Source organism: Rhineura floridana, chromosome 12, assembly GCF_030035675.1.
Source record: "Rhineura floridana isolate rRhiFlo1 chromosome 12, rRhiFlo1.hap2, whole genome shotgun sequence".
Classification (NCBI taxonomy): Eukaryota; Metazoa; Chordata; class Lepidosauria; order Squamata; family Rhineuridae; genus Rhineura; species Rhineura floridana.
This window is the reverse complement of record NC_084491.1, coordinates 16,878,732-17,022,910: the sequence shown is the minus strand read 5'-3', so window position 1 is coordinate 17,022,910 and position 144,179 is coordinate 16,878,732. Positions and strand designations below refer to the sequence as shown.

Genomic DNA, 144,179 nt, shown 5'->3' with positions numbered 1-144,179 from the left:
GGAAGTGGACCTTTAGTGTAATGGCACCGACCCTTTGGAATTCCCTCCCCTTAAATATTAGACAGGCACCATCTCTGTTACCATTTTGGCACCTACTGAAGACCTCCTCTTTCAACAAGTCTTTTACATAGAGACCTTATCCCAGACTGTGTCTGTGTTGGAATTGCTTTTTAAAAAAAAATTAAATCTTTTTTTTAAAAAATGTTTTTAAAGATGGTTTGTTTTAATATGTTTTTAAAGAAGTTGTGTTGCAATATATTTTAAAGTCTGTTTTTAAGATTTTCTTCAAAAAGAAAAAATGGTGGGTAAGCCTTTAATAGCCCTGCCAGCACAATTCACTGCAAATAAATCAACCACTTTGCTGATTGACAGAATAAATGAATCCATACAGCTTCATAAAGGCGCTTTGGGTCTCTTCTTTGATGCAAAACTGTCTAAAGTTGTAAAGAAGCCTGAAAAAGTGATGAATTTTCCTTTCCCCATTATTATATATGGCATTATTTAGCAATCAAAACAGTCCATCATTTTAACAGAGGCATGGCATGCTTTCCATATTAAACTGCTGAATAATCTGTGCAACGTGGAAGTGATTGAGAGTTAATTTTGTTGCCCTACACAGACTTCAGTCGGTATGAAAGAGAATTTGGGCATGTTTAACTGCATACCTTCTCAGAAAATGTGGCTTGGTAGTCAAATGAAAATGTTAGAAAGATTTTGTTTTTATATTTAAAACATCTCATCTATTACGGGCACTTACATATGCTTCATAATCTGGATATGTTTAGCCTGGAGGAAAAAAGATTAAGGAGAGACATGATAGGTGCTTTCTAATATTTGGAAATGGAGTAGACTTGTTCTCTGAGGCTCCAGAGGGCAGGTCTAGAGCCATTTGGTGAAAATTCCAGGGAAACAGATTTCAGCTGAACATCAGGTGAAACATCCTAAGGACAAGAGCTGTTTGATGGTGGAAAAAAATGCCTTGGGAGGTGGTTTTTTTCTCATTCACTGGAGCTTAGGGATGGAGAACGGCCTTCTGGAAGGCACATGCCAGTGGTAGGTGGGGCCAAAGCCAAAAGTTAGCAGAGAAATGCATGCACATTTTTGTTTGCACAGAAGGCTTGTTTCTACACATACTCACAAAACCCTCTTTATCCCTCAGCCTGGCTAGCAAGAGTCATTTTCTCAAGGACACACTCCAGGAAGACAAAAACAATTGAGGGAGGGTATGAAGTAGTGCTAGTCAACAGTGTGACCTAATGCGAAGGTGTGTAGCTGAGGAAGGTGTGTAGCCTGGAGATAATCCTGAGGCTAAGGGCCTGACAGAGAGTCCTGAAGTTCCCACCCATGTCACAAAGTTATTTAAGCAAAGGCTGGATGACCATCCATTTGGGATGCTGTAGTTGCATCCTATACTGCAAATCCTGCATGGAACAGGTTGTTGGGTTAGATGACCTCCAAGATGACCTCCAAGATCCTTCATCAAGGAGAAGGTTGGATAAGATTATTCTTTCAGTTCTCTGTTTCCGTGCTGAAGTATGTTTGGTAATTTGATAACATATTGTAGGATGGTGTGTGTATATTTCTAATAAGTGTCAGAGCTGACTTCCTAATGTAATGAGCTAGAAGTTGTACCAGGGGGTCAGAGCTGAAGAACTAAGCCAGGAGTCAAGACCAAGAAAGACACCAGAGCCAGACAACACAGGAAGTCCTTTATCATCCTGCCTGTTTACAAGTACCCAATCACCATGCAAGCTGCGTGTAGGAATGGGATGTTTGCCTGTGCCTGTTCAAAAGCATTTCATCAACCCAACAGGCCAGTAGCTATTTGAGTTCATTCTTTGTCCGCTAGCTGCTGCTTTTACCAATCCGTTTTCCCCACACAAAAATATATTAATACAGATATTTTTATCTGTAATTTATTGATAATGTTAATGTCAATACTTTGAAAGGAAATATTGATAAATGAAAGAAAATATCAATAAAACTATCATTCTTAATATTGATATTTTAAAGGCATTTTCAAAAATAGCTATAGATAATCATTACATGAAAATTTGATCCACAATGATAGAGAATAAGCAAATTAATGGAAAATTTGGTCCAATACCAAATTGGGTAGAATTCTGGAACATCACTAGCTCGATGGGGGCAGTTCAGAGTCTGAGAATATGCCACTGCCCAGGAAGTGGCTCTAAACTGCAATTTTGGTAACTCACCACAGGGAGCAGCAGGTACGCTCTTTTAGGCCTTGTGGCCTCTGATAGCACCAGAATGAGGAAACTTGGGGAACTCTTCCCAGGCCAGCCCCTCTCCTCAAGCTATATCCTTACTGTCCCTGCTTCCCACCCAAAGTGGTTTTGCCTGGCTGAAATGTGTCTTTGAATTCTGATCATGCCCCTGGCTATGCCTGGAGAATGCATACAGAATTCCCCCAGCTAATTTTAAAGTCATGCTGGCAAAACCACTCTCTTAAAGTATGTGGAGCTGAGGTCATGTAGACCTTTGTGGGTCATTACCAGCAGCTACAGTCACCAAGAAGCTACAGCTATGGGAACATAGGAAGCTGCCTTACACCAAATGGGACCATTGGTCCGTTTAGCTCAATGTTATCTTCAATAAGGATGGGAATCTGTTGCCCTCCAGATGTTGTTGGTACCAAAACACCTGGAGAACCTCAATTTTTTATCCCTAGTCTACACTGTTTGACAAATGATTTCTCACCAGAGCTGTATGGGAAAATATCTCTGGAAGCCATCTCGATGTAACAAGGGGGTTTAGGATGATGAGCTCAATTCCCCTGTCCCATGCTCCTATCTCACATCCTTTTGGCATGCTTTCTCATCCTGCCTATGTAGAATACAATAGCACATAAGTCAGGGAAGCTCTGTTTATGTATGTTTGTGTATGATAAGGTAAGGAGAGGCCCTTAATTGGCCAAAATAGACAGTGGATGCCAATAGCTCATTAGTGAAGATGTGTTTTCACACACTGTTAAGGGTTGGGAACTTGGCCTTCAAGGCAGGTGCAATGAATCATTCTGGACACTGACCAACAGGATGGATAAACAAAGACAGAATTATGAGACCCAAATTAAAAAAAATCCCAACAGGTATTGCTAATTAGAGTCACAGGGGCAAACCTGCACGCAGGTCCAGGAATTATTTTAGGGTATAAATAAGGCTTCCTAACTTCTGGTCAGGGAACTTCAGCACAGACCTAGACCGGTGAGGTGCTGTGTACTTGCTGGCCAGCTGGGATCTCTCTGTTGTTATTATCCTGCGCTCCCAATAACAGAAGTGAGAACTTAAGATAAAACTGTGCTCAGTAGTTGCTTTTATGTTTAGTGTATTGCCTGCTTTGGAAGCACCAGCTGCTTTCAAATATAAGCTATAAATCTTTTCCACTGGTATGTTCATCGCCTTTGAAATCCCTCCCCCCGAACCTCTTGCCTTTGGCAAAACAAGAGCTTTCTCAGCCTTACCTGGAAATCCCAGGGATTGAACTTGACATTAGCACACAAAGCATATCCATCCCTACCATTGAGTAGGGATGGATGGATCTGTCACTTTTGGTTTCTCACTTAGTCATTTTCCCCACCTTTCGTTCAGTTCCCCACATTTTTGTGGCAAATTGTATTTTTTTTAAAAAAAATCCACATGAAAATGCATCAGTATTTTAGTGTGAATTTCTTCTAATAGACACATTTTTGTATGCAGTTTTGACTAACACACACATTTTGCAAGCAATTTCTCCTCGTAATATATTTTTGTAAACATTGCAAAACTGCATCACAACATTCAGACAAGTATATATTTCAAAGGATGCCTTTGTTTTGGCTCTCGTATTCTTTCAGAATGTGCCAATTAAGTAGTTTTGCCTTTAAATGCAAACTGAATCAAATTTATCCCGTCTAACAATCAGTTACATTTTTCCTGAAGTAAGGATGTGTGCTTCAAACTAACATATTTCAAATCAAGTCCACTTAACAAACTCCCATCGTACTCAAGGGTATTTACATGGAATTGTTTTATTATGGTAAAAATATGTGTGAAGAATGAATTTGGATCCCATAAGTGATCTGGCAGGTTTTTAGCTAGTAACTGATTGCAGGCAACTTCTGGAAAACATTCATTGAATTGAAGGTCTAGTTTGAAAAATGAATGACAGTTCTAGGAAGAGCATTGTTGCTATTTTTACTTCTGGGATACTCCTTAGTCCTTGATAAGAGCAATAATACAGAGTTAAAGAAAGTGGGTTGTCTTTAACTAACTTTTACTCAGAATACACCCAGGTATGGCTGGGAAAGCTCTGGTCTGAAATCTTTTCTCAAACAGTGTAGACCACCCATGGTTATTTAATTAATTTAATTATTTAATTAAATGGGCCTACTGTGAGTAACATGAGTTGATTGATACAACCCAGTATTACTTCTGATTGTCTAAGAGCATATATACCCCAAATTGCTTAACTATGATTAATTGGTCCCGAACATCCTAGCCTAACAGGGTCAATTCACACTACTGTGCCTCTTCCTTCTTCTGCGTGTCATGGATTTCCATGGTCATGATGAAGGACAACAAAACCATTTGGCACGAGCATAAGACAGTTCTACTCATAGCCATTTAATACTAATCTGGACAGTTTGCAGGAGCAAGCAGAATGCAGCTATGGATGTGTGGATACCCTAGGAGGAATGCCTCCTTGAAGTCCACTTCATTAAAGCAGCTAGGGATCTGCAAATCTGTCCATTTTGGTTTCTCTGTTTCTCCTTTTTTCCAGTTTCAAGTTCAGTTCTCCACATTTTCACAAGAGTTTGCCATTTATTTATTTATTTTAAAATGACCTCATGAAAATTCCTCAGCATTTTAGTCCAAATATCTCCTAACATGCACATTTTTGTATGCAATTATCAGTTTTCCCTAACATACACCTAAGAAAAGCCTGCTGAATCAGGCCAATGGCCCATCTAGTCCAGCATCCTGTTCTCACAGTTGCCAACCAGCTGCCCATGGGAAAACCCTCAAGCAGAACCTGAGCGCAAAGAGCACTCTCCCCTCCTGCAGTTTTCAGCAACTGGTGTTTGTCTGTCCTGAATCTTCCAAAGTTCCGCCCATGAATTCTAATGTTATAAGAGGGGGAGAAAAACTTTATCCATGTTTTTGCAAGCATTTCCCCCCTAATATTATGCATGTTTATATGGTCCTTTCACTCATATATTCATTTTTATGCACCCTTGACATGCATATTTGTACATGTTACTTGGCTGGTGGACGGCATTGCAAAATTTGGAGCAGTGTGTGAATTTCGAAGGATGGCAGTTCTCACGTTGTTTCAGGAGGTGTGGATGAGTTAGGTTCACCTTTAAATGTGAACTGAACTGAATTTCTCCCCATCCCTATCAGCAGCATAATATATTGCTACCAAAAATCCATATATATACACCTGACTGCAACCAGAAGTGTAGCCGCAAATTCAGAAGTGAGGGGTCCCTTCATAACAGTCATACCACGCCCTCTCATAGCCACGCCACCTTTCCACTTTCCCTCACCTCTCTTGCTCTCCTTGTCATCTCCGAGTCCACACTCCACTACAACAGATGTCTCCCTAGGAGCCAATCAGCATGAAAGGGGAACCTGTGTGATAGTTGTTAGAAGAGTCTGACTTCAGTGAGCATGAAAGGACAAGGACTTTTCTCTGTGGCCAACACACTCCGCTTTTCATGGTGTATATTGTATATTGTATATTGTATACAATATGCTTGTATATTGGGACCTGGCTGAGACTCTGTTCCCCCCCCCAAAAAAATATGAACGGGTCTATGACCCTCCATGACCTCGGATGACTACACCCCTAGTCCTAATTGTGCTTGTTTACTGAATTAAATTGGACTTACTCCCAGGTAAGTGGGTTTAGAGATTGCAGCCTTGGTTGGGGAAGTTGCACAAATAGCTGAAGATGCGTTGTTGAGCAAATTACTGCCTCTTTACACTCCTCCAGATTAGGGCCATTGCCATCAAACCCAATTATGCAATTACTTTTGTGATCTAATAGAGGAAATATTTCCACTTTGTAAGTCTCTTGGGGAAAATTCTCTGAAGCGCGACAGGAGCAAAAAAGCAACCACTCTGTATTGTAACACCAAAGATCTTTATGTATCAAAATATGTTGCCTTTGTAAATTTAATGAGCATTTCCTCTTCCTGCTGGCATTTTAAGAGGAGTATTCAAATGCCACTTAGTTGGAAAAACATGTTTTGTGTTCTGTTTGTCATGAAATAATCATGTGTAATTATTAAAATGCACTAACTATGCACAGGCCTTGGCAGAGAAAAAGAAAAGGGCCAATCGGAGCAAGATTAGAAGTAAGCAGCCAGTTTTTGAAACAAACTAAAAAAGCATACATCACAGAGGAGCGGGGTGAGGGGAAAAAGAGAAATTGGTCACTAAAATCCCATATTGCTCTGAGAAAGTTGCAATGATTTGCTTTGAAGGATTAGCTCAAGTTTGTCTCCAAGCCCCTGCAGCTAAAAAGTCTTCCATGCAGATATGGATAAACAGAATTCTCTCTTGAAGCAAAACCACTGCAGAAAAGAAAGCAAGGTTTTTGTCTGAACAATAAAACAGAATTGAGTAAAAAAAAAAAATCACAACCCTGTAGCTCTAAGAGTTTGGAATTAAATTTCGTCTTTGCGGTATTTGCATCTGTGCTTTGAATTTGTCGCATGCAAGCAATTGATATATACAGTGGTGGCTGGTACTCATTGGTCCATTGGTAGGGCAGAAGACAGGAAGCCCAGCTCAGGTGGAGCCAGAGCCAATGACAGCCAGAGCCAACTAATTCTAGTTTTGTCCCCATCCTCCACCCTGCTGAGTTCTACAAGGCAGCGCTGAGACTAAGGAGAAGGACGTTGACAGGCAGGGCCACCCCTGGTCTGACTGTAAGTAAGGAGGCAGGCAGATGGGGGCTCGCTGAAGGCAGGCTGAGGTTGGTGGGGCAGTAGCCTATTTGCCCTAGTGGACCAGCCTCCAATGATATAGAATAACTAGAAACAAAGGCACAGTGCAGTCAAGGGTACGGTTGTTTCACTAAAATCATTGGGACTTAACTTTTGAGTAGACTTATATAGGATTGTGCTGTTCCTGGTGGGCAGGAAAGATATGTCCCAATGAACTCAGCTGGACTTAGGAATGCACTGAGCATCCTACTGATGTCTGGAGGCAGAGATGGGCGGGATGTGGGGAACAAACAGAGGCTGAATCCTGATGTCGGAAATGGGTCGGTGGTTCCCATATCCAAGAATTAAGTGTACAACTTGTACTGGGAGGGGTTGTACTCCTCCTGAAGAAACAGGTCTGTAGTCTGGTGGTACTACTGTATTCCAACTTTTTGTTAGAGTCCCAAGTGGCAAATTAGTACAGTGGCAAATTCAGAAGTACAGGATCCCTTCATAATAGTCACAGCCATGTCTTCTGACCAGGTTTGAATACTGCTTTCTGCTTCACTATCATTGCCACCATTTGACTGTCCTTTCTCACTGTCAGAGATATTGCTTGAATTACTCGATCCAGTCCTACACATTTATCTACTGCTGCTACCAAGCTGCTTGGTGATATAGATGGGATGCTACCATCAGGATTCACTGTTTCTTCTTCTGTAGTTACAGAATTTTCACTCTCCACAACTTGGCTTTTTTTTTTTTAATAATAATTTTTATTCAAATTTTTCAAAAGACAAACAAAACAAAGTCAAAAAACATAACAATACAACAAAAAAAATAAAAATAAAATAGTTGACTTCCGATTTGTCGCAGATCAGCTATAAGTATATAATATACATCAAACCTGTCCCTTAATATATACATACAGGATCACTTTTCTCCATAGGCTATCTTAGTTAATCGTCAAATCCCAGTATCATCATTTTATTTTGATCTTTCAACAAAAAGTCTAAGAGAGGCTTCCATTCCTTAAGAAATGTATCTGTCGATTTTTCTCTAAGTAAACATGTCAATTTATCCATCTCTACTAAGTCCATTAATTTCAATAGCCATTCTTCCGTTGTTGGTGTTGATTCCATTTTCCACTTTTGTGCATATAATAATCTTGCTGCCGTAATCATATATAATATTATTCTTCCATATTTCTTTTCTATTTGTTTATCCATAAAACCCAATAAAAAAAATTCTGGTTTTGACTGAATATTTATCTTTAGAATTTTTTGCATCATCCTACCTATCTGTGCCCAAAATGATTTTGCCTGTTTACACAGCCACCACATATGATAAAATGATCCTTCTTGTTGTTTACATTTCCAACAAACATTAGAAACATTACTATACATTTTTGACAACTTTTCTGGAGTCATGTACCAACGGTACATCATTTTATAGAAATTTTCTTTAAGATTATAGCATAATGTAAATCTCAAGCCTTTTTTCCACATATTTTCCCATTGATCCATTTGTATGTTATAACCAAAAATTTTTGCCCACTTTACCATACACTCTTTTACTTGTTCTTCTTCCATATCCATTGTTTGGGATACAAGTAAGGCATTTATGAGGGGATATTTTATTAAATGTAACTCTGAATTAAAAAAAAGAAACAACAGAAAATGCAATTAATTTTGGAAGAAATAAAACAAAAAGAGGAAGAATTGAAAAAGAATCCAACTAAAGTTTCTATTGTAAATCAAATTAAAATGTTACAGAATCAAGTATCAATGCTGACAGTTAGAGAAATTGAAAGGAAACTAAATTTTGCTAAACAAAGGACTTTTGAATTTGCAAATAAACCGGGGAAATTGTTAGCATATAAATTAAGAAAAGAACATCAAAAAAATATTATTTTAAAGATACAAGAAGGAGATGAGATGCTGACAGATAATGTAAAAATCAAAAAGATTTTTCATCAATATTATTCAACATTGTACAAGTGTCAGGAAATCCCATCTGAAAAAATAGAATATATATCTAAACAGAATTTGCCTAAAATTACAGACTTTCAGAGACAAGCTATTAATGGCCCTATCACGTCAAGAGAGATATCTGAAGCTATAAACAAAATTAAATCAGGACAGGCGCCAGGACCAGATGGATTATCTGCAATGTACTATAAATGTTTGGAGGAAGAACTCTTGCTACCTTTACAGTATACAATGAATTCTATTTTGCTAGAGGGAAAGATACCGGATAGTTGGAAAAATGCTAACATAACATTAATACCTAAAGAGGAGCAAGATTTAACTAAAACAAAAAATTATCGGCCGATATCTCTATTGAATAATGACTATAAAATTTTTACAATGATCTTGGCAGAAAGAATGAAAATAATATTGCAACAATTTATCCAGGAAGATCAATCGGGGGTTTTACCTAAAAGACAATTACGTGACAACGTCAGGAATGTCTTGAATGTGTTGGAATATTTAGAACAACGAAATGATAAACAAGCAGCTTTGATTTTCTTAGATGCTGAGAAAGCATTTGATAATTTGAATTGGAAATTTATGTTTCAGGTTTTGGAGCAAATGGACTTTGGAGACAATTTTATAAAATGGATTAGATCGATTTATACATCTCAGAAGGCTCAGATAATTGTTAATGGAGATTTAACGGATTCATGTGAAATACAAAAGGGTACAAGACAGGGATGTCCATTATCTCCTCTTCTATTTATTCTGGTCTTAGAAGTGCTGCTTAGAGATATAAGGCAAGATAAAAGGATTTCGGGATTAAAGATAAAAAAAGAAGAATATAAACTGAGAGCATTTGCTGATGATTTGATAATTGTATTAGAAAACCCTTTGGAAGGAATTAATGTATTGATGGACAAATTAAAAGAATTTGGACCGTTAGCAGGATTTAAGATCAACAATCAAAAAACAAAGATGTTGGTGAAAAATTTAACTTTAAGAGAACAGAAAGAGTTAATGGACAAGACAGATTTTACAATAGAGAAAAAGTTGAAATATTTAGGTATCATTATGACAAATAAAAATTCAAAGTTGTTTCATAATAATTATGAAAAATTATGGACAGAGATTAAGAAAGATCTGCTAAAATGGGATAAACTACAATTGTCATTAATGGGTAGAATATCTGTGATAAAAATGAATGTATTACCGAGAATGATGTTTTTGTTTCAAACAATACCTGTAATATCCTCTGATTTACCTTTTAAACAATGGCAAAAAGATATCTCTAAATTTGTATGGCAAGGAAAAAAACCAAGAGTTAAATTTAAATTACTACAAGACGCCAAAGAAAGAGGAGGACTGGGATTACCAAATCTGAGACTTTATTTTGCTGCCTGCTGTTTAGTCTGGATAAAGGAATGGATTTTATTGAGGAATAAAAGACTATTGGATTTGGAGGGCCACAACCTGAAGTGGGGATGGCATGGATATCTATGGTATGACAAAGTAAAAGTAAATGTAGACTTTAATAATCATTTTATAAGACGTCCTCTGTTGAAAATATGGAATAGATATAAACCAAGGTTCTATTCGAAAATACCATTATGTGTCTCAAGTCAAGAAGCGTTTTACAGAAGAGAAATGGCTGGAAAAGAGAAATGGTTAACTTATCAAGAACTATTAGAAAATGTACATGGAGAATATACAATGAAAGAGAGAGAACAACTGACAAAGGAAGGATATAGTTCTCAATGGTTTGCCTATTTACAATTGTTAGAAAGATATAAAATGGACAAGAAAATGTATGGGTTTGAAATAAGTAAATCTGATTTTGAAATAGGTTTGTGTACAAATGATGAAAATACAATTGCGAAAATGTATAAACTCTTACTGAAAACAACTTGGCTTTTTGAAGTTGGAATTAATAGGGACTCATTTCACTCTGATTGGCTCCAATCAGCAGGAAACCGCAGGGAAACAAGTTAGGGGGCTCTTCTCAGTGGATAACACACTCCCCTTTCATGCTGATTGGCTCATAGGACACTGGAGATATAGGGACCCTGACAAGACCTGGTTCCCAAAAAAGTAAGGGGTCTAGGATCCCCTGAATGACTACACCCCTGCAAGTGGCTTCTGTGGTTAGCAGTGTTTATGCCCACCTGAGGCTGATTCAACAGCTCCAGCCATTCCTGGACCGGAATAGCCTGGCCTCAGTTGTCATTGCTCTGGTGACTTCCTGTCTGGACAGACTACTGTAAATGTGCTGTATGCGGGGCAGCCCTTGAATATGATGCAGAGGCTGCAGCTAGTGCACAATGTGACTGCTAGGCTGGTAAGCAGGGCGGCCCAATGGGACCATGTTTCTCCGGTCCTGAAAGTGCTGTACTGGCTGCCAGTGAGCTACTGGGTCCAATTCAAGGTGTTAGTACTAGCATATACAACCCTAAATGGTTGGGACCCAAGTAACTAAAAGAGTAGTATCAACTATGTCAGACCCTATGATCAGCAGACGAGGCCTTGTTGGTGTTGTTACCAAGCACTGTCCAGTTGGTACTCACCCGTGACAGGGCCTTTTCAGTGGTGGATTCCCGTTTGTGGAATGCCCTACCCAGTGAGGTGCATCTATCTCCATCACTATTAACTGTAAAAGACTTGTCCCCCTGGGGTCATTTGTCCTCAGTTCCCCAAGGGGGGTCCTTGCTTCCAAGAACAGTCCCGCTTTCCTGGGTCTCTGCTTCTCAGGCAAAACTCTCCCTCTTCCAGGAGTAATTATTCCTAGTAGTGCCGCCACCACCCTTCCTCCCGGTTCCTTTCTCTGAGGGAAGGGACCTCAGAGACCAATGTGAATTCCAAGGGATTAACCCTCAATAATAAAATGTAATAGGTAACATCCAGCGCCCAAGGACTAGATTTAAAACCCTTAGTTCCAATCCAATACACACCATTTATACAAAGATAATTTATTTAAGAGTGAATGAGTTGGTATTCACAATAGAGAGCAGTGGTTTGTTTCCTTTAAGCTAAACGCCCTCAGACGGGTTACATCAGGTACATTGGCATGACAAAAGGGGAGAGGTTCAATACAGACAAAGGAATACAACAAAAGTCTTATCTAAGCTAAGATCCTATACTTACTGCAGAGTTGCCCTGGTTCCTCGAAAGGCTTCCTCTGTCATACTTCAGTGAGTCCCGGTAGATGGAAAATAGGGAACTGAACTTGGAAGATTATCTTTCCTTTTTTATGGGGTTTAACCGTCAACAAGGAGGGGGGAAAGCAAATAGTCATATCCCGCCCCTGCAGGGGATCTACTCCTTTGAAGTCTTTGAAGATAAGGGAGCTAGACAGCATCACCCAGGGGTCCTGATCTACAACACCCCCTCTTCCTGACTTTTAATCCCAGGAAGCTGATAAGGGATAACAGCTAGGGATCAGTTGCATCCCTTTGCAAAGCTGCAAATTGTCTGTCTGACACAGAGCTTCAGGTCTTCCCCAGTAGGGAGTCCTATGGAAGCACCGGCTCCCAGAATTCTCTCTGGCTGACCTATTTCAGCTTGACCAAAGTTAGCTATTCTTGACATTAACCTTTAGGGTGAATTTGAAAACATTCATGTTTACCCAAGCATCTGATGACTATTCTTGGCAACCTGAAGATCACTGATAATAGAAGGCTTTTAGATGTGTTTTACAATATTTTTGATTGTGGTTTGGAATGTGTTTAATTGTAATTGTGGTTTGGAATGGTTTTAACTGTTTTTAGTATGTTTTTTTTCTTTTTCTTGTAAAATTTTATGTTTGCCACCCTGGGCTCCTAATGTGTTAAGGATGGAGAAGCGTTAGCCGGTACTGGTGGAAGAACAATTGGGATGGGGAGCAGCACAAGGTGGGTTGGGTGATTTACCCCAATTCTTCTCACAGAAATTGAAAGCACCATTTGCTAATGCAAGCAGATATACTTAATTTCTCCCATCCTTGCAATCCCTCATTCCCGCCTCACAGCTATGTTTGCAAGGAGAAAAGTAATCCATATGGCCTGATTGATGGACTGAACTATGTATCCAGTGGTGCAGTTAGGACCTTGAGGATGAAGTGCAGGGACCCAGAGCCAGAACGGGCCCAAACGACCACTCAGACAATGGCTGGTGGTGGAGGCAGTGACAAACAGCTCCATAACAGCACCTGGCCCTTTATAAGCATACACAGGGGCTGACACTGGTCACCACTGCATCCTTATTTTTAAAAACATAATAGTTGGGAGGAGGGCAGCTGGCCAGGTGTGTACATGGCTATAGATGCTGGTATCATCATCATCATTGCTATTTACTTTTCAAATATAGTATCTTTTTCTACAACAAAATGCTACTTATTCCTAAGTACATGTGTTTAGCACCAGGACAGCCAAGGCAAGATTAGTTTTCTTTTTATAGTCATGATGATGCTCTGATTTAAATGAAATGTAGAAGCGGTAGTAAAGCATGGAATAGTGGGTAGGTGGGTGGGTTGGGGAATGCATGTTACTACTGCGCTTGCAGTTGAAGTAAAACACATAAGAACATAACAAGAGCCCTGCTGGATCAGGCCAGTGGCCCATGTGGTCAACCATCCTGCTCTCACAGTGGCCAAACAGATGCCCATGGGAAGCCTGGAAGCAGGACCTGAGTGCAAGAGTACTCTCTCCTCTTGCCATTTCCGGCAACTGGTAGTATTCAGAAACATACTGCCTCTGTCAGTAGAGGCACAATATAGCCATCATAGATTATACTATATAGCAAGTGGATTGGACTGTGAAAGACCAACCCAAATTGTGTTTGCATTTTGACCAATTTGTAGGGCAGTCCAATATCTCAGAGAGGAGGTCAGGTCTCCTGCTCCCCTGGTGCATTCACTATAGCTGCCCAATTTCCCTGCTTTTTAAAGTTTGATAGAAATATCTGTGGGCTACAGGTACATTCTTAAACGGCAAGCTATTTTTGCCTATTAGTGAACAGTAGCCATGGATAGCGTTAACCCCCACGAATTCATCCAATTCTCTTTTAAAGCCATCCACATTGGTGACCATCACTGCCCCCTCTGGGAGAAAATCCCATAGTTTAACTGCACTGTATGCTCTATTTGAAGAAATACTTTCTTTTGTCTGTCCTGAATCTTCCAGCATTCAGCTTCATTGGATGTCCACAAGTTCTAGTGTTATGAGAGAGGGAGGAATTTTTTTCTCTATGCTATGCATAATTTTAGACACTTCTATCATATCACTCACCTTTTCTCTAAACTAAAAAAAAGCCCCAAATGTTGCAACCTTTCCTCATTTGGGGAGTTGTTCCATCCCCCTAGATCATTCTGGTTGTCCTCTTCTGAACCTGGCCGCTTAAAGCAGGGATTTACAAGATCATTAAGACCAAGTTCTGAAACTACCCAGCTGCATCTTGATGCATCTTCCAAAGGTTAAACAAAGAAAGAAAGAATAAAAGCGTTGAAGTGATCTGTCAGGGACAGGTATCAGGGATGGTAAACAAGAGCAACTGGAGAATATGGAACTGGGGACACAAAACTTATTTTGATTTCATAATCTTTATAACTATAATAGCTTCCCTACATGAATCCTGGGCATTGTGGGTTGGTGAAGGTGCTGAAAATTCTGTTACAGATTCCTCCCCCCTCCCCCATCACAGTCTTTGGGGATTTCGATGCCCATTGATAATATTTTTATTCCACCAGCCCTTCCCCAAAGAATAATCCTTAATTTTGAAACAGTATAATGTTATTGTAATAGGGTGTTCCTATTAAACACTATGTACACAAACAGAAATCAATACAATACTCAAATAAAACCCTATTAATCTGAGTATTGTATTGATTTCTGTTGTGTACATAGCTTTCAGGTTCATTTGAATATCAAGCGATTAAGACTTTTCTCAATAAATAAATACTAGAAAGCCTGTTTAAGTCTATCTATAGCAGGTGTAGCCAACATGGTGTTCTCTCGATGTTGCTGGGCTACAACTCCCAACATCCCAGACCTTGAGCCATGCTACCTGGCGCTGCTGAGAGTTGCAGTCTAACATCTGGAAGGCATCATATTGGCTTCTGCTGATCTACAGGCTTACACAGTCTGGTTCACTTACCGCAATCAAGGGAAATGGAGGTAGAATTCCACGCTGTAACATCGAGCAACCCAGAATGCAGACACCTTGGTGTTGTGTGCTAACTTAAATTCTGACAGTCAGACTTTTCTTCCAGTTTGGTTCCCTACTGCCATTGCAAATGTCATTAAATCAGAAGAGGTTTCACTAAGGGCTATTTGTGGAAAGAGGCAATGAGTCATCCAGTCCCAAACTGATGAATCAAATTTTAAACACACGCACACATGTTATGCATTGCTGAAATGTCATCATGCACTCCATTGTACCTATAATTTTAACTAAGGAATTATTATTTTAAACTGATAGATGAAATAGAGGGCAATGTGATATTTCAGTCAAGCACAATTTTTTTTTTAATCGTGACTTTTGATTATTTAGTTTGAGACCAGATGAATCATTGCTTCTTTCCATAAAGAGCTTAAAGCACTTCATATACATTATCTCAGAAATCCTTTCAACAACCCTTTGGAACATATGAAACTATTTTATACCAACTCTATCTAGTTCACTATTGTCTACACTAGGGGTGGGGAAGAAATTCAATTCAGTTCACATTTACAGCTGAATCTATCCAGTTTGAACTTTCCAAAACAATATGAGAACTGAAAGCCAGCCATCCTTCAAAATTTTCACCAATCCAAATTTTAGGATGCAGTTCTCCAACTAATCAGTGTTTGCAAAAATGCATAAATTAGAGGAATTCATGGAAATCACCTAAAATACATTATATTAGGAGAAATATCTTGCAAAGATGCGTACATTTAGTTAAAATGGCATACAAAATGTGTTCATTAGCAGAAATGCACACTAAAATGCTGAAGATTTTCATGGGGATTTTTGAGATAAAATAATCGCAAATTGCTGCAGAAATGTGGAGAACTGAATTTAAGATTGGAAAAAATTAGAAACCGAGAGAACTGAAATTGACAGATCCTTCCCTCCCTAGTCTAGACTGACTGGTGTTAGCTCCCCACCAGATAGGGGACATTCCCAGTTATACCTGGAGATGCCAGAGTCTGGACCTTCTACATACAAAGCTTGTGCCCTACCACTGAGCTAAAACCCTTCTCCCAAAAGTAGGCCAATATTATTATCTTGATATTGAAGATGGGGAAACTAGTGAGTTTATCATCTAGATAAAACTTGAACCAGGGGTTCTAGAATTTCAGTTATTGAGGTTTTTGGATGAGAACAGCCTGCTTCTTGTATGCTCAATCTTCTTGGCTCATCACTTCAAACAGGAAGGAGTTGACTAGTGCAGCTAGGGATAGGTGAGAAATTCGATCCAGTTTGCATGTCAAGCAGAATCTATTAAAATTTGCACTTTCCGCAACCGAAACACAGCCATTCTTTGAAAACTGCACTTGTTCGAATTTGTGATGCAGGTTGCCAACTAAACGATGTTTGCAAAAATGCGTATGTAAGGGAAAGTGTGCATAAAAATGAACATAGGAGTGAAAACAACATACAAAAATGCATTATGTGACATGAAATTGCTTGCAAAAATATGTACATTAGACAAAACTGCCTACAAAAATGTGTTTATTAGGAGAAAGTTGCACTAAAATGCTGGAGAATTTTAATGAGGGCTTTTTTTAAAAAAATTGCAAATTGCTGCAGAAATATGGAGAACTGAATTAAGTTTGGAAAAATGAGAAACTGAGAGAACCGTAACTGACAGAAATTCCCATCCCTAAGTGCAGCCGAGAAATCCTCCTCACCATTGCAAGCATAGTCTTTGGGCTGCAGAGGTGGGGAGGTGTCTTCTGAACTATTGCAGGTTTGCTTTGAAATTCTTAAAACATTCAGGGGGTGGGAGATTTACTTGTGCAGAAGTTCACAGCAGAGGCTTCTCTTCCTTCTTCTTCCTCTTCCTCTTCTTCCTCCTCCTCTTTTCATCTTTCCTTCTTCATTCCTTTGCCAGCACATCCTGAAAGAAGACTCATGCAACAGAGTAATGGTGGAAAGGTCATATTTGTTTAAATATAACAATAACCAAATTATGTAAGTGGGTCTGAATTAACATGTATAAGGGGAGCCTCCCTCCACTCTCCAAACAGCCATATTTCGTGGCTCCCTGGCCAAGGGTTGGGAGAAAATCCTCCCTGTTTGCTAAGTGAGCCTGGGTATTTGAACCCAATACATGTACCCAGGCCCGGTTGTGCAGCGTTCACCAAGGTCTACATGCAAGGCATAAAGGGCAGCTCCAAGGACCCGCATCTCCCAAGCCAAACACTATGAAAGGCAACCCAAGAGTGCCTTTCATCCGATGATGCCTTAGGGTTCCTGTCAATTAAATTGCCTTACCTGCCTGCACTGGATGCCAAACAGCCCAAATAAGTGTATACATCAAGAGTAAACCAAAGTGTGCAGTAGGCAAAGAAGAGGTCTCCCAAGGGCCGATCAGGGGCTCCTCCCAAAATTTCTAGTCAGCCCCCGGAAAGGTTGACTAGTAAAAAACCCACACTGTGAAGGAAGGAAGGGTGGGCACTGTAAAAGAGGAAGAGGAAGTGGAGGGGGCGGTACAGACTTTAATAGCTGCTTGATGGCCTCCTTCCTATTGGGCACTCCAGCCCATGACATCCCCAAGGCCTTCTCCTGTGGGAGACCAGCTGAAGCTTTCTATCCAAAAGGTTATGTGGCAAATTCCCCTCCCCTCCAAAGAGCGGGATAGGCATTCCCTATCTTGAAGCATTTTTCTCATCACAAGAAAGTAGCAGCAGAAGCACCCCTTCTCTACTCCAGGGCCATGTCACCTCACGATGCCTCTGAGGAAAGCATCCTTCCAGCCACATTGTTAGGGGGAAAGATATGGCTATGCCAATAGGGCAGTGGGGTCAGCCAAGTGTTTTCTCCCAGCAATACCTCTGGAAATGGAATTGGACACAATGCTTCCTTGGAGGCATTGAGTGAAGATACAGCCCAGGAACATGGGAAGCGCCCTCACCCTGAGCCAGATCTTTGGTCCATCTAGCTCGGTATTGTGTTGATTGGCTTTAGAGGCAGGGAGTTTTTCCTTGCCCTACCTGAAGACGCCAGGGATCGAACCTGGGACCTTCTGCATGCAAAGCAGATGCTCTAATACTGAGCCACAGCCCTTTTGGGGATATGGGGAAATGGTCCTGGGTTAGAGGTGGATTAAAGGTGCTGCTTTCCTGAGGTGGAAAAACAACAAAAAGAAGACAGACAGACAGAAAGACAGACGATGCCACTCCGGGTGCAAACAGCTACAACATTCAATCCCCCTCTCTCCAAAGGTCTTTTAAAAATTCCCTGCTCTGCTCACCTGTAGTTTGTGGGGCCTTTTTCACAAACACTCCACTCCTGCAAATGTACCAAAAAAAAGTTTCTTTGGGAACTTTTAGCACAGTCTTAGTTGGCTAGCTGGGTCCAAAAAGTCAAAAATGCTTCTCTTCAGAATGGGGCAGCCATGTGGCCACTCCTTAACAAACTCTCTTTGGATGTGGATGATTTTTTAATTTTTTTAAAATTATTTTGTTATAAAGAAAATAAGAATTTCAAAAAATACAACACAAGAAAAAAGCCCTCGTCAATATGGATGACCATAGGACAATGTAAATGATACAAATAACGCAGGGAAGTGGTTAAACAATGCAAAAAAGAAAAAAAATCATTCATCAACAGCACAATATTGTGCATGATAGACATCTCATACAACATTACACGAAATACAGCTTACAATAAAACAATATATTTTTATACTGGAGACTACATGACTTATTTTTTTCCCACCTACAGATAGACGTGCAGTCGGTGAGTGCTTAAGGATTCCAAAGTCTGACATATTGTGTAGGAGCAGTTCTGCCATTATCTTTGGTGTATGTAAAAGTAATAAAGTTAAAGCATTCTCCTATAAAGCAGTCCTGTTTCAATTATCCCCTCATCATCTTCAGTTTATAGGTAATCTTCTCGGCCAATGATAGTTGCCATACTTTGTGGTACCCAGATTCAGTGCTAGCCACTTGCAGGTTTTTCCAATATGGATCCAGATTATTTTTGGAAATATCAGCTGCTCACTCAGATTCCTTTCCTGGGCAAAGGAGTGAGTGGTGACCTTGCAATTCTAGGGACTCTTGGGTGAGACATTGTCAAGATCCAGTTAAGTCAAGATTCAGGTTTGGGCTTATTTATTTCTTCTTTATTAGGTTTTTCACTTTTTTTTACAATAAACTGGTTCAGTCCCTTCTGTCCTTCTGCCTCACTTCCCTCTCTCTCACACCCCTTCCCCTTCCACCGTTCCCTCCCCCTTCTAACAATACTCTTTTCATTTATGCTGTGCAATCGTTTGTCACATTATATTGCTCAGCTTTGCATGTTCAAGTGAAAATTAGGATTGGCAATCATCTATGCGGCATCCAGTGTCTAGTTTAGCAGATACTGGGTTGAGGTTTAAGACACAAACACCCTTGAGGTGCTGCTTGAAATAATATAAATGGGGGGGGGGAGAAAAGAAGCAACTTGCCAGACTCTAGTGATGCGTGGGTCTGTCAGTTTTGGTTTCTCTCCATTTCTCATTTTCCAGTCTTAAAATAAGTTTTTCACATTTCCATAACAGATGTCAATTTAAAAAGAAAAGTCCCCATGAGAAAGCAATTTCCCCTAATGTAATGCACTTCTGTCTTTTTTAAACTAATACATGCATTTTCTGCAGTTACTCTAATATATGCAATTCCTTGGCTGGACAATGGACTGCAGAATTTGGAGAAGTGTGAATTTTGAGGATGGTTGTGTTCCAGTCCATGCATTGTTTCTGAAAGTGCCAATTAGGAAGAACCATAGACTAGTAGAGTTTGAAGGGCCTTATAAGGCCATTGAGTCTAGCCTCTTGCTCAATGCAGGAATCCAGCTTAAAGCATACCCGACAGGTGGCTGTCCAGCTGCCTCTTGAATACCTTCAGTGTGGAGAGTCCACCACCTCCCAAGGTAACAGTTAGGGAGTTTTTCCTGATGTTCAGCTGAAATCTGGCTTCCTGTAACTTAAGCCCATTATTCCATGTCCAGCACTCAGGGATGATCGAGAAGAGATCTTGGCCCTCCTCTGTGTGATAACCTTTCAAGTACTTGAAGAGTGTTATCATGTCACCCCTCAGTCTTCTCTTCTGAAAACTCAACATGCCCAGTTCTTTCAGTCTCTCCTCATTGGGCTTTGTTTCCAGTCCCCTGATCATCCTCGTTGCCCTTCTCTGAACCTGTTCCATGTAGGCTCACCTTTAAATGTGAACTGAATTGAATTTTCCCCCCATGCCTACAAGAGTTACCACATGTCCTTAAAGAAGGTGCTGTCAGAAGTACCACAATAGTAAGTTCTCCATTGACAAAGATTAACCCTGCAACAGCCTTGCAAATTCTTTAGGGCACAGACCCAAAGTATGTCCAGAAGTGTGCACCAAAGCTTCTTAGTGTGTGAGCTTCTTATTTAAAGGTAGTGGCTTGCACATTGATTCCTTTGGGGACTTCTCTGCTTTAAAAGGGTTTAAAGAAGATATATAGTCAGTAACTAAAGGAAAGCCATATTTCTTGACAAGCTCCTATAAATTGGCCATGCTGTACAACTTTTCATATGTCCTTTTTAAATACTATATAGCATAATGTTCCTGATACAAAGCTGTTCCCCCAAAGGTAGTGTGGGTAAAATTGAGTTTTGAGCTTGCTTTTAAAAAAAATAAAAATGGCCAGTGCACCTCTTCAGATTAGAAGTGTTCTATGTATTTCTTTACTTGCCTTCAATAGTTTAGCAAAACAGGCAGCCAACACTTGCTATTTAGACACAACAAGGAGATTGAAGCTTTAAAGGGATGACAAGAAAATACCTATATGTTGTCCGGCAAGAGAAATTCTGAGTGGCACGAAGCCATGAAGTCACAACTCTAGAATAATGTACCTTGCCACCATGAGGATGGTAAAAGATGTATTAATCTGAAACTGAAGGCACAGCCAATCTGCAGCTAAAGTCAGGAGAGTTCCTTCCCAGGAAAAGAAAGTTGTCCTTGTGCATCTTTAATACAATTAACAAACTGGTTGTGTTGAGGATAGACGAGATATGTACTGCAGATAGAGGAAACAATAGTACTGAGGACAGCAATGCACATGCAATACATATACAGAAAAACATATAATGTTATTCCTACTCAGAGTAGACTCACTGAAGTTAATTGATATGGCTAACTTAAGTTCATTATTTTCAATGGGCCTCCTCTTAGTTGGATACACCATAGAGTCTGTATAAATCTATATACAGATAGAGCCAGTACAGGTTTGAGTGTTGGACTAAGGCCTTGGTGGACCAGGATTCAAATCCCCACTTAGTCAGGAAGTTCACTGGGTGCCCTTGGGCCAGTCACTACCTCTCAGCCTAACCTACCTCACAGGGTTATTGTGAGGACAAAATGGGGAGGGCAGGAACCATGTATGTCACTTGGAGGGAAGCAGGAAAGGTGGGATATAAATGTAATAATAAATAAATGTGCACACTTGCACACTGTGGGTGTTATTGTTACATACTCATTACTTCCACAAGTCATGAGACGTTTCAGAGGATCCGCTCCCAGAGTTTAGCTTCTTTTGTAGAGAAGGCGTCACTGGCATTTTTTTAAAAAAACAGTGTTTTCATTAGAAATATTCAGTTAGAACATAGCTCAGGCTTCCAAATGTTGCTGGCCTACAGCTCCCATCATCCTTGACTATTGGCCAATGTTAGCTGAAGCTCATGGGAATTGTAGTCCAAAACATCTTGAAAAATGAATAAGAATTGGGCGTTTGGCCCTGAGTAGTGTTTTCACAAGCCCTCCACCCCCACTCTTGTTTCAGGGTTAGGAGCATAGGGAGCTGTTTTACACTGAGCCAAATCCACTGGTCCATCTAACTCAGTACTGCCTACACTGACTAGCAGCAGCTGTCCAGGATTTCAGTGAACATTCCCAGCCCTACCTCGAGAAGTCAGGGATTGAACCTGGGACCTTCGGCATATAAGGCAGATGCTCTCCCTGCTGTTTCCCGCAAAACAAGGAGCACAAATCCATGATGTTGCCAGGGAGCCAATTACGGACATGTCTCTTCATGATCTGGATCCCAGTCAATCTGAAAACACATCAAAATGCTCTGACTGTTCTCATTTTGTCTCTCATGCAACAATAATTCTATTTCATCCATATGTTGGCTTTAGGGAAGATATTGGAAATAACCTTCTAAAATGCTGTTAAGTGGGCACTTTCAGCCTATCTTTCCCATGAGGACTCCAGGGGATTAAACATCAGCTTGCAAGGAAGGACAGATGTATCCGGACAGAGCACTATGTCATAAAAATGCATACCAGCATTTAATGCCAGTGGTCCCATACAGTGGAATGCTCTTCCAGCAGATATTCAGCAGCAGGCATCCTCGCTTTTAACTTTCACGTGTCTCTTGGAGACTTTTTTATGCCGATGGGCCTTTGCAGCTGTTCAATTTAACTTGAGTTATAATTTGTCTTGTTTTCATAGTATTTTTTATTGTTGTACACTGCCTTGATATCATATGATACACTAGTGTAAAAATACTTTTCTAAAACAAATAAATACCAGGTTTCATTAGCCTTCTGCCATTGTTTAGAATCTGTATATAATGAATGCAAATCAGGATCACCTTTATTTAGAAGTGAATCCCACTCTGTTCAGTGATGCTTACACCCAGGTAGCTTCACACAGGATTGCAACACAGTTTAAGGGCCTCACAGCAGCTCTCCTAAGGGCCAAGCTAGGTGTGATATTAATTGCATCTTTGCACCTAACATTAGAATTTGAAAGCGTTTTTGTAATGCAGATTGCATCAGTTGGGTGGGTGGGGGCTGATAGGTAATGGGAACAGAGCAGGCATGGAGAGTGAATGTAATCCTTTTTTCCCCAGTTGCAGTTCTAAGGAATGTTGCTCCTCTGAAGCTGTTATTTGCTTTGGAGATAAATCCCTCATTGATGGGAGAGGGGGAATCCTCCCAGAGGAGCTAGAATTACTCAAGACTATAACAGGGGAGGAACAGGTTAAATCCCCTCCCTATATCTGTTCAGGTTCCATCAATTATCAACCCCCACCCCTCAAAAAAAAAGCTTGATGCAGTTTTCATTTTAAAAACACCTGAAACTTGAATGCAAAGATGCACTTAGCATCATATCCAGTTTGGTTTGGTTTTTTAAGAGAGAAACCATGGAAACTCATTGACAGTTTACTAGCACATTTACAAGACAAATTATTGAAGAGCAAATAGGAACACAGGAAACTTTGGCAAAGGAAATGCAAGTGGACAAAACAGAAGCAAAAGAAAATTCAAAGCAATATAAAGACAAACAAAACAATTCTTCAAATATGTCAGAAGCAGGAAATCAGCTGTGGAAGTGGTCGGGCCCTTAGGAACACAGCAAGCTGCCTTATACTGAGTCAGACTCACCACTGCCTGCCCTGACTGGCAGCAGTTCCCCAGGATTTGAGGCAGAGATTTCTGCCAGCCCTGGCTAGAGATTATTATCATCATTATTTATTAAATTTATATCCCACCCTTTCTCCCAGTAGTGGATCGAACCTGGGACCTTCTGCATGCAAAGCAGATGCTATACCACTGAGCAACAGCCCCTTCTCATAAATGCCATGCTTTGGAAAAGAGACTTCATACCTGGATCTGTGGGTGGCTGGGCAAACTGGACACAGGATATGGACAATTATCTTTTTAAAAAAGAGAGAAAAAGAGAAACCATCAATGCTACCCAGTAAGCCACCTCCTGAAACACTTCCAAAGAAAAAAAGAAAAAGCCATTCCTGTAGCTATCACAGGGGTGATATTTGTTCCAACCCATTGAAGGAGAAAGTCTTGGGGGACCTGATCCCAATAGGAAGGGATGGGAGAGGAAACCATGGGGCCAGTTTGGCCCAATCAGCAGGGAGGGGTGGCATGGGCTTTATAGAGACAATGCCACCCCCAGCACTTCCTTTCTCATCACCATTTGCACCATCCTGCCCTCCCAACCTTGTGGTTTTGCCAGTCGCCTCTGGGGACTGTGCAGGGATCTTTGGGGAGCATCTCAGTTGAGACACTTTCTGTCCTATTTAATCTTCCCTTAATTTTGATTGGAGCCAGTGTGGTGTAGTGGTTAGAGTGTTGGACTATGACCTGGGAGACTGGGGTTCGAATCCCCACACAGCCATGAAAGCTCACTGGGTTATCTTGGGCCAGTCACTGCCTCTCAGCCTCAGAGGAAGGCAATGGTAAACCACCTCTGAATACTGCTTACCATGAAAACCCTATTCTTCGGGTCACCATAAGTCGGGATTGACTTGAAGGCAGTCCATTTCCATTTCATGGTAGGCTAGGTTTTGATTTGGCTCTTTTGTTATTTGCAGTTGGCATTTAGTGTGGGCAGGTAACTGGGTACCAGTAGGTACCCAAAAGCATGTTTGGGTGGAAGGTACTTCTGTAACCGCTTCCTACTGCCAACCAGCTTGGGAGTCTCCTTGGTTTGGTGCCCTCAGTGCAGTGTGTGTGAGGAGGACACTGGTCAAGTCATACATGCCCAGTTTGACCCATTTAGGGGAGATGTAAATATTTGCCTTCCAGATATTTGGGCTCCTGCTGGGAGGAAGGGCAGGATATAAATCAAATAATAAATAAAATAAAATAAATCACACTCTTTAGGGTGATTGAGCACATCTGGGGTGGTTTTGCCCTTGGCAGCTGGCAGGAGGTTTTACTCACTGCCTGCCTGCACTTGTTAGCTAAGAAGGATGCAGATTAAGGATGGGAGGATCTGCCAATTTTGGTCCTTTCAGTTTCTCAGTTCTTAAATTCAGTCCTCCACATTTCTGCAGCAATTTGCCATTTTAAAAAATCATCATGAAAATTCTTCAGCATTTACCTGTGAATTTCTCCTAAAACACATTTTTGTAAGCGATTTCTGCTAACATTATGATTATGACTATGATTTACTGAACTGATATTGCACCCTTTCCTCCCGAAGGAACCAGGGCGGCAAACACAAACAAAACCGTTTTCAGCAACAAGAAGAAAGACATATTAAAAGCACTTGAAAACATTCCAAAGTACAAAGAAAAATACTCCAAAACACAATCTAAAATATTGTAAAACACAGTCTAAAATATTATATAACACAGTCTACAATATTTTAAAACACAGCTAAAAATATTGTTTCATCAGTGATCGTCAGGATGCCAGGAACAGCCTTCTTCAGATATCAAATACCTGGGTAAACAGGGATGTTTTAAATTCCTCCTGAAAGTTAATAGTGATGGAGACAGATGCCCCTCGCTGGGAAGGGTATTCCACATACAGAGAATCATGACTGAAAAGGGTCTGTCATGGGCTGTTGCCAACTCAGCAGCACTCGGTGGCGACATCACCAACAGAGCCTTGCCTGCAGATTGATAATGCATGTTTGTGTTATTTTCACTAATATATTCAGTTTTATCCATACTTTCCCCTTAATATGTGTATTTTTTGTAAACATTGGTTGGAGAACTGCACTGCAAAATATGGATAAGTGTGAATTTTGAAAGATGACTGTATTTTGGTTCTCATATTGTTTTGGAAAGTGCACGTTTGATCGATTCAGACTTGGGGGAATGTCTGGGGTGGTGACCAAATATGCTCACCCTGTGTTTGGCAACCTGTAATAGTGCAAGGTCTGATCCCGGAGAGGAGTGTTAACCAATAGACAAGAGTGTCCCTGCTTCCATTCATGAAAAGAATGACAAATGGGGGGGGTTAAATCAAGGGCTACATTCAGTAGTGGTGCCATCAGAGTATGATTTGGGAGCAGAAGTCCAGAATTCCACTCTATAGAGCAGGGATGGCTAACGTGCAATACAATAAATATTTATTGTTTGTAGCCACAGGCCAAACATAAAGCATGGGTAAATGTCATCTCCACTTAAGATAAAATCAGAATTAACTTCTTGGGGTTGCTCTTCACTTTAGCGTGCTCCAAGCAGCGAGCCACCTTTGCAAGCCACTGACGTTTGGTTCAAAATTCTCACTTGGATTTTCTTTGCTGCAGTTGCAAACAGTGTAACTTGTTAGGATATATGCTCGTATTCATCAGATAAAATATGGATCCCTATGTAGCTAACCTGATCTCTGTGTGGCTAACCTGAGGCCCTCCAGATTTATTTATTTATTTATTTATTTATTTATTTATTATTTCAATTTATATACCGCCCTTAGCAAAATAGCTCTCAGGGCGGTGAACAAACAAGATAAAATACAATATATCATAATAAAAATACAAAAACATATACAAACAAACAACAAAAAGCACAGCAAAAACAAAATAAATACTACAAAAATTAAAAATACAGATTAAAAGATTAAAAAGATTAAGAAGATTAAAATGCCTGGGAGCATAAAAAGGTTATAAAAAGATGTTATTGGACTACAACTACCATTGTCTCTACTGGGATGGGGTTGATGAAAATTGGAACCCTACAACATGTGAAGGGCCACAGGTTAGAATGCTGCAGAATGAGCAGGAGGGCCCCCAAGCACAATAGGCCACTTATTACACAACTGAAGTGATATGCATTACCATCTGAACAGCCCTGCTCCAATAACACCATTAAATAAATAGTCTAAAATTACCTAATTACACCACTGTTCTCAGATTTACTCTGCCACTTATCAGTAGGTTGATGTATCTGAGGCCAGCTGTAAATGTATGAACCATCTGTTTGATTGTGTTTTTTAAAAACCTTTGGTCTTAATTTTTATTTACTTGTGGTCTAATTTTACTGCTATTGTGTTGGATGTTGTAATTTGCCCTGGGATCATTCACTCAGGAAGGGCAGGCTAGAAATGGAAACAATAAATAAATAAATGCATAAGGAACTTTGGCCAATGTGCAACCCTGCGGATTGCTTGTGCATGGTGCCTTCAGCGTCACACTGAAAGGGAATGTTATGCCAAATTGAAAAGTGATTTAGATTCACAGCTGCACTTAAGCAATGTTCGGAAAGATCTGCTTCGACATTCTTACCAGAAGCCAAAGCCTTGCAAGGTCAGAAATGTAGCTGATAAAGTGGTGTAGTCAAGCATGGCCAGGCTGTGCACACATCTAGAGCCAACGCATGAAGACTGGGGGAGATCAAGGCCAATGAGGGAAGGATGCTGGATGAATTCATTCTTTTCGTCCCTATACAAAACTGAAGTCACAACTGTTTACACAGCTGTAAACCCAGACCATTAGTGGCAGTTCCTATTGTTCTTGGGCCCTTCATGGTATTTTACTGTTGATTTTATTGTTTATTTATTTATTTATTACATTTATACCCCACCTTTCTTTTCATTATTGAAACTCAAGGCGGCCTACATATGGTTTCCAGGCAGTCTCCCATCCAGGCACTGACCAGACCTGACCCTGCTTAGCTTCAGCAGGGAGCTGGCCTTATGTGCCTTCAGACCATAGCCTGGGGCTGTGTAAGTAAAATTGTTGACTTTTTATTGGATATTGTTTATGTCTTCATTAAGGTGTGAACCATTTTGGTAATTGTTTCTCATAAAGAATTTGTTTCATCAATAAATACTAAATAAATAAATAATGTCATGTTGGGACCAGGGGTGATATTCAATGCTAGTCCAATTCAAAGTAGACCCATTGAAGTTAATGAGGTTACTCTGAGTAGGACTTAGTTGAATTCAATCCCAGGTTACCTAAAAACAGCCTTCACCTGTATAGATCTGAAAGATCACTTAGATAATCTGGGGGGAAATTTACTCATGGCACAACACCCTACAGAATATCACAGGGTGGTGACCCCCAAAATGTGCATTTTCTGCCATTGCTCTTGAACTGTAGAATGCCCTTCCCTTTGCTGTATGTCAAGCATCACCTGTTTGTGAAGCATTGTCTATGTATGAGCTGTTTTGGATGACTTGTGAAGACATCTCTTTTTGCCCAGGTTTTCCCTGGCCCATAAAATTGGACTCTCTGCTTTCTGAATTCCTGTTTACGTGTTCCTAATTGCACCTTTTTCATAATGCTGTATTATGATGTTATTTTTGTATACCACCTGGAGATTTTAAAATGTTAAGTGGTTTAGAAATGCTTTTAAATAAATAAATGTGTGGGTCAAAATTTAGCTATCCAAGATTTCATGCTTCCCCAGATTATGTACCTAAGTACTACCTTGAGAGGAACTACACATTTAAATATATATATTGAGAGGAAATGCACATTTAAACATGTGTATTATGAGGAAATATGTATCTTCAAAGATGTATTTTGAGAGCATTTTTTAAAAAACAACAACAGAGATTAATATGGAAAGAGAATGGAACTGTAAGTACTGAAACATACAAAAATGAAACAGGCAAGAAATTGACAGATTTAGCCACTCCTGGTGTAATATGTGAGGGATGGGTTTCAATGTGGGGGACTCCAGAAGTCAACGTGTGGAGCCTTACCTCTTGCACTGCCCAGTGGAGACTGGTGGCTTTGATGTCAGTGGAGCAATGAATCCACTCTGGGTTTTAATCTGAACATTCAAGTAGCTGTTCAAGGTTATGAACCTATTTTGGGAAAAGGTTTGAGCACCTTGGGCTGCTGCTTGAAAGTTCAGACTAAAATGCGGAAAAGATTCACTGCCCCACTGACACTACCAGTGTTCTGTTCAACAGCAAGCATGGCAGATTGAGCTCTAGGTTTTGAGGGTGCCATCTAGGCTGCAGTTGCAACCTGCTTTCCATCAGCTGACCCCAAGAATCTATCTCTGCAAAAGCCCAAGAGTAAGAGCCTGCTGCTCAGATTGAACAACTTTTCCCTCTTGTGAGGACACAGCCTTAAGGTCTTGCTCTTTTTTCCTCTGACTCCTGCTCTCCCTGCTCTCTATGAGTCTGCCTCTGTGATCTCAGGGTGAACACACAGCACAATTCACTACATGTTGACATTACTGCATCCCATGTGGCCTTACCCCAACTAGCCCTTCAGGTGATTACCCAACTGGACCAATCTGCCTGTGATTACTCAGAATAATTTATACTAGAGGGATTACGTTAGTAATGCAGTTATTTCATTTATGAGAGCTCAATATGTTTGCCGTTGCAAGCAGCAGCAAATCTGTCAACAACTCTTTTCAAATTAGGGATGCTTCCGAAAATTGAATTGCTGAAGGCTCAACTCTGCTGTAAGATGTATTCTTTTACTCTGTGGTAGCTTGTTCTCTGCTGATTTAAAATCAAAGCTGGTCTTTGTTGTCCTGTGGTTTAAAGAAAAACTAGAAAAGCCTCAGTCTTCCAACAGTAGGTTACCAATAGTTCAGAATAAGTGTAACATTTGAGTTGGCAGGCTATGTGGGGTCTAAGTGTTCATGTACATGGGTGCATGCATTTAAATGCAGTGGAGGCTGGTGGCTTTGATATCAGTGGGGCTGTGAATCTGCTCTGGGTTTTAGCCCAAACTTTCAGGGAGCTGTCCAAGATGAAAGCACATTGGACACTCCTTGAGATTTCAGGCTAAAACCCAGAGCAGATTCACTGCCCCACTGACATTAAAGCCCCCAGCCCCCACTGCTTTGCATGCTTGTGTAAAACAGAATAAAGATGATCCTGCTCTCATGCTGCTTGATGCTGAGCACCAGGGGCTAAAACCCGAAGAAAATGACTTGCATTGACAGAATTTTAATACGGCATCCCCAAAAGGCAAAACTAGGATTAGTGATTAGCTAGGAACGGTTGCTATATAATTGGAAGCATCCCTGGTCAAGAGTAGTATGACATTGCCAGGATTCATATTTCCTTCTTAGAGATATGAAGCAAGTCCCAAATCCCAAAGTTATCCTTCAGTTGGGATTGCAAGTCAAGCCAGAGAAGAATGTAAGTCCTCCCTCCCTGCAGCTCCACCCCATCCCAAACTTCTCTCCCACATCCCTCCCAATCCATCTACTTTGATCTCACCGTCCATGCTAGGAAATATTGCCATGCTGGGAAGGTTAATGCTGAATCAGGCAACCTTGAATTCCAAGATATTTGCATTGGAGGGACCAAAACAGCCTCCTACCTCATGTGGAGGCTCCTCCATTCTTGCAGACATATCAGACTCTAACAATGCTGCACTCCTGAGTTTCTAAAGTGTCATACCCTCATGCCTCAAAATCTTTCCCTTGTGATAATTGCCTCCATCACCAGAGCTGCCTTCCCATACCTGTGTTTGTCAGTGAAACATTGCAAGTATCATTAATCTCCATGAAATGAAGTCATTACTTAACAGAGGGCACTCATCAGCTCCTTTGAGCCTGATCATGCTGAAAAATAAAAATAAAACCTCAGCTATTCCATTTAAGGACAGACAAGTGAGGCAAGGATCGTCCTCTCCCATTCGACTTCCACACTCCTCTTTGCAACCTGCTGTGCAGGCAGCCACTGGCGCCCCCCTCCCATGGAGCTCTGACCACAGGGGGTCCCCATTTCCTTTCTCCTAGCCCCAGCTGCATGCAGGAAGAATGGGACATTAGGGAGGATGTCTGCCTGGATGGTAATTAACTTCTCAGAAGAGAGATGACGGGCAAGGAGACCTGCCAGGAGACCATGTGCTCTTGGCCTGTCAAGAGTCTTTCCCGATAATCCCAGGGGCCGGAAGGCTGGCAGTGGGTTACTCACCAATGAGACAAATGTACTGTGTGCATAAAGGAACACTCCTTTATAAGGAAACATTAATGTTTCAGGGCTGGGTCCAGGATAGGGATGGAAAGATCTGTCTGTTTCGGTTCTCTCTGTTTCTCATTTTTCCAAAGCTAAATTCAGTTCTCTACATTTCTACAGCGATCTGCAATTTTTTTAAAAAAAAAATCCTCATGAAAATTCTCCACCATTTTAGTGTGAATTTCTCCAAATAAACACATTTTTGTAGGCAGTTTTGACAAAGGTACACATTTTTGCAAGCCATTTCTCATCATTTCATGCCTTTTTGCATATTATTTTCACCCATGTATTCATTTTTATGCACACTGTCCCCTAATATATGCATTTTTGTAGATGTTGTTTAGTTGGCAAACTGCATCCCAACATTCTAATAAATATCATTTGGAAGGATGGCTGTGTTTCGGTTCTCATATTGTTTCTGAAAGTGCAAATTTGATAAATTCTGCTTGAAATGTGAAACTGAATCAAAATTCTCACCCATCCCTAGTCCAGGGCAGATCCAGAGGCCAGCACTTGCTCAGATGAAGCTTTGCAATCACACGCTTAAAACAATGTCCGTAAAACTCATGTCCTAAAATGGGTGTGGCCCTTCAGATATTGTTGTTGATTATGTTACTAGTCTCTCTTCCTCGCACACATGACAGCTCTGGACACATAACACCACTGTCTTTTCAGGATTCAGTCTCAGTGTATTGGCCCACATCCAGCCCATCACTGCCTCCAAGCACTAGTCCAACACTTTAACTTCTTCTCCTGATTCAGATAGATTTGAGAGACAGAGCTGGGTGTCATCTGCATATTGATGGCACCTCACTCCAAATCTCCCGATGACAGCTTCCAGTGGCTTCATATAGATGTTAAATGGCATGGGGGAACAAGATGGAACCCTGCAGAACATTACAGGACAATTCCCATGGTGCTGAACAGTAGCCTCCCATAGCTGATGTCATCAGCCAGGGTGACCAAGGTGGCTTCACTGGCTGGAAGCCAGACTTGAATGGATCCAAATGATCATACTTGAACCTGGACCACCACCGCTATCCAATGGAAGATAGGTGGGGACTCCGCCTCCCATCAGCCCTAGCAAGCATGGCCAATGGGAGTTGTAGCAATGTCTGCAAGGTCAAAGATTCCCTAAACCTCTGCTAAAGAAGGAAAATAGACACTTCATATAGAGAATATGTATAGACCATTGCTCATGCAAAATCCTGGAGAGGTGTACAACAAATGAGAGAAAACAATACAGAATGATAATTTTTTTTAAAAAAAACTGGCTCATCTTAAAAGCCAAAACTTTTCTCAGCCGAAGAGCCTCATTCCCTTCTGGGCAACCTTCCAGGAGTCATATGCCAGTGGGGTGGGGGCAGGGCGATAAGTGATAGTGGGCGGAGCAACACACATTCATGTTGCCTTTGTGCAGTAGGCGAGTTTCTACGCACACTCACTCACACACCACTCTATCCGCCACTCAAACCAGAGGGCTGCAGCAGGGCTGGCTCTACCATGAGGCAGAGTGGACCAGCTGCCTGAGGTGGTAGCTGCTAAGGGATGGTGAGAGGACATGGTCGGGGGGGGTGTACCGTGCAATTAGTCCTGAATTCTCTAAGCTAGCTTGCTACCTTCAAGGGTAGTGGAAGATGTTACAGTAAGATTCAACTGCCAGTCTGGTCAGCTGAATGTATGGATTGAGGGGAGGTGCCATTTTGTCCTTTGCATTAGGAAACAGAATGCCCTGGTCAGCAAAGCCAGAAAGGGGGGAAATTGGGGAGGAGAGAGAGAGAGAGAGAGAGAGAGAGTATGCCATCTCAGGGAATGATGCTGTTTGTTCCTGTTCCCAATAGAAGGGACACTGTTTTTTTTAAAAAATGAAAATGGGAAAGGATGGAGGGATACAAGAGCAGTTCTCTGCTTAGTGTGCTTCTGAATGCCAGTTGCTGGAAACCGCAGAAGGGAGTGTGCTGCAGCGCTCTGGTCCTGCTTGCAGGCTTCTCACAGGCATCTGACTAGCCACAGTGAGAACACGATGCTGGATTAAATGGGTCTCTGGCCTGATCCAGAAGGACTCTTTTTTATGTGCTTAGGTTCTCTCAGTTCCACCAAACAGGGCACTGAATCAGGAATATTAACCACCTTCCGTTTCCCACTCTTTCCCGCCTTAGGACTGCATCCTGGGAATATAAGAAGAGCCTGCTGGATGAGGCCAATGGCCCATCTAGTCCACCATCCTGCCTTCACAGTGTCCAGCCAGATGCCCATTTATTTATTTATTTATTTATTTATTTATTTATTTCATTAAACTTATAGACCGCCCCATAGCCGAAGCTCTCTGGGCGGTTCACAAGAACAAGAAAACATCAAAAATACAATAAACATGTAACAATATAAAACACATTAAAAATTTTAAATGTTAAAAAGATTAAAACAATGTCAGCGCATACTAAACATATTAAAATGCCTGGGCAAAGAGGAAAGTTTTAACCTGGCGCGGAAAAGATAGTAACGTTGGCGCCAGGCGTATTTCCTCTGGGAGGTCGTTCCACAGTTCGGGGGCCACCACAGAAAAAGCCCTTTTCCGCATTGCCACCCTCTGAGCTTCCCTATACGTAGGAACTCGGAGGAGGGTCTTTGATGATGAGCGTAGTGTATGGGCAGGTTCATATCGGGGAAGGCATTCCAACAGGTATTGTGGTCCTGTGCCGTGTAGGGCTTTGTAGGTTAAAACCAGCACTTTGAACCGGGCCCGGAAACAAATAGGCAGCCAGTGCAGGCGGGCCAGAATCGGTGTTATATGGTCGGACCGTCTGGTCCCCGTTAATAGTCTGACCGCTGCATTCTGCACAAGCTGCAGTTTCCGGACCGTCTTCAGAGGCAGCCCCACGTAGAGTGCATTGAAGTAATCTAATTTCGAGGTTACCAGCGCATGAACTACTGAAGCGAAGTTCTCTCTGTCCAGATAGGGGTGTAGCTGGGCCACCAGCCGAAGTTAGCAAAAAGCACCCCGAGCCACCGAGGCTATCTGAGCCTCAAGTGACAGGGATGGGTCTAAAAGGACTCCCAAGCTATGAACCTGTTCATTCAGGGGGAGTGTAACTCCATCCAGAACAGGTCGAACATCCACCATTCTGTCAGGAGAACCACCCACCAGCAGCATCTCAGTCTTGTCTGGATTAAGCCTCAGTTTGTTAGCTCTCATCCGGTCCATTGTCGCAGCTAGACATCGGTTCAGCACGTCGACAGACTCACCTGAAAAAGATGAAAAGGAGAAATAGAGCTGCGTGTCATCAGCGTACTGATGGCAACGCACTCAAAAACTCCTGATGACTGCACCTAGCAGCTTCATATAGATATTAAAAAGCATGGGGGACAGAACTGACCCCTGCGGGACTCCATACTGGAGGTCCCAGGGTGTCGAGCAGTGCTCCCCAAGTACTACCCTCTGGAGACAACCCACCAAGTAGGAGCGGAACCACTGCCAGACAGTACCCATGGGCCAGGGGCGTCACTACCAGGGTGAGGAGGGTGTGGCCTGCACCCGGGTGTCACCATGAGGGGGGTGACACCCAGAGCTGCCCTGCCCCACGCCATTGCCCGGCAAGGCTGCTCCAGCTTCTCGGAGGTGGGCAGGCAGGCAAGCAAGGTGTGCCGGTGTTCCCAGGCCTTCTCCGGCTGGGTGCCCCTCCGGCGTGCGCCCTCCCAGGGGCATGGACGGGGTGGCTGGCGCCGAGTGTGCATGTGTGTGTGCATGCACGCAAGCCCAGCCACCTCGTCCATGCCCCTGGGAGGGCACGCACCGGAGGTCCACACCCCCCCGCACTCCCGCTAGTGACACCGCTGCCATGGGAAGCCCACAATCAGGACCTAAGTACAAGAGCACTGTCCCCTCCTGCAGCTTTCAGTAACTGGTATTCGGAAGAATAATGCAACAGACAGTGGAGGCTGAACACAGCCATCCCAGATAATTGCCACTGATAGTCTTATCCTCCAAAATAAAATAAAATAACATAAATCAGTTTGAGAGAAAACATATAGAAATTCATATTTTGAGAGGAAAGCCATTTAGAAATATGCATTTAAATATTATTTAGATATGTGTTTTCATGCACATTTTTTATCTTAAAAATAGATTGCAGAATAAATTGCAGAAATGGGGCAAAATGAACTTATTGGAACACACAGGAAAATGTGGCCATCTCTCAAACTGAATAGTGACCGTTAATGGTAGCTACACAAGGGACCCAGAAAACATCCACACTGACATTTGTCAAACAAGTTCATGGCCAGAGGTTGACAGAAATTAGTTGCATCAATAATTACAGATGATTATCTCAAGTGTTTGTCTTGCTTTCTACCCTCTCAGATGTAACATTTGCTACAAACTGCACATTGTGTACATGCAACCCAGAGATTCCCCCACCTACCCAACCATGCAATCTGAAAGATCATCACTCGATACATTTCAGAACATTCAAATTAAAAACACTGGCTCAGATCTTGACCCTCATGGGAAATCATTGTGCGAAATGTTTGCAGGGAAAAAAACCCTCTTTCTTCAACTACTTCTTACTTGTCTGGATTTTGTTATACAGCATGCTCAGTATTCAGGACAGGGTTTGCTTGAGTCTCTCAAAGATCTTTCATCAAAAAGAAAAACAAAAGAAATCCCAGATTTCTGTGGTTCACTAAAGAAGTCAATAGTGTGACATGGATGTCAATGAATGCAACACAGCTGTAAGTAGGAAGTGTTTGAGAATCTTATTTATTTCTTTAGCCTCGTAATATTTCTTCCAAAGGATCAGGGCAGAACTACATATTGCTCTGCCACTGCATGTCAAAAAGTGCCTAGGACCACCTTCAGGAGGAGAGACCACTTCTACATTAATAGCCTTCACTCCTGGTGGGCTTACCTGAAGATGACGGGAATAACATTCAAATGCCACTCAGCAGTCCCCAGTGCAGGTCTAAGAGTCTCCATTTTAATTTCCCACATTACTCTGGATTAGGGTTGCCAGGTTCATGGCCTGAGACTGATCCTGTATCTTTAGGAGAAGAGAAAGTCAGCCAAGTGCAGATGTTCTTGCAACACTGTAATGGGGAAAACCACCAGGTGGAAGTCTCCCTTCCCCCTGCACAACTTTTAAAGATACAAAAGACCTCTTGGTTGCCAGGCCCGGCCTCCAAGAGGTCTTCTGTATCTTTAAAAGTTGTGCAGGGGAAATGAAAATGTCCAGACCTAGATTTTCCAATGTCAGTAGACCTAATTATACCTGTGAGGTGATTATTCACATGCGGGAGAACGAACATCAGGGAAGTTGAAAATGTTCCACCGCCCCTTTGAACGCCCCCTTCCACTCAGTGTTTATCTACGAATATTGTCTCATGGAATGTCGCGGGTTGGGCTTCTAAATTTGCTGACTCTTCCTTCTATGATTTCTGCCAGCAATTTCAAATTCTCTGCATCCAGGAAACATGGGTAATTTCATCTTCTTTCCCCTCTCTGCCTGGTTATATTACTTTTACTCTACCAGCAGCGAATCCTGTGGGGAGAGGTAGGCCCCGAGCTGGCCTGGCGATGCTAATTAAGGTGGACTACAACCCCGCTATTCTCCAGCCGGAGTTGGTCAGCAATATACTAATCTTGCAGATTACTTGGCCCTCTGGCTGTAAAATCTTTTTAATTAATGTTTACTGCCCCCCTGCTAACTCTAAATATGCATGTTTGTCATTTTGGTCAGATATAGATAGGGTTTTTGATTTTTTATATCAAGCTAATTCTGACTCTTTAATTATAATGGTTGGGGATATGAATGCTAGGATCGGCCCAAACAACTCCATAATTGGTGGTAAACTTGGACTGACCCTAGAAGATCTGACAGCCCTTCCGGACAGAGACGATTCGGGCATGAATATTGCAGGTCACTCGCTCTTTGAGATTATCTTCAAATACCATTTAGTTATATGTAACGGCACACCTAATAATCCATCCTCGGATTATTACACGTATATTGGTCCGAATGGAAAAAGCGTTATAGAGTATATGATACTCTCTCACCCTTGCTATGCCTTCTGTGAATCATTCGCAGTCTTGGCTAGAACTGAGAGTGATCATATGCCCATCCGTGCCTGCTTTACGCTTCCGATGGACTATAATTCGATTCCTGTGGCGCTAATGGAGACACTCTCGCAGCAGGGCGTTAGAGGGATTCATTGGAACGGCACTATTTAAACGTCCACAAATTTATTGTTATCCTCCCCCAGACTACAGGTGTTGAGAGGTCAACTCCTGGCTGTGGACAATCCTTTGGATCACTATTCCTTAATAACATCAGAGATAAAACCGTTGATGAGTAAATGTTATGTCCCTAGGCCAAAAAAATCTGGCTGGTATGATAATCACTGTGCCAGAATAAAATGATCTCTCACAAGAGCAATAAGGAAGCTCAGGAGAGTTGACTCCCTAGCAAACTTTAACTCCTACATCTCTGCTCGAAGAGAATATAAAAATCTTCTACGAAGAAAAAAAGAATGGTATATCCGACAGCAATGGCTGGACCTCGGTCTGGCATCTCAAGAAAAGAATGCAGATAGATTTTGGGCTCTAGTGTCTAAAGGGACTAGGGGGAATTACTTTCCCCTTGATAATCAAATTACCTCCTCTCAATGGTGCTCCTATTTTAATGCCCTCTACGACCGCCACCTTTGCTTGCCACAGGTTTATCCCTCTCTTGTTGGTGAATCTTTCACCCTCTCCCATTTTCCGGAGTGGGAACCCGTTACTCCCCAAGAAATTTCCACTCTGATTTCGTCCTTACCCATAAAGAAAGCTCCAGGTGAGGACATGCTCCCTGCACAGTTATTTAGAGCAAATCCTCACTGGTGGGCACCAGTTCTCGCCAAAATGTTCACCTTCATAAACCATCGAGGTGAAGTTCCTCCTGGGTGGGGAGTCAGCATAATTGTACCAATCCACAAAAAGGGATCCAAGGCTGACCCAAAAAACTTTCAACCAATCAGCCTATTGGCCAAACTGTATGCCAAGTATCTGCTATGCAGGCTTGAAGATTGGGCTGCCAAAAATGCAATTATTGCAGAGGAACAGGCGGGTTTTACAAAAGGGAAGTCAGCAATAGATCATTGCTTTATCCTATCCCATTTAATTCAAAAATACGCTGGAAGGGGAAACAAGGAATTATTTGTCACAGTTGTGGACTTCACGTCTGCATTTGACCTTATCGATAGAGATCGATTATGGTTCAAACTCTCCTTGACTAACATACATAGAAGACTTCTTTGCTTACTACGTATACTACATACGAACACCTCACTTAGGGTTAGAGTTGGCGCTAGTGGCTGTCTATCGGAGTCAGTTCCAACAACTAAAGGCATAAGGCAGGGCTGCCTTTTGGCACCCTTTCTTTTTAATTTCTATGTTAATGATATCGTGCAAGACTTGAGTGGCCCACAGTTCTTTCCTGTTTCCATCTTGGGCACTAAACTCTCAGTTTTACTTTATGCCAATGATTTGGCCTTGGTAGCCGTCACCTTGGTTGGAATGAGGAGGCTACTAAGAGCTTTGGGATAATTTTGCAACAAAGAACATCTCTTAATTAACTATTCAAAAACCAATGTAGTGGTATTCGGAAAGAGAAGGAAATTCCATAGCTGGAAATTGAACAACCAGGTTATTGCCCAATGCCACCATGCTAAATACTTAGGTGTTAACTTTATGGCCAACCAATCTTGGAAATCTCACCTGCAGGCAGTGAAATTAAAAGCATCCCCCTCGGTTCACTCTCTTCTTCGTTTTTTTAGGTTTAATGGGGGCAGTTTAGTTTCCCCTATAATTGAGGTTTTCCGGGAAAAAGTGATCCCTCAGCTCCTCTATAGAGCCCAAATTTGGGGGCATGACAACTTTGCCGTTCTTGAGATAATACAGAATTCCTTTTTGCGCTCCATCCTTGCCCTCCCAAGAGGCGCGCCTGCCCCGCTTTTAAGGATGGAAACTGGGCTCCCGTCAACAGAATCCCTTGTGCATGTGGCCCTTGCCAGTTACTGGCTAAAACTCTCATCCTTGAATGATGCCCGCCTTATTAAGAAATGCTTTCTGAAGGAGCTACAGAGCCCCTCTTCTAACACTTGGGCTATGCGCGCTAAATTAATGCTGTCCTCATATGGGATAAACACAGAAATTTTGCCCTCCTGTAAGTAAGTAAGTAAGATTTCTTTATAAGGACAGAATTCTGTTCTACTCAAGAAGGAAGGATGTGTTTGCTTCCACTCAGTCAGCCTTTTCCCGGTGGTATCCCTTAGTTAAAACATCTTTTGGGTTTGAACAATATTTCGTCTATCTGACCTCCACTGCTTTAAGAAAGGCCTTTATGTCCTTACGCTTTCAAACTATGCCCTCCACTTTTTTGGAGGGGAGATACGCAAAACGCCCTATTCATCAAAGACTCTGTATTTGTGAATTTCCTGAAGTGGAGGGCATCGCACACTATTTACTACTATGTGCACTGTATACCGAGCCTAGAAGGATATTCCTTGCTGCCATTTTATACTCCTGGAGATACAGACCACCTTTGGAGCAAATGTGTGCTCTTCTTGCTGCCTCCGATCCATGGGTAACACTTCAAGTGGCAAAATTTGCCTTGGTGGCAGGGAAATTGAAAGCTGGTCATTTAGCAACTGTAGGTATGCGTCCAGAGCCCACCCCTGACTAGTCTATTTTAACTATAAGCCCCTTGGCTTGTTTTTCTTTTAATGTATTTTAGGTATTGTGTGTGATCTCTTGTAATAGGAGTCTTTTATTAATTTATATGGTTTTATTTGCCTTTTCCTATTTGATTGGTTGTACTATATTGTGATGGCCACTGGCTACAAACAATAAATTTACCTACCTACCATTACAGAGTTGCAAGAACACCTGCACTTGGCTGACTTTCTCTTCTCCTAAAGATACAGGATCAGTCTCAGGGCATGGACCTGGCAACCCTGCTCTGGATCTATGTCTCTTCAGGGGTAGTGTGGTCATGAGCTCCACTTTACAGAGAAGAGTCTTCTATTTGACAGGCTGTCTGATCCAAGTGTAGTTTAAAGACAAATGGTTATATTCAATGCTAGTCCTGCTCAGAAAAGACCCACTGAAATTAGTAGACATGACTAACTTAGATTCATTCATTTCAGTGAGTCTATTCTGAGTAAAATTTAGGCTACAATCCAATGCACACTTACCTGGAAGTAAGTCCCATTGAATCCAATGGAGCTTACTTCTAAGTAGACATGTATTGGATTGCAGCATTAGCTGAATACAAGCCCAAGAACTGTATGAAGGCACAGCAGGGGCCTTGAAGTTGCCCATCAATTAGCATATGACAGCAGACTCACCTGATCATAGTCTTCTCAATTAACTTGAGATGTATTGTACATTTATTTGTTATAGTAATTATTTCTAATTTTGCATGTATACATTTGTAGTAGCATATGGCAGAGTGGTCCATAGTCTGTGGACCACCAGTGGTCCACAAGCTTCATTCAGGTGGTCCGTAGCATGTCTGTGGATTTGTGGTTGAAGACAGGAGACAGCACATGCATCACACCGAATATTCATATTGATTTTAAATTATATTTTTATTGCTTCTTTTATTTTTCATATTGTATTTTATTGTATTGAAATTTGAATTTTACAGAATTCAAATTGTAATACAGTAAAATACAGTATGTAAGAAATGAAAGAAGCAACAAAAAAAAACAGAGGTGGACTGTTGAACCACTCTGGAAATTGTAGCTCTGTGAGAGGTCTAGGGGTCTCCTAACAACTCTCAGTACCCTTCACAAACTGCATTTCCAGGATTCTTTGGGGGAAGCCATGAGTGCTAAAAGTGGAATAAATGCATGATGTGGATGTGGCCCTAGTCACTGTAGCTAAATGAAGTGGACTCTAATCCACAAAAGCTTATGCCAGTTGTGGGGAACCTGTGGCCCTCCAGATGATGTTGGAACCCAACTCCCATTGTCATTATTATTTACTGTTTATTGAATATATATCCTGCCCTTCCTCCTGAGAGAGCCTTGAGCTTATTTTCTACCCATAGGCCATAATGTCTGGCAGGCTCAGTGCCAGGAGGTGGCCTGGTTTGGCACTGACCCAAGGGCCCAGGAGCTCACAGGGTCCCTCACCACCAGGCCTGCTCACCTCCTCCCATCCTTATTGCTTTGGGGGCCCACCAGTGCCACTACCTCCTCCTCCTCAGTGTGTGCTTTTCCCTTCAATGGCTGGAGGCTTTGGGTGCTCCACCGTGAGGTATCCCACAGCCACTGCCATCAGAAGCATATCGGGCCCTGCCCCCTCAGAAGCAACCTCAGTGCAGGAAACTTCACCTCATGGACACTACCGTGGCTATGGTGTCCACAAGGAGAAGTTTCCCATGCCATGGACCCCTGACGTGCTTCTGCTGGTGGCGGCTGCAGAAGAGCTCACAGCACAGCACTCAGAGTCTCCAGCCGCTAAAGGGAAGGGTGGGCACTGAGGAGGAGGTGGTGGTAGCTGTGCCTGTGGCTACCTGCAGCAACACAGATGGGCAGCGGGAGGAGGTGAGCAGGCCCAGGGCTGGTGGTGGTGAAGGGCCCACAGTGCCTGAGGGCCCTCAGAAACCTGGAACCAGCCCTGATGTCTGGGACTGATAGGAGCTGGGGTCCATCCGCCTCTGGAGGGCCTAGGGCTCCATATGCCTGGCTTATTCCATGAGGAATTTGCTTGCCTTTTTGATGACACAAGACTGGTATTTGCGTGTGTTTTAGTTACTAACGTGGATCATTTATCTACAAAGCTGATCATGATTGTGAAAAAGGAGAGAATCTTGGATAGATGGATGATATTCAAAGCACTACCATTTTTAGGGGAGGGAGCAACAGCTGCCCCTGTGTTTCTTCTTCTTCTTCTTCTTCTTCTTCTTCTTCTTCTTCTTCTTCTTCTTCCTAATCAGGTAATCAATACAAATTCTTCTTCTTCTTCTTCGCAGTTTTCCTACTCCAAAAAGAAGCTCTCGTCCTTTAAATTGAAATGTCAAAAAAATTAAAGTGTATTATCTTCAATCAACCAAGCTCTTTGCTGGGGGGCATTAGTGCTCCAGGTAGGAAGGGATGGTGCACCCACTAGCCCCACTGTAGGTAAGGCCCTGAATTGCACATGTGATTGGCATCCCGTTTGTCACATGACACCAGTGAATGTGCACAGCAGTGATGAGAGTAGCGAAAGTCACATATATCTCCAGTTTGTTTTGTTGAAGGTGCTTCCAGACTGTTGCTATTTTCAAGTGGGATTCAATCACATAACTGGCAAATTCAGGCTGCACAATTACAGTTGATTGGGAGGTCTTGCCCAAGAAATTTGCTTCCCCCAAAGATCAGACTTTTGGGCGATAAGGAATATGATGGAGAAATGCATTTGAAGGTGTCAGATAACATTTGCTTGATGCAACGTTGTCCAAGCTCCTCACAAATAGATCAGGATGATTTCTTGCTAAACAGTCATCTTAACTTCCCTGCAAACAAATCAGGATGAATTCTCTACATACTACCAGGTCATCAGAAGTCACCCTAAGACATGTGCTTTGTCCAGAGAAGAAAGATCTAGTCCGTTTTCTCAGTGGAAACAGACACATTTTGCAATAGCTTGCCACTCCTTGAACATTTCCCCCCACATTCTTCTTTTTTTTCATTTAAATGTTTTTATTTTATTTTTGTATTGCAGGAACTTAGTGTGAATATACTACTAAAGGAAAAAAAACCCTAATGATTCCCCAAGAATCTTGCAATAATATTGTTTGCCCAGTTTGGTTTCCAGAGACAGCTCAACAGACAAATCTGATGAGTGGCATTTGCAGTGAATAGCTGATCCTTGGTGTTCCTGCTTCTAATAGAAACGTATGAGGGAGAGAAGGGCAGGGGCAGAGGGAGAGAGAAAGAGAGGAAGGGAGGGAGTCAGCAAAAAGAAATGTTGACAACCATCAGATGTGCCCTTTCTTATGCTGCAATACGGTAACAGGCAGAAGATTACGGTAACATTGAACGGGATACTACAGCCAGCTGCATCAGCTCAGCAGCAGTAAAGTTGCAGTCTCTCCTTGACAGTGTAAAGCGGAATATTTTTCAGCTGAGAAGGGGGGGTGTCATGAAGCTGGCACTCAGCCCTTCTCAGCCATTGGGACAGAGAGGAATTGGTGTAATTGTGAGTCATCAAAATACTCCCCCCCCCAAAAAGGGGGAGATGAGAGTGGCTGATGGGTTTTATTTTGTCTTATTTTATTTCCAGGCAGAGTGTCCCACTGTGCCGTACAGATGACTGTCTGTGCTTGTTTTCTCTCATATGCTCTGCAACAGGAGGTCTGCAGCGTTCCTGCTTGAAGTAGGTAAGTGAAGAGAGAAACTGAGACAGCTGCTCAAGAAGAGGGTCTGATCTAGAGATATGTGCTCTCTGTTTCCATCATCTAGCTGGTCCCCCTCCCCTTTTCTTCCCCCATCCCACCACAAGTACTTGCTGGGTAACGCTGATACAATTTGTTTTTCTGTTTGGGGTTTGTCTTCTTTCACCTCTTTGCAATGTTCTCATTTTAATTTCTTACTCTCAGATAAGCATTGGGAAAAGAAGTGGTGCACAGAAAATGCTTGGAAATGTTCTAATATATATATATATATATATATATATATATATATATATATATATAGTCATTTATTTGCTTAGACGTGCCCTTTCCTAGGAATTACTGTGTTTTCTACCCCCTGTGTGTGTCTATGTAATAAACCTAATGCTCCAATGTTCCCACTTGTTATGAAACATTGGGTGGTATTCAATGCCAGTCCTACTCAAACTGGACAAATTAAAGTTAATAGATACAAATAACTTAGGTTCCTCCGTTTCAATAAGTCTACTCTGAGTAGGACTTAGATGAATATAACCCATCTATATTATGGGTCATATTCAACTATCTTCCACTCAGAGCTGACCCACTGAAATTAAGTTAGCCATGTGTCTTAATTTCAAAGGGTTTACTCTACGTAGAACTAGCACTGGACACAACTCTATCGGATTGAAAATGTGTTCATTTTTTCATCATCATTTCTCCCTTGATAGGTTTTTTTACACCATTAACTTGAACATCTTAGAACTTACCATTTTTTCTTCCTTCCTTTTAAAAAAGGATACAGCTTCAGAGCAGTCCGAGATACTAGTTTGTGTTCAAATCTAAATCTAGAAAAATTCTAAAGCTAGAAACTGTGAAACTACTACCTTAGGGAAATTTCAGCAAGGTTCCTCTCTCCTGGTAACCAGATTTTGTGAGGAAGAGGAAATAAACGAAGAGTCTTTGTAGTACCTTCAAAGGTAACAGATCTGTTGTGTCTAGGACCTGTTTTATCAGATGCTTGAATTGTAAGGATGGAGGATTTGTCCATTTCAGTTCTCTCAGTTTCTGGTGGTTTTTTTTAAAATTAAGTTCAGTTCTTCCATTTTTGCAGCAATCTGGGATTTTTTAAAAAAAAAATCCTTATAAAAATATGCCAATTTAATGTGAATAAACACATTTTTGTACAGAGTTTTGATTAATGTACACATTTTTGCAAACATTTTTCCTAATATAATGCATTTTTGCTATTTTCATGAATATATGCACTTTTATGCACATTTCCCCCTAATATATGCATTTTTGTAAACACTGGTTGGAGAACTGCATCGCAAAATTTGGAGAAGTGTAAATTTTGAAGAATGGCTGTGTTTTAGTTTTCATATCGTTTCAAAAAGTGCAGATTTTATAGATTCAGCTTTACATGAGAACTGAACTTCTCCCCCATCCGTACTGAATAGTTTCCTCAGGCGGGCGCAATATATATGCCTGTGTGGATGTGCATACATGTACACACCCATTTATAGGGAAAAATGTAAATAGTAGGGACAAAAGGGCAGGAAATGTAATAGTAGATCTGTTGCATTGTTATGCAAAGCTCTAATGTATACAAGATATACATTATAATGTATACGTGCAGTGCCCAGTTGCAACCAGCAGTAACTAGCAATAACACAACCCGAGCTTTGCCAAATTAATTTAATCCCTCCTGTGGTAGAGAAATCTCTGGCCTTAATTAACTCCTCAACAAATAGAATCTGTGAGGTTCAAGGTATCACTTCCAAAGATACAAGTAAATGTTGTGTATTGGGCAAATGGACCACCACAAGTTACAGGAGGCATAATTACCAGGTCATTGTCCGGTGGGATACCCATCATTGTAAATCCTACACGGATTGGGTCCAACTCTTCTGTGATTTATTTTCTCTGCAGTAGTTTAATCTTGGTAGCAGCCTTTTGGGAAAGGCATAGTTCAGTGGCTGAGCACACTGTATGCAGTGCAGAAGGGCCTAACTTCAGTCCTTAGAACCTGTAAGTAAGGCTGGAAAGATGCTTGTCCAAAGTGTCAGAGAACCACTGCCAGTCAGTGTAAAGTATACGATACTGAGTTAGATGAACCAATGTGATATAAGACAGCTTCCTATGACCCTATACTTTTTCTAAGCACAGGCTTATTTCACTAGAGAAGAGCCAGAGCTTCATGACAGAGCATATCCTTTGTGTGTATATGGCCTCAGTTCAGTCCCTGACATCTCCACGTACTAGAGATTTCAGGGAGCAAGACTAGGAAAGGTCTTTGCCTGAGATTCTGGAGAGATGCTGCCATCTGTAATGGGCAATATGGGGTCAGAGAGTTGTCTGGCCCAAGAGTGACTCTGGATACTCTTAAGTGGGGGAAGAAATAGTAAGTTGCCCTTCCTGTGCCTGTGCTTTCTTGTTGGGGACAGCCAAAGCTGAGGGTTGTATCCAACTAAATCCTACTCAGAGTAGACCCATTGAAATTAATGCGCCAAAGTTAGCCATGCTCATTAATTTCAATGGGTCTACACTGAGTAGGATTAGCATTGAATGCAACTCAGAGTCTGTGGATATGTCAGCCCACCCTACTTGGAGAAGTTCACATTCTGTTTCCATACTTGGAGAGTACACATCTCCCATGGTGGGTTAACGCACAGAATGAAAACCACTTGTTTCAAACTTCTAAAAACACTTTTTCTATAAGCTGTTTATAACATCCGTTGCTTTCATTTTTTAGAAGAAGGGTATGGGGGCTCTCATATTCCCCAAAGTCATTTGTGAGATCTTTGAACCCCAACCCAGCCTAAATCATAAGCATACAGAAAGCTGCTTTACACCAGGGCTGTGTACACATTGTACATTTAAAGAACATTTAAAGCACATGTCTTTCCCCAAAGAATCCTGGGAACTGTAGTTTGTTAAGGATGCTGGGAACTGCAGCTCTGTGAAGGGAAAACTACAGTCCCCAGGATTCTTTGGGGGAAGCCATGTGTTTTAAATGTGCTTTAAATGTCTGGTGTGAATACAATCAGACTATCTGTCCATCCAGCCCGTTATTTTCCTGTGATTGGCAGTTGTCTCAAGCAGAGTTGGTTTTGTCCACTTCCTGCTCCCTGGTCATTTTAACTGGGGCTGTGACCTTCTGCATATGCTGAACTACTTAGCCATGGTGCTTTCTCTTTATGTGCAAGGGCTGGTTGTGGTCACTCAGTACTGAGGGAAAGCCTTACTACACATGCTGAAGGTATTCTACATGTAACCTAGAGCTATGATTGACAGGTGAACCCTTGTTGGTGGTGATATCATCAGCAACTGCCCGGTTGGTGTTGACTCATGACACGGCCTTTTCAGTGGTGGCTCCCCATTTGTGGAATGCTCTCCCAAGTGTCTATCTCCCTCAGTATTGACTTTCAGGAGGAATTTAAAAACATTCCTGTTTACCCAGGCATTTGATGGCTGAAAGATGCTGTTCCTAGCAACCTAGAGATAACTGGATGGAAGGATTTTTTTTTAATCTGTAACTGTTTTTAGAATGTTTTTTATCTGAAATTATTTTTAGATTGCTTTGTTGCTGTTAAAATGTTGTGTTCCTGTGTTGCTGCCCTGGGCTCCTTCGCGAGGAAGGGCAGGATATAAATCAAGTAAATAAATAATAAAATAAAAATATCCAAGTATTGATAGTGAGATGATCCCTAGCATAAATCAAACTGTCTTGCCTGTGCCAAAGATGGCTGCAAAGTGTCTATTAATGCATGAAAAAAAATCCGTAGAGCCTAGCCATAGCATATTCATATCTGAGGCTTCAATCACTGTGGAATCTCTCACACACTCTGTTTATGTGTACATGGGATATTTGCTAATGTGTAATTCTAGTTGCCAAACTTGTGTTATGAACCATGTTGAGTTTCTAGTGTGAAAATGTCCAACAGATGGAATAGGAACACACACACACACACACTTCTTTTGAAATATGTGACATTGTCCTTCTTACTTACGACTACAGGGTAATGATTGGCAAAACCATCAAACAACAATATTCTTCTTGCCAGAGGTTCAGCAAGCAGTAATCACCGGCCTCCATGGGGTTGAGAAACAGCACATATTGAGCAAGTGGTGTGCTAGTAAACAGCAGTTAGTACCCCAGGTGATAAGGAAGAAGTCAGTCAAGTTGATTCCTAGGTCCCAGAAAAACCTTTGCAATCAGAACACTGCTGCAGCAAGTAGCCATGGCTTTTGTAATATGTTTGTCTTTTTGTCTTATTTAGGAGGCAGCCCATCTGTCCTGCAAGGAGCACTGATGCAGAGGTACCTTTCTCAAGTCACTTTAGGGTCTGTGACCGATATTGGTTAATAAGCTTGCATTCTTGGGGCAGTTGGCACAACACCAAGGTTCCACAAACTTTACTCCCATCTCAGGATCATGACGCATGTCAGAGGTGATAACAAAGACAGAACATAGTAACATCCTGGTGGTCTTCCATTATTCCATCTATAAACTCATTTGAAAAGTCAAGTATGATAAGCACACAAATGAATGGGAACAAAGAGCATGCTGCTGCCATCCACGTACCATCTTCCCAATGAGACATATTTCAGTGAACACACTTTGGATATTGATGGCCTTTCCACAAACCCAGACATTTTCCTACACTACAGACTCAAACGTTTTTTCATCGCTTAGTAGCAGAACGCATTCTGTTACTTGATGGCTCTTCCTTTAACAACCCAACAAAAACTTGGAAGGAGATCTTAGACTCATTGGGTTATACTGTATCATCAAGCAGCCAGCAAGGTACGGAGAACATCAGAGAGAGCATCCTAAAGAGAGTCTTTATAATTGCTGTGGCTATTTTTTTTTTTAAGTTGGCCTTAAATGGAACTGATACCGAGGAAGAAATGTGGATTTTCAGATGTGTTTCCCAGTCTGGGGTTTCCTTCCTGGTTCTGTGTTTATAAAGCAAAAACCATATTTCCAGCTAATTTTTATCAACAATGGGGAAATAAAGCTCCTTGCAACACTACCAAATATTTGCTCTTGGCTCTTTCAAAGAAAGGGCAGAGTGAATCACAAGCACGCTGGATGAACATTAACCAGTATTGATAATGGGCTTGAACTCCGAGAACATCTCTGCCTCTGATTGCTTGAACTGCACCCAGACTGTGGAGGAAGTAAACATTTTAAAGGCCATATTATTAGGAGTTATCTTGGGGGGGCTGATTGTTTTCGGTGTCCTGGGCAACATTCTGGTTATCCTTTCAGTAGCCTGCCACAAGCACCTGCAGAGCGTAACCCACTATTACATTATCAACTTAGCTGTGGCTGACCTCCTGTTGACTTCTGTTGTCCTTCCTTTCTCTGCTATTTTTGAGATTTGTGGGTACTGGATCTTTGGGAGGATCTTCTGCAACATCTGGGCAGCTGTTGATGTTCTATGCTGTACAGCTTCCATCATGAGCCTTTGTATCATCTCTATAGACCGATACATTGGGGTGAGCTACCCACTGAGATATCTAGCCATAGTGACAGAAAAGAGGGGTCTCCTAGCTCTGCTGTGTGTCTGGGTACTGTCCCTTGTTATATCTATAGGGCCCCTCTTTGGCTGGAAACAGCCAGCTCCAGAAGATGAAAAAATCTGTCAGATCAACACTGACCCTGGTTATGTCTTGTTCTCTGCTCTTGGCTCCTTCTACCTCCCCTTGGTCATCATACTGGTGATGTACTGCCGGGTGTATGTGGTGGCCAAAAGGGAAAGCAAAGGCCTGTCTTGTGGCCTGAAGACTGAGAAGTCCCATTCAGAGGAAGTGACTCTCCGCATCCATCGCAAAAACACCCCGGAAACCACCAGATCGACACCCAGCACCAAGCACAAATCCCATTTTTCTGTGAGGCTCTTGAAGTTCTCCAGGGAAAAGAAAGCAGCTAAGAGCCTGGGAATAGTCGTGGGATGTTTCATACTCTGCTGGCTCCCTTTCTTTTTAATCATGCCCATTGGTAAGTCAAGCAAATGCCCTTGGTCATGGAGAGAGTGAGGTTGTGTGGCCATGGTGCTTAGTTACATAAATGTCCATGATTCTGGATCTGATCCCCAGATGGTTACGAATAAGGGCTTTGGTGCTCCTGTCACTCTATATTGCTTACCAGCTTTTGGAATAAGTAGGGAAGAAATTCATGGCTATCAATGGCTACAAGAGAGGATGGCAATGTTCTCCCTCCACTGTTGGAGGCTGCATGCCTCTGAATACCAGTTGCTGGGAATCACAAGTGGGGAGAGTGCTGTTGCACTCAAGTCCTACTTGCAGGCTCCCCATAGTGGTTGGTCACTATGGGATGCTGGATAGATGGGCCTTTGTCTTGATGCAGTAGGGCTCTTCTGGTGTTCTTAAGGTTAGGATCAAACCAGACATAACAGCAGCAGTGGCATCTGTTTTGTCACGTGTCTTCCTCATTCACATCTAAACTGGGCTAAGTTGGTTCAGATTTAAAAGGGATGAACAGCAGAGGGGAACTGACCTCTCTCCCCCTGTCCCTGTGGTCCTTTGTCTCTGTCTCTCTTCACTCCAAGCATCCAGTAACAGAGATGGACAAAAATGGCAAAATGAGGCTTTGGGCAACTAATCATGGGGAACCAAGGGAAGGGGATGGTTCCATTCCACTCAGTCTTGGGCCCTTTTTGATGTTAAAATAGACCTCACAGCTTATTTGACACATTAACAGCATGGGTATATCATTAAACATGCATAGCTTCCTGTCATCATTGTGCCTAGTTTGGCCCACAGAACAAAGGATGTGATTCTGTGCATATTTGTATGGGAATAAACCCCATAGAATTTTTTGAAGATGCATAGGACCAGGCTGCAGAGTATTAATTCTAGGTCAATGTATGTGTTTCAGTAAGACTAACCTGGCATAATGCATTGGAGACAATCCTCTCTGTTGTTTTCAAAAGTCCATCATTCCCTGTGCAGAACTTACATCTAACTCGGCATCTAGTTTTGGTGCCTATGGAGGAGTGAACTTTCTTGATTCCAGAAGAATTATTGATAATCAGTGGCTTAGCAGTGAGATAAGTCATCTGTTTAATATACAATCTTTGTATGTCGAATGCTCAGATCAATAAGTTGGCTTTAGGCTTGTTCCTAAATGCATGTGCATTGACTTGTTTGTTCAACACTTGATGCTTACAGCTGAATGTATGAATGAACTCCATTGAAACATTGGGCTGGAGGTTAAGGTGGGAATGGAATGATATTAAACCTGTGATTTGAGATCTCTGAAAGCTGATTTACTCGACGCTGCAAGCCATAAGCATACATGTGTAAACCAATTCGGCCTGACCTTTACTTAATGGCCCCAATGATCCTTCCATCAGTTTTCCATCACCTCCATGAACAGTTTATTGGCAATGTTGGTGGGGAGTGTATACCTCCTCTGAGTTCAACTCCTGTTCCAAAACAGGAATTGCTCCTGCACTCATTGATCTATGGAGTGGGGCTAGAGAACTATGTCTATAATCAGGGCTGAATAAGAGGAATTTCTTCTGTCTTGCTTTTGCCACTCAAATGTGCAGTCAAGACACTCTCTAATACATAGATCAGCCCTTGCTGTTATCAGAGTACACAGGTTTTAAAATTGGGAAGTTAGTTTAGAGTGCAAAAACAGATGTACTATGACTGAATTATCAGTAAAAGTTGGAGATGCCATATTTTCAGAATATGAGGTGTCCTCCTGAGTCCTGAATCTACTGGAGGTAAATGTATTTTCAAATACTGTATTTCATATATAGTTTAAAAAGGAGTATCTGTGAAGCTAGCTGGGTTTCTAATGAACACCACTCTGTATAGATGGAAGCAACTATATATATGCAGCAATATGGTCCTAACTATGTTTACTTTATATCCTGGGAAAACAGTAGGTATATTGAAAAGGTCATCTTGTACTGTTCTCATTACGTAGTACAATCATTACAATTTTAGGAAATTCAGTAAGCGAATAAAATGGAGTCTCTCTCTCTCTCTCTCTCTCTCTCTTTCTCAAATAATTTTTTAGTATGCTAAATTTAATCCAGCTGAATAAAATACAGATTTCCACAAACTAATTGTTGGCCAAGAACTATATACAGTCCTTTCTCCTATTTAGGGAATAGTTTGAATGAAGAATTGCTTACTAATCCCGGATATTAGATTAGTTCTAGTTTAAACAGAGCACTAGAATTGCCAGCAAGCTAAATTCTTAGGTGTGGCCAAGTGATTTGGGCTTTTTTTGTTTGGGGGGGAGGATTAAACAGCTTTCAAATGCTGGAATGCTGTTCTGAACTGTATTAATGCCTAGACTGATTTAACAAGGCTACTTGTAAGTGGCCAGACTCAATTCACATTAAAGCAAGGTTAATCTACACCCTTTCACACCACACTTCTTATTTTTTTGTTGATTTTATTAATTATTAATGGCATTGAGATCCTTGGTCTGGGATAATTGGAAGGGAGGAAGGGCAAAGGGGAAGGGTCGCTATAGTTTTATGAGAAAGAGTTGAGGATGGGAAAGGTTTGATTCAATTTGGACCAAATATTTTGGAACACAAGTTCTTTTAGTGTGACATTCAAGTAACAAACTGAGAACAACAAGAAAGAGGGTTTTGAAATAAGTTCCATACCATAACAATCCCTGTGGTTTTTTCTTACTTGGTTAACTTGTCTTCATCAGATTTCATCTCCTGAATATGGCAAGACAGACATAATTAAAAGCTAGGTAGGTACAGTTCCTTTGTGAGTAATTGATTTCATTATTTTCAGCTGAGAGGATAACAAGCATTTTCCAAATTATTGTTTTAATTAATATTTTGTTGTGTGGCATCCCTAAGGCATTCATTCAGGGGCTGCCTGTCTGTTCATTTATAGCTTCCTCATCTGTGTATGAGAAACATCTCTGAAAAAACATATAACACTATTAAATTGGATGGTTACTCATTTTCTTTACATACAAAAGTGCAATTAATTTAATCTTAAAACTTATTTTATGCATACATTTCACCCAATAGCAGATGAACCGGCCCCAGAGAGTTTTGCAGTATCTTAATAACCACAAAGTGGGATAATATGTTCATCCAACAACATGAGATAGGGATTTTTAAAATCTTTTTGTAATATAGGAAAGCAGCTCCTAACTGGATAAGCTGGTTAGGGATTGGGGGGAAATCTGATTGAGGTTGCATTTAAAGAATAACCTACTAAATTTGCACTTTCTGAAAAAAAATATGTGAACCGAAGTATAGCCATCCTTCAAAATTCACACCTGTCTGAATTTTGCAATGCAGTTCTCCAGCCAAGTAATGTGTACAAAAATGCATATACCAAAGTGTGCATAAAAATGCATATATTAGTGAAAATAGCATACCAAAATGCATTGGACTATGGAAAACGGCTTTGCAAAAATGTGTATATTAGACAAAATTGCGCACAAACATATTTATATTAGGAAAAATCACACTAAAATGCTGATGCATTTTCATGAGGACTTTTTTTTTAAAGCAAACTGATGTGGAGAACTGAACTTAAGTTGTAAAAATGTGAATCTGAAAGAAACCACATTGACTGATTTGCCCATCACTAGCTATGGTTAATTTTCTTTAAGTGATTATTTCTGTGTCATTCAAGGTAAATAAAAAATATAAATTTATGAGAAAAATGATGCTAATCAAGCTATCAGCTTGAGAAGCTTATTAACACAGATCAACAAATTGTCCTTTTTTTCACCTGTTTGCACTGTAATCCTATGCATGCTTACTTAGAAGTAATTGACCCAATGTTCTATGAGGCTTACTCCCTGCTAAGTATGTTTAGGATTGCAGCCTTAGCACTGCATAGAAACATACACTCCTAAAGACTAATTTCAGAATATTTATTTCTCAAGTTTTACAGGTGCTCACTTTTAATGCTTTTACTGTCAAATATTTATCAACAAACCTTTACAAATGAATGGGCACAATTCTTGTGGGCATTTTCATGTGTGAGCCTCATTGAAATGGATAGGAAGTGTTCAGGATTGTGATGGTGGTCTTGTCCAAAACAGGAACATAGGAATCTGTCTTCCACTGAATCAGGCCATTGGCCCATCTAGCTCAGTACTTACTATTATTATTATTATTATTATTATTATTATTATTATTATTATTATTATTATTATTATTATTATTATCTTTATTTATACCCTGCCATTTTTCCAAAACTGGAACTACACCAAGGAGTTCCCAAACTGTGATACACAGACCACCAGTGGTCCACAAACTTCATGCAGGTGGTTCGTGGCACATCTTTAGATTTGTGGTTGAAGTTGGGAGCTAGCACAACCGTCACATTAAATGTTTATATTGTTTTTAATTGTATTTTTGATGTGTCTTTTATTTCTCATAGGGCATTGTATTCTGTGGAATTCAACCTGTAATACAATAAAATACAACTTGCAAGAAATAAAAGAAGCAACAAAAATACAATTAAAAAGCATACAGCATTGAGTACACGACATGATAATTGCTAAAAAAAAAAGGCAGAAACATCTTTAAGTGGTCTGCCAAGACCCTCAGCCATTTTCACGTGGTTCATGGGGACTGACTGGCACAGGCTCTCCATGATTTCAATAACAATTCACTCCTCACTCTACCTGGGGATGCCAGGGATTGAACCTGAGACCTTCGGCATTCAAAGCAGATGCTCTACCCACTGAGTTACCGCCCTTAACATGCCCGAGCTTCTATTACTTTCAGTGAGAGATTGTACAAAACAGATCTCAACGACCAATTATTTTTATTGACCATTTGGTAAACTTTTAAATTAAATTTAAATTAACACAGAAATTAAATTAACATTAATAAAAAAATCATCTCTTTAGATTCTATAGTACAGACGTTATCTAAACTGCAAGATAACACCCAATCACATTAATAAATCCCATATACAGCTCAAGATGCAATTCTAAATAATTCATAGTTGAGTTCAGATAAAGATACATGCATATATACATATATAATTTATATCAATTCCAACATGCTGTGTGTGTGTGTGTGTGTAAGAGACAGAGAGAGAGAGAGAGAGAGATTCCTTTAATGTCATACACACACATATACTTATACCATGTTGGAACTGATATAAACGGAAAAACTGTGTCTATTAATAAGTCTCTTTTCATTCACATGGTTCCTTCCAGACCTCTTTATAATACAATATCTTATTCATTAGTATCCTATAATATATCTGTAAACTGACTTGATGCTTGACAATGATGTTTGGTATATAACTATAAGAATTTCCAGTGGTTTCTGTTAACTCAGTTGTTGTTTTTCTAGAATGAAACCTAGCTTTCAATTAGCTATTTTCATTTAAATGTTCAAGAAAGCTTCCATAGAGAACAATTTAGCTATTGAATCCAAAAAGCCATAATGACATTTCGTTCTCCCTTTAAAGCAATCAGTGGGTTCTAACAAATGGCTTGAGGACAAGGTTTGCTATGCTCTGCAGAAGGTAAAGTCCAGGACAGACTAGCTCTCAATGCCCTGGGTGTCATGATGTTGGAATGCTGGTTGCCAAGAAGCCACAAACATACCCAAAAAGGATTACAGAGAGAGGGAGAGAGAGATATAACATCCCCCCCCCCATCTGCTCACATGGAACCTGCAAGCAGATGGTTGCCATAGAGTCCTTGGGCTGAAGAGGCTTAAGAAATATTCCTCATTTTGAAACTGACCTCACATCTTTAATCCCTTATAAGGACAGTTGCCCATGGTTTGTGTCCATCTCTTTCCACAACTCCTGTTTTTTTTTAGCATCACACCATTAGTCTTTTCAGAGTCTGTCCCTTTCGTAATGAAGAACCATCATGCTAACACAGTGAAATCTACCTCATTAGAAATCACTGGTACATGTTGATCCAACCAACAAGCTCGTGGCATGGTGCTCCATCACTCCTGCTTGCAGGCTTCTCATTAAACAGAGACATCCGCAAAGGGAAGACACTAAGCTATAGCCTTAAAAAATCAGTTGGTTTGGAATAATCCTATTGAACTCTAGAGACCTTATACTACAGCGTAGCCAATTTATTCCCTCTCTGAAATGCCCTTTGCATGTTGGGGTCAGGATGCCTGAGGACCTCCTCTTCTCATAACAATCTTTCTGCGTGTAGCTATCTTGAGATGAGGCCTTACGCCATATCCCATCTATGCCTTCAGTACATTGGGTAGGCAACTCAAGAGAGGACCTTTTCAATGGTGGCACCCACATTCTGGAATTTGTTTCCCTAAGAAATATACCTGGATCCTTCCTTGATTGTTATCAGGTACAGGTTGAAAGTCTTGCTGTTTAGTTGACCTGGATGAGGTGCACAGTGGCTAAATGCTCAGGTGGTTTTATTCTTCTGTAGCTACTGTGTTTATTTTTGCCTCCACTGGTATATTTATTGTCACTTTATGTTTTATTGTCATATATATTGTCATATATATAGTTAAAATGGTAAAATAAGGCATTATACTTTGTTTTTTGTTTTTTTTTACAATAATTTTTTTATTCAAATTTTCATAAAACATAGAAAACAAAATCATAAAAACATTCAAAGACAAAAAACAAAACAAAACAAAAATGATTAAACAAAAAATAAAATAAAATAAAATGTTGACTTCCCATTTGTCACATATCAAATCAGTTATAGATCTACAATATATAACAATCCTGTCTCTTAAATCATATTATAAAATCACTTTCCTCCAGTAGTTATCTTAATTAATCATCAAATCTCATAAACATTACTTTATTCTTTCCACAAAAAGTCAAAGAGAGGTTTCAATTCTTTAAGAAATATATCTATCAATTTTTCTCCAAATAAACATGTCAATTAATCCATCTCGTTAATAATTATAATAATCTTATTGTCATAACCATAGTCCAAATAAACATTTCGATTAATCCATCTCATCAGAATCTGTTAGGTCCAATAATTTCAATAGCCATTATTCCATTATCCCTATTAGTTCCATCTTCCATCTTCAATAGTCCTGTTAAGTCCAGTAATTTCAGTGTCCAATCTTCCATTATCAGTATTCCATAATAATCTTGCTGTTGTAGCCATAGTCATATAATAAGAGTCTGATGGGAATTTCCTCTATCCCAAATATTTTCTTGCCATCCATTCTGAATAAGTTGCTGAAATACTGTTGTAAAGTCATATCTGTGTTCTTCTTTTTTACAAAATGCACTGGCTCATCTCTTAAGAGTTTTTCCATTGTCACATGGCTGCAGTTAATTCCATAGATTTTCTCTATATCAAGCTCCATCACATCATTCCAGTCCAGAAGATTATCCAAGCCATTGATAACTTTATCTCTAATATCTTCATTAATTTCTTCAGAGATAACGTTAAATTCCAAACAGTAGATTTTATTTCTAAAATCCATAAACTCCAGATCTTTTTCCAATTCCACATTTGTTCCAATCTCCAGGGCTTGTATCTTCCCTTTATTTTTTCTTTTCTCATCTCTGATCTCATTCTCCTCTCTCACAGGGTCCCCTATTTCTTTAAGCTCCTGCGTCATTTTGCTCAGTTCAATTTTCAGCTCCTTACTACCCTGTCGCAGGGTTTGTTTCGTTATCTCAATCTCATCCATTATTTTCTGAAACATAGTTACTTCCAGATTCTCAGCCACTTTCTTGATTGCCATTTTTAAAACCACGAAAACAAAGCAAAACAAAAATAAAGAAGAACCACTTCTTATTTCAGCAACAATTGGGTTAATATTCCAGGCTTGATGACATCACAGTATAAACAGAGCAACCTGCCTTATCTCTCTTGTGCAAGAATGCAAAACAAATTTAGTTCCCAGCATTAAAACAGTTAGTGGCGTCGTGAAGAAGCAGATTCGTCAAAATAAAATAGACCAAAAAGAGAATAGTCCCAGACAATATAATATTTCCTCGGAGTAGAAATCAGGAATAGAAATCCCTCTTCTGTTTATTATCTTTAGAATGCACTTCCAGGACAGCTTTTTGCGACAGAAACAGAGATAAGCTGTTAATTTCGTGAATAACAGAGAAGAGCTATATCTCACCCAGAAGTTGTCCAAAGCCGATCAATCTGACAAATCTCCTTTTGCTGCAACAATTTAAACCAAGTAAAAAAAATAATAGAAAGAAGGGTGCTTGCCTGTTAGTCCGTTCTCTCTTTGAAGAAAAGATAAACGTATCGCTTAAGCAGATAGAGCTTGTTAGAAAGTCCGTCCGGCATTGTTGGCTGGACCTTATCTCATAAATTAATGAAATCCAGTCCTCCCAACAAAAACAGGCTTTGAGGTTGATCTCTACGTTTCTCCCTGCCCGGGAGAAATTTCATCAGTCAAAAAAAAAATGTTCTGACTGATTTATATCTGAATAAGCTTCTTTTGAGGCGGGAGCCCGTCCCAAAAGCAGGCACAAGCGAAGTCACCCTTCCCGGAAGTCAAAATAAGGCATTATACTTTGGATAGAATGTATGTACATTAGGTGTAACAATCAATTTGTACACTAAACATTTAAAACAGTATCATATCACTTTAAACAATCATGGCTTCCCCCAAAGAATCCTGGGAGCTGTTTAAAATGGTGTGATATTGCTAGGGATGGAGAGATCTGTCACGTTTGGTTCTATTTTTCATTGTTCCAATCTTAAATTCAATTCTCCATATTTCTGCAGCAATTTGCAATTTAAAAAAAAAATCCCCATGAAAAGTTTCCAGTATTTTAGTATGAATTGCACAGAGCTATCAGATGTGTTTTAAATGTATGGTGTGTATGCAGCTTGTGTAAAGCATCCAACACATATTTTCCAAATAACGCAGAAGGGACTTAAAGAGGATGGCCCCCTGTGTGTCACACACAAAAAAGGAAAACAAAAGAGGGCACAGATATATAAAAATGTGTATATTAATGTAGAGAGAGGGCTTTTTCAATTGTGGCCCCCACCCTATGGAACTCCCTTCCAAATGATCTCCGCCAGGCCCCCTCTACAATGAGTTTCTGCCGGGCCGTGAAGACCTGGCTCTTCAGGCAGGCCTTTGGGGTGGGTTAGATTTTATCATTATCGCTTTTAGATGTTAATGTTATTGTATTGGTGTGTCATTTTATGTTATTTTGTTCATTTTGTATGTCGCCCAGAGTGGCTGGATGGCCAGCCAGCTGGGCGACTAAGAAATCCAATAAATTAAATTTAAATTTATTTCTTTATTTCATTCCATTTCTATACCACCCTTAGCCAATGGCTCTCTGGGCAGTTCACAGCAAGGAATAAAATACAATACAATACAGTAAAATAAAAATCAGATAAAATCACTAAAAAACATACAGCTGAGCATTTAACCACTTGGTATAAAATTAACTTAACAATAAACATTAAACATTAAGCATTAAAATGCCTGGGAGAATAAAAAGGTTTTAACCTGGCGCCGAAAAGATAGAAGAGTAGGCGCCAGGCGCACCTCACTGGGAACACTGTTCCATAATTCGGGGGCCACCACTGAAAAGGCCCTGAATCTAGTAACAGCCCTCCGAGCTTCCCTATGGGACGGGACTCGGAGGAGGGCCTTAGATGTTGAACGTAGTGAGCAGGTAGGTTCATAGCGGGAGAGGCGTTCCACAAGGTATTGTGGTCCCGCACCGTGTAAGGCTTTATAAGTCAAAACTAGCACCTTGAATCTAGCCCGGAAACAAATAGGTAGCCAGTGCAAACGCGCCAGGACAGGTGTTATATGTGCGGACCATCTGGTCCTCGTCAGCAGTCTGGCTGCTGCATTTTGCACTAGCTGTAGTTTCCGAATTGTCTTCAAAGGCAGCCCCACGTAGAGTGCATTGCAGTAGTCCAATCTCGAGGTTACCAGAGCATGGACAACTTTTAAATTAAATATGTATAGATGCAAACTTAGAAATGATTATTATAATTTATTTATTTATTATTTTATTTTATTTAGTTTAATTTATATACCGCCCTAAGCCCGAAGGCTCTCTGGGCAGTGTACAAAAAGATAAAAACAAGCACAATATATAAATACAATAAATACAATAAATAATAAAAAACAAACAAACAAACAATAACGAACCAAACAACATCCAAAATACGGAAATGCTGTTTAAAATACACTTTAAAATGCCTGGGAGTATAAAAAGGTTTTCACCTGGCGCCAAAAAGATAGTAGCGTCGGCGCCAGGTGCACCTCATCAAGGAGACTGTTCCACAGTTCGGGGGCCACTACTGAAAAGGCCCTGGTTCTAGTCATCACCCTCCGAGCCTCTCGATGGGATGGTACTCGGAGGAGGGCCTTAGATGTTGAGCGTAGTGTACGGGTAGGTTCATATTGGGAGAGGCGTTCCACCAGGTATTGCGGTCCCAATCCTGGGGATGTGAGGAGAACCGGAACAAGTCAAAGACAGTACTTGTCTGGGACGAGTTCCCCTTATCTGGCACGTTCTCCTCACAACGCCATACCTCCCATTACCCGTCACTACGCTAATTGGGGCCCCCGAAAGTCTCCCCGGTCGATGTATAATACTCTTAAATAGAAATTCATCTCACCATAGTGGGGAAGGCTGAGACCAGATAACGCAGATGCCTGCTAAGTTTGCTACCCTGTGGTAACTGTTGATGGGCAACTTCAAGGTCCTTCCTGCTCTCCCTTTAAGATTTGGACCGGAAAGTCCTTCAAATAGAGGACTCTTTGAAATAGCTGATTGTGCTTTCACAGCCCTTCAAACGTAGGGCATACGGCTACCCTAAATCTTATAACTAACAATCATCAGTCGTTCAGGCTGAAATTGTCCCCATTTCACAGACAGGGAACTTAATTTGCAAGGTGGTAGCTTGGTAAAAGGTAAAGGTGTCTCCGCACTTGTAGTACGAGTCGTTTCCTACTCTTAGGGTGACGTCTTGCGACGTTTACAAGGCAGACCATATATATGGGGTGGGATTGCCAGTTCCTTCCCCGGCCTTTCTTTACCCCCCAGCATATGCCGGGTACTCATTTTACTGACCACGAATGGATGGAAGGCTGAGTGGACCTCGACCCCTTTTACCGGAGATTCGACTTCCTCCTTCCGTTGGAATTGAACTCCCGCCATGAGCAGAGCTTCGGCTGCATTACCGCCACTTACCTCTCTGCGCCACGGAGGATCTGGTAGCTTGGAGAGTCACTAAAAGGAGACTGAATTGTCTTTGGAGATGAACTGAGCACACCCAGTCTCTGAAGGCAGATTTACACTGAGCATGATCCAGATGAATATAAGCACTTTCACATCCCAAAACTGAATGGGAGAGTGTTAAATGCTTTACATTTGTGTAATGCTGGCTAGGCCGTGTCCATTGTCAGATATTTCCCACTGTGTTCATACTGTTAATCATCTTGTGAAGCGAGTCAAATGGAATTTGGAATAGAGTCCAACATGTGCTGGCAGTTTGGGATTTATTTTTATTTTTTGTATAGCTGTCGTTTGCATAGCAACCTAAGAACCAAACAAGTGCTGGGGGCTTTCATAAGATAGGGCAGATTCTTACGCTCCATTTTGATATGGTAAAGCCACTGCAAGATGATTTTTGCAAATCATTTCGGTAGGGTGATTGATTGATTGATTGATTGATTGATTGATTTGATCCTTTCTTCTGAATATGCCCTCAAGTACAGATGGACAATTCTGACCATTTTGGTTTCTCATTTTTTCAATCTTCAGTTCTTCACATTTCCACATCAATCTGCAGTTTTAAAAAAAGCTAGTGCAAATTTCTCCCAACATAGAAATTTTGCATTCAATTTTCCCTAATAGACACACTTTTGCAAAGCAATTTCCCCTAATATAATGCATTTTGTATGTTACTTTCAATAATAGTTGTATTTTTATGCACACCCTACCCTAGTATATGTATTTTTGTACGCATTGCTCGGTTGAAGAACTGCACGGCAAGATTCAGAGAGGTGCAAATTCTGAAGGATGACTGTGTTTTAGTTCTTGTATTGTTTTGGAAAGTGTGAGTAAGATCGGTTTGCCTTTAAATGCAAACTGAATTGAATTTCTCCCTTCATCCCTACCCTCAGTTGATAATATCCAAGACTGATGAACATTTCAGGCTGCCTCATACTGAGCCTGATCACTGGTCTTTCTAGTCCAGTGCTATCTATTCTGACAGTCAGTGGCTCTCCAAGATCTCAGGCAGAAGTCTTTTGCACCTCCCTAAATGAGATATTTTTGATGCAGAGGACTGAATTTGGGGTCTTCTGTATACAAGACTTGTGTGGTGATGTCTCCTATATATTCAGAAGCAGCTGGTGAGGTGGCATGGGTGGGCACCATGTCTCTCCTGGATTCCAAACATGTCACTGACCGAGAGGGAGAGGGGCACAGGATTTCAAAGCACGGTAGCAAACTGTGGCAGAGCCAATCTGAGGCACCACACCACACTGAGCTTCTGTACCTTGTCCCTCCCTCTCTCCTTCTTAGTCAGCATCAGTGATCCACCATATTTGGAAGCCAGGAGAGCAATGGTGCCTTACCCACCCCACCTCACTGCTTGCTACTGTATATATTAATAGGGAACACATTCTCCAAATGCTCATCCTTATGTAGCCAAAACGGCACTATCCACAAGCACACAAAGAAAGAGCAGTATTAGGCTTAGATGAACCCTGAAGTTTGCAAAATTACCAAAAGAAAGGTATTTGGAGGGGGGATAAAGGTGGAATCCAAACTAGTCCAAAGAGGACTGAGCATGTTCATTGGTCAAACAATGCTGAGTAATTAACTCAACTGGGCATTCATACTCATGTCTCAAAGTGGGACCAGGGGCACACCAAGTAGTTCTACCCCCTACTCATCTCATGAAGAGCATGACCATCTGTGGTGATTATTGCAGTGTGCTCTATGTAGGGCTACCCTTGGCCCTGGTCTGGAAGCTTCATATAGAGCAAAATGCTGCAGATGGACTATCATCAGCACATGATTCCACTGCTTACAATCTTGCATTTCCTGTCCATACACTACCAGGCCAGGTTCAAGGTTCTTGTATTAATTTTCAAGGCCCTTAGCAACTTGGGTCCAGGATACCTCAAGGATCGCCTGATTCATTATATCACTGCCCGATCATTGAGGTCTTCAGAGGAGTCACCGTTAGTGGTTCCTCATGGCTTAGGTGCACAGCTTGTGTCCACCAGCAGCCATGTGTTCAGTACTGTAGACTCAATTTTATGACACTCCCTTCCAGTTGGGGTCAGACAGGCCTGCTACCTGTTGAACTTTTAGCAGGTACTGAATGTTATTATTTCAGCAGGCATTTTAGCTGAATTCCAATTTTATAGTGTTAATTGATTTTTATCTTTATTGCATCCAGCTATTTGTACACTGCTGAGAGATGACTGTAATTAAAGGGTGATGTGTATTCCCACTGCTGAATAACTTTCCAGATGGCATAACAGGCATAACATAATTATGGGTAACTTGTTGCGCACTTGACACTCTGTGCTACTGTGTTCCTTGTGGATGGTATTCAATGCTAGTCCTGCTCAGAGTAGACCCATTGAAAGAAATGGGCAAGACCAGCTTAGGTGCATTGATTTCAATGGGTCTACTCTGAGTAGGATTTAATTGAATACAACCCAGTACATTTCTGCTTCTTTCCGCTATACACATAAACACACCACCTAGGCTTGGAATAATGGAGAAATTTAATAACTTGTACCCTCTATCTGATTATCACAAAGGATGGGTAAATTTATCAATTTCAGTTTCTCATTTTTCCAATCTTAAGTTCAGTTCTCTGTATTTCTGTATCAATTAGTAATTGTAGTTATTTTTTAAAAAATTTATTTTTTTACTTTATTTGTCTATGTATTTAAAAAACTACTTACATGCCAAAATAGCTACATTACACTAAATACACACTCTAAAGCACATTCGAAGCACTTCCCCCCCCCCTAAAAGAATTCTGGCCACTGTTGTTTGCCCCTCATAGAGTTGCAATTCCCATCAAGTCTTAACAAACTACAGTGCCCAGAATTCTCTGAGGGGGAAAAAGGCCCTTCAGATGTGCTTTAAAGGTAGAGTATGTATGCATACACTGTTATTTACATTTTCTCCTAATATACACATTTTTGTAAACATTATTTACAAAACTGCATAGCAAAGAGAACTGCATAGCAAAATTTGGAAACATGAGGACTTCAAAGAATGGCATTTCAGTTTGTGTATTGTTTTAGCACATGTGAATTAGGTGCTAAAATCACCTTCAAATGCAAACTGAACCAAATTTTTCTCTAGTTGTCTCTAATTGCCCCATTCTTCCACTGGGGTTTGTGAGCCCCTCTCATCACTTTGTGACATCTTAGCGAGAGGACAGGGAAAGTAATGAAAGCTGTCTTCGTGCTCACTCAAAAACCAGAACAGATCATCTTCTTGATGGCATAGAGGCTATCAAACTCCAGTGCAAAGCATTTCCTATAACTTCCATGGTTTCCTCAAAAAGCTTCTGGAAGCTGAATGTTGGAAGATTCAGGACAGGCAAAATAAAATACTTCTTCACACAACACAGAGTTAAATTATGGAATTCACTCCCACAAAAGGTTGTGACGGCCGCCAAGTTGGATGGCTTCTAAGGAGGATTAGACATTGGCTACTAGCCACCATGGCTATGTTCTACCCCCCACTGTTGGTGACTGTATTTCTCTGAATGCCAGTTGCTGGGAATCACAAAGGGGGAGAATATTAACATACTGTGGTCCTGCTTGTGGGCTTCTCATTGGCATCTGCTTTGCTACTGTTAGAAATGCTGGACTAGACGGGCCACCAACCTTATTCTGCAGGCTCTTCTTATGTTCTTCTGGAATGCATGGAGTATTGAAGATGCTGGTAATTATCTGTCAGAGAGACCTAGCCCTAAAAGAGCTAAATTTTTCAAGATTTCATGGGAAGAGGCCATAACAGAGAAATGTTGGTATGTAACAAAGTCATGCTTCTAGAAACGCAGTCTCTGGAATCCTCTGCATCTGTCTACGTGCTTGGCTGCATCTGGATTCTAATAATTCTTTCATAGGTTACCATGAAGATTTATGATAAGAACATAAGAACATAAGAAGAGCCTGCTGGATCAGGCCAGTGGCCCATCTAGTCCAGCATCCTGTTCTCACAGTGGCCAACCAGGTGCCTGGGGGAAGCCCACAAGCAGGACCCGAGTGCAAGAACACTCTCCCCTCCTGAGGCTTCCGGCAACTGGTTTTCAGAAGCATGCTGCCTCTGACTAGGGTGGCAGAGCACAGCCATCATGGCTAGTAGCCATTGATAGCCCTGTCCTCCATGAATTTGTCTAATCTTCTTTTAAAGCCATCCAAGCTGGTGGCCATTACTGCATCTTGTGGGAGCAAATTCCATAGTTTGACTATGCGCTGAGTAAAGAAGTACTTCCTTTTGTCTGTCCTGAATCTTCCAACATTCAGCTTCTTTGAATGTCCACGAGTTCTAGTATTATGAGAGAGGGAGAAGAACTTTTCTCTATCCACTTTCTCAATGCCATGCATCATTTTATACACTTCTATCATGTCTCCTCTGACCCGCCTTTTCTCTAAACTAAAAAGCCCCAAATGCTGCAACCTTTCCTCGTAAGGGAGTCGCTCCATCCCCTTGATCATTCTGGTTGCCCTCTTCTGAACCTTTTCCAACTCTATAATATCCTTTCTGAGATGAGACGACCAGAACTGTACACAGTATTCCAAATGCAGTCGCACCATAGATTTATACAACGGCATTATGATATCGGCTGTTTTATTTTCAATACCTTTCCTAATTATTGCTAGCATGGAATTTGCCTTTTTCACAGCTGCCGCACACTGGGTCGACATTTTCATCGTGCTGTCCACCACAACCCCGAGGTCTCTCTCCTGGTCGGTCACCGCCAGTTCAGACCCCATGAGCGTATATGTGAAATTAAGATTTTTTGCTCCAATATGCATAATTTTACACTTGTTTATATTGAATTGCATTTGCCATTTTTCCGCCCATTCACTCAGTTTGGAGAGGTCTTTTTGGAGCTCTTCGCAATCCCTTTTTGTTTTAACAACCTTGAACAATTTAGTGTCGTCAGCAAACTTGGCCACTTCACTGCTCACTCCTAATTCTAGGTCATTAATGAACAAGTTGAAAAGTACAGGTCCCAATACCAATCCTTGAGGGACTCCACTTTCTACAGCCCTCCATTGGGAGAACTGTCCGTTTATTCCTACTCCTATTCCTGGACATGATGATGTCCATTTGCAAAAATAAATAAATAAAAATAAGCACAGGAGCTGCACCACAAAAAAAAGTATTGTTTTGGAACAAGCTCCATCCATCTTCCCAGTGGCAAAAGTCATGAGCAGACCTGGGGTGCAATGCCAGATATCTCTAAAAGCTTGTCAGTTTGCCATCTTTGTTACATTTTAGGTTTTCTTTTTTCAAAAGTCATCACATACCGCTTGCATCTTCTGTATCCTTTTAACCTATAGGGATTTTGCAAATAGTTCTTCCTGAAAAGTTCTTGTGCCATAGTTGATACACCATACTAGGGAGAAAGGCATGCATTTAACATTCTGTGCTCATTCTGTGCTCTTAATAGATGTATCAGTCATTTTGTTGAATTCTGGCTTGTGGGAAGACATTTTCCCATTCCCTTCTGCCAACTTTGAGTATTCCACAAATATACTTGCCAGGACATTCTTGTCCATTGCCTTGTAAAGGAGAGGGGAAGGAAGGAAGGAAGGAAGGAAGGAAGGAAGGAAGGAAGGAAGGAAGGAAGGAAGGAAGGAAGGAGCGTGAGGCAAGGGAAAGAGAGACCCAGCTTCTGGGGGGGGGGGGAAGAGAGAGATTAGGACAGGTTGCAAGGTCAGAATAAGCCTCAGATCAAGGTTGGGGAACCTCAAGCCTGGAGGTTGGCTACTAGGTTGACCCTCCAAGCCTCTGTGTGGCCTTCAAGTCTCTCCGTAAGGTATATCCTTCACCAGCTGTGGATGGAAGATAAAGAGGAGTGTGTGTGTGTGTCTGTGTCTGTGTCTCTCTGTGTGTAGTACCCTGGTGTACAATAGTAACATTTGCACATGTTGCTCTGTCCCTTTTTGCCTGTGGTCCCACTCACCACCGGCATGTCATCCCTAAAAGGGAATAATATGGCCCTTGGGCTGAAAAAGGTTTCCCACCTCTGCCCTACCTTCTCTTACTCTGGAGATCAGGGTTTGACTCCCCACTCAGCTATGAAGCTCATGGGGTGACCTTGGACCAGTCACTGTCTCTCAGCCTAACCTACCTCACAGGGTTGTTGTGAGGATAAAATGGAGAGGAATAGTGTGTGCTGCCTTGAGCTCCTTGGAGGAAAGGTAGGATATAAATGTAAGAAAATACATTTCTTGCTGGCCATGCTAGGAACTATTACTTTGCTGGGAAACTTGGTGCTGAACTGGGCAACCTTGAATTTCCACATATTTGCCTCTGAGCTGAACAAGGTTCACCATTCTGCCCTAGATAACATAGATCACTCTCAGCTGTAGCCAGCCTTCCTTGTTAGGTGGGGCAACTTCCTCCCAAAGCTACAGGGATGGATCACCTCTTGCAATATCCTGCAGGTGTTTGCAATACCTTTGTCCCTGATTCAGGCATTATGCCTGAACAGGGCATGAGAACATAAGTAGAGGGCATGAAATCATGCATCCTAGCCTGGCCACCCAATGCCCCCTGTGTGCTGGCCTCAGCTGCTCCACCCCTGGTCTTTTTGCATTGTGTGGGAAGGTCTGAAATGGGCTTGCTATGATGTCTGGCTGAATGTGCTTAGCAGCTGCCTTTGCCAGTTTGTGGAGAGGTCCTGAGTGTGTTTAACCAAATGCACTTAGAAGTCCCCTTCAGACCTTCCTGCTCAGGGCAGGAAGGTCACAGCAGAACAGACAGGGATGGGGACTTGGTTAGCAGGGCTGGCATGCCGAGCCCCCTCAACACCCTATTTGTGTTGTTGTTCCCTGTTCAGACATAGTGACTGAACAGGGCTACAATCTGCTTTCAGTCCAGATAGCCCTATGCTGCATGATCCTTATGTCCAATTGAACCCAGCTTCCTCCTCTCCCATTGAAACAAGAGTAACTCAAAGCATTTATGTTAGTTTCACCCATGACATTTAACAGTGCAAGCCTAACCATGTCTACTCAGAAGTAAGTCCCATTGAACTCAATAAGCATGCAAATGATCAGACCTACCTTTCCCACCCCCTCTCCTCCCCGTCTTCCTCTCTCCTTTTCCTCCCCTCCTCTTTTCCCCCTCCCCTTCTTCTCCCCCCCTCTCCACTACCCTCCTTCTCCTTTCTTCCTACCATCCCCTTCCCACTGCAGCCCTCCCTTACCTTCCAGATTAAAAAGCAGAGGAATTCACTAATAAGCAAAAAACCTTGTGGTTTAAGAATGTACCTATAGCCCACAGATATTTCTATCAAACTTTAAAAAGCAGGGAAATTGGGCAGCTATAGTGCATGCACTAGGGGAGCAGGAGACCTGATCCCCTTTCTGAGATATTGTACTGCCCTACAAATTTGTAAAAATGCAAACACAATTTGAGTTGGTCTTTCACAGTCCAATCCACTTCCTAGGTAGCTTCGAAGAATTTGGTAACATGCCTCTGAGCATATGGCGGTATACTATAGCCAGCATTGATTATTCACACTTCACCATTTTAAATTGAAAATACCCCTCATGCCATTCTGCTGCTTCCTTTAAGCTCAATTCAAAACAAAATCTTACAAAATGTATAGTCCTGAACTCAGAAATGCTTGCTTAACAACCTTTACATTTTCATGGCAATACACAAAACACTCAGAGAGAATTGAGAGTTCAAAGTGTAAAATAAGAGGGGGGAAATCCAAACCCCTGTTGGACTTGTTTCTGTCAGTGGTCTCATAATTTGTTGAAATTAATTAAAAATCAGTCATCTTCACAAAGCATCTGTAATCCCATTACTGACCTTGCCCCATACTCTGATCTTCATTTTCTGCAGTTTACAAGTTTAAAAAATGCATGGCTGATTTTTAATTAAGTTTAGAAATTAACACTGGAGTCTATGATAGTGCAGGCATGCTTAGTAACAACCAACTGTCAGTGTTGTAAAAACCTGACTCACAGCTGTTTGGCTTAGCTAATCAGGGGGCCACACCCACACCAGACATTTATTCCGCTTTAAACAGTCATGGTTTCTCTCAAATAATTCTGGGAAGTGTAGTTTTTGAAGGGTTCTAAGAGTTGTTAGGAGACTCCTGTTCCCCTGATTGAGCTCCAGTGGCCAGAGTGGTTTAAGTCAGTTCCTCCTTTGGGGATTGTAACTCTGTAACGGGAATAGGGCATTGAAATTTTGGGTTGAATTTGGGTGGGAGACTAAACACACCTGCTTTAGAATAAAAAGGTGGGGAAAACCCTGAAAAACAATGATACTGTTCACAATGTTTTTCTTTTGGAAAGGAAGTGGGCTTTCCCTCTGCCCAGTGCCTACTCACCCAATCTCCTCACCCAATCTCCTCACCTCCCTCCTTCCCTCCCTCCCTCTCCCCTTCACCTTCCTCCCTAGCCCTACATCTTTCCTCCCCTTCTCTCCCCTTCCCCCCTTCCCCAGGTCAGTTTCACCTATCCTGAGTTGGATTGTATAGGAGTAAATCCCACTGAACTAAAAAGCATGCAAATGATCAAACCTACCTTACCTTTCTCCTCCTCTCCCTTCCTTCTTGCCCCTTCCCTCCCCTTCCTTCACCCCTCCCATCCTCCTCCTCTCCCCTCCCTTCCTCCTTTCCTTCGTCTCCCCTCCACCCTTCTCCTCCTCCCCCATGGTCAGTTTCACCTATTTTAAGCATGATTGCATGAGAGTAAATCCCACTAAACTCAATAACCATGCAAAGGATCAGACCTACCTTTCTCCTCCTCTCTCCTTCCCTTCCTCCTTCCTCTCCTTCCCCTCTTCCTTCTTCCTCCTCCCCTGCCCACTCCAGCCCTCCCTCCCTCTTCTTCTCCTCCCCTCCTATGGTCAGTTTCACTTATCCTAAACATGATTACAGGGGAGTAAATCCCATTGAAATCAATCAGCATGCAAATGATCAAACCTGTCCTCCTCCTCCCCTCCCCTCCTGCCTGCTTCCCCCTCCTCCCCTCTGCCCTTCCTCCTCCTTTCCCCCTCCCCTCCCTTTCCCTTCCCTCCTCCTCCACCATGGTCCACCTATCCTAAGCATGATTACAGAGGAGTAAATCCTCAGAGAGGAGGTCAGGTCTTCTGCTCCCCTGGTGTATTCACTATAGCTGCCCAAATTTCCTGCTTTAAAATATGAAGTGAATTGGTCTGCCATCCATAGCTGCATGTAGTCCTAGTTGACATCTATGAGTATCACTTGTTTTTGCAACATTTGATGACTCCCAGTTAAACAGATGAGCTGACCACACTGAAAAACATTGGGTTTGTGCTGTTGTGAGGTGATATGGATGGTTTACCTGTGTTGTGTGAATCATAGGTGCTAGACACTAGGGTACATCAGAGCCAGCGATTCCCAAACCAAATTGGGCCAATTTAGGTAAAACCGGGATTCAACTGCCTTGGGCTGAGACAGCCCCAGATCACTTCGGGTTGAATCAACTTCACCCAAAGTGTTCTGGGGCTGTCAAAAGGGGGTGGTCTGGCGAGGAGGAGGCTGCGTGCATCTCCTTCTCCCCTCTCCCAACCACATGTTTAATTAGGGTTTAAAACTCTGAGTAAACATGGGGTCAAGAGGGGAGGGATAAGGAAGTGTACCTCTCCCCCCCCATGACCACATAACTGTGCAAAGCCCTCAAATTGGTTCAGAGCCCAGATTCAGGTTGAGCCAACCCTGGATCATCCCAAGATAGATCAGGGATGCTTTGAAGCATGGGATCAGGCCCCAAATTTGATTGAAGGGCCTCAGGCACAGCCCCACTAGGCACCACTTAATGCTACATCTCCTGCATGAACAATGTGCATACGTGGACTAGTACTTAGAAAAAATGCAGGTCATTTTCAAAGACCAACCCTAACCACAATTTGGCCTCTGCTTTACAAATCCAGCAATGTATTATTGCAATTGATTCATTAGAGGGTGTGGGCAAGGCAAGGCAGCTTCCGTAATAAGACGGTGTGATTTTTCATTTTAGAATATGTGCATTTTGGCTGGTTCTGCTGATTGCACCATTTGTCTAAACAGTATGAAGGCGAAACATTCTTAGCAAGTGGATTTTTTGGGGAAAGGAATGCAGTAAATATACACCATCAAGTGCCAGTGGCTTCAGTGTGACTTGAGGTAGGAAAAAAGGGAAAGGTACATGCTGAACTTCTCAGATTAGAAATAGTGGTGCAGGATGACCCAGCAATGAAACTATTCCTAACACAGCAGAAGCTAGCGACACTTACACACTGTGCCTTTCAGAGCTTGGAAAAGTTACTTTTTTGAACTACAACTCCCATCAGCCCTAGGCAACATGGCCACTGGATTAGGCTGATGGGAGCTGTAGTTCAAAAAAGTAACTTTTCCAAGCTCTGGTGCCTTTTTGGTGTATCAGTCACACACCTTGGTTGAATCTCTCCATTGTGGTATCAGTGATGGCCACTGTGACTTCACCAGGTGAAACTGCTAGTCAACATAGTATGGTAATAGAAGCAAGGGAGCCTTCCCACCCTTCCCTTTCAGCACAGGGAGAAAAGGAAGGTTTGAATCTTCCTTGGAAGCAAGGGATGCTGGAGGGCTGCGCAAGCACAGGTTTATTGACTGGATGCTGATATCAGCAGTCTGTACTCAGTAGCCATGCATTTCCAAGGCCTCCACTGCTGCTTCCTATGATTGATGGGTAAGGACAGGAAGGAACTTCCCCTTCCATCTCCATACTGAAGCCTCCACCAAATGGTGTATCTGTGAGCATAGCTGTGTCACTGTTAGCAGCTCCCCACGTGGCTGGGAGAAAGTTTAAGTAACCCCAGCATGGAAGTGCTGGGTCCCTAAGGAAACATAGCAGGCTGCCTTACACTGAAGCAGGCCATTGGCCTAGCTCCGTATTGTCTACCATGACTTGGCAGCAGCTCTGCAGGGTTTCAGGCAGGGTGCTTCTATCTGGAGAAGCTGGAGGTCGAAACTGGGACCTTCTGAATGCAAAGCAGATGCTCTCCCACTGAGCTACAGCTGTCCTTCTGTGATTATGTTGCTCTTTGTCTTTCCCATGGGAAAGATTGATGTGACCAGTCTTTGCTCATATGGTCAGATCATATAGGCGTTCTTCCAGCCATGAAGGACCTGCTCACATATAACCAGCCCCTATGCACTTGGAAGAACATGTAATGCAAGGGTTGCCGGTATGGTACTCACCATACGTTCATTTATTTATTACATTTATATCCCGCCTTTCCTCCAAGGAGCTCAAGGTGACATACAAGTATAGTTCTCCCTTTCCCAATTTTATCCTCATGTAGGTCAGGCTGAGAGTCAGTGGCTGGCCCAAGGTCACCCAGTGAGCTTCATGGCTGAGTGGGGATTTCAACCCTGGTCTCCCAGGTCCCAGTCTGATACTCTAACCACTATACCACATTGACTTCAACTCCCATCATTTCTGTCCAATGGCAATGCTGGCTGGGGATGATGGGAGTTGTAGTTCAAAATATCTGGAAGGCACCAGGTTAGCTACTCCTGAACTGAAAAGAAACATAGTAAATTAACAAAAAGAGAAGTTATGCTTGGCCCATTTTCATTCAGCCTGGCCATTTATGAACCTCCCATGTCAGATTCTCTCACATGATTGGGATTTGTGGTTAATTAAGTACCGTTCCAACATGTGATATAAGATAGTGAAACAGGTTAATTATGCATAAAGTTAAATTAATACCCATGGCCCAGACAGGAGCCATATCTTAAATTTGCAGAAATGAATACTGCATGAAAAAAAAATCTTAGGAGATCCTGATCCAACTTCAGATGCAGTTGGTCCATATTTGTTGTCTGTTACTCAGATTTTGAACAAGCACAGGAACAACTGCCAGACATAGTTGTTAATTTCAGGATGGTCTGGCTAGAAAATGTGTGTGCCTGTGTGGGTCTAATTTGACCATTGGACCTTGAGACCTTGGGCCAGTCTCAGTAATATATTTACTTCTTAGGATGTCAACTGTTATAAACAACTCCATTGCACAACCTTTTAAAAAAAGAAATCCAGAGACGGATATAGTTTCATTTTGGCCTCACAACCTTAAGGAATTTCAGAAAACCCCAAAAGATATTTTAAATAAATAAATAAAGTAAGATTTTATATGGACTCCAGTTCTTTTGGCAGACAGCATTTTATATTTCTGCATCATAAATGTTCTTTTTTGGGTTCATTTGGGTTCTGAATAGTAGATATTTAACTGTTCATTACAACAGCAAACAGATAAGCGGCTTAGTATAACAAATGCAGGACAAAGTAACCATGTCCTCAAGTAACATATGGAGAGATCACTGGGCAAGCGTTTTAAAAAGTCTGTTTCCCTGGGCACTGACAGTTACAGGCAGTATGCTTAATGTAACACAGCTAATGATTAAAATGCAATGGCCAACCTATAGACATAATATAATATAACCTTATAAATATACAAACTAGTTATACATTCTTACACAAATATCTTCTAATTAATCACCATCCAGTTCACATCTTCATGAAGATCTATTGGTACTTTTGTATTGTGTAGTTCCAAAATAGTTCTCTTTGCTGTAGTCTATGTTGTAGATGTCCTTGGGCTTGTATCTTTTCCAGGCAACAAAATTTTAGATCTTGCACATCATGTCCACATTCCACAAAGTGTTGAACCAAAGGGACTTGCATTTTTCGAGTCTTGTTGTTGTACCCACCAATGTTTGATCCCTACTGGTAGACCTAGGTCTGCACATACTATGAACCAGTATATATCTTAAGTTCCTCTGTCTTCTGTACTCAGATAGGGGACCATCCTTGCATCCTGGTAGATGTACAAAACAGGTTCTGTTTTACAGTAGGGCCCCACTCATACGGCAGGTTACGTTCCAGACCCCTGCTGTAAAGCGAAAACTGCTGTAAAGCGGAACTCATTGAATAGAATGGCGTGCGATGCCCGAAAACTGCCATAAAAGCGGAACAAGCGCCGTATGAGCAAAGCCCCGTAAAGCAGGGCCCTACTGTATTTATTTTGTTTTAAAGTGTATGCCCCTTTTTTCTTTAACCATTGACTTTTTATTGAGTTTTCAAAGATTTTTGTTACACAGTGCATAGTTGCAGACATAGCTATATAGCTATACAGAATCTCAAGAACCCAAAAACAACAGCCACCTCATTGCACATCCAAAGAGAATTCAAATTGACTCACAAAAAGGGTGTACATTAGTTGTTATCACAAAGTCCAGTGTTCAGAAACATAGGTGGAGTGAGGATACCACAAACGTGTCTTTAGATTCGGTTCCCCTCCACACTCTATTTGACTCCATTTTAATTGTATTTTTACAGACATGCTGCAGACCACCTAAATTAAGCTCATAGACCACTGGTCCATGACCACAGTTTGGAAACCCCTGGGATAACCTATTTTGTGTCATACAGGGTCTCAAAACCATTATGTATTTGTCAGAAGTAGCTATCTATCTGTTGTTTCCTTGCAGCAGAGTTCATTGGAGATATAAAAGAATATGAAAGAGAATGGTGTTTATCTTAAACAAAATAAACTCATTTTATTAAGAAAGTGCATGTGTATAGGAAAGCGTATTTATCTACACTAGCTGAATTCAAATGGTAGGGAGAGAGAGAATTTTGAGAAGAAGCAGGTGGAACTGGAAGTGATGATTGCTCTGAGAATATCAATCTAACCAATCAGAGGCATGCTTAAACATGAGGAAAGTAACAAGAAGAGACTTCAAGCAGGGGCCCTTTCAACTGACTAACTATATCTATTGCCCCTAATTGTCAATAGATTCAGAGCACACAGCGAGACAATGCATTGATTGAAGTGAAACTTCTAACATTAGTTACAATTATATTGGAATTATAAATCTGTGTATCTGAAGCATAACATAAATTGAAGGGAAAGGGTTTCAAACATCTAATCTCAATCTATGGAAATAATTATTTTTATTTGATATTATCCATATTATCTGGTTATTTTTCAAAAGAACATTGCCTGCCAATTTCAGTTCCAGAAAGGTCTGCTTTCAGAATTGTGTTTTGTGTCACGTTTGAGGCTTGATTGCCCTAACATAGTGAATTAGACTAAGTGCTGGCGTGGGTGAGGGAAATGTTCATTTTTACTTTTCATAAAGAAATGAAAAATATTCTCTGTGGCTTTATGAGTCATCTTTCAAACAGGAGATTTCAAGCAAGTTGTTAAGATGTCCTTATTTATCATGCACAGGAAAAAGTCTTAATTCATCTCTTTCATACTCTCGCAGCATATAACACATTCTAATTCACTGCCTCTGAATTGCCTGAGCAGATATGGAAAGGGGTAAATGGATGAACACAAAGATTTTAGAGTTTGTTTTCAGCCTTTGGAAATAGCTTATTTTTAAAAAATGAAATACAAACTGAAAATTGTGCAACAGATAACCTGACAGTGCAATCCTAGTCATGCTTACTCAAATGTAAACCCTGCTGTGTTCAATGGGACCTACTCCCTGGAAACTATGCATAGGATTACAACTTAAATGTCAGTTCTTAAACAGCAAGCCATAAGGGACACATAAGGGATGGAAGAGAAATTTGATTCAGTTTGCATTGAAAGGAGAAGTTACCAAATTCATACTTTCCGAAATAATGTGCAAACTGAACCGCAGGCATCTTTCAAAATTTACACTTCTCCAAATTTTGCAGTACAGTTCTCTAGCCAAGTAATGCATACAAAAATGCATATACTAGGATAAAGTGTGCATAAAATGCCTATGTTCATGAAAATAGCATACAACAATGCAGTATATTTGTGAAAATTGCTTGAAAAGATTAATCTTGAAAATATTATTATTAAAGATATTAGGGAAATTACATACAAAAATGTGAGTATTAGGAGAAAATCACAGTAAATGAATTTCTGGTCAATTTTCATTAAGACTTTTTTAAAAAAAAACAAAATCATAAACCAATGTGGAGAAATGAATGTAAGATTAGAAAACTGAGAAACTGGAGGTGACAGATTGGCCCATCCCTAGGACACACAAGGCCACTTTGGGCAACCACATCTCAGTTTAATAAGCCAAGATATACCCAAGTGACTCGCACACACATGCAACCTCTTCAAGGAATACCTTGATAAGCCAAGCAGGCTCCAGTTAACCATAGTTTCCCTTTTACTAGTTTTAAAAGAAGTCAGGATTTTAAACCAAATTGGTGCAAACAGAATGACCCACCTAAAGCAGGCTCCTTGCCTCAATTCTGTTTACACACCCCAGGCCAGGAACAGCCTGTCAGAAAAACCCTTCTGCAAACCTATAGATCCTTATCCCCCACTAAGAGTACATACAAATCTACACATGTAACTCAGTTCATGTTCTACCCCGTCAACACTTGAGTCCCCTGCCTGTGCTGTCTCTCCTGGGTCAGATTTGAGATTGTAAGCTCCTTGGGGTAGACACCTCTCCTTTTCTGCTTGCCATAACACCATGCACATTTGCAGATTCTATACAAACAACAACATTGTATTATTTGTTTATTCTTGTTGAATTCCTCAGCACTGATCAAGCCACTGTAGCTTCACAACTGTAGGCCTATCAGAACATGAGTAATATCAACAAATGGTTGTTATTGGGGTGCAAAGACTTTCGCTTCCTTGTCCCCCGTCTGTGCCACTAAGCAGCTGATCTGTATAATTGTCGACTGCCAGAGAGGGCTTCAGATACAGTCCCATGTATATGGCTCATGAATATGGCTGGGACAAGGCCCAAGTCTGTCTGTCTGTCTATCTATCTATCTGGAATGTGTGAATACAGAGAGAGAGTGGAGTGAGAATGCACAGTAACCCCATCCTAAGATCTGTGCGCACTCCAGCCCTCACAATTTCTCCTAATAATACATTTTTTGCATTTTTATATACTAATTTTTATGCAAATTTTCCCCTGATATAGCCATGTTTGTAGACTTTGTTAGGTTGAAGAACTGCCTCGCAAAATTCAGATACATGTGAATTTCAAAGGATGGCTGTATTTCATTTCTCATATTGTTTCAGAAAGTGCAAATTTGATAGATTCAGCTTTAAATGCAAACTGAATCTAATTTTTTCCACCATCCCTAGCCAGTAGTCTTCACCTTTTTGGGAACCCAAAACTTTTCTTTTTATTTTATATATGTATGGTGGCAAGGTGGCTGTTGCAACCCACCTTAGATCAGGCCATGACCCAGTAGTGAGCCCCGACCCACCAGTTGAGAACAATGCCCTATGCTATTTTTTCCCCAATGAAATATCTCTCTCATTCCCAAACTGTGATTTGCCCTGTTCAGAAAAACTTATGTGCATGTGGATCAGGGCTTTCTCTGAAGACCGGACAGGCTCATATGGGAGGAGGCAGTTGAAAAATGGCATGGCAAGATGAACTCTGCCTGTTTGGTATCTAGCTTTGTTAAACTGACCTTGACAGTATTTGCTACTCCCCAGTCCTTTACAGTGCCATTTTCACTCGTCTCTACATGGGACAAGTCCTGATTGCTGAATAAGCCATAATCACAGCTTCTGCATAATGTATTTGCAAAGGAATCAAGGGATGCCTCTGCCACCAAATTGGCACTTTATCAGCAGGAGGCAGATGGAAACGTTGCAGCTGTCAGCTCGGAGCAACACAACACACACCCAAAGAAAACCTGAAGCTGTGCAGAGGGGGGGGAAACCCCAAAGCTTCCACTTTTATTGAAAGGCAACTCCGAGCCAATCCCTGAAGAAAATTATGCAACAAAAAACAAAAACGGCCAATTTGATTTTTTTAATAACAGCCAGTTGAAGCATGTTGAAGACTCTTGACTCTTAAACTCAGCTATCAGGATGCAACAAAGGACGGAGTGGCTACATAACCTACTTTACAGGGGACAATCTTCTGTTGGAAGGTGGCCTCTATTGGAAGAGCTATCTGATCTAAGCCCTGTTTAAAGAGAGCTAGTGGAAAGTGCCCAGAAATGTTGCTTGGGATTTCTAAGAAACCAAACAAATCAGTGCAGTTTTGAAATCTGTGGTTAAAATCAGTGCAATTTTGAAAGGTTCAGTCCTCCATCTTGATTCAATATGGCATCCAGTTGTATCCAAACACAGACAAAAAAACAACCCTGCTCTTTGATCCATCCTGCAAAATTTGCTTACAATATCTTAAATTTGGTTAAAACAGTGACATTTGGAAAGGTTCAGTCAAAATTATGCCCTATTATATCCATAGACAAAAAATTCCTTCTTGATCTCAGGAATTATCATGCAGAATTTGATTATGATATCTCAAGAGGTTTCCAACTGCAAAGAGATAAACAACTTTCCAAAATATATAATTGAAGAACCATCAGAAGGAAAAGCAGTGATCTTGAAGATAGCTATCAGCACCTGAGCATCAGACCTAGCAGCCACACAGGTCCCCTGGCCACATTCTTTCCTGCTATGGTATTTCAATTTAAGTTACAATAATTATTTCCAAATTTGGCATTTATACACATAATTCAGCATATGAAACATTTATGCAAATAGGCGACATCTTCTGTCTTCTTTAATGGTGATTTATTTCCTCTTTTGGGGTTGATGTGTAAGTCATTGCCCTACTGAAGGATTTCCCCTGAAAACTGCTTCTCTGTAGCAATGAAGAGATGAAGAGTTCATTTTCAAATATATTATCAGAGGCAGTATACCTCTGAACACCAGTTGCTGGGAATTGCAAGCAGGCAGAGTACTGTTTGTGTTCAGTTCTGCTTGCGATCTTCCCATCTCACGGTCATCTGGTTGGTGTCTGCAAGAACAGAGTACTGGACCAGATGGGCCTTTGGTGGTCTGTGAGGTTTCTCTGGGAGCTCTTGTCCAACAGCCTCAGGTGCAATGGTCTCTGTATCTTCAGCAGGCGGCTCTGAGCCCTGAACCTGATGCAGGTCCCCACTCTGATGCCATGTCCGGATCTCTATTAGATTATTGGGTAATAAGATCTCAGTCCAAATCTGGACCACCACTCCATTTTACCTTGGCTCCTTCCCCAAGCCATTCCACCTCCAGCTAAGCCATGCTACCTCTAGCAGACCCAGTGACTTTATCCTGGTAGAGAGGCAAGGAGGCAAACAGAGGTTACAGATGCAGCAACAGCAGCAACAAGCATTCAGCAAACCTCCTGTTGTGCCACGACTAGGGAAGCAGCCCCAATGGATGCTGTTAAAAAGCTGTTCATTGTGCTCAGGGCCAGCTCTACCATTAGACAGAGTGAGGCTGCCACCTTAGTCAGGAGAGGCAGGGAGCACTGGCAAGGTTTTGGACAATAGTTGTGTGTGCCTCGTGGCCTGCCATGCACTCCCTACGCCAGGTCCCATCTTCATTCTACATTCAAAGAAGTATTATGCCACTTTAAACAACAATGGCTTCCTCCAAAGAATCCTGGGAAGTGTCATTTCTTAAGAATGCTAAGAGTTGTTAGGAGACCCCTATTCCCCTCACAGAGCTACAGTTCCCAGAGTTCCCTGGGAAAAGAGATTGATTGTTAAACCACTCTATATGCATGGGCCCCTAGACTGCTGCCCTCAACTGTGGTGGGATATTTTATCCCATCTCTAGTATGAAAGTAAGATTCAGCTGTGCTCGTTGTATCAGCTTGTGTGCATGGCCTTTGCCTTGGGCAGCAAAATGTCTTAGACTGGTCCTGCTTGTGCTTGTGCTTTTTCTGGTGAGAAGGTTGGTATAAGGAGCCACCTGTCCCTTGACAGATGTAAAGATGTTACCAACATTGCATAAGGGCATATCAGTAAAATATCGAAATAAGGAAGGCAGTAACATATCATCACATTGCCTGAATGTTCAGTTTGCATGTGCGTGTTGGGGGGGGGGGGAGAAACGGTACTGAGACAGCAGGCACTTCCCCCAATACACACATGGACATGTTGAGGAAGGCAGGGCACCTCCTTTGCATGCAGAAGATCCCAGTTTCAATCCCTGGCATCTCCACATATGTCTGAAACCCTGGAGCTCCACTACCAATCACCATAGACAATATTGAGCTAGATGTACCAGTGGTCTGACTTGTTATAAGGCAGCTTCCTATGTTCACTGAAAGTTTGCACAGGCTACAGTCTGATCTCCCTTTTCTGTTTTGAGTGAAGACAATTCCTCTGGAGCACTGATGAGCCACTGAAAAGAGAACCTCCCTTGTGCCACAGTTCTGGCACTCATATTTCCAGTGAATTTGGATCGGCAAAGCTTCATCACCTCCAAGCATCTATTTTTTAAAGTTTGCTTTCTTCTCCTTCTTTCCCAGACTTTGCATCTGTCAGACATAGCATGGTACATAGCGTTGAGCATTCATGTGTGTTTAAGTAGCATCACTTTAACAGTGAAACCAGTAATTAACTTGGTGATAAACATATGGATGTGGATGAATCTTTGCAAAGGGAATAATTTCATGTTGTCCCTTGTCATTCCTTGGGAACTAGTTGCTAAGACTAACTTCTGCTGTTGCATGTGAAGACCATAGGTACAAATGACTTATGAGTAACAAACCAACAGCAAGGTGTAATTGGACTGGAGAGGTGGTGGAATGAAGATATTTTCCATCACATTGGGAGATATTTCTTTATCACTGCTGTTGGTTAGAGCTAAGCCATCATAGGCAGCCATCAAATGAGAGACAGAAGTTAAATTGTAGGGTTCAGTAACAGGGATGGATAAATCTGTCAATTTTGGTTTCTCATTTTTCCAGTCTAAAGTTTGGTTCACCGCATTTCCACATCAGCCTACTACTACTACTACTATTATTACTATTATTACTATTATTATTATTATTATTAAAATCCTCATGAAAATTCATCAATATTTTGGTGCAAATTTCTGCTAATGCACACATTTTTCAACATGATTTTGCCAAATTTACACATTTTTTGCAAAGCATTTTTCCATAATAAAATGCATCTTTGTAAGTTATTTTCACTAATATATGCATTTTATGCACATTTTACTCTAGTTCATGCATTTTTCTGCACATTACTTGGATGGACAACTGCACTGCAAAATATGAAGTGCGACTTTCAATGGGTGGCTGTGTTTTGGCTCACATATTATTTTGGAAAGCACAATTTAGGAAGGTTTGCCTTTAAATGTAAACTGAATTGAATTTTTCCACATCCCTAGTCAGTAGACAGGAATTAGGCCAAGAGTCAGAGGTACAAGATGATCTGAGTGTCACAGCCAGGGATCAAACCAGAACTAGCAGGAGTATAAGTTCTCTAACTGCAGCCACCTTTTTGACACCCCAGAGGGTGAGGTTGCTAACTTCATTAGTATAAATCAGAGATACCTTCCTGATCCAATGGGCCACACTGGAAAAATGAGAATGTATCTAAAGCAGGGAAAGCCTAAAAGTTGCATGCCAGTGGTAGGTATGGTTAGTGGCCAGTGCACTTTCACTCTCATGCACACACATATTCTGCCCACATGCCACACACCCACAGACAGGCCACACATATTGAGACAAGCCGACACCTCCCCATTCTTCTTTGATTGACAGGGAAGTGTGGGAGCAGATCTGTCCCACTGCAGCACTGGGTTGGGAAGAGGCATTTATCTTCTCCCAGCACTTCAACAGGGAAGGAAAATGCTATATTTGGTTTTTTCTTAGAGGAAGAATTCCTCCCCGTTGCTTTCTCAGCATTTTTTCTTCCTACTGCAATGCTGGACTGCAATGAGGTTCCTCCCCCATTAGGCCAGTACTGTACTGGAGGGGAAAGTGTTCTCTCTGCTTTTCAGTGACCTCTGAATAGCAGGGAGAACAGTTTTCTTCCCCATCACAGTGGTGCGTTAGGAGAGAAACCCATATTGGTCAGTGAGTGATAAGCAACATTCATGTCAGGACCAACCTCAAGTTTGTTTTATCATGTGATAAATCCACTAATCCATTAAAGAGGAAGTTGGATGCATAAAAGAAATGAATGAGTGAATGAGAATGGGTGCTGGGACTGCTTGCGTGCTTTGTTTGCATGTGCTTTCCTTGCGCGCATGCTCCTTCAAAACAGGACATTTTGACATTGAGCAACCCAAGAGCAATAAGTTAGCATTTGAATCTTGCGCCCTCCCCTGGACCCAAAGAGTTGGAGATCTGCCATCACTATTTTTAACAGACTTTGGCAGCATATCAAGATTCCACTTAAAGTTTGCCAGAAGTCACAGCAATGTTGAATTGCTGGGTGATTTTTTTCTTCCTCTCCTCCAACAACTGTGTGCAGCTTAATAGACTGTTTCCTGCATAGCCTCTAATTTACCTCTGAAGTAACAGGGATAAAGACAGCAAACAAAGGGAGACTTCAGAAGCCCTTTCTTGCATCGGGTCTCCATCCCCTTTGTGATTGCTCTTCATGAATCTTCCAAAGTGGGAAGCCTCCTGTGCTCATGAAGACTCCCCCAATGCTTTAGAACCCTGATTTTCCAGATTTCTAAAACACATGCGGGGACTCCATGCATATAGAAAACTACCTGTTTTCATAGTCACCATGCAATTAAAGTCACAGTGCAATTTTTTATTCTAAAACAACCCCAATGTTTTTTTTACAATAATTTTTATTCAAATTTTCATAAAACATAGAAAACAAAATCATAAAACATTCAAAGACAAAAAACAAAACAAAACAAAAATGATTAAACAAAAAAAATAAAATGTTGACTTCCCATTTGTCACATATCAAATCAGTTATAGGTCTACAATATATAACAATCCTGTCTCTTAAATCATATTATAAAATCACTTTCCTCCAGTAGTTATCTTAATTAATCATCAAATCTCATAAACATTACTTTATTCTTTCCACAAAAAGTCAAAGAGAGGTTTCAATTCTTTAAGAAATATATCTATCCATTTTTCTCCAAATAAACATGTCAATTAATCCATCTCGTTAATAATTATAATAATCTTATTGTCATAACCATAGTCCAAATAAACATTTCGATTAATCCATCTCATCAGAATCTGTTAGGTCCAATAATTTCAATAGCCATTATTCCATTATCCCTATTAGTTCCATCTTCCATCTTCAATAGTCCTGTTAAGTCCAGTAATTTCAGTGTCCAATCTTCCATTATCAGTATTCCATAATAATCTTGCTGTTGTAGCCATAGTCATATAATAAGAGTCTGATGGGAATTTCCTCTATCCCAAATATTTTCTTGCCATCCATTCTGAATAAGTTGCTGAAATACTGTTGTAAAGTCATATCTGTGTTCTTCTTTTTTACAAAATGCACTGGCTCATCTCTTAAAAGTTTTTCCATTGTCACATGGCTGCAGTTAATTCCATAGATTTTCTCTATATCAAGCTCCATCACATCATTCCAGTCCAGAAGATTATCCAAGCCATTGATAACTTTATCTCTAATATCTTCATTAATTTCTTCAGAGATAACGTTAAATTCCAAACAGTAGATTTTATTTCTAAAATCCATAAACTCCAGATCTTTTTCCAATTCCACATTTGTTCCAATCTCCAGGGCTTGTATCTTCCCTTTATTTTTTCTTTTCTCATCTCTGATCTCATTCTCCTCTCTCACATGATCCCCTATTTCTTTAAGCTCCTGCGTCATTTTGCTCAGTTCAATTTTCAGCTCCTTACTACCCTGTCGCAGGGTTTGTTTCGTTATCTCAATCTCATCCATTATTTTCTGAAACATAGTTACTTCCAGATTCTCAGCCACTTTCTTGATTGCCATTTTTAAAACCACGAAAACAAAGCAAAACAAAAATAAAGAAAAACCACTTCTTATTTCAGCAACAATTGGGTTAATATTCCAGGCTTGATGACATCACAGTATAAACAGAGCAACCTGCCTTATCTCTCTATGTTCAAGAATGCAAAACAAATTTAGTTCCCAGCATCAAAACAGTTAGTGGCGTCGTGAAGAAGCAGATTCGTCAAAATAAAATAGACCAAAAAGAGAATAGTCCCAGACAATATAATGTTCCTCGGAATAGAAATCAGGAATAGAAATCCCTCTTCTGTGTATATCTTTAGAATGCACTTCCAGGACAGCTTTTTGCGACAGAAACAGAGATAAGCTGTTAATTTCGTGAATAACAGAGAAGAGTTATAGCTCCCCCAGAAGTTGTCCAAAGCCGATCAATCTGACAAATCTCCTTTTGCTGCAACAATTTAAACCAAGTAAAAAAAATAGTAGAAAGAAGGGTGCTTGCCTGTTAGTCCGTTCTCTCTTTAAAGAAAAGATAAACGTATCGCTTAAGCAGATAGAGCTTGTTCGGAAGTCCGTCCGGCATTGTTGGCTGGACCTTATCTCATAAATTAATGAAATCCAGTCCTCCCAACAAAAACAGGCTTTTGAGGTTGATCTCTACGTTTCTCCCTGCCCGGGAGAAATTTCATCAGTCAAAAAAAAAATGTTCTGACTGATTTATATCTGAATAAGCTTCTTTTGAGGCGGGAGCCCGTCCCAAAAGCAGGCACAAGCGAAGTCACCCTTCCCGGAAGTCCCCAATGTTTTGTTTTTAAGATGTTGTTAGTGCTTTATTACCTGTTTGCCGCCGAGGACTCCCTTTGGGAGGAAGGAAGGGCTATAAATTTAATAAATAATAATAATAGAGAAGAGTGTTAATCAGGTAATTGCTGGACCCTATACTTTATTTGAGAGCCAGTGTGGTATAGTGGTTAAGGTGTTGGACTACGACATGGGAGACGAGGGTTCGAATTCCCACAAGCCATGAGGCCCACTGGGTGACCTTGGGCCAGTCACTGCCTCTCAGCCTCATGAAAACCCTATTCACAAGGTCGCCATAAGTCAGAATCCACTTGAAGGCAGTCCATTTCCATTTCCATACTTTATTTATTTATTTATTAGATATATAACCCCCCTTCCTCCCAGTAGGAGCCCAGGGCGGCAAACAAAAGCACTAAAAACACTCTAAAACATCATAAAAACAGTCTTTAAAATATATTAAAACAAAACATCCTTAAAAACATATTAAAACCAAACATATTTAAAAACATCTTTTTTAAAAAGGTGTGGCAGACAGGTTAAAAGTGGATGTACAGAACAGAGCAGCCAGAGTGAAGCTATGATGAATTAAGATGGAGGACAATTTCATGCCGTGTGTGTCATTTCTGGCTGAAGGCTGCTTGCAGTTTTGTGAACATAGCACTTTCTATTGCCAACGAGCTTCTGATAAGAGGTTGGTATGGATAGTGAAAACAATGTTGAAGTGCAAGAATAACGGTGTGTTGGGCTGACATGATGCAAAAGGACACTGGTTGGAAAATCCCGATGCAAGAGTCTCAGGTTTTTATTTTATTTCTGTCACAGATAGATTAATTCATGGCCAATGAATTGTGGGGTTCCACCCACAGTTATTGAAATTCCAACCTCCTTATCCAATTTTGCTGGGTGATATAAAGGAACGTACTCTCCCATACCAAGATTCACTGACTCATTAAAAAGTTGCTTTTGTGAAGTGTCTTAGACTTACAAAAGAAATGAAACAAGATACAGTAAGTTCAAAATACAGCAAAGTAAGATATAAACAAAATGCAGATAATACAAATATAAAATACAGTAGTAAAAGTTTCAACATATGCCCTATTCAGAAAACTTAAAACAATTTAAAGCTGTTGTCTTCATTTATTTATTCCACAGTCAGCAGACTGCATGCCATCACACCAGGCATTAAAGTTAAGATCTCCCAGAAACTGACTGTTCACGGTGTCACCATATCATCATCTGGCATCATCAGGGTATCATCCAGAGGTATCCAATGAAGGTTGATGCCTAGGCCAAAATTGGCATGTTATACATGAGCCCTGATTGGATCCACTTATTTAGAATTTAGAATTTATTTTCAAGGGGAAGAGGCAAAACTAGCATGCTTATTCCTGCTGTCCCTCACATGTTTATTCTACAACAGTGGTGACTAATTTATGAGCCTGGCCTGAGACTGATCCTGTATCTTTAGGAGAAGAGACAGTCAGCCAAGTGCAGGTGTTCTTGCAACACTGTAATGAGAAAAACCACAAGGTGGAATTCTCCCTCCCCCCGCACAACATTTAAAGATACAGAAGACTTCTTGGAGGCCGGGCCTGGCAACCCTAGACGCTAGACATGTTGTTGGCAGAGCTTGGAAAAGTTACTTTTTTGAACTACAACTCCCATCAGCCCTAGCCAGCATGTCCACTGGATTGGGCTGATGGGAGTTGTAGTTCAAAAAAGTAACTTTTCCAAGCTCTGGTTGTTGGACTCCAATTTCCATCATCCCTAAACGGCATGGCCATTAGTCAGCAATAATGGGAACTGTAGTCCAACAATATCTGTAGGGCTAAACTGGTCATCAAATTCAGCTTTCAACAACACCTGTAGTGGCGGCAGCATTCTGAATTTAAATAAGCTGGGAGAAACGACATCCTTGAAGCATTGTGTATAATTTACTGTACTTTATTACTAGGGAGTTAACACTGACTTGTAAAAGAAGGGTTTTTTTAATATAGTGCTGTCACAGTCTCACAGTGCAAACATTGTGTAGGTGTAGATATCGGACAGGTGTTTGAATGCTTAAAGTGTGGGTTTCACCAACAATTACCCAGTGTTAACAACAGAGAGCTGATATGAGGAACAATGAAAACAAGTTCACAGTAAACTAAAGTCTGAGTCAAATGGATTTTAGAACTAATAATTTCCTATTCTCACCCAGATAATTCCCTCTACCCTCCATTCTCATCCTTCTCTGTCTTCCAACTGTCAACTGATAAAAATCTCACTTTACCACCATTTCATCTCCCCTTCAGCTAGAGATGAGGAAGAAATTCAATTCAGTTTGCATTTAAAGGTGGACCTATCAAATTTGTATTTTTCCAAACAGTACGTGAACCACAGTTCCCCAGCCAAATAATGTGTACAAAAATGCATATACCAGGATAAAGTGTATGTAAAAATGTATCTATTAATGAAAACAGCATACAAAAATAAATTGTATTAGGGAAATGTGCTTTACAAAAATATGACTATTAGGAGACATTTCCTGTAAAATACTGATGAAATTTTGAGAGTTTTTTAAAAAAATGAAAGGGGTTATATTCAACTAAGTCCTATTCAGAGTAGACCCACTGAGATCAATGAACCTAAGTTAGCCATGTCTGTTAACCTCAATGGGTCTACTCTACCAGCCTTGAATACCAGCCAAATTGTTATGGAAATGTGGAGAATTGAATTTAAGAGCTGAATTTAATTAAATCCTACTGGGAGGAAGGGTGGGATTACAATCTAATTTAAAAAAAAAAAACCATGGAGAGCTGAAATTCATGGATTTGACCATCCTTGTTTTCAATTCCCCTTTCCACTTACGTTAACATTCCATAATACTCCCTCCTGTCCAAACACAACCCCCAAAACATAGAAACATAGGAAGTTGCCTTATACTGAGTCAGACCATTGGTCCATCTAGCTCAGTATTGTCTACACTGGCAGACAGCAGCTGTCCAGGATTTCAGACAGGGTTCTCTCTTAGCCCTATCTGGAGATGCCAGGGATTGAACCTGGGACCTTCTGCATGCAAAGCTGATGCCCTACCCCTGAGCTACAGCCCTTCCCAAACATTATTCATTACATAGTTGTTGTTACATTTGCATTCTGCCTTTCAGGCAACACACTCAAGATGGTTTACATTTCATAATAATTGGTCACAAGGACATAAGAACAACCCAGCTGGATTAGATCAAAAGTCTATCTAATCCTGTAGATATCACGACACAGTGAGACACGGTGAGACCAGAGTTCAATTTCGGAGCCCCCCTCGTAATTCTGGTCTCCGCTTTTATTTTACCTCCGCCTGGAGGCGTGGATTATTTTCTCTCCATAAACAGCCTATGACCTTTAACTATTGTATAACATCACGTACATACATAGTACAACAGCATTATCTACGTGGCAATATGCAGGCAGTTATTTAACCACTACAGATGTCAGTATCGTTTACAGCCATAAAGTTAACCACATCCTGTTTTTCCACTGGTCAGATCGCAATGTCTTGAGAGATAGTGTACTGAGAACAGCAGCGTGGTTTGCCAACGTATGCTGTTCATTCAGTCCACCCCACATCTCCCCCTTTTTTATTTTTTAGCAAAAAGTAATTACTACGTAATGGTCGCGGAGCAACAGGTGTACACGTCTGGAAAAGGTATTGTAAAAAACAGCATAAGCCTATACTTAAAATGAGTAAAAGAATAGCATATCTAAGAATCTGACTTAGCCATCCAGTGGGCAGCCAACTCCAAAGCCACTGCCACCAAGTTGTAGGGGCGTCCTGCAAAATGTTATTAGCTAGATCCTTCAAGTTTTTTACCTGTGCTCTGATTTCAAAACTGTTGTCAGTTAAATTAAAACAGCACATATTCTTTATAGTTTCGCACCCCAACTGATGTTGTAATAGCAGGTAATCTATAGCTGCACGATTATCCAAGATAGCTTGTCTTAATATACCCTGCTCTTCATTTAACAAAGCAATGGCTCGAGAGGTGGCATTTATCATCTTAACATAATTACAGGCTAATTTATGTAATTGATTGCTGTTACTTACTGCCAATGCAGGAAGTCCAACAAGGGAGATGGCTAGTGATACACTTTCTGCTTTATTAAGCAATTCCACCTTGTCATTACAATCAGCCGGCATGGCAACAGCTTCTCTTTTCCTACGTTGGGCTAGCAACTCCCTTTTATGAAGGAAAATGGGAACCAGTCGACTCAGGCAACAGATGGTATCAGAAATATTAGCGGGAACATAATTAAAAGTGGTTTCTCCACATGTCCAAAACCATCCACCTGGTAAAGGAATGTGTCCGTACATACTGGATATGTTAATGTGCTGTGTACAATTCCATGTGGGTCTCCCAACCTTTAGACATCCCTTCTGCACCTTATGTCGACTACAATTAACCATCCGAGCACACGTATTATTAATGGAATTTGCAACATGTGATGTAAATAATTGAAAAGCATTAACAGGCAGCTGGAAGGTTGGAGTTCCCCAATTCGAAACAGTATGATATTTAATCTCTGAAGTATTCATGAACCGCCCAAGTCCTGTAATGTTCCCAATATCCCCAGGTGCTTTGCATACGGGTATTAAACATGTTCCCAACATACCCATTTCCTGTACATGTTCAGTCATGCAAAAGTCACTCACATTTGTCATTCTTGCTAACTGAACCCAGATATTGTGTTGAAACCGCATCCCCAACTCCTGCCCCAACCTGTCAGCCCCGGCGCTTCCTAAAATCCAACAAATGCAAAGTACAAAAATAGAATTTGTATTTAAAGACGCAATTAAAGCAAGAATGGTATTCTCAGTTGTCTTGTCCACCCCGGCTTGTTCCATTGCTTTTTCTGCTTGTGTTGCTAAGTTCTTTATTTGGCCCCAAGTCACGGGAGGTTGCGGAACATTCCGACCACGCTTCCTGGAAGACATCCCAGTATCCTGAAGTTGCAGAGAAAAATTAGGGATGGGATTCTTAAGATTATCGTGCCAGGACATCGTCTTTCCAGGGCCGGATACACCTAGCAGGTACCCACACAGGACCGTCAGGCGTAGACACAGCCGCGTAACCTCGACCCCACGTTATAAGCGGAACTGGGCCTTTCCACTCTGGATTTGGTAGTTGCCGAAACTGCACCCGCGGGGCAGGTAGAGACTCCGACTGCTGAAAATGCCGCTGCGCTCGAGTAGAAAAGGAAAAATGAGTATTGGGAGATTGAGACAAATTTAAATGATTAATGGTAAACAACACTTGTGCCAGCCACTCCTCTTTGGTGGCCAATCCCAGTGGTACTCCTCCTTTTTGTTTTTGTTTAAGCAAATGCTCTTTAAGGGTACGATTGGTACGTTCGACGACAGCTTGACCTGTAGAATTATAAGGAATACCAAACAAATGTGTAATGGACCACTTAGTGCAAAACTGTGCAAATTGCTGTGAAACATATGCAGGGCCATTATCAGTTTTTATCGTCTGAGGTTGGCCCATGATGGCAATAGAACGAATGACATGATTAATAACATTCTTAGTTTTTTCCCCTTTCTGAGGAGTTACCCATATGTATCCGGAATATGTATCTACTGTAACATGCAAATACTTCCATGGGGAGAAAGTAGGAAAATGTGTAACATCCATTTGCCACAACTGGTTAACTATGAGACCTCGTGGGTTCACTCCTGGTTCTGGGGATAGAGTTAACTGTGTGCATTGGGGACATTGTTGAATAATGGCAGAGGCTTCCTGGGCAGTAAGATGGAATTGCTTCTGGAGTGCTTTAGCATTTTGATGATGAAGGGCATGACTTTCTATGGGTGTGCAAAGGAGGGCACGAAGAGCCTGATCAGCATATTGATTACCTTCTGTTAACAATCCTGGGAAAGGTTGATGACTGCGAATATGAAATATAGCAAATCGACAAGACCGAGTATGTATGAGTTTTTGAAGTGTAAGCATAAGAGCAAGTAGATTAGTGTCCAGCATGGGAGAGACATAACTACCGGGTAATGCAAGTACAACATTCTTAACATAAAGACTATCGGTAATAATGTTAACCTCCTGATCTGCAAAAGTCAACAGCGCCATACTAACAGCGGCCAACTCAGATCTCTGAGCGGAAGTTTGGGGTAAGGCGAAAATTGTCTTCCAAACCCCCTGCTCGTGCCATGCAACAACCCCTCTAGTTGGACTGCCATCAGTATAGACCGTGACCGCAGGTAAAGGTTGTAAACTGATTACAGATTGAAACTGGATAGGAATTTTTTGTGTAATTTGAAGCCGTGGATCTGATGAGGAACGACATGAAATTGTGCCCAAATAAGAGACTAAAGCCCATTGAAGGTCATCAGAAAGTGCAACAGCATTTTCCCATGTGTAAAGTTTAAGAGGCAACGAAATTTCAACCGGATCGAAACCTAATAATTGCCTTGATCGTAATCGTGCTTTTTGGATTATTTCTGCTGCTTGCATTGGCAAAGTTGTGATAGATGACTTTGGTGTATGGGCTAAGTAAAGCCACTCTATTATATGTGTAGCATTGGAGCCTGACTCCTGAGTGAGTGCAGCAAAAAGTTGGCTTCCATCAAATAAAACAAATAAAATCAGTGGTTTATTCAATATTTGTCGATCCACCCAAATAGCTTTTAACGTTGTAGAAACTAATTCTAGGGATTGCCTTGCCTGTTCCGTTAAAGTAATAATATCTGCAGGTTGACGTCCTTGTTTTAAACATTCAAATAAAGGCCCCATGTCTTGAGTGGTAAGTTTACAATATGGTCGAATCCAATTAATAGAACCCAAGAATTGTTGTAGTTCTACATAAGTTGGCTTCATTGACAAAGTAAGACAGGGCAATACAGGAGTGGAGTAGGATTGCATTAATTTATGTCCTAAATACAGAAATGGTTCTTTGAGTTGTACCTTTTCAGGGGCAATCTGCAACCCTGACTGTGACAAATGATCAGTAAGGTGTTGTTGCCACATAGATGGGAGGGTTCTCCCAGCCACCAAGATGTCATCCATATAATGGTAGACCAATAATGTAGGGTATTGAGCCCGAAAGGGTCGCAGGGCCATGTCTACAAACTGTTGACATAGGGTTGGACTATTCAACATGCCCTGAGGTAGCACTTTCCATTGATATCGTTGCGCAGGGCCAGAGTTATTATATACGGGAACAGTAAACGCAAATTTCGGTGCGTCTTGCGCTTGTAACGGTATTGTGAAAAAGCAATCTTTCAGGTCTATAATAGCTAAGGAATAGTCATATGGAATTAAATTTGGATTAGGCGTCCCACATTGTAGCGGACCCATGGGCACAATTAATTTATTTATTTCTCGTAAATCATGTAAGAGCCTCCACTTTCCAGATTTCTTTTTAATCACAAACACTGGGGTGTTATAAGGGCTATTACTTTCTGCTATATGATCAGCTTCCAGTTGCTCCTTTACCAGTTGGTGCAGAGCTTCTAATTTTTCTTTGGGTAAGGGCCATTGTTCTACCCAAATGGGTATGTCTGTCTTCCATTGTAAAGGAAGAGCTGCCTTTTGTTGGCTAATCATTAATAACAATGGTGGTCTGGAATTGCTCCAGTAAATCCCTTCCCCACAGATTTACTGAAATGTCCAAAATACAAGGGCGAATGTGGGCTATACGATCACCATCAAGAGCAACAACTTGTATCCAATCCTTACTCCGTTTTGAATCCTGAGCTCCGCCCACTCCCCACACAGAAGGGGCCACTTCTACTGGCCAAGAGGATGGCCAGTTATGTTCAGCAATTACTGTGACATCTGCCCCAGAATCTATAATACCTTCAAAAATAACATTGTTTAAACAATACTTACGAACCGGTTTCTCCCTGGTCACTTCTGCCAGTACTGCAGCTACCTGTGGATGGAAAGGATTACCTGAAATACTCACACTCGGCGATTTCGTCCTTGTAGATCCGAATCCACCAGTACGTTTTTGGGAGGAAGTGTTCGATGTGAAAAGACGATATGGCAATAACAATAGTTGCGCAAAAGAATCTCCCTTCTTCAACTGAAGGGGAAGGTGACTCCAATACTGAATATAAATAATTCCCTGATAATCAGAATCAATAACACCAGGTACCACCATTATATTATTCTTGGAAGCAGAGGATCGCGGTAGTACAAGGCCTACGGTGCCTTCTGGTAAAGGGCCAGTGAGTGTGGTAGGCATTAAAAGAACTGCTCCAGGCAAAGGAACATCTTTTGACTCTGCATGTATTAAATCAATTCCAGCGCTTCCTTGAGTAGCAGGGGTGGGTACACTTCCTTGAGATTCGGGGCTGGAAGCCTGCCCCAAGTTCAGTTTCCCTCAATAGGACGGGAAGACACATTGGTATTGGTAGTGGGAGCTGAACGACACTGATTAGCCCAATGATAACCCTTTTTACATTTCGGACAGATCTTCTTTGGCCGGTTTGTAACAGTGCCCCCACCTTTAAATGCTCCTCCGCCAGGAGCCCGACATTCCCTTCTGAAATGACCAGGCTTTTGACAATTAAAACAATTGCCTGTAGGTTTGTTACCCTGTCTTAATGCCCCAGCTAACAATGTCATGGCATGAACATGTGTACCTACCTCTGCACAAGCTTGAATCATGTCTCCCAATTCATATTGCGGTCTATGAATAATGTTTTTCAAAATCTTTTTACAGTCTGTGTTAGAATTCTCGTAAGCTAATTTTAACAATAATTCCCCTTGTGCCTGAGGGTTATCAACCTGCCGTGTCAGAGCCTCTTTCAAACGGTCAACAAACTGAAAATAGGGCTCTGTTGCTTGCTGCCGTACATTCGTAAAAGAACGTAAGGGTTCTTTCCCAGCAGGCACCTTTTTAAATGCTTTCTGTATACACTCAGCAGTTCGATGAAATGCGGCTTCAGGCAATACCCCTTGTTGTGCTATGGTAGCAAAATTACCTGACCCATAAATTTGCTCGGGAATGATATTAGCATCCCCAGCTGCTATAGCAGCATGTCTAAATTCTTGGTCCCAAACTACATATTGCGAAGGAGTCAAAATCATCCTAAAGAGATCCTTCCAATCTTGAGGGATCATGTTATATCCAGTAGCTACTCCTTCCAACATCCCTTGTACATAATTAGCCGTAATCCCATATTCTCTTACTGCCTTATTTATTTCTCTAATAACAGAAAACGGAAGAGCTGTCCAAGTTGCTATGCGATTATTAGCATTATTAGGATCTGGCTGATATGTAACGGGAAAAGCTGAAATTGTACCCTCCCAGTCTCCCATTTCTTCCATAGATAATAATCCTGAGGCTGCAGCCTGAGCTATGGCTGCTTTAACCTTCCCAGTAACCTGTTCTTGTTGGACTGGAGGGCTATATGGAGGAGCATTTACAAATTTCTCAATATCCTTTTCAGGTGTAGGTAAAGAAAGTTGGGGATAAAGAGGAGTTTTCTGGTCAGAATTGGCAAACAGCGATGTCTCTTTTATCCCTAAATGACTAATGGCCTCAGCACACTTTTGCCATAATAAGAGATGGTGAATAGGTGCTCTTGGTTCTTCATGTAATTTTCTCCCTATCTTTATCCAATCTGACTGACGTAGTGATCCTTGCTCTGGATACCATGGACATTGACATTGAATTGTTTTTAACAATGATTCAATGTGAGAACGACTTACAAAAGCTGAGGTATCCTGTTTTAAAATTTTTTGTAGCTCTTGTGCATGAACCTTCTGCTGAGCTGACAATTCCCCCCCCATACTCACGAATGGGAGCTGTACGCTGAGGTGCACCGTTGGCTGATCCTGCCAGTGGGTACGAGGGTGTTTGTTCTGAATCACGTCGAGGTCACCAGATGTAGATATCACGACACAGTGAGACACGGTGAGACCAGAGTTCAATTTCGGAGCCCCCTCGTAATTCTGGTCTCCGCTTTTATTTTACCTCCGCCTGGAGGCGTGGATTATTTTCTCTCCATAAACAGCCTATGACCTTTAACTATTGTATAACATCACGTACATACATAGTACAACAGCATTATCTACGTGGCAATATGCAGGCAGTTATTTAACCACTACAGATGTCAGTATCGTTTACAGCCATAAAGTTAACCACATCCTGTTTTTCCACTGGTCAGATCGCAATGTCTTGAGAGATAGTGTACTGAGAACAGCAGCGTGGTTTGCCAACGTATGCTGTTCATTCAGTCCACCCCACATAATCCAATATCTTGTTTCTCACAGTGGTGGCGAACCAGACGCCCAAGCAGGGCGTGGGTGCAAAAGCATCTCCTGCTTCATTTCCCCAGCAAATGACACAATTCATTTTTCCTTCACATGTTGAACAGAACAATAAAACAGCAGCAAAGAAAGTTAAAATTGCAGAAGCAGTCAGCTAAAGCCCACTAACTCCTTTAATGATCTCCAAACACTCTGCAGAGTCAAGGGGCTCATCTACGCAGTGGTTTACTGTGTGTTCAGTGCTACTCACATCCTCTTTAATTTGCATGGTTCATATGACATTATCGGCAAACTGAAGCTATCACATAGTTTCCCCCCTATAAATCCATACTAACCCCATCCACTGATAATAAGAAAAGGGAAGAAAAAAGCATCTTCACTCCGTATCTCTAGTGCTTGCAGACGCTTTGCTCCAATGCTTTTAGGTGGGTGTTTCAATCGTTCCCCTCTCCACACCCACTATCTCCTCCTCCCTTCGTTCATTTTATTTCCTGTAGGCTGACAAGCAACTTCCAGCTGCTCTCCTCCATTCTGCTCGCCTTTTTATGTTTCTGCAAATGGTGCCTTTATTTTCTTTTTCCCCTAACTTATAAGCAAAAGCATAACACTGCTCAAACAAATATTTGTATTTCAGCTGTATCCTACCAGGGAAAACACATAAGTTGTCACTTACGTTTTTTTAAAAAAGGAACCCACTGTAGCTGGTAGAACAGACTGAGCATGCTCAGTTGCCCAGCAACCAGAGGAAATGGAAATGTTAAATTAGAGGGCATGGTCATTAGGAAACTGCATGATTGATCCTTCACCTCAGTATGAATAGAAAACAGTGTGTTTGCATCTGGCATTGATCCCTTACTGTTGACAGTGCAAATAGAAAACAGATAAAAGCAGTGTATTTAGTATGAAGTTATGCTCCCATATGCATAAGCCCCAGATCTTTTCTGCTCTCCTAAAAAAGCCAAAGGACTGGCAAATCTGTCTTTTGAGGGGGAGAGTCCTGTAGAATGGGTACTGCAACAGGAAGATGCTCTGAATTTACCGACATTGAATTTACTGCCTGTGATCCAGAGCTTTACGACGCTTCTATGGTCACATAAAGCTCCAGATAAGCAGAGGCTTACGCTTCCACTTTCAGAGTTTCCTGGGAAGGGGACTGATTGTTAAATCACTCTGAAAACTGTAGCTCTGTGAGAGGAATAGGGGTCCCCTATCAACTCTCAGCACCCTTAAAAAGCTGCAGTTCCTAGGATTCTTTGGGGAAAGCCATGAATGTTTAAAATGGTATATACTGCCATATTGTTTTGGCATCTGAAGCAGAAAATACCAGAAGCAACACTCCCTGGGGGTACAAATATAACAGCAACAGCTAACAATCTGATACCTTTTCATGAAACCTCAAAACAGTTGCTGGAGACAGCCATTGCATTGCCTGCCTAACGGCAGTGCCAGCCTTCATTCTGTACCAAAGTTGGAACAGCACAACTTTGACAAGCAGTTACATAGGAGTGTACTGCCTGTAGAATGAGCACGCCCATATAACCAGTCCTCTGATTGGATAAAATACTTTTGCATCATCTTTCCCACGCTACCTGCAGAATCCCATCTGAAAATAGTGATGGTCTGGAAGCACCCTTAATATCTTGATTTGATGATTTATACTTTCTTTCCGTTCCATTTGTATAATCGCCTTGCAAGTCTGGCTGCCTCATTTGTACCCAGACATGACATGTATGTGTATTAATTACACACAAGTGGCAGATGTCCTTCAGATAAATGCCCTGTCCCTGGAATCTAGTGTTACCTCTTCTATGGACTCTAGATAACCAGAGGCTTTACTCATTGGACACAATGTGGTGTATATATAGTGTACTTTGGCACACTGGGTTCATAAAGATGTGACACAGCCAGTCTTTCAACCTTCCCAGAGCAGTTTGATGAAAGCAGGCAGTAAGGCAAAATCAAGCATGCTGCTTATAATGTGCAATGATCACAACCCTGGGATATCAAGCCTGAGACACCACCTCTGACTCTTCAGAGCCCCAGCATTTATAGTTTGTGAGCCAACAGATGGGCCTCTGTGCCGTATAGGAAAATGGCATGTGTGTATAATAATATTGAAATAATCAGAGTTAAACATTCCCAGTGTTAAGCAATAAATTCTCAGCAAGAGGTTGGGTGGGGTGGGGGGCTATGGCTGAGCTTTTTATAGACCAAACAGCTGCCCTCAGAATTCAATGATATTAAAATGTTTGGACACAGTTCAGAACCATCTATCTCTTTGTGGACCACAGCATGGAGGGAAACCAAGAAATGGCTGTTTACTGCCAAATCTGTGCTGTTGCATAAATAAAGCAGCCAGAATATCCCTTCCCTTAGGATTTCATGGTTAAGTCAGCACAGTGAATATATCTCAGTGCTGAAGAGAGGTGCTGACAGCAAAACATTTTTTTCTCAGAAAACAAGATGTCATAGAAATCACTATAGCCATGCGACCCTTGGAACAACACAAGCACTTGATGAAAGGTGTAAATCTTTTGAAAACGCCTCCTTTTATAAATATGCTGGAGTCCGTTGGGTTATGGCCAAAATGCTCTAGATCAGGAATGGGGAACCTGTGAACCTCCAGATGTTGTTGAACTCTTAATTCCCATCAGCCCCAGCAAGCATGGCCAAGAGCCAGGAATGATGGCAGCTGTAATCCAGTAGCTTCTGGGGGGGCACAGATTCCCTTTCCCTGCTCTAGATGGTCATTGCTTTTCCAAAATGAAGCTTTGGAGGCAAAATAATGACAGGAACCTCCTCATAACAGAACTCTATTCCTTTCTGCATACCAGGAAACAATAGCTTCTAAATTAATCATCCTAAACTGGAGATTAGGACTGGCCCTACCATTAGGCAAAGTGAGGCAACTGTCTCAGTAGCAGATGCTGCAGGACAGCAGCAACAGTTCCCTGGCTGTCCCTCCAAAATCTCCCAGCCATTCCACTCTGTTGGAGGACAGACTTGTGTATGGCATGCAGCCACCTGCAAACTAGCCTGCTATTCCAGGTATGGTAGACACTCTCCCATCACCAGTGTTGAAGTATGATTCAGTGGCCAATCCAGTCAGCTTCTTTAAATGGAATGGGAGGGTGCCATCTTTTCCTTTGCCTTAGGCAGCAAAATTACCTTGGGTTGGCTCTGTTTGAGACCAGTCAATTGAGATGCTATTCTGCCCTGTACTGTGCAGCATTGTTTCCATTCCAATGTAGTCTTCCACCAAAAACTACATTATTCATCTGTCTATCCACTGTGGCTCAATTATGTAATTTATGTAATTAAATGTATACATTATGTTGTCACCAACATTGTTCAGTCAATGATCCCCATAGCCAAATGCAGCTCTTTGAAGAGTATCATGATCTTCCAGAGGGTAGAATTGACTCATTGTAATAGGCAACTGGGATCGCTGGGCCTCTGGGCACTAAGGCCAAATGTCTGATGAGATGTTGCTGTATTATGGGTGGCCAAGAGCAGCTGGTGAGCCACCACCAAGGAAGATGGGAACTTTTTCAAGTTTCAAGTCTCAAGCTGGAGTCCACTGACTCCCTGAAATCTCACTAGAACACATAACAGATTAGTCTTGTTCATGCTATAGAATTTCCCAGCCAGGCCTATGGTTTAAACAGTCACAATCAGGCCACACACAGTTTACCTTAACTTCCCAGGAGTTCATCAATGCCACACAAGAGAACAGCCTTCCCTTTGCCTTCACAGAGGATCCAGACGTAATATACAATCAGCAGAATACAATAGTAAGGATTTTCCAGGAGTCTATTACTCCAGGCTGTAAATTAGCAAAGAGGAGGTTAACATGCTCAAATGTTCTCCATTAGTGGGGGACGGGAACCTCCCTGTCCATAGAAAAATAGTATATTGGGGGGAAAACATTTGCCTGTCATTCTAGCTTTCAGTGTGCAAAGAACTGTTTGTTGTTTACGTGGAAGGATATCCAAACTCTATCTGCAACCTGAAATGGTACAGTCCAGGAAACGCTTTACCACTTCATTCTGGCCACTTTGTCAGAGTAACCAGAAAAGAATATGATTTCACTGAGCATTTCTTCCCATACAATCCTTGAAACGGAGAGCTGGAGCAAAGGGCAGATAAAGGCGTGAGTACGCACATATATTTTGGGATCCAGTAATCTGGAGTTCAGTTATTGTTATGTGCCTTCAAGTCATTATTTCAACTTATGGTGACCCTATGAATCAGAGACCTCCAACTGCATCTATTATAAACAACGCTGTTCAGGTCTTGTCAGTTCAAGTCTGTGGCTTCCTTTATGGAATCAATTTGTCTCTTGTTTGGCCTTCCTCTTTTTCTACTCTCTTCTGTTTTTCCCAGCAATGTTGTCTTTTCTGGTGAATCATGTCTTCTCATTATGTGTCCAAAGTATGATAACCTCAGTTTCATTATTTTAGCTTCTAATTATAGTTCTGGTTTAATTTGTTCTAACACCCAATTATTTGTCTTTTTTGTGGTTTATAGTATGTGCAAAGCTCTCCTCCAACACCACATTTCAAATGAACTGATTTTTCTCTTATCCACTTTTTTCACTGTCCAACTTTCACATCCATACATAGAGATCGGGAATACCATGGTCTGAATGATCCTGACTTTAGTGTTCAGTGATACATCTTTGCATTTGAGGACCTTTTCTAGTTCTCTTGTAGCTGCCCTCCCCAGTCCTAGCCTTCTTCTAATTTCTTGACTATTGTCGCCATTTTGGTTAATGACTGTGCCAAGGTATTGATAATCCTTGACAAGTTCAATGTCCTCATTGTCAACTTTAAAGTTACATAAATTTTCTGTTGTTATTACTTTAGTCTTCTTGACATTCAGCTGTAGTCCGGCTTTTGTGCTTTCACGTTTAATTTTCATCAGCATTCGTTTCAAATCATTACTGGTTTCTGCTAGTAGTATGGTATCATTTGCATATCTTAAATGATTGATATTTCTCCTTCCAATTTTCACACTTCCTTCATCTTGGTCCAATCCTGCTTTCCGTATGATATGTTCTGCATATAGATTAAACAAATAGGGTGATAAAATACTATCTCACACCGTTTCCAATCGGGAACCAATCAGTTTCTCCATATTCTGTCATTACAGTAGCCTCTTGTCCAGAGTATAGGTTGCATATCAGGACAATCAGATGCTGTGGCACCCCCATTTCTTTTAAAACATTCCATAGTTTTTCATGATCTACACAATCAAAGGCTTTGATGTAATCTATAAAGCACAGGGTGATTTTCTTCTGTAATTCCTTGGTGCGTTCCATTATCCAAAGTATGTTTGCCATATGATCTCTGGTACCTTATCCCTTTCTAAATCCAGCTTGGACATCTGGCATTTCTCAATTACTTTACTTGCATAGGATATTAAGGCAATAGTTTGATAATTACTTCATTCCCTGGGATCCCCTTTCTTTGGAACTGGGGTGTATATTGAATACTGCAATATATTGACGTAGTTCAGTAGGGGTGGATTTCTTACTGGACACTAATCTGAGTTCTGAATTTTGGATGGGTGTACAAAATGAAACAGAATGTCAATTAAATCATGAGGATTTAGGGAAGTGCCATAACTCAGTAGTTTAGCACATGATTCACATTTTAAAAATCCATAGTTCAGTTTCTGGTATGTCCAGGTAAAAGGATTAACAGTAGTAACTGATTTGTGCCTGAGACCCAGAAAGGTCCTCAAGCAGCCGTCCAGCAGTGGTCCAAGTGGTGAATGGGCTTTTGTTATCTGGCCAAGAAAGCATTGCTCTCACACCCTTAGAGGCCTGCTATAACAACTTTGGGAGGCACTTTAGGGACAAATTTGCTCAGATTTGGACAGAGTTGGATGCCACTGTTAAAGCAAGGCCAATGGAAGAATCCAGAGCACTGTCTGTTCCATCCCTACTGGATCAGTTTCAATTATTGTGGCCTGAGGATGTGGACAAGGTGCTAGAAGAAGTGTGGCTTGACCCTTGCCCATCTTAGCTTCTTAGAACTGGGTGAGTCCAGAGAGTAATTAATGCTTCACTGGAGGAGGGGGAGGTACCATCTGCCTTGAAGAAAACCTCCCCAGACCCAGAAGTGTTAAACTACTACCGCCAAGGGGCAAACACCCCTTTGGGGGCAAGGTTCTCAAGAAGGTGGTGGCAGTCCAGCCTTAAGAATGCTTGGAGGAAACTGATTACTTGGATTCATTCCTGTCTGGCTTCAGACTTGGCCATGGCACTGAAATTGCCTTGGTCACCCTGGTTCATGACATATGTTGGGAGAGAGATAGGGGGACTAAGACTTTGTTCATTCTCCTTGATCTCTCAATGGCCTTTGATACTGTTGACCACAGTATCCCTCTGGAACATTTCAGGGAGGTGGGGGTTAGGGGCACTGTGCTTCATTGGTTCCTCTCTTACCTTCTTAGCTGCTTCCAAAAAGTAGTTACCGTTACCGTTACTGTTCAGTTTTAGACAAATGCTGACGACGCAACTCTTTACCCTGGCTTTGACATCTAAGTCATGTATTTTTTTAGGCCCCATCCTATTTTGGGATTTTAGATTGTTTTCAAATTCTTTCTAATGTCATGTTTAAAATTGTTTTAACCCACCCTGGGACCTTTGGGTGAAGGGTGGGTAATACATTATTATTAATAATAATATTAATCAGCAGCAGCAAGTTGATATAGGAAGCATACTAAGGTTTACAGCCTGGTTCTAAGAATGCTTAGTCAGAAATAAATCCCACTTTGTGATTTGCTCCTTTGAGCAAACAGGGACCATCCAAAAAGTTTGGCATACATCAAGAAGGAAGGCAGAGAAGCAATGGAGAGACTGGTGATTGGTTAAAACAGAACGAAGAACGACGGAGGTGCTAAAAGTGTCTTTGAAATGTAACATATTTGTTGGGTGCTCCTCCATCCATAGAATTCAGCAGTAGTATTTCAAGGGCTGATACTTCTGGTGGATTTTTACAGCATTAAAAGGTGCCCTATCATTTCAGCATTTTGTGTGTGTGTGTGTGTGTGTGTGTTATTGCTATCACTTCAAAAGTGTTTGGCTATTACTGTAAATAATAAGTGAGAGCCGGTGTGGTGTAGTGGTTAAGGTGTTGGACTACAACCTGGGAGAACAAGGTTTGAATCCCCACATAGCCATGAAGTTCACTGGGTGACCTTGGGCCAGTCACTGCGTGTGTGTTGTTATTGTTATCACTTCAAAAGTGTTCAGCTATTACTGTAACTATGGCTTTCACTCTGAATTGACTTTATTTGCCCTCAGCAGAGAGTGTAACATACAGTAAAATCTGATTTGTTGTGTAGCATTGTGACATCATTCTGTCCACTACATGATCCCATACTGGCTAAGATAACTCATGGGACAAAACCAGAAAGTATTGATTGCTACATTTGTCCATAATGATGTCAGTGTGTAGCCAAATCTGATGTAGCATTGTGACATCATCCTGTTCACAAAGTGAGTCATGGCCAGTTGTGACTGGTCAGTCATTGTTGTTCGCTATCAGTGAAATCATGTAGCCAAATTTGATTGTAGTTTCATGATATCATCCTGTTCACATCCTGAGCCCTAATTGGCTGGTATCCACCATGCAAATAATCCTGGAAGATGCAACACCACAATGAGGGAAAGGAAATAGCACTAAAACAGCTGCAGATGTGGGAAACAATGGCAACAAACAAGATTCCCCCCCAAGGAGCATGTATGCCCCCCTAGAAATTAAAATAGGGGAACATTTGGAGAAGCTAAATTCTGCATCCTTTGTGTGTTAATCCAAAGTGTTTGTTGAAAGACACAAATTATCCAGTATGCTTTATATCTTCTACAAAGGCACAACCCACAAGGATGATTTGTAGATTAACCTGGCATCATGCATCCATACATTCCCATTCATTCTCTTGCTTTTGGCTGGTTAATAAGGGCAAAAGAAGGCTGCTTGCTCATTCTTGCACCATGAGCATGCTGAATAAATGCTTCTTTCCAAAGTTATTTTACTTCCAGCCATGATTTGCTGGTGGCTGGCTGTAGCTGCAGAAATGGGAAGTCTGTTTTGGCTCAGAGCCATTTTGCTCTTCCCGTTTTAATTACTTTGTTGGGAGAAAGACTCGCAATTCTGTCACAGCTGAAGAAATTATAAGCTGCCTCTGAGCGCTAACTGCAGAGTCAGGAAGAGACTGTGACAATGCTACAGCATTCTGGGAAGAAGGGAAGAATCATAGGGTCGGCTTTGCACAGAGTGCATGCTTTGCATGGAGAAGTTCCCGCGTTTGACCCCTGGCATTGCTGCCTAAAAGGATTACAGGTAACAGAGCCTGGAAAGATTTCTGCTTAATATCTTGGAACTGGTAGTTAGTAGAAGGCAGAGATGGTGGTGCTAGGCCTTGATACAGCAGTTTTGTAGGTAGCCGAACACAGCTATTAGGTAAGCCAGTTGTTAGATTGTACACTGCTGAGAGATTTTTGTAAATATTAAGCAGTTTACAAATGTTTTTAAGTAAAAATAAATGGAAGAACTAAAAGGCAGTCAGAAGCAGTATGCTTCTTAATACCAGTTGCTGGAAACTATAGGAGAGGAGAGTGTGCTTGAGTTCAGGTTCTGCTTGTGGGCTTCCCATAAGCATCCAGTTGGCCACTGTGAGAACAGATGCTGGCCTGGGTGGGCCGCTGGTGTGATCCAGGAGGTTCTTCTTCTGTTTAAGTGGCAATGGTAAGGAGAAGAAGCAGAAGATACAGGAGGCTCTTGATGGTGGGACTAGAGATGTGAAGGCCAGGGGGAAAAAACTAGACAAATTCAAGGGAAATAAAACCTTTTCCTGGGTTTCTTTTCTTCTGTTTTTTTTCCCATTTACCCCTCCCCATTTTTAAAAGCACAACAACAACAACAGCTCTGGAAAAATGGAAAGAAAACTCACTTCTTCAATTGTTTGGGTTTTTCCCCACAGGCTTTCATATCTCTAGGTGGGACCCCTGCTAGAGTATGGGTCATGGCAGGTGCCCAGCCAAGCCAGCCTCTGACCCTGATCCTGAGCACTTTGACTCCAGTAGAGCAAGAGTGGGGAAACTTTTTCAGCTTGAGGCCCACCTTCCAGGGGCTTGCTAAGCAAAGAGACCTTTTCTCATCTCCCCATATTTAATGTGGAGAAAATAATGATCTGATGATATTAGGTTGATCTCTTATGCATTACAAATGAAAGAGGATAAAAGAAAGTGCCAATCTGTATGAAATTTGCATATGCCAATTTATATGCATTACTGCAAATCTGGAAATTATTAGTATTTTTAAAATTAGAAGTGCAGTACATCTCATCATGTTGCAGAAGAATAAGACCAGATAATCCATGCACCTGCTCAGTCTGCAGCCCAAGTGCTAGCTAACCCTTCTTAGGATTCTTAAATTTGAAATCAGGGGTGACTAATTCCTTTTTTTTAATTGACTGCTCCTAAAGCCAAAAGGATTGAGGATGCTCCTCCCCAAAAGCTGTCTTTTTTTTTTTTAAATGACCATGTCTGCTATTACTTTTTGGCCCTACCCAACATTAATGTTGGCCACATCCACTTTTATTCTTCGTCCCCACTCATGTTGACATGCAGCCACTGGAGAGTTAATTATGGGTCAACACAGCCCTCTGCCCAAAAACAGGTTAGTCACTCCTTCTTTAAACCATCTTGGACAAGAAAGGAGTGTCCATGTGGCCAGCCTGAGTGGCAGACACTTGACTGGGAATGCTTGGGATACTCCCTATGTTGCGTTCACTCCCTTTCTCCTGTAGGGTGCCATTTTATGACATCATTATGCCATGTGTTTTCCTACCTTCACCAGTGGCAGTCAGATTAGGTGTTCCATGCTTTTTCCTCCCTGCGTATGCCCCAGATGAATGAAGAAGGAAGTGGTGATTGTGATCTAAATATATGCCCACAGACAAAGTCATTAGGCATTAGTACATTGCCTGAACCCCTGGAGAGCAGCTGCTAGTGAGTGGCCTGATTTCCATGTTTCACTAAACCAAACCATCATTTATCACGAATGTGCAGGTATGCAGGTTCCTGGGAAGATTGCAGACACTTCACCTCTCCTCGGTTGTTTTGCTGCTGCACCATGCTGAACTAAGCCATAGTGTCGGTTAGCGGCTCATATGAACACAGGCTTATGGCTTAGCTCTCTCCAGACTAAACCACAAGCTGTAAGGTTTGTTGGCTTAAACATGCCCTTTCCATTTTCAGTCTCTGTGAAATTCATGGCCCTAGCACTAGCAATGAGTCAAAAAGCTTTTCTTCTAATGCTAATTGCATGGGAGAGGGGCAAATTTACTAGAGATTGTGACTAGGGAGGAAAGGCTTAAATCTCACCTCCTCATGCGCCAATATTTGTCAGCTTGTTTGTTACATTTATACCCCACCTTTCTTTCACCATGGAACCCAAGTTCCCAGGCAGTCTCCCATCCAGGCACTGACCAGACCCAGACCTGCTTAGCCTCAGAAAGGTGGTGGCCTCATGTGCCTTCAGACCATAGCCTGGGACCAATATCTTGCTAACAGACCACTACCACCCAATTAAAAAATAAAAACCCAAGTGATTGCTCATTATGGCATTAACATCATGTTTAGTTAGCCTTTGAGAGGCTTTGAACATGGCCTTACCACCCGCAAAGCCCAGTGCCCCACCACTGGATGCTGATTCATAAAGGCAAATGGGGCACTGTCTCAACAGCCTCAGTCTGCCCTCAGCCAGCCCACACCAACCTACTATCATACTTACAACCCATCATGGGGTTGATGTCCCTCTCATTTGCTCTGGCTGCACCTAGTTCTGGTCTCCCTGCCTTCTGCCCTAGCAGTCCCAGGCCCACCCCTGCTAGCCACTACACTGCAATGGCAATAGCACAATCTTTGAATGTGTACTTGGAAGAAAGCCTTAGCTCAAGGGCCCCCAAACTGAGGTCTGTGGACAGCCCATGGTGCATGAGCTTCATTCAGGTGGTCCATTGCATGTCCGCATTCAATATTCATATTGTTTGTTGCCTTTTTATTGCTTCTTTTACTTTTTATATTGTATTTTATTGTATTACAATCTGCGTTCCATAGAATTCCTTTTGTAATACAATAAAATACAATATATAAAAATTAAGAGAAGCTATTAAAAAGTCAATTTGAAATCATACAGCATCTAGCACAGCTCATTATAATTGCTACAACAGGCAGAAAAATCATGAGGTGGTCCACCAAGACCCTCAGCAATTTTCAAGTGGCCCTTGGGAGAAAATGTTTGGGAACCGCTGTCTTGGTGTATTCAGAGGGCTTCCTCCTAGGTAGGGATGGAAAGATCGATCGATTTTGGTTCTCTCCATTTCTCATTTTTCCGATCTTAAATTTAGTTCTCCATATTTTGCAGCAATTTGTGTTTTTTGAAAGAAAAAAATCCTCATGAAAATCCTCCAGCATTTTAGTATGAATTTCTCCTAATAAACGCTTTCCCACTAATGCATGCAATTTGTAAACATTGGTTGGTGATCTGTGTGGCCAGACTCAAAGAAGTGCAAATTTTGAAGGATGGCAGTATATTGCGTATTGCTTCTGTAAGTGTGAATTTGATAGATTCAGCTTGAAATGAAAACTGAATTGAATTTGTCACCCATTCCTACTGCCAGCTAACCCCACTTACCTGGGAGTGAGCCCTATTGAATTCCATAAGACTTATTTCTGAGTAGACATTGTTAGATTTGTGCTGTAAATCAGTAGGTGCTATGCGCCTTTCATGTACTGTTCCTTTGGCATTCTGGATTGGAGTGATTGCCTACTTTCTGGTTGATTTACTACTAGCACTATTTGCAGAGTACAATGGGTGGTATTTAATGTTAGTCCTACTCAGAGTAGTCCCATTGAATTTAATAGGTATGATTAAGTTCATTAAGTTCAGTGGGTCTACTCTGAACAGGATTTATTTGACTACAACCCAATCCAGCCATAGCTAATGACTTTGAAATCCTATTGATTTTAGTGAGAGGGCAGGTCCATATCACACATTTAAAGTACATTCAATGTACATTTATACCACATAACTTCTCCCAAAGAATCATGGGAGCTGTAGTTTGCTAAGGTCCTGGGAATTTCTAGCAATTCCCAGATTCTTTTGGGAAAGTCATGTGCTTTAAATGTGTGTTGGATGTGCTTTAAATGCATGTTGTGGATCTGCCCTTAAGCATGTGTTTCGATGTCACCCGTAAAATGAAAGGAACTTAAAACTGGATACCTTTAGATGTATTTTACCCATTGTGTTCTTAACTAATTTTGTTCCTCCAGGATGTAACTGAGTTTTGAGGTGCTAGTAGAGATGGGGGGGGATCCAGTTCAATTTGCATTTAAAGTCAAACCTACTTAATTCACACTTTCTGAAACAATACGCAAAATGAAACAAAGCCATCCTTCAAAATTCACACATCTACGAATTTTGCAATGCAGTTCTCAAGCCAGGTAATGTGTACAAAAATTCATACACCAGTAAAGTATGCATAAAAATGCCAATATTATTGTAAATAACATATAAAATGTATAATATTAAGGAAAATCATTTTGCAAATAGGTGTATATTGTTTTATTTATTTATTTATAGATATATTTGTATACCATTATTTCATTTTAGAAAAACATCAAAGCAGTTTACAATATATAAAAAATTAAGCAAAAGTGCATACAAATATATATTTTAGGAGAAATGTGCACTAAAACGCTGGTGAATTTTCATGACGCCTTTTTAAAAAAAAATCACAAAACTGATGTGGAAACGTGGAGAACTGAATTTAAGATTAGAGAAATGAGAAATTGACAGATTTGCCCAGTCCTAGGTGCTGCGCACAGTCAAAAACGTCTCCACAACCACCACTTCTTTCTTGCCAGTTGATCATCAGGAATTGTACTTTTATTATTTCCAGTAACAGTCCATATATTTTCCATTTCAGGTTCTTTCTTTCCCCAGAGCAAGCCCTCAGAAACCATTTTCAAAATTGCATTTTGGCTGGGATATCTAAACAGCTGCATCAACCCTATCATCTACCCTTGCTCCAGTCAAGAGTTTAAAAAGGCATTCCAAAATGTTCTAAGGGCCCAGTGTCTCCCGCCACGGAAGTACTCAGCCAACAAATACTCCCTTAGCTTCAACCTCAATCATCCAAGCAAACATGTAGCAGAAGCTCCCAAAGATGTTGTCCGCATCCCTGTGGGCTCTGGAGAAACCTTCTATAAGATTTCCAAGTCAGATGGCGTCTGCGAGTGGAAACTCTTTTCAGCCGTTCAAAGCATGTCTACTAAGAGCACAGCCACAAAGGATAAGTCCAGCTGTGTGACAGCCAAGGTCAAGAGCAAAGGCTTTCTCAGGGTATGCTGCTGTGCAAGCACATCGGGAAACAACACCCAAAAGGACCTGAAAGTGCCCACCATTAAAATACACACTGTCTCCATCAGCAACAATGGAGAAGATATTTGAAGGCATCTATCGTTCTGGTGGGGCTGGAAGAGGGTTACATGCAGTGCTTCAATTTGCCCAACCTGAGCATGGGGGCTGTTTTTAATGAGATAACACAGAAGGAAGAACATGACGAGAGATGGAGGCTGAAGTAGAACAAAGCACATGAGCTTGGGCTGAATCCAAATTATTGCGAGAATCTCAGCCAAGGCGATTTAACTCCCACTGGAATCTGTTGGGTTTGGAAATAGGCCCTCTTGGAGCCGGACTCCTTCAAACAATTCTCCTATCATTTTCCTTGCTATTTTCAAGGTTCTGCAATTCATTTCATTTTATTTCAAATTGTTTAGCGGTTTCATTCTTCATGACTGACAGGGGCAGGGGGGGCAGTGTTGTAACATATCCTACAATAGAAAACCATGAATTGTATGTTCTTGGTTTCAGCGCAGGTACTTTTCTATGGCTCTCAGCTTTATGTTGTGGTAACTCTGTATCCATAAAGGGTGAATTGGATGAGGCTGAGCCATGTGTTAAAGGAGAAATATGGTGGCCTTTTAATTTGACTCCCTTCTTTGTTTTAATGGAATTACTCCAGCTCTGAGAAACTCAATGGACACCAAAGGGCAAGGGTGGAGAACCTCAGACCCAGGGACCAAATGAGCCCCTCCCCAGACCTCTCTATCCAGCCCTTGCAGCTCTTCCCAGGCCACACCCTTTTATCCCAGGCCTTGCCTCTCATTGGCTGTGCTCCACACACCCCTTAATTGTTTTTGCCTGGCTGGAATTTGCCCTTGAATTGTGATAATGCCTCTTGCTTGCCTGCATGGAAGACGGAGAGATGTGTGTGTTGTGGGTATCTGGACGGGGGGAGACCTTTGACTTCTGCATGCCTGGAATGTAGTCTGCTGTACAAAGGTAAGAGTTACAGACATTACTCCCTCCCCCACTTTTGGCATGTGACCCTGTAAGGTTGCCCCTGCAGAAATGCGGCCCTGGGGATGTAAAAGGTTCCTCACCTCTGCCACAAGGACTGGCCCTGATTCTGAGCTTTTAAGCCTCATTTAGAGCTTGGCACTAATAGCTCAGAAGCTGGTGCTCCCTTCATATGTACAGCAAACCTGATGGGAGCTGTTCCTCCACAGAGACATCTCACATGATCATCATGTGTGTGGGTAAACAGTATAACCACCTAGGCAGAGAACTAATGTAGATCTTTCATAGCCAACCAGCGTCCTCTAGGGAGTGGGGGGAAATCTGATTCATGTTTGCATTTGAAGCCAAATCTATGAAATGTGAACCTTCCAAAACACTATGAGGACCAAATTACAGCCACCTGAAATTCTCATTTATCCAAATTTTGCAGTTCTCCAAGCAAAGATTGTTTACCAAAATGTGTATATTAGGGGACATTAATTACACACAAGAATGCATTATATTAGGGGAAATATAATGCAAAAGTGTGTACGTCAGTCAAAACTGCATACAAAAATGTGTTTATCAGGAGAAATTTGCACTAAAATGCTGAAGAACTTTCATGAGGATTTAAAAAAAAGTTGCAAATTGCTGCAAAAATGTGGAGAACTGAATTTAAGACTGGGAAAGGGAGAAACTTGGAGAACTGAAATTGACAGATCCTTCCATCCCTAGCCCTCTGCCTCCTTCTCTGTAGGATGTCAAACAAGTCGGACTGATCCATACGATCTGTTCTGCCCATCTGGCTGTAGTATTCACAGATGAGATATCATCATAGAGAAGCAGCTCCCATAATTCTTGGTGCACAAATGAAGAGGGCCTCATTGTCCCTTCTCTCTCTCTCTCTTTCTCTCTCTCTTATAGGGACGATTTCCTTATTCCAAAAGTGTTTGCCAAATCTCTGTGTGTGGTTTTTTAAGGCTTCCCTTTCTTTGTGTTCCTCTTTGTCTACTGTCTTGTAGTACATTCATTTTTGAAGTGCAACATATACGGTGGGAAATATGCAGCAGCAAAATAATGTATATTTGGGCATAACAATGATGCCGTGAAACTGTCTTCTGGGTTTGTGGGGCATTTCCCAGCCCCTTGATCCTTGCATGTTGCGTCTCCTTCCCATATCTGTGACTCCATCACAACCCATGAGCCCAACCTATTCCATCAATAGCTGACTCAGAGAATTCTGATCCCTCATTCACCTCTTCCTTCTTTATTGGCATTCCCAACCCTCTCTCTTTTTGGCATACACAACCCCTGGGATACATGGAACAAATAGAAACCTTGCAGATTCATACCACAAGGTTTCATTGCATCCTGCCCAAACCCACTGCCGTCACACATGACCACGGAAGTGTGCATTTCTTTAGTAGATTTAACAGAAAGTTTCCATTCAGAGCACTTCATGAATCAGCTTACAATTTACACAGTATTCAGCATCATTGCTAGGATTCACTGGGCACGTCTACATTACACTAAGACTTTGTTGCAGCAACCAGACATGTCGCCTTACCAGCCTTAAGTAAGGATGGGCGGGGACCTTACTTGTGTGAACTGAGCATCACTGTGGAGAGCAAGCACGCAGATGAGGAAGTAATTGAGCCTGCCGGTGCCATAGCCTATGAGTCCAAGGTGAGGGTGGCTGGACTCCCTCTTTCACATCCCCCTCAGGAGGGGGCCTGCTCTGCAGCGAGGATAGCGGTGGCAGTGGCAGCAGCAGGGTGAGAAAGCAAAGGAAGGGGGATGAAGGGAAGGGGGAGAGACAACTTTCTGATTAGGCAGTGCCTCCCCAGTAGTAACTGGAGCTATAGGGTGGAGGTGTCACTGTCAGAGGCGTGAGAGCCTTCAAGCTCATCCACATCCAAAGGCACATCACTGGCATCTTCCCATTGGTCCAAGTCTCTCCTCTTCCTCCTCCTCATCGCTCCATTGCCAACCCATGGGACTTATGACACATTGCAACATTGGAAGCTGGTGCATTATGGCAAATGGGGCACTAACCCCACCAACTGCTGTCAGACAGCTCCCATCTGCCTGCCTTCTTTCTTACAACTGTCAACTTCCTCCTCCTTAGTCTCAGTGTTGCCCCGGTAGAACCCAACACAGAAGAAGAGCCTGGGATAAAACTAAAATGAGTTGTCTCTGCCTTTCATGGGCTTTGGCTCTGCATATGATTGACTCTAACTTTGCTGTCTGTTGACCTCCCTGCCTTCCGCCCTACGAGTCCAAATAGGCAACAGCTACCATCGCACTGCACTGCAAAGCAGCTTTTTTGCAATTATCACATGCAGACCTGTAGAGAGACAGCATTTATTGTGGCACTGATGAAACAGGGGTTCAGCAAACTGTAGAATTGTTCACATTCACATGATGATGGGTACTCTCGGTGGGGATGCTTATTTAATTATTGAGAAGACTAGGATTCAAGACAGTCTCTTCCACAAGTCAACAGCAAAGAATCAATCCATTCCTATCATTTCTTGTGGCAGAGAACATAGCTATTTGGACCCACCCCAAGTACAGAGAAAAGAAAGGGCATGAAGCAGCGATTTGGGAGTATCCAGAAATTCTCTATGTGTTTATGAAGAACTGGTTGCTTTCACATGGTTTGATGCAGCCTAAATCAGCCCAATATTTAACAGCAAGTAGATAGCTTGGATCAGATTTGATAGTGTCACAGAGTAGCCTAGATTTTTTTCCCCACAGGATGCATCTACTCTACAGGGTCACATTAGGTCTGTGCCAAATTAATTTATGCTTTCCTGCATTCTGCTCAGAATTGTTTCTTAGATCCTTTCTCTGCCCTGGATTTCATAGGGTATTCTAGGGAAAGGGAATTGCACTTAAACCAGTTTAGGTCTTCAATGTAACTGTGTCCACAGAGATTTATTTCAATTGACTTTGGCTAAATTATATATCTCAAAACACAAAAATTCACATACCACGTTCCTTCATTAAACCAGATTACCTGAATATGGATTGCCAGAAATCTAAACAAACAGCAGTGAAAAGTGGCTGCGTAATCCAAAGGTCTGAATCAAATTTGTCCATTGAGCTCTGTACAAGCAAGAGCTTCCTAGATTTGCTTCAGCCTTGGGGAACGTTCTTCAATCACTATGAGTGTAAAACATTCCCTAAACCAGGTGTGGGGAACCATTTGCCCTCCATATGTTGCTGAACTGCAACTCCTGTCAACCCCAGCAAGCATGGCCAATGGACAGGGATGATGGGAGTTGTAGTTCAGCAACATCTGGAGGGCCAAAGGTTCCCCACACCTGCCCTAAACATCAAGGTTAATGGGAGTTCCTCTGCTTCTGTGGCACTCTAGGTTGATTTACATATGCATGATTGATTATAACTTGATGACTGGAACACCAAGTGATGGCCAAGTGGGTGAAGGGGCCATTACAGATCAAGTGTCCCAGATAAGAACTTCCACATCATTTTAAATGCATTAGGTAGGATCCAGACTAAGTGCCATAGCCACTTCTGAGTAACCTCTACTCAGAGTACACCCATTGAGATGAATGAACCTGATTTAGTCATGTCTATTAATTTTAGTTTATTTATTCTGATTAGGACTAGCCTTGGATGCAGTCCTATAGCCCTTGTCATATGTTTACATACATATAGGGAATTCACATATAGCAGCAGGAGGAGGGCCTTATTTCTAGTTCCACCCCTGAAATTGCATTCCCTTCACTGTGCTACCCTATCCTTTGACACTGAGTGTGGTGATCCGAAAAGGAATGCTTGTGCATAGGGGTTGCATCCAACCAAATTCTACTTAGCGCAGACCCATTGAAATTATTGGGCCTAAGCTAGCCGTGTCTATTACTTTTTATGGGTCTACTCAGAGTAGGACTAGCATTAGATACAGCCCAGGAGCTCCACGTGAGCAGGATACCCAATTGTGTGGGTATTTGCTTAGAGCTTCTAATTGTGATCAGCTGTTCATGTGAAGAGTTCCTTTTCTCAGATCTTCATGCTCAGCCCATGAAGGTTGGACACAGCAATAGGGATGTAACACAAGAGCAGGATCAGAAGTGGTCTTCAGGACAGGCAGCATTTATTATGACACTAATGAAACACAGGTTCAGCAGTCTTATTCTCCCAAACCTGCACATAAGCATCCTACACATGAGCAAATGTGTGAATAGGACATAAGCTGGTCATACTTTAGTTCCATTAAAATCAATGGGACAAGCAGTCATGGCAAGAGATGGGGAAGAAATTGGATTCAGTTCTCATTTAAAGCTGAATGTATCAAATCCACACTTTATGAAACAATATGAGAACTGAAACACAGCCATCCTTCAAATGTTGCACTTGCCTGAATTTTGCAATGCAGGTCTCCAACCAAAGAATGTTAGCAAAATGCATATATTCCGAAACAGTGTGCATACAAACAATACATTAATGAAAATACCATACAAAAATGCATTACATTGCAAACTTAAGGACATTAGTCAAAACTGCATACAGTAATATGTTTATTAGGAGAAATTCACATTAAAATGCATTAAATTCATGAGGATTTTTTTTTAAAAAAACGCAAATTGTTGTAGAAATGTGGAGAACTGCATTTAAGATTTTGAAAAGAAGAAACTGAAAGAAGTGAAAACTGACAGATCCATTCCCTAGTCATGACATCCTTAAGTCCAACTGATTTTGATGGCATGGCTAACATAAGATAAATATAACCCAATGTTTTTTTAATGAAGTCATCTCATACATTCAGCTGCCAGTCATCATTCTAGAGAAATAAAGCAACGAAGAGATGTGTGTGAATTATCCCTCTGTGTATATATGTTTGATCACTTCTGCTGGAATATTAGGCCAGGACTATTGTGTTTATTTTTAAAAATCTATGGATTTGGGTTTGCCAAATTTGCTTTCTTTCTGGAGAGCCTATCATTAAAAGCTTTTCAGATTGCATCTGCTCATATAATGCCAATGCCATCTTTACAAGAGATTTCCCCATTTCATTAAGAGCATCAAGAGCTCTGACAGTATGCCTGTCATTTCCCCCTCTATTGCTATAGCCTCATAGGGATTATATAGAATGTGTTTTAGATGCTAAGGGACGAAAATAAGTTCACAGCAAATGTGAGGTTTGCAGGGTAGTAACTGACCTTTCAGACAGCTTGAAAGTGATTTGATTTGGCTGTTTCCCTCAATTCTGCTGGCCTCCATAGAAAAGAGGTAAAATACGCATTTGGTATTTTAGTTACTGTACACTTAGAAATAATTTGGTATTTAATGTTGTGCTTTAGGCAGAAAATAAATCTATAGCATCAGAAACGAGGGGCACGGTACCACTGCAGGAATTCAAAAAAGGACTGTAACTCTATGTGCTAATCCTTAGATCTTGAAAAGTTTCCATTGAACTAATGGGTACAAAGCTGCCTTGTACTGAGTCATACCATTCATCTATCTAGCTCAGTATTGTTCTGCAATGACTGGCAAAGGCTCTCCAGGATTTCAGGTGAGACTCTATCCCAGCCCTACCTGGAGATGCCAGGGATTGAACCTGGGACCTTCTGCATGAAAAGCAGATGTTCTGTCACCCACCTGTAGGTCCTTCCCTGATGGAGCAGATGGCACTTCATTAAGATCTGAAAGTATGCATTTTAAAGTTTACATAAGGTGCTCACCTAATCTCATCCCTACCAGTTCAATTCCCATGCCTCCATCCCTCTCCCGACCTGAAGCACTGCATCAGTTGGGGAAGCAGTATTGTCTGCTGTGTTTAGAGGAACATAGGAAGCTGCCTTATGCAGAGTTAGACCATTGGGCCATCTAACTCAGTATTGGGTCCCCAGATGTTGTTGGACTACATCTCCATCATCCCCAGACCAGCATGGTCAATGGTCAGGGATGATGGGAGTTGTAGTCCATCAACATTCTGGGGACCCAAGGCTGAAGAACACTGGTCTGTACTGACTGGCCACAACTCTTGAGAGATTCAGGCAGAAGTCTCTCCCAGCCCTACTGGAAGATGCTGGGAACTCAACCTGCAACCATATACATGCAAATCAGTTGTTCTCCCACTGAGCTTCCTATTTGAGAGGGTAGATTGTGGATAAATATGAGAAGAAAATTCTTGATTATAAGGATACTTGAGCAGTGAGACCAACTACCTAGATGGGTGGTATGCTATTATTTGCTGGAGGTCTTTGAGCAGAGGCTAGATGGCCAGGGAAGCTCTAGCTCTGTATTTCTTATACTGAGCAGAGGGTTAGATTAGGTGGCCTACAAATCACCCTCCAACTCTATGAATCTGAGGTGGTCAGTCTGCATGGCTACTTAATGGTGTATATTTTTGAGCTGAAGTAATGCAAAACAAAATCCATTTAATTTCATTATTGCCATTTATACACCAGTTTTAAATCTTTGGTTGCCATACCATTGCCGCCCTGGGCTCCTGCTGGGAGGAAGAGCGGGATATAAATGAAATAAATAAATAAATACCGGGATTGTTCACAGCAACAATGGTGTCAGATGATCCATTTTCCTTGAACAGAGCTTTACAAGTGTAGTTGACCATTGGTGCTTGCAGAGCTGATCAGAGCAGTGCTTGGAAATGCACAGGGCTTTGCATTCTCCAACTCCCAATCTGCTAATCAGCAGTGACTGAAAACTCTGCTTCTGGGTGAGCTGATTCTTTACCTGTAGGGCAGATGCGTGTGGCTTGGTCGAAATGACCTTGCAGGCCAAATGGGGATGCCTGGTGGATCTAATTTGTCCTGAGGATCAGAAGTTTCCCATCACTGCCCTGAAGTTTTCTGGGCCAAGGTTAAAACCACTACTTTGAATTGTGAACCAGGAACAGATCAGGATCCAGTTTTTACCTCTCAAAAAACAATGTTTTATGGAATTCGTGAACAGATGGGAAATGCACTGTGGCACTGACAGATTTTGTGGCCATCACAAGCAGACCTGAGTCCTGCTCTGGTTCAGGAGGGTGTGGGGTTCCATCATCAGCAAGCCCCCTACCCCCACCCCCAGAAGCCTGGTACTGGCACTGCATTTTTTTCTCAATGCCCTTCTGAGCTTCTTTTGGTACTTTTAAAAGCTGAAAGTATCACAACGTTCAGAGAAGTGTGAAATGTGAAGCATAATTACATTCTGGTCCACACATTAGTCTGGGCAGTGTTTGGATCAGGTCAATTCATGTCAAAATTCAGATAAACTGAATTCCTCACATATCCCTTGTTTCAAGGCCATTGTTCTATGTACTCCATTTCTCTTTTTTCAGCTCAGTTCATTAGCTCTTACATTAAAGCACCCGATGCTATTTCTTTTGTGCTAGAGGGCTTTTGTGCAGAGTTTGTCCTCGGCATAGCATCGTGATCTTGGCATCCGTCTTGCTCGCATGAGCTGCTGACTATCGTGTCTGCCAGCAAGTGATGCTGAAATGCTTTTACAATTTACAAGACAGCAAGGCAGAATTTACATTAGGCTGCTGGTGTGGTCCACTAGTTTTCCTCTGCATACTAACCATTACCGGAAATCTCAAACCTCCAGAATTCTTACCATCCCAGTTTGGGAAAATGTCCTGTGGCCCTGTATGTAACTGGTAGATTATATTGACTATGGAAACTGAAATCTGCTCAAAGACATGCAACAAGAATGGCAAACCGAAATAGGGGCTGATATTTGCTAGGTGGCATTCCTATGATGTGTTGCGTTGTGGGAATAGTTTTTTTCCCCCTTTTTTAAGCTATCTTCAGCACTTGACTAGGGATTCTATATTCAGGATGGGACATAGCAGAATGTACAATTTCCATGCAGAAGCAAACCTAACTTCTCCTGAGGGATTGGGGATTTTAAACCAGAATGAGCTATTAAATTAATAGTTCATTCTTGCGTTATTTCCAGCCAAAATCAGAAAGAGCTGAAGAGCTGGGAATCTGATAATACGAACCTGTTATTAGCCTCAGCTCTGTAGTCTCAAAAGGCTTCAGTACAGGGTACAGAGATGCTGTAATCAAACCTGAATTATTTCATTAGATTTACTTTGGGGGGGGAGCAGACTTCAGTGTGTGGTGCAAATGACATAAACATAGATTCAAAGAATTCTGGTCCCAGTACTTTTTTTAAAAGTACCAGAACTGAACAAAGTTCATTGTTCCTCCATACAAAAAATCTACTCCTGATTACCCCCAAGTTATCTTCTTTCGAGCAGTATTTTTTTTGGGGGGGGGGTGTCATTTTCTTGCTGTGATAGTTAAATAATTTAGAGTCCAAAATCCTTGCTGATCTACTGCAAATCACCCAGTAGATGCAGTAGATGAAGACCTACCTTCGGCTCACCCTGATATTTCTGGGGTACAAATATGCTCAAAGGCAAATCAACAACTCCTGTCACTTAGGTTATTGTCAGGCTAGGGATAAACAAATCTATCAATTTTCATTTCTCTCATTTTCTCATTTTTTTCTATCTTAAGCTCAGTTTTTATTTTTCTGCAAGAGTTTGTGATTTTTTTGTTTTAAAATTTATTAAAATTCACCATCACTTGTGTGAATTTCTGCTGATATACACATTTCCGCAAGCATTTCCCACTAATATATGCATTTCATCCACACTTTCCCCTATTATAAAAGTTATTTGGCTGGAGAACTGCATCACAAAATTCAGAGAAGTACAAATTTCAAAGGATAACTGTGTTTCAGTCTGCATATTGTTTCAGGAATTGCAAATTAAGGTGTTTCAAATGCAAACAGAAACAGAGAATAAAATCTCCCCATTCGTATTCCAGACTACCTGTTTGATTATTCTAGTGTTCTAGACATGACTGACAATCGGCTTGCTCCTACCGTTTCTATTTTAGATTTTACCTGCTAAAATACCTCCCTAGAGCCCCCCCCCCCAATAAATATATAGCAGGAGAATTTTTAACTGAACTGTACCAAGGCTTGGTCATGCTGTAAGCTACATCAGACATTAATCCTAAACTAAATATTCTGCTCCTGAAGTGAAATGTTATCAGGAAGATGTCAGTCTGTTTGGACAGGCTAAAATTAGAAAAGTTACACTCCTGCCTGCATCATTCCATGAGTTGTGAAAGTCGAGGATGGGTTGATCTGGAGCCTTGGCCTGGGAAGGCCGTAGCACTAAAAGCTCACCAAACAGATCCCCATAACGAAACCTTCAGCCAAATATGTTTTGTGACTTGGGAGTGATTTCCTAAGCCAGGAGTTCCCAGTCTGTGATCTGTGGACCACCAGTGGTCCGTGAATTTCATTCAGGTAGTCCAGGCTTGTCCATATTAAATATGCATATGGATTTTTAATTTTACTGTTATTGCTTCTTTTATTTCTTATATTGCATTTTATTGTACTACTAGGGGCTCCGTCCCTGCATGCTTTGCACACCAACCCTTCCCCCAGGTCACCACGGTCCCCCTCCCCCTTTCCCCCAGGTCACCACGGTCCCCCTCCCCCTTTCCCCCAGGTCACCACGGTCCCCCTCCCCCTTTCCCCCAGGTCACCATGGTCCCCCTCCCCCTTTCCCCCAGGTCACCACGGTCCCCCTCCCCCTTTCCCCCAGGTCACCACGGTCCCCCTCCCCCTTTCCCCCAGGTCACCACGGTCCCCCTCCCCCTTTCTCCCAGGTCACCAAGCTTTCCTCTGCCCCCAGGTCACCAAGCCTCCTTTTCCATTTCCCCCCATGCCTCCTCCTGCACTCCCCTCCATGGGTCACCAAGGCTCCTCCTTCCCCTCCCCAGGTCACAAAGCTTTGTCTTCTCTTCCCCCCCCCGACAGATTGCCAAGCTTTCTTCTCTCTTCCTCCCCATGGGTCATGAAGCTTCCTCCTCTCCTCACCCCCCCCAACAGGTCACCAAGCTTCCTCCTGTCCAGGTATTGCAGTAACACCAAGGCCTGGTGCAGATGCCTTGGCCTGTGCTCATGGCTGCCTGCTCACTGTCCCACATGCTGTGGCACTTTCTCTCCCCACACACACAGGTGACCAAGCTTCACCCATACACTCACACACATCGGTTGCCAAGCCTTCCCCCATGGGTCACCAAGCTTGTTGTTCTGCAGGTATCATGGTAGTGACACTGAGGCCAGGGCCAGTGCCAGGCATGCCAGGGCTCTTGGGCACCAGCCTGTCATGGGCCCTGGCACCTGCATGCAAGTGCCACCTACTGCCTTTCCCTTGAAGTGAATGCTGCCCATGCTGTGCACACATGCGTGCCATCAACCAAGATGGCGGGTGAGGCTTCCCTGACGGGCTGATGCCTCCACCATCATCTTGGTTGATGGCATCAGTGGCATCAGCCCCTTAGGGAAACCTCAGTCGCCATCCTGATTGATGGCAGGCTTGTACTTGCAGCATGGCCAGCATTTACTTTAAGGGAGAGGTAGGTGGGGCATGCAGGCGGGCATCTTGGGCCTGCTCATTAGTGTGTGGGGTCCCTGGGAGCTCCCTTTCTGTGATCCATGGCAGGGTTGGGAGCTGAGACTGCCACGGATTGTGGGAGTGCTACCCACCCACCCTAAGCAGGGGCCCTTCAGGGGCCCTTGACCAGGGCCCATCTTGGCTGCCCTCTGGCACCAGCCCTGACTGAGACCTTCTGGAGTTGCCTTGGCCAGTTGCTCTGTGGCTCCTGCAGGCCACTGGCCAGCAGTATCTGCTCGTTGTCCCACTCTCTGCTACCCAGCTCATCACAATGTAGTTTGCAGTGCCACAGACTACAGGGCCACTTCTCTGTGGTGCTGCGAACTGCACTGTGATGGGTTCAAGGCTTACAAAAATATTATATAGTTAGACAGACAATTAGAACTCCATAGAATGTAAATTGTACTACAATATAATACAATATAAGTAATAAAACACAATAAAATACAATTTAAAATGATAAGCACAAAGCATAGTGCATTGCAATGGCTGCAACAGGCTTGAAAATCAATAAGTGGTCCACCAAAGCCCTCAGCATTTTTCAAGTGGTCCATTGGGGGAGGTATAGCTACTCCTTGCTGCCCTGTGTTCCCAGAACCACCTGAAGCTGCAAGCCAAGCAGTCCTCAATCTGATCATAGCTCAGTATGCACTTTGCAAGTTTGATGGTCTTTGCCAACTTGATCTCCTATGTTTTGCTTTGGACTACAGATCCCATCAGCATGGCTGTGTTGGCTGAGGCTGATGGGAGCCATAGTCCAAACCATCTGGCAGGCACCAGGTTGTCACAGGATGATGCAGACGATCCTAGATTCAGCCTCTGGCATCTCCAGTTAAAGAGGGAAAGGCTATAGCTCAGTGGTAGAACATCTGCGTTGCATGCAGAAGGCCCCAGGTAGGGCTGGGAATGTTCCCTGTCTGAAACTCTGCTGCTAATGTAGGCAATGTTGAGCTAATGGACCACTGGTCTGACTCAGGATAAGGCAGATTCCTATGTTCCAGTTATCAGATAGCAGAGGATGGGGAAGATCCTATGGGGAGCAGGGCAGTTCTCCACTCACTCAGAGGGAGACTGACCAAGCGTACTCTTGTCATCCAATAAAGCCCTACCATTTGCTGCAAGCCTGTGTTTTCAGTTTCCTCAAGGACCCCCAGCCCAACGAACTACAGAATTCCCCGTCACCTTCTGAGCCTGAGATCCTGGAGAGCTGCTGCCAGTCAGAGTGGACAATACTGGACAAAATGGACAAATAGTTTCTCATCTGGTATAAGGCAGCCTCCTGATTTCCTAACCACTGGAGGAAGGTAAAATATTTCATCTTTCCAGAAGAAAACCTTCACAGTTGAGGCAAACAGGTCACAAAGAGATTCCCTGCTACCCTCCCACAAACCATCTTTCCCATCACAGATTTGCCAGCAAAAGTATACATTTGCTAATTGTTTTATTCTCCCAATAGGGAGGTTCAGCATGTAAAGTGATGCAGTTCCTTTGCTGCATGCAATGGACCAAAGATGTTCATCAATATGATGGGCATCTGGATCAGTAATTACAAAAGCTATTTCAGGAACTGTGTTGGGGGGGGAATCAACTCCCAGTGGACAGCAAATTTAAAGAGCCACTTCTTTCTCTCCCCCCAATCTAATAGATGAATGGTGGATGCCAAACAGCTCTATAGACAAAGCTTCAATGTACCAAAGTTTTATTTGTTGTGGTTCTTGTTGTTATTGTTTTTAATAAAACTCAGGAGCTGAAACAGAATTTTTAAAATTATTTTTAAGGAGCAAAATTGGAGGGAGGGAGGGAGGAATGAGAAGGAGTCTCTGCTCATATTAGTACTTTGTGCCTACCATATAAATGATGCCATTCTTTCAGGAAGATCTTAATTTGAAGGCCCAGGCTCCCTTGAGAACTAGTATGATGTACCTAGGGATTAGAGGAGGCAATTGCTCACTTTGCATTTTAATGTTTACCTACTTAATTCACACTTCCGGAACCAATAAGCAAATCAAAAGACAGGCATCCTTCAAAATCTGCACTCCTCTGAATGTTGTGATACAGTTCTTCGACCCTAAAGTGTGCAGAAAAATGCTTGTATTAGAGAAAACAACATTCAGTATATAACTACATTACATTAGAGAAAATTGCTTGGAAAAATATGTATATTAGGCAAAACTGCATACAAAAAATGCATACAGTAGGACACATATACCCCCAAAATACCTATGTGTTCTCATGCAGACTTTTAAAAGAAAAATCTGCAAACTTTTGTAGAAGTGGGGCATAGAGCTGCAAAGGTGAGAAACCAACATTGACAGATTTGTCCATCTCCAGTTGTAGTGATTAAAATGTCAGACTAGGAGTCTTGAGACCCTGGTTCAAATCCCCAGCTGGCCATGAAGCTCACTGGATGACCTTTGCCAATCACTATCTCTCAACCTAACCTATCTTGTGGGATTCTTAAGAGGAGGAGATCATATATTTGCTGCTCTGAACTCCTTGGAGCAGTTTCTTCAGAGGAAATGCTGGTAGGATCTATCCCCTCACTCTTCAATCTCCAAATCTAAAGGCAGCAGGCTAATTTAAGGGATGCAGGACAGATAACACAGAACACAGAGTGCTATCCTTCAATAGAGGGGAACAGCCAAGTGGCTCAACAGGAATGGCTGGGGGGGTCAGCAGTGTCCCCCAATTTCTCTTGCCTGAGGCAGTTGCTTCCTTCTGCCTAATGGTAGGGCTAGTCCTGAAACCTGCCCTTGCCACCAGAAGTATCCAAAATCTCCCTCATTGTCTTGGCCCGCAAATGGGGCTGTAAGGGCAGAAGCTGTGTTTTTGCTGAGCTTTAATGAAAATGTACCTCTCATACATAAGGAATTTCCTAAAATACCAGCAATGTCTCAGATAGGAACTGCCAAAAGTTATAGTCTTCTGGGCACCCCAATGCTGTTTTAGTTGTCTTATGTGGGTACACTAATATTTGAACAACTTTTTAAATAATGGGTTCACATACCATTCCTCAAGCAGCTATGCCAAGCAACTGCGCCTCTCAGCCAAAACAAAACATAATTCATTTCCATTTCCTGGGCAAAAGTTTTAATAGAAGCAGGCGAGAGGTTTGCGGAGCTGTGTGACTGAGCTTCCATTTGCAATTTCTGATGACCTTCTCTGGCCCAATAAATTTATTTTAGAGAAAATAAATGTAGGCAAGGGTGCTCCTGACCTTTTCATACTTCCTATAACTCAAATCAGATCAGATGTGTTTATTTCTATCTAGTCAACAGACCATTACAAAACAAAGTTTAACAGTATGAAAGTAAGACAAGGTAGTTTCTTGGTCTTTTTGACTAAGATCAAGTGTACCGTACCTCAGACTGTGCCAAGTCATATTGATTTAGCAGGCTATCATGAATAGAGTTAATCTCTTTTGCTTGTGCATATCTCAGAATCATTAGCAGGAATTCTAAGGGCATTTCCACACAAGATTTCCCTTGGGGGGGACCATTATATCCTCACACAATAGCTCTACTCACGCATTCATTTCCAAATGGATCGTGAGGATCAGATGAACATGTGGGGCTAGCCCCAATCCCTTAATATTACCACCCACGCTGGCAATATCCCTCAACCAACGACTGATCAGCTGTGCCTAAAGGGAGTTTTTCCAAAAAGGGTTCCCCCACAGGGATGGGCATCCTGGCCATTCAGGGTTCTGTCCAGTTAGAACAGGAACAGGGAATTTGTGGGCTTCCAGAGGCTTTTATACTAGAACTCTCATCATCCCTGAACATTGGCCATGCTGCCTGGGATTGATGGTAGTCTACCAACATCTGTAGGGCTGAAGGTTCCCCACCCAGCCGTAGAGGAAATCTCACATTCATCAAAGCAGCTCCCTTAGCTGATCATGCTCTGGATGGGGGGATGTTGCTGGTGTGTGTTAGGGAGGGAAAGATCTGTCCATTTCAGTTTCTCTCCATTTCTTGTTTTTGTTTCCCAATCTTAAATTCAGTTCTCCACATTTCTGCAGCAATTTGCCATTTTTATATATTAAAAAATCTTCATGAAAAATCTCCAGCATTTTAGTGCTAATTTCTTCTAACATGCACATTTTTGTATGCCATTTTTACTAGTGTACACATTTTTGCAAGCAATTGCTCTTAATATAATGCAATTTTGTATGTCATTTTCACGAATATATTCATTTTATGCACACTTTCCCCCCAATTATGCATTATTGTAAACCTTGTTTGATTGGAGAACTGCAGGTACATGTGGATAAGTGAGAATTTTGAACAATGGCTGTGTTTCATTTCTCATATTCTTTCAGAAAATGTGGATTTAATAGATTTGACTTTCAATGCAAATTGAATCTAATTTCTCCCGCATCCCTAGTGTGCATATTATCATTGTTGGGAAGAAGCTAGTCCTGCATGTTTTCACCAGTCCCATCATGTATTTGGAAATAATGCCCAAATGGGATTATTTATTTATTTATTTATTTTATATCCTGTCCTTCCTCCCTATAGGAGCCCAGGGCGGCATTGAGTCTATTGAGTCAGGGGGGCTACTGAGTATGAGACATGCAAGCTACCCAAATGCCTCTGCGGCATGACCCAATTTCTCATTTTTCAACATAGCAGAAATAGTGAATCCTAGCAACATAACAGGGATGGTTTGGACCTTAGGCTCAAATGCTCCCTCTTCCCCTCTCTCCTCGCTTTGCCTGCCAAAACTCTCTCCTCTCCCTGCCTCTTTGTTTGAGGCAAACCATATTCCATCCAAACCAGAAAAATAATGGTTGTGCCTGTCACATACACACAAAAAGAGAAAAGGACTGATAGGTAGAGTCAACTGCAGTTCTCAATCTTTCTTTACAGGGCAAGTATAAAGCAGGTTTGGATGAAATGGCAAGGCATGGTTTGCCTCAAATAGGGATGGAAGGAAAAAATGGATACAGTTTGCATTTAAAACTGAACCTATCAAATTGTAACCTTCAAAAATGATGAGAACCAAAACACAGTCATCCGACAAAATTTGCACTTCTCCCAATTTTTGCGATGCAGTGCTCCAATCAACCAGTGTTTACAAAAATGCATAAAAATGGATAGAAACTAACCATATTAGTGAAAATAAATAACACAAAAAATGCATTAGATGAGGAGAAATTGCTTGCACAAATCTGAACATTAGTCAAAACTGCATACAAAATTGCATTTCATTAGAAGAAATTCACACTAAAGTGCTGAAAAATTTTCATGAGGGCTTTTTTATTTTAAAAAATAGCCAATTGCTACAGAAATGCGGAGAACTACATTTAAGAGTGGAAAAAGAAGGAGGCGAGAGAACTGAAAATGATAGTTCCTGCCATCCCTAGTCTCAACCCAAGAAGGGAGTGGGTAAAGAGCAGTTTACAAGGAGAGGAGTGAAAGTAAAAGGGTCTGTAAAATGCCAAACCCTGGTTTGGTGTTACATTTGAGCCAGCCCACATAAAAGTGTAATGTAGGTCTGAGAAGCCCTGAATAACTTCCCCACATTTCTAGCTATATAATAAAAAACACAAAACTGTAAGTAGAGGAAGATCTAGTGTGGAGGTACTGTTAATAAATGCACCTACAGGAGGAAACTACACAAGCAGAAGCAAACTCCCTACTTTGGGCGGCCACCCTTAAATTCAAGGAAGGGGACAAGAGTTGGGGCAAGAAAGTCTGTTCCTTTCCACACTCTCAAATCTTGCTTTTCCTAGGAACTGAGATGGGGATGGAGGTGGGGGATTTGATTTAGTTTGCATTTAAAGGCAAATCTACCTAATTTGCACTTCCTGAAAATATATGCATATTATAAAATGCATATTACAAAAATGCATTACACTAGGGGAAACTGTTTGAAAAAATCTGTATATTAGGCAAAACTGCATACAAATGTGTATATTAGGAGAAATTTGCACTAAAATGCTGGTGAATTTTCATGAGGACTTTTTAAAAAAATACAAACAAGTGGTAATGTGGAAAACTGAAGTTAAGATTAGAAGGAGACATTTAAATTGTCTGATTTGCTCATCCCTAGGCTGGAGACTCTCCCTCCACTTCTAGCCAAAGCACATTAAACAATGGATTTCTTCCCTCACAAATTTGGTGACATAATCAACTGCTTTTGAAGGCTAGTCACGAGCTACTTAATCATGTTATTAGCAAAAGACTATTAGGGAAAGTCCTAGATCCTGGGCGAATGCTTCAACTCCACTGTAACAACTGCGTCCTTAGATTTCTAAATGTAATTGAATCACTGCGGTACTTCTGAGAAGCAGCAGCATTTGCATTCTAAGTTCAAGGGAAATGTCAGGAATTGCATCCAAGAGGACACTACAAATGCTCCATGCTGAAAGAAAACAAAGATATGATTAGAAAGCTGGTGATGGGGAGGGGGGGTTGAAAGATAACCAGGAGTGTGCAAATTGATATCAAAGGAGTATCATAGAATCATAGAACAGTAGAGTTGGAAGGGGCCTATAAGGCCAGCAAGTCCAACCCCCTGCTCAGTGCAGGAATCCAAATCAAAGCATTCCCGACAGGTGGCTGTCCAGCTGCCTCTTGAAGGCCTCCAGTGTCGGAGAGCCCACCACCTCCCTAGGTCTTGTTTCCATTGTTGTACTGCTCTAAGTTAGGGACTTTCTCCTGATGATAACCTGCAGAAATGTTTCCAGTGAAAGACAATGGATTGTATCCAGCATTATTCTTACTCAATGAAGACCCACTGAAATGAATGAAAGTCAGTAAGGGCACAATCATTGCATGAAATCTGCCAGGATGCGTGAGTTTGGATCCGGCAGGTCTCTGGTTCATCTAGCTGGTTCCTGGCTCATCTGAGCTACGCCGGCATGACTCTCGCATCCCAGCTCAGCTGGAGAAAAGCTGGCTTAACTTCCTGAGCCAGCTGAGCCAAGACTGGTATAACTTATGCGGGTATAAGGCCCGAAAAATGGGTGTTCCATAGGGAGTGGCAGGGCGGGATGGGGACTTGCTGGATCCTCACTTTGTTCAGCTCAGTCATGTGACCTGGAAACCTGGCTGAACTTACACTGCTATAACTCAAATGTTATTTTACAAGCTTCTTCTCTTTCTGCCAGGCTTGGCCTGGCTTAGCAGGCAGTAGCCCTACTCTGAACAGGTTTTGGATCTGGAGTACTTTACACGGGTTTAAAGAGAGCAAGACTCAAGTTTGCTCTCTAACTTTGGTCCATTCGTTGCAATGGGTCTATGCTGAGCAAAAGTTTGCCCCAAACCAAAACCAAATATAGTTGTTTATTTTCTGTTGGGAACATTGCAGTAAAATCAGTTTGGCTAATGAAGGCACATGGAATTTAAGACGCTATGTAATATGCATCTCACAGGCATTTCACATGCTGGTGAAGGTCATGTTGCTAGGTGATAATTACTTTTTAGGATAATGGTTGTAGGATAATAGTGTGGTTTTTTAGCATATTTTAATGCCTTGAGCAAACATCCTCATCTGGGCTTTCAAAATAATGGAGGGCAAGCTATTATAGAGTAAATTAATAGTGCAGATAGAAGAGAGCCTTTACTAAACAGGGGTGGGCACCCAGTTACTTATCTTTGATTTGAGAATAGAGATGTTAAAAGCATTTTAAAAAACCAAATAGCTCTATTTCCTCCCTTGCCCCCCTTCTTTTTTGTATTACAGGCATGTCCCTATTTTTATCTTTGAAATGCTGGAGGGCATGAAGCAGGGGTTTTTTTCCTTATTGCAAATGTAAGGTGGCCCATGTGTTTCATCTGAGCATTTACTGTACTAATGGCACCTTGAGCTGAATGTCAAAATGTCTTGCTGTTGATCCAGTGATATCCTGGGAAACAGCCACAGCCTTTGTCAAGCAGCTGTCTGAGCTTATGCTCACACATCTAACCAGCATGGCTCCCACTTTCTGAGGTTTACTGAAGTAGTTATGAGAGACTGGCTAATGAGCAAACATCTGCTTTCCAAGACAGTAAACCCGTTGCACTAGACCTGTTGTAGGTTGTCGAGAGTGTCATGCAACTCATGCAGTATCTTTCCCTGTGCTGCCCCATTGCAGAAAATGCACTCTGTTTCCTTGGACTGAGAATCAAGACATCCATTCTGGATTCCCAGCAAAACGTTTTGGACTATGGATGACTGTGCGAAAATGTTGTTTCAGCATTGACACCTCATTGTTCAGACACATGGCATAGTCTTTTAGGAACCTCTGCTGCTCTCATGGAATTAGTTGTGAATGAAATGAGACATGACACAGCAGCCAAGGAATTCCCAAATCCTTATTTGTCACCTAACATAGATGTGGACACGGGGGCATTTGGAAGGGAGAAATAGTGGAGAGGAGGAGGTTTTTACCCCTCCTTCATCCATCTTCCCCCAAGCAACTCCTTCTCTCTATTTTTCACACAGGTTTCTCCCAGCTAAGCTTGGACCAGAAGGAAGACTGACTGGGGAAGATCGCCTCTAGGAAGGGGTTGAAAGGGGAAAGTGGCAGGTGATAGAAGGATCAAGTTACTTCCCTCCGCTTAACTGCTTCTTCTCTAAAATTCCTTCAGTCCACATTCACCATTCAATGTGGGTTGAGGATCTTGGGCAATATCTGGGTTGCTGATCAGAGTTCTAAAAAACATCTCAGATTCATGCCAATGCAATTTAGGGAAGAAACTTCCTAGGTTGGTGTTTTCAAGTGTTACTGATTTTTTTCTGTCATGCCATTTTGAAGACCTTTGTATCTCATGCAATATGATAGGATTAATCATGCTGGTCATTACCTTGAACAAAATTCATTGTATATGGAATGCTAACAAGCCAACAAATAAATTATTGTGGGAATGTATATTTTGCAAGACTGAGCTGAATTGTCTGTAATTATTTTGGTGGTTCCCTGGATCTTGCATGGGGGTTCATATAATACATCTTCATTTATCTCTTTGGCCTTGAACATCTGGCATCACCCCTAATCCTGTTTTCATGTGCATAAATCTTATTGATATCAAAGGAACTTACTAATAGAGATGGGTGAAAGCTGGCCATCTCAATACAATATGGGTCTATTCTTTGCAAGCATTTTCAGTGTTATCTAAGAGCCCTCTGAAATATCAGAGAGGACCCTGTTATTAACAATCAAGATGATGGAAATCAATTTCAAGGAAGTCATCATTTAGGCAAGAGAATGATTAGCAAAACTAATTCAAAGAGTTGTCCCAATTCTGAATTAACTTTTTTTTACCCAGTGAAGTTGTCATACAGACAATCAGAATGGCTTTGGGATGATGTCTTGTGTTCATACAAAAAAATAGCATGTGGGGGGGGAGGGGGATGTCACTGCAGCAGCAGCCAGTGACAGTTGTGCAGGAATGCCAAACCAGCACAAAAAATTATGAGCTACCAAGGAGCAAAAGCCCCCATCTCATGCCAAAGGTATTTCTCTGTGAAGAATTTCAATTTGAATCTGACTACAAATGTGCAATGTGACTTTGCAGTTGATGGGTGAAATAAAACGCAGAGACATCAGCTTGGGTTGAACAAGGGCCACTTTATTTAAATTACAGTAAACAAAAACCCCAATTTAAAGTGACCTGCAGAGGGAAACCTAGGTGCGGGAACTGTCTATAAGCAAGTAGCTTACCACGCAGCTCTCGGGCGACCAGCCCCTGCTGGGGCAAGGGCAAGCCCATCTGCTTACCCTTTACCCCAGCCACACCTTGTAGGTGAGTAGGGGGGCCTTCCCACGTCATCCCCACCCGGGACCGTATAACCCCTGGGTAGATGAGGATAAGTTGGCCCCAGAAGCAGCCCATATCCTGCCCTCGAGCCGTAAAGCCCTGAGAGACAGGCCTCCAGAACTGCCAATCACCTCCAAAGGTGCCTAAGGGGGCCACCTAGCTGTCCTTACCTATTTTCCTTCCTGCACCTTCCCGCTTAGGTTTTAAATACATTGCCCTGTGGGCATGACCTGTTGATAAGTCAATTAGCCAAATAAGCCAAATCTGCCTATTAAACACAACACCCCCTAACCCGATTCCTTCGCATTCCCATAGTGTGGAGTAGGCAAAAAACCTGCCCGCCAACACGGGTGGGCAGGATAAAAATTCCTACTCGGCCCCGAAGCGACCCCATAGGCACACCATGAAAGAAGGAGGGCGGGGTAGGAGGGGCGGCGGGACTTAAATAGTCCTGCAAGCTCCACCCCTCATGCTACGCATCACGCTTTTGTCATAAGCACGACGCGCGACGTTGCCTCCATTAAAGATGGAGGCAGCGTCTTCACCCCCCCATCTGCAACCTTGCCCCGCTCGTCAGCTGCACGGCGAGCAGGGCGCCTTTTCTACCAGGGATGGAAAGATCTATTAATTTTTATTCTCTCAGATTCTCATTTTTCCAACCTTAAATTCAGTCCTCTACATTTCTGCAGAAATTTATGAACTTAAAAAAAAATTCTCATGAAAATTCTCCAGCCTTTTAGTGCAAATTTCTTCTTGTAAACATATTTTGTAGGCAGTTTTGACTAATGTACACTCATGTACACATTTTGCACACAACCTCTTCATCTAATGGATTTTTGTATGTTATTTTCACTCATATATCCATTTTTTATGCATACTTTCCCCTAATATATGCATTTGTTTGGTTGGCGAGCTACATCACATTTGAATAATTGCACATTTCGAAGGAAGGCTGTGTTTCAGTTCTCATATTGTTTCAGAAAGTGTGAACTCGATAGATCAGGCTTGAACTGAATTGAATTTCTCACCATCCCTACTTTCTACATACCTGGATCTCCTTTGATGCTGCCTTTCATTGTGTGGAAGCCATTGAAGTATTACTCCATCCTGCACCATGCAGTAACATTAGATTCAAGAATTATTTCCATTGCATCATTGCCCTGGATGTATAAAAAGTGCATTACTTTGTGAATGAAAACAACATTTAAAAGACACATGCACACCTGGCCTGACAGGAATGGGTGAGCATACAGGATACTGGTGACAACTGAGTCTACACAGGTATGTGTGTATGTGTTTGAGTGAGTGTGTGAGTGAGTGAGGGGGGGAGAGTAAGCTCTAAAGAAATCAGAAGTCAAACTGGCTGTATAAAGCCATCAATCAAGTCTATGGCTGAAAGCTGTATGAGATACGGCATATTAATTTCTCAGTTGAAAACAACAACAGAAAAGGAAAGTGGAGAGCAGAAAAAGACTGGGATCTGACTGGCTTAAGCCCTGAATAGCTTATATTAAGCATCCTGGAAGAGGGTAATTATGGTCTGGGGGTTGACTTTCTTATCCCTTTTCTCTCTTCCCCTGGAAGGAGCGGTCCATTGCTTGAGGGCACCATTGGACCCAACACTGTCACTGTAGGCTCATGTAGTCTCAGTGGCTCAGAGTGCCTTTTTTCAGCTAAGACTGGTTCACTATCTATGGACCCCTTTCAGACAGAGGGCTGCCTGCCTGTGGTGGTCATGGCTAAAGTTTCCACTGAGCATTTGCTTTCATGTGCACGCACTGCAATTGCGCAGCATATACCACACACACTCTTCACTCATGCAGTCTCTTTCTTGCACTCAAATATTCACAATCTCTGTCTCACTCAAAGAGAAGGGGACGGGGATCATCCTTAAGACTTCATGAGAGATTTTCTGTTGTTTGGTATGGAGACAGGGGTTATCAGGGGGAGAACACTTCCTCACACTTCCAGCATGCATCTATGCCAAGGTAGGTGAGAGCCTGTTGTTAAACATTTACCAGCACACCACTGTCTGAAGAGCACTAGAAGGCTCATGTTCCAGGCTATCTGGAGCTATAAACAGAAGAATTCCTCCTATGGCAGCGTCACTAGCCTGGTGCCCTCCAGATATTTTGGACTACAACTCCTATCAGCCCCAGCTAGCACAGCCATGCTGGTTGAGGCTGATGAGAATTGTTATCCAAAGCATCTGGAGGCCACCAGATTGATTGAGGCTATCTTAGGGGGTGAAAGTACACTGTAGCACAGTGTTAAACATCCCTCTTGCCTTGATTTTATTTTTGGATCTCCCTGATTGTGTTACTCTGGAGTCAATCAAAATCTGACCCCGTGGGAATTCAGCGCATCCTTATTTGAAATACAGACTTATTTTTGTTCAAGGAGGACGAAAAAAAACACTGAATGCTTCCACATTTAAACATCTTGCACATACACTATGTACCGGCTTAACCTTTGCTGCAGAAATCAAGTGAATAATGATTTTTAATAACAGGAACAAATAATTCACAGCAATGGACTTTGCAATATTTAGATCTCCTGTCAAATCTAGGGGATTAGGGATATTTTTGTAAGTAGTGGGAACTGTGCCGTAGTTGGCTCTTTGACTCATTGAGCGTGGAGATTAGGCCATGGAACCAGTTCAGTTAAGGCTGTATAGGAGTAACTCCCCCCCCTTGAAAGAGATGAGCTGCAATATGTTCCCTCTGGAAGAGATATAAACTGGTGTGACCCATAGCTGTCTTTGTTTGTTTTCAGTTTGTTCAGTTTATACAAGTGTGTGTGTAATCTTTTCGGTGAAAGGTTGTTCCCAATCTGCTTAGTAGCAGAGCTTGGAAAAGTTACATGGCCACTGGCTTGGACTGATGTGAGTTGTAGATCAAAAAAGTAACTTTTCCAAGCTCTTCCTAGATCTTTCAATACTATTGTACAAAATAGAATAAGGGTGCCTGTGGCTAGTCAAGAAGGCTGCAATTCTATACATGCTTACAGAGCAATCCTAAGTATAAGAAACTGGCAGAATTTACGCCTGCTTAAATTTACGTTACCCCTTTTCCAGACTCTGCTCAGGAGCAGAGTTACTGCTGGCTGAGGTAGCCTGAGCCTGGCAGAGGGAAAACAAACCTTTAAAATAGACTTCGACTTAGGAAATAATCCAAACCCAAGGGCCATTTGGAATAGAGCTGCATTCAGACTTTATTCCATTTTCATGACTTTCCTTACCTGTTAATTTTCACATTTTATGTAATGTTTCACACAACTTAAAGCCACTTCTGGAAATCTAGCAGAATCAAGTGGAAGCTTAGCACTCATGTCAATGTTAATTGCTTCCAGGAAACATATTGTTTGCAACCCTGTTAACCCAGAAAATTGCAGGAGTTTGGCATTTCATTTTTCCCACAGTTTTCTTGGGATCACACCGCTACTGCTCATGTAACAAATTTTGGGGCAGTATTCCAGCATGCAGAAGCAGGCATGCACATAAAGGGGGGGTGATGTCCAATAGGGATGGGGTTTGGTAATGGTTCCTATCCAGAGCTTGGAAAAGTTACTTTTTGAAACTACAACTCCCATCAGCCCCAGCCAGTATGGCCACTGGATTGGGCTGATGGGAGTTGTAGTTCAAAAAAGTAACTTTTCCAAGCTCTGCTCCTACCCATTTGAATTCCAACAGTCTGGCTTTCAGTACTGATCTGCCATTTTTTTGTTTCCAGTTGTTTGCACAATTGCCAATTCATGAGTTTTTTCCAGAGAATAAAATAACGTAATTGCTAACGACAATGTTTATGCTGTAGGCACTTTCTTCACTGAGATAAGTTTAAAATGCATCAGTTTAGAGGAAAGCTGATTACGAAGACAATGTAAAATTTGGAGCTTATTTTTTTTTTTAAAAAGTGCTGAGGACAGCCACAACCTGCCTCAAGAAATCAATGCCAGTCCAAATACAATGTGGATTGTCGTTGTTATTGTTATGTGCCTTCAAATCAATTACAACTTATGGTGACCCTATGAATCAGCAACCTCCATTAGCATCTGTCATGAACCACCCTGTTCAGATCTTGTAACTTCAGGTCTGTGGCTTCCTTTATGGAATCAGTCCAGCTCTTGTTTGACCTTCCTCTTTTTCTGCTCCCTTCTGTTTCCCCCAGCATTATTGTCTTTTCTGGTGAATCATGTCTTCTCATTATGTGTCCAAAGTATGATAACCTCAGTTTCATCATTTTAACTTCTAGTGATAATTCTGGATTAATTTGGTCTAACACCCATCCAATTATTTGTCTTTTTCGTGGTCCATAGTATGCGCAAAGCTCTCCTCCAACACCACATTTCAAATGAGTTGATTTTTCTCTTATCCACTTTTTTCACTTTCCAACTTTCACATCCATACATAGAGATTGGAATACCATGGTCTGAATGATCCTGACTTCAAATTTTATCAAAATCCAGTAATAAATTTAGTGAATATTCTCCCCCATCCCTAATGTCCAGTAACATCTGCTATTGTTGTGTCACACCATGCCCACTGGGGTGAATGAAATTTAGCATGACATGGCAGTATACTGATGAACAACATCAACAACAACAAAAGTTACATAATGCAACAAGTACTGCAATGTGAAAGGAACATCAGAAATTGAGACAGAGGCATTAGCATTATCAACAGGAAAAATAAGTCCATAAACCCCATGCCGGAATGCAGCCTAGGTGGCTCTCCAGCTGAGCTGGACGAACTTAGGTTCAGCCAAGGCTATTCCAGCTGAAGTCCCTTATCCCTGCTCAGCTGGAGATACACTGGTATGAATCCTCTATCCTGGCTATCCTTTGGAATTCACAGTTCTGCAGATTTTGCATTTATTCATTTATTTATATACCACATAATGCCAAAATAGGTTTTTAAGCAATACAATTCTCAGCTCAAAAATGTACAAAAATGCATTTTGAAAAGGGACACTTTAGGATAAAATATGTTTAGAAATGTATCTATTAAGATTAACATAGCATTTAATACAAGTTTTGAATAGATTTTTTTTTAAAAAAAAATCACAGATCTATGAAGAAACAGGATGGAACCAACGTATGAATGAATTTATGCAAAACTGACATGGACCAGAAACAGACTGATCCTAATGTTCCTACCTGAGAATATGTCCCATTGGACTCAATGTGGCTTACTTTTGAATAGACATATAGGATTGCCCAGTATTGTCTATCCTGGCAGGCAATGGCTCTTCAGAATATCCAGCAAAGGCCTTTCCTATAACCTGCTGCCTGAGCCTTTAAAATGGAGGTATCAGGGATGTGAGCTGAAGACTTTCTGCATGCAAAGCATTTGCTCAGCTGCTGGAATATATCCCTCTCTACCACCCAAACCTGGTCTGTAATTCTGGCTTAGAAAGCAAGTGCAAACCATAGTTTGATGGTTTGGATGTAATGGTAAGCAACATAATGGCAAACGATGGCTTGCACTAAATAGGAAGTAGCTAATTAAATCTGAGTGCAGGAGAGGAGCAGTGCTGTTTGCTTTTGCCTTGTGGAACAGGAACAATTGTACCGTAGATCAATTTTGGAGCTGAATTGCAGTCAGTTTGTCAAACTCAGCACATCTGCTGCAGAGATATATTGGCTTGAGAGGCGAATGTCTTCAACCACGCTGAACCATTATTTCTGTCTTTCTCTTTATGCGTCAGCTTCACTGCTATATCACCTACATTTCTAGCTGGTCTTGGTTTATAAGATGATTAGCCAAATTGTGTCCTGATTTATTATAAATCTCAAATGTTGACTATTTACACTTGTTTCTATCATTTGAAGGGCCTTGGGAAGCATTAATAAAGTTTCTCACCAAGTAAATTGCAAGAACTGTTTCACCCAGATATCTCCAAGGCATATGATAAAATCTACGTATACGGTGAGCTGCAAATACTCATTCCTCCTTTTCCTGAAACTTGGCCCTCTTTGATATGAAACCACTCATAGCAACAATTCAAACTATTTAGGACAGGAGCAGAGAATCTTTTCCAGTCTGAGGGCTGCATTCAATTCTGGGCAACCTTCTGAGGGACACATGCTGGTGGTGGGAGAGGCCGGAGGCGAAGGTGGGCAAAGCAAAAAATATTAATTTTGCCTTTGTACATCCCTCTCAAGTCTTCATCCAGATAAGCAAGAGGCATTGTCAGAATGTGAGGATACATTCCAGCCAGAGAAAAGGTGTGCAGCAGGGCCAGTGAGGTGTATCACCTGGGGAAAGTTCCAGGGGACAGATAAACAGGCCTGAAGGGCTGCATTTGGCCCATGGACCTGAGATTTGCCACCCCTGGTTTAGAAAATGAAAAGGAGAGCAATCCTGAATTAGGATCTACCCTCAGTTATCACTGTTATGGGTTTGGGGTTGAGATAGATGATTTCTATGAGTCTCCTTCCAGCTTCTGATTTGGAACCCTGCACCTGGAGATGGGCTCTGCAGCTAAGAAATCTGCTCTGTTGGTCAGATGAGTCTCCTTTGTTAATCTAGTAAAGTGGCCAGGTGGGCTAATGGGTCTGTCAAGTGCCCATTAACTGGTGAATGGGCCAAGGAGATCCTATTGTTATCGAAACTCTTAAGGAGAGCCCCCCTTCTGGGGTCAAAGAGAGGCTTGAGTTTTTAGTTTGGTCTGAGGAAAGACTGGGACCTAGAGAAACGCAGAGAGGCTGGCTCCCTGCACCATGGCTTTAGGATTCCTCCTGAAAGCCTGATAGAAAAGCAGGATCTATTGGACTGCTAATGCTTTGAACCCCTCCATCTTAAACTCAGATTGGAATGTGTGTATCTTTCATCTAAGATTCCTATGGTTTACTAATGTACAAACCTGTAGCACAGTGCGGGAACTGAATATCTAGTTCTCAGTAAGCCCCGCTCCTTCATTCAAAGCAACAATTTATCTGCAGTACAAGAAATCTAGGAAACTAAGCATTACACAGGTGACATAGGCAACAGTCTCCTAATGTTTTGCATTAAAAACAGCTACAGGATGAGGTGACTTTGTACTACTCACGAAGGGGATGAGCGCTTAATCTACCACCACCACCAAGCTGCTTTCCCATTCCCAGAGGAAAAGATCATGGGAAGCTGTGTTTACATTGTTTTGTTTTGTTTTTAAAAAAGTGTTTTTAAATTTGTATATTTGTTTATTTGTTTTTAATGTTTTTAGTTGTTGTAAACTGCCCAGAGAGCTTTGGGCATAAACAACAACAATGATGATTCTATGAGTCTCCTTCCAGCTTCTGATTTGGAACCCTGCAACTGGAGATGGGCTCTGCAGCTAAGAAATCTGCTCTGTTGGTCAGATGAGTCTCCTTTGTTAATCTAGTAAAGTGGCCAGGTGGGCTAATGGGTCTGTCAAGTGCCCATTAACTGGGTCCCAATGTCCATGGGGCAATGCATTCTGCTCTGGGTTTTAGGGAAGCTGCCCAAGGTCCTGAGAGCTTTTGACAGCTCCTTGAAAGTTTGGATGAAAATCCAGAATGGATTTCCACTGCACCACTGATATCGGAGCTGGAGTTGACATCACAACCAACCACCCAATCCCCAACCCAAAAAGAGATGCATTGTGATTAAAGAAGCCGCACACCACCGATTGCCTTAGGAATGCTACTTCTGTGCTATTGTTAAATCTCATGGTTGTCTAAGGTCTGAGCCTCCCTAGGTTTTATTGTGACACAAATGTTTTTACAAGAGCAAAAATAAATCTACATTTTCAACTTTCCAAGCAGTAAGCGTTAAGTGAAATAGGCACTTACTTTTACGGGACACATGATCGTATGTTTGGCTGATGTTCTGGGAATCTTTCTGTAGCGTTTTTTTTTTTTGCATGTTTATTTGTAAAAGTGGCACTGTTATCCATATGTGAACTACTTAAACTGTTGGGGAAAGCATAATTCATCTGCTTTACTGCTTGGTTCAGTTCCTCTGAATGAGCTGGATTAGCTCAGAGGACAATGGTTCTCCCTTTATCTTTGTAAAAAGCCAGTGCGGTGAATTGGTTAGAGTGTTGAACTATGACCAGGGAGACCAGGGTTCAAATCCCAACTCAGTGATGAAACTAATTGGGTGATCTTGGACCAGTCACTTTCTCTCAGTCCAGCCTACCTCACAGGGTTACTGTGAGAATAAAATGGGAGGGGCAGTAGAACCATGTACACCATGAGCTTCTTGGAGGAATGGTGTGATGTAAATTTAACAGCAGCAGCAGCAACAACAACAACATCAACAGTAACAACAATATAAGCCTCCCTGAGAATTCAATTAAGCATTGTGTACAATAATTTATGTCCCGTCTAGAAGAAAGAAAGCCCACTGTTGCTCACTCCAGGCTAGGGATGGAGGAGAAATTCCATTTTGTTCCAGAATGATACATTACCATAGCTACACTTCTCAAACCAATGCATAAAACCAAACACAATTATCTTCTGAAATTCACACTTACTCCTAATTTTGCAATGCAGTTCTCCAACCAACCAATATGTACAAAAATGCATATATTAGGAAAGATTGTGCATAAAAATGCATTCAGTTGTGAAAGTGCATTATGTTATATTACATTATATTGCAGGAAATTGTTTGCAAAAATGTGAATATTAGGCAGAGCTGCATACAAAAATGTGTTAGAAGAAATTCCCACTAAAATATTTATAACCTTTCATAAGGACTTTTTTATTTTAAAAAATGACAAAACATTATAGAAATATGAAGTACTTAGTATAAGAATGGAAATACAAGAAACTGAAAGAAACTGTAATTGACAGATTCATCCAGCTCTACTCTAGGCGTAGATTGCAAAAAAATTCCAAGTGTGTTCATTAAACTCCTCTGCACAATTTCTAGTGACCTAGCCGCTGTACATGCACAGGATCTGAAACAGCACCCAGCCCAACTGCCCAAGTGATAGACTCTGGGTTGGGTCCATCCACTTCCCTGTGCCCTATGTTACATTATTCAACCCAGTGGGGATCCACTTGCCATTTTAAATTTTCCATAATGCCCTCTAGGCATTGTAGGAAATTTGCCCAAACCAGCAAGCCCTCTTGGGGTATTGTTTTTTAGAGGGCACTAGTGTGAGAGGGAGCCAAAAGATACCACTTTGTTTGGGGCATCCTTGAACCTGGCACTAGACCCAGGCCTCTTATTCCAATCCTTTTGGAGCTGCAATGCACCCACTCTACTAGCATAGTAAAGTGCCTGTCAATCGCTCATTGAATCTTCTCAAGTTTGCTGACAAACTGTATAAAATTCAGTTAGTAAGGACAGTATGAAGATTCAGATACTATGGCCAATCACTTAGGTCTCCTAGCACCTAAGCCTCTTTTGGGAAGGATCTACTTAGATTAGGGGCGTGGAACATTGTTCACCATTCCCTTTAGGGCAACCTTCTGAGGGTCACATACCAGTAGTGGGTTAAGCCAGAGGCAAAAGTGGGTAGAGCAACAACCTTTGTGCAGTAGGCAAGTTTCTACATACACATCCCTCTCTATCCTCCACCTAGAGAAGCAAGAGGCATTATTAGAGTTCAAGGACACATTCCAGACAGGTAAAAACACTCGGGGGACAGAGTAGGGCCAGTGAGGGGTATGGCCTGAGGAGAGTTATGGTGGCCAGGTAGGGAGACCTGGAGCACCAGAGTTGACCCCCAGGCCTGAGGTTACCCACTCCTGGCTTAGATGATACCTACGAAATGTACCTCATTTGGGTGCCCTGAGGGGAAAGGAGGAAAGTGATCCTGTTTGTTTATTTGTTTGAACTTATATGCCACTTTTGTCACAAAGTGACCTCAAAGCAGTTTACATACAAATAAGTCACATCATTACAAATTAGAAATCAAACCACAATTAACATAAGTAAATATCAACATAAATCAAGAAGAAAATATAAAACCATAATATATCAACAATATTAATAATAAAACTACAAAATCAATACTCCAAAACAGTCTAACTACAATCACAAAGAACTACAGAAAATGGTACGTCTCCATCAAACAGTAAACTCCCAACAACGGCGTGGCCATCCATGCCTCCAGAAGGCTGGTATACCGAAACTGAGGTACAACAAACATACTAGAGCCATTCAGTACCTCTTCTCTTCCATCTCCATACACCTCCTGCCTGGATGGATCAGCACATCATTACTATCATCTCTGTCTTCTGTTCCAGCTGCTTGCCTTCTTAGCTTGCGCCACAGTAATGTGTAAAAGTTTTGTAGAGCTTGTAAACTTTTATGTTATTGTGGTTGCATGTCATTCAAAACAACAACAACAACAATAATTTTTAAAAATAGGTCAAGAATTCCAAATTGTGGGGCATTAATACCAGCTTGCACACCCTTTGCATGGCATCCACATGTGATAAGTCTTGCTCCTCTGAATTTATTTATTTATTTATTAAATTTATTAGTCGCCCATCTGGCTGGTTATCCAGCCACTCTGGGCGACGTACAACATAAAAACATACAAATTACATTAGAAAAAATCTCAAACAATGATAATAAAACCTAACACACCCCAAAAGCCTGCCTGAAGAGCCAGGTCTTCAAGGCCCGGCGAAAGCTCATCATAGAGGGGGCATGGCGGAGATCATTTGGGAGGGAATTCCGCAGAGTAGGGGCCACAATTGAAAAAGCCCTCTCCCTAGTCCTCACCAGTCTAGCTGTTTTAACTGGTGGGATGGAGAGAAGGTCTTTTGAGGCTGATCTTGTTGAGCGGCAGCGTTGATGATGCTGGAGGTGCTCTTTCAGATAGACTGGGCCGAAACCGTGCAGGGTTTTAAAGGTCAAAACCAACACCTTGAATTGGGCCCAGAAAGCAACTGGTAACCAGTGCAACTCCTTCAGCACTGGAGTAATGTGATCTTGCCAGCGGCTGCCTTGAATCTGTTCAGTGGCCACAATGCAAGAGAAATCCTTTCAGTTTTTCAAAACAGATGAGAGTGCTGAGGTCAGCATATGCAGATCAAAAGATGTAGTGATGGTGCCCAACTTGGATGTCTTTAAAAGAGGAATAGACAGATTCATTTGAGGATGCTATCAGTGGCTGCTAGCCATAATGACTACTTCCACTTTTAGAGTCATTATGTCTCTGAAGACCAGTTGCTGGGAATCACAAGTGGGGAGAGTGTTGTTGCACCCAGGTCCTGCTTGCAGGCTTCCATTAGGGCAGGGGTGGGGAACCTCAAGCCTGGGGGCCAAATAAGGCCTTCTAAGCCTATTTATCTGGCACTCAGAACTCTCCTCAGGACTCTCCTCTGGCCACTGCTCCTTCCCAGCTACACCCCCTATTGGTACCGCTTTGCACTCCTTGATTTTTTTCCCCACCCGGATAGAATGTGTCCTTGAACTCTGATAATGCCTCTTGTTTCCTAGCCTATTGCACAAAGGTGACATTTGCATTCGTTGCTCAGCCCCCTTTTGCCTCTGGCTCCACCCATCATTGGCATGTAGTCCCCAGAAGGTTGCCCAGATGGGAATGCAGCCCTTGGGCTGAAAAAGGTTTCCCTTCCCTGCCTTAGCTTCTCTTTGAGAACAGGATGCTGGACTGGATAGACTGTTGGCCCGATCCAGCAGGGTTCTTCTTATGTTCTTACGATCTGTGTGAGGTCTGGGAAATCTCATATGCCTGCTGTTTATATTCTGAATACACATTTGTTTGTGACAAAGCACTGATTTCAAAAAAGCTTGCTCCTCATTTGCACCAGTGAAAAGCAATCTTCCTCAGGCCCAGGAAATCTGTGTAGCCTCAAGATGATTAAAGCAACTGAAGAAGAGCAACACACAACAGATTTGGGAGAGGAATGCCAAGTATATAAAACAGCAGTAGTATATACAATGCCGCTCATGGAGAAGTTCAGAAGCGTGACTTGGGAAAAATTAAGATTGCATCCCACGCTTGAGCAAGTCTACAGAGCTGTTTCAAAGATGGGAACAATGCCTTTCAGCTCTGTAATTTTTGTTTTGATCTCGCTTTAGAAGACTTGACTGCTGCATTCTTCCCACCTGCCAAAAGCAACTGGTAAGGCTATAATCGCAATCAAAGCGAGAACAGACCTGGGAATCGGAAAGCGCTATGAAATATGGGGCTGTAGGAAAAATGCTGCCACCAGGTCCAAGGTCACCACCTGACATCATCAAGCAACTGCTGGGTCCCAGCACCCTGTCAGGGCCTATCGTGCACTTGCTTGCTCTCAGCCCCACTGAGGCTGACTCTCAGAACCTTTCCTGGTTCTTACTGGTCAACTCTGGACTGTCAGTATTTTGTGGAAGGGATTCAGTTTCACGCAAGAAACATAGATTTGTGCAATTACAGTGGATTAAAGTGTTCTGACACTGACACAAGAAATCAAATTTTCTTACTATATTATATTTTTGTAACCATCACACAACCCGTGAACACTGCGCTGAAGTGATCACAGGTAGCATGATGCTTATAGACGACGAGGGCAAGGAGAGGCAAACCTTGGCTGTGATGGTGTGGTGAAGAGGAGGAGATAGCAACAATGACAAGTGGTGTGGCAGGGGGGCCTAGTGGGTGGGGCTTAGCCAGGGCCTAGGAGGTGAATAAGTGAGCAGCAGCAGCAAGGTCATAAGGCAAGTAGAGACTAGGGAGAGGTTTGCAGACCCATGGAGGGGGACAGGGAAGTTTGGAGACCCATGGAGAGAGCAAGGGAGGTTTACAGACCCATGGAGAGGGAGGGGGAGGTTTGAAGACCTGTGTGGAGGGCAGGGGAGGAGAAAAGTTTGGAGACCCATGGAGGAGAGGGAGGAATGGTTTGGAGACCTGTGGAGAGGGAGGAGAGAGGGTTGGAGACCTGTGGGGAGTGGGCAAGGTTTGGGGACCCTTGGAGGGGGAGGGGGAGAGCTTTGGCAACCAGTGCACAGGCAGGGGGGCTATGGCAATCCATGGGGGGTTAGAGGGTTGGTGAGGGGTGGGGCAATAGCTAGGGGCACCTGGCATAGGTAGTGGGAAGAGTGGGGAGAGGTGGTGGGGAGAGGGGCAGAGGGGATGGAGAGATGGCTAGGGGCACCTGGCAGGGAGAGTGGAGTGAGGCCTTGTGCGTGCCATAGGGAGGGATGTACAGCAGCCCCTAGTGCTTCTTTTTTTAAAAAAAAAAAGATTTTTGCAGTTAGGAGTGATGGGGAAATGCATTGAAAGTGTGGGATGAACAAATGGTTACTGTGAAGACATATAACCACCACACGTAAGACGACCAGGATGAAAGCTCATTGTTGTATAACCTCCCCACAAACAAATCAGAATAGGCTGTATTCAACTGTTTTACTCAGAGTAGACCCATTGAAATTAATGACCCTAAGTTAATCATGCCTATTAACTTCAATGGGTTTGCTCTCAATAGGGCTAACATTGAATACTACCTGATGAATTCTCAATCCCTTGGACCCCATCTGCACTATCCATTTAAAGCAGTATCATACCACTTTCATGGCTTCCCCCATGAATCTTGGGAACTGTAGTTTGTTAAGGCTGCTAAGATATGTTAGGATTCCCCCCCACTGAGCTACAGTTTCCCAGGATTCTTTGGGGGAGGCCTGTATAAAGTGATATGACGGTGCTTTAAATGGATAGTGCAGATGGGGCCTCTGTCTAACCTCCATGTAACCTTTATGCAAACAAATCAGGATGACTGCTCAATAAGGAGGGCTTCTGGAGGAGTTTACTGTTGAAAGAAAGAAAGAAACCAAACAACTAACCCCTGCTCTGTTTTGCTCTGCTACAAGATAAGCCTCAGCACCTCACTCTTAAAAGAGGTCACCCTCAAAGAAGGTTGCCCACCAAGGGTGACATTACTCTCAAGTATGGAGCCAGCGCTGTGTGCCACCAAAATGCTGATTCACAGGTAGGGATGGAAAATTCTGTCAGTTTCAGTTATCTCCATTTCTCATTTTTCCAACCTTAAACTAAGTTCTCCACATTTCTGCAGCAATTTGTGAATTTTTGTTTTTAAGAAATCCTAACGCAAATTCTCCAGCATTAGTATGAATTTCTCCTAATAAATATATATTTTGTAGGCAATTTTGACCAGTGTACACATTTTTGCAAGCAATTTCTCATCAAATCCCCAACATATGCATTTTTGTAAACATTGGCTGGTTGGCAAACTGCACTGCCAACTTTGAATAAGTGTGAATTTCGAAGGAGGGCTGTGTTTCGGTTCTGATATTGTTTTGGAAAGTGCAAATTTGATAGATTCGGCTTGAAATGCAAACTGAATCTAATTTCTATTCACAGGTATGTTCACCAGAATTTGGACACTACAAGTGAACACAGAAATAAAAAATTTGGAGCCCTGGGGTTGGTGTAGAAGCTGAGTTCAATCTGAACATACCTTTCTGAGCCTCATCAGCAGTCTGAAGTAGAACGATCCAGACACAGATTTGCCACCATCATGTCAATTAGGGCAAATGATGCATGATCAGTGTTACTGTTTATCAGTGATCCAAGTTACAGTATCACTGTTCAGTGTTTATTGGGTGGGTGCCTGCTAAGCCAAATGCTCCAGAGGCTGTCATCTTGCCTGATTTATTCCTTGAGAGAGATACAGCATTGTGTACTCCAGCTGAAGGAATCCGGCATGTTACTCCAGCATCAGCAATGCTCAAAATTTCCCTAGAGAATCATAAATTGTGAAAGCCAGTGCTACTATTTGGAGGTCTGAGACAGGGAATAGGTTAAACAAATGTAACACACACACACATCTCTTATTTCCCTGAGCAGATCCCCTCTGAGCTATTCATTCATGTCTTTCTCTCTCACACTGAAACCAATGAGACTTAAAAACAATTAACTCTGTTTGATAGCCACAGACTGGGTACATGACTGCTCATTTGACATTTCTAGGGCAATTTTCAAAATCATGAAGAATTTGTCTGCCTGTTGAGCAGAAAGCAGTTTATTCATTAATTCTTTAGCTCTGTTCAGCATACACGTGCTCAGACGTTCCCATCTCATTATCCAGTATGCTTATTGATATTCACTAAAATGCAAAAAAAAAGCCTTGCAGTTAAAAATGTACCTATACTGCAGATATATTTCTATCTAACTTTTAAAAGCGGGGAAATTGAGCTGCTATAGCGAATGAACCAGGGGAGTGGGAAGCCTGATCTTCTCTCTGAGATACTGCATAGGCCTATTGTTGTTGTTATGTGCCTTCAAGCTGATTACGACTTATGGCAACGCTATGAATCAGCGACCTCCAAGAGCATCTGATATGAACCACCCTGTTCAGATCTTGTCAGTTCAGGCCTGTGGCTTCCTTTATGGAATCAATCCATTTCTTGTTTGGCCTTCCTCTTTTTCTACTCCCTTCTGTTTTTCCCAGCATTATTGTCTTTTCTAGTGAATCTTGTCTTCTCATGATGTGTCCAAAGTATG

At 41.8% G+C, this 144,179-nt stretch overlaps 1 protein-coding gene and 1 long non-coding RNA gene across 5 annotated transcripts; one reads left to right on the top strand and one right to left on the bottom strand.

Moving 5' to 3' along the window:
• The first annotated feature begins 42,846 nt into the window (after positions 1-42,846).
• On the top strand, positions 42,847-127,864 carry ADRA1A (adrenoceptor alpha 1A). 4 transcript variants are annotated; one of them, XR_009758763.1, is made up of 5 exons: positions 42,847-42,965; positions 43,050-43,146; positions 47,421-49,147; positions 107,120-108,537; positions 127,433-127,864. XR_009758763.1 is itself a non-coding variant. In XM_061593474.1 (3 exons), the coding sequence occupies exons 2-3, from the start codon at positions 48,259-48,261 to the stop codon at positions 107,641-107,643; spliced, it is 1,413 nt and encodes a 470-aa protein (XP_061449458.1). In that variant the 5' UTR covers positions 42,847-43,146; positions 47,421-48,258; the 3' UTR covers positions 107,644-118,096. The 4 variants fall into 4 exon arrangements, 1 of the variants encoding a protein (XP_061449458.1); XR_009758764.1 differs by having other exon boundaries at positions 42,847-43,142; XR_009758762.1 differs by having other exon boundaries at positions 42,847-43,146.
• LOC133368807 (uncharacterized) lies at positions 88,516-94,083 on the bottom strand. The gene is made up of 3 exons (XR_009758765.1): positions 93,641-94,083; positions 91,724-91,766; positions 88,516-89,059 (listed from the first exon to the last, which is right to left on the bottom strand). It is a non-coding gene; the product is annotated as an uncharacterized LOC133368807 (long non-coding RNA).
• Positions 127,865-144,179: the final 16,315 nt, after the last annotated feature.

Coding starts and splice junctions, on each gene's coding strand:
- ADRA1A (XM_061593474.1), top strand. CDS start 48,259: ATGGGCTTGAACTCCGAGAACATCTCTGCCTCTGATTGCTTGAACTGC. Junction 49,148..107,119: donor CTTTTTAATCATGCCCATTG/GTAAGTCAAGCA, acceptor TTTCCATTTCAG/GTTCTTTCTTTCCCCAGAGC.